Source organism: Dromaius novaehollandiae, chromosome 27 (genome assembly GCF_036370855.1).
Source record: "Dromaius novaehollandiae isolate bDroNov1 chromosome 27, bDroNov1.hap1, whole genome shotgun sequence".
Lineage (NCBI taxonomy): Eukaryota > Metazoa > Chordata > Aves > Casuariiformes > Dromaiidae > Dromaius > Dromaius novaehollandiae.
Window position 1 is genome coordinate 4,103,348 of NC_088124.1, and position 119,153 is coordinate 4,222,500.

At 61.8% G+C, this 119,153-nt stretch overlaps 2 protein-coding genes across 8 annotated transcripts; both read left to right on the plus strand.

Moving 5' to 3' along the window:
- The first annotated feature begins 22,441 nt into the window (after positions 1-22,441).
- FOXP4 (forkhead box P4) lies at positions 22,442-95,923 on the plus strand. Of its 7 annotated transcripts, none has more exons than XM_064498185.1 (17): positions 22,442-22,647; positions 56,696-56,903; positions 67,699-67,788; positions 74,254-74,376; positions 75,662-75,748; positions 80,700-80,847; positions 81,195-81,399; positions 81,563-81,667; positions 83,767-83,854; positions 85,691-85,786; positions 85,887-86,088; positions 86,217-86,293; positions 86,500-86,601; positions 90,498-90,619; positions 90,984-91,050; positions 91,148-91,314; positions 91,448-95,923. In XM_064498185.1, the coding sequence occupies exons 2-17, from the start codon at positions 56,712-56,714 to the stop codon at positions 91,590-91,592; spliced, it is 2,016 nt and encodes a 671-aa protein (XP_064354255.1). In that variant the 5' UTR covers positions 22,442-22,647; positions 56,696-56,711; the 3' UTR covers positions 91,593-95,923. The 7 variants fall into 7 exon arrangements, with proteins under 7 accessions (XP_064354255.1, XP_064354254.1, XP_064354256.1 ...); XM_064498184.1 differs by lacking the exon at positions 22,442-22,647 and adding an exon at positions 35,328-35,783; XM_064498186.1 differs by lacking the exon at positions 22,442-22,647 and adding an exon at positions 35,328-35,783 and having other exon boundaries at positions 85,691-85,774.
- Positions 95,924-101,398: 5,475 nt separating this feature from the next.
- MDFI (MyoD family inhibitor) lies at positions 101,399-118,107 on the plus strand. The gene is made up of 4 exons (XM_064497975.1): positions 101,399-101,590; positions 112,737-112,904; positions 115,476-115,739; positions 116,207-118,107. Exons 1-4 carry the CDS (start codon positions 101,521-101,523, stop codon positions 116,461-116,463), a joined length of 759 nt encoding a protein of 252 aa, XP_064354045.1. The 5' UTR covers positions 101,399-101,520; the 3' UTR covers positions 116,464-118,107.
- Positions 118,108-119,153: the final 1,046 nt, after the last annotated feature.

Genomic DNA, 119,153 nt, shown 5'->3' on the forward strand with positions numbered 1-119,153 from the left:
ATGCCCCTCAGCGCCCGGGATACTAGAAATCCCGATGCCGATTTTATAGTGGCAAATCTCTCTCTGCAGAAAAACAGGGCCCCGGGTCCCCAGGCTGTCGTTTTGCAGCATAAAGTTTGGGGAGGGCAGTGATTCCTGCCTCTGCCGCTGAGGCCCGCAGCCTGGGCAGCTGTGCACATCTGCACAGCTGATGCTGCTGTTATTCGGGCGAACGGTGCGCGGTTGGGATTACACCTGCCTTTGGTGCGCCCGGCTAGCGTTACCCAGCCACGGCAAAATTTATCCCAGCTCTTGACAGCAACTCAGCTGTTAATTTCCTGGGAAAAAAAACTCTGCAGCCTCAAATCTCTCTGGAGGGATTTTGCTTTTCCCCTCGATGGCTGTTGAAGGGTGGGAAAAGAAACAAACCTACAGCAGAGACCAGAAGGGCTTCGCTTTAACAGCCCTCGGAGCTGCCGCCGCATCCCTGGCCGGCCTCCCGCCTCCCGGCCCGGGAGCGATGGCCACCGCCAGCTGCAGGCTGCCCAGCCGCCCGCGATGCAGCCCCGGGGTGAAAAACCCTCTTTTCCCGTTTTTTGTATGAAGACGATAGTTATGTTCTGCAGCTGGGCTGAGCTTTAGCAGGTTGACGGCCCCACGTGCCGGTGTGCCCGTGCAGGGAGCCTGTGCGAAGGCTTTTATCCATCAGCTGTTTGTTTTGTGATGATAAAATAGTAGCTGGAAATTTATTATCTCTTATTATAATGTCTGATAGTTGCACAGAGATCATTTTTTTGGCCGTTGCTCTCTTAATAAGCGATTTAGTGGTATTCAAGGTGAAAAGGGCCCAGCAAGTGCGAATCTGCCCCGTCCGACTGATCTCGGCACGACTGGAGCCTTTACAACGGCTCGGGACGGTGCTTGTGCCCTTGCCACCCCCTCTTTGAACCCCCTCCTCAGCCCCAGGCTGTGCAAAGAGCCGGGCGAAGCCTCTGGGCTGAGAAATTCGGGTGCTTCTCTGGTTTCTCTGCAGTTGCATGTAGCCTTTTTGCAGGCCCGTTTCTGCAGTAATTCAGATACTTTTCTGCTTTCTCTGCAGTTGCACGTAGGCTTTTTGCAGGCCCGTTTCTGCAGAAAGGCTTCTCTGGCGGCGCAAACCGTTCGTGGGAGAGGTTCGAGCCCCGCAGGCGCTTGGCTTGGGTGATGCCTAAATCCAGGGGGAGCCTGGGGGGCGCGGAGGAGCTGCCAGGAGCACGCCGGAGGAGGCATCCCGGTCAGAGCAGGAGCGTCTCGTCCCTCCTCGGTGCTGCACCACTTCCACAAACATATTTACCCAGCGAGGTGACTACCATCTGTCTCCGCTTTATTAAAATACCGCAGGATTTTCCCCACGAGCCCGCGTCCTTGGGAATAGTGGGAAAGGATGTCAGTGAGCTGCGGGGAGGGCCGGGAAGTGGGTCATGCCCTCCAGGAGCGCCCGGCTCCCCAGTTGCTCCCCGGTTGCATCACCCCGCGCGGAAGGGAATTATTCGGGCCCACATTTCAGCCGAAAAATCCTGTAAATCAGCTAACCGCGTGCCTCTGCCGGGGAGCGAGGCCAGCCTGGGCCGGGCAAGGCGGCCGGGCTGAAATCAGACCCGCGCTCAGGCTTCGGTGATGAAGTCCCTGAAGCTGATTTTGCGGAGTTTAGGAAAACGCCCATTTCCGTTGCGGGGGGGAAAAAATGAATGGGTGCAAGGGTCTCATCCCGCTCCCCAGCCCTTTGCAGGGATCTCATCCCGCTCCCCAGCCCCTCCGTCCCCAAAGCGGAGCTTCGCTCCTTCGCCGCCTCGTCCGCCGGGGCTGGGGGAGGCGCGGAGGGGGAGAAGGGAGAAGCAGGGGAGGGGGACAAAGGGGGTTTAATAGGCTCCGGTGACAGCACAATGTCCACATTGGGAAAAGATTAATGACGAAAATTAATCGCATGACCTTTCTTTCGAGGAGCTGGAGGTGAGGCGAGCCATTAAAGCCTCTTATGTTGTAATTAACGTTTGAGGGGAGAAAAGACTGGCTTTAGAATGGATGTGATCATTTAATTAGGGTTATGCGTCAGTGCCACAACAGGTTCAGAGAAGTCATAATTTAACTATAGCTTTAAATTACACAGTCAGAAGGCGGATGGCAGGGTTTAATGGCAGGAAGGCGCTGCCACCGCCGAGGAGGGAAAACAATTAAATAAACACCTCGGACGGGAGCGGGAGAGGGGTGACGGCGGCGGCCGGGAGGGCATCCTCGCTGCCAGCTCGTTGCTTGGGCTCGTTGGCAAGGAAAGCTGTAAAACCCGAGCGGGACAGACCCTGGCGCGGGCACCGTCCCCAACCGTGTCCCCAGCGGGCTGAGCAGCTCCCGGCTCGGCGCCGGCGGGTGCCTGCGCTGGAGAGGAGGCGAAGGTGGATGCGTGGAGTCTTGGAAAATTATATGTGAGAAATGAGTGTCATGATCAAGTGCTGCATATTGGATGGATTATTAAGGTTCAAAATTAAAACATATACAATATTGCCGATGCCAAGAGCTCTCTAATCATAAATCAGTTCCCCTGACCCCTTCATAATCATGAGATTGCCCTAAAGAGCATGAGATTTTACATAATAATAAATGTGAAAGGGGTTTTTTTTAATTGGCCTTCTGTTTTTTTGAGCTTGCAAGCGGTCACATTTCCAAACTCTTCCTGGCAATCCCAAGGATGTTTTATTTGTTTTTCAGTGATGGGGGGGGGGGTCTGTAATGCCACGTCAAGCGCTGCCGATCCCGCCGGGCTCTGCTCGACTGGGGTGACCTGCCGACGGCTCTGCTGATCCACCGGGGTCTGCAGCAATCCGGGGTAAATAATTCCCCGGCTCTAACGCGTTGCTTAAAATTATCCCTATAAGCAGTATTAGCAGCGACACTTGCTGTAAGTGGAGAAATTTCCACGTTCGCCTCTGCTTTCATCAGCCACTTTGTTCTTTGTCTTGGTTTCCCTCAGTGAGGGACCGTTACTGCCGCGATGCAAGTTTTGCTCTGCTTTTTATGTGTTTTGCTCTCGGCGACGGCCCTCCTGCCTCCCCGCCGGCGTCGGGCTGCGCAGCGCTCTGGGACGCCCTTGCCCTGTGCGGGGACGAGCCCTGCAATTCTGGCAGCGCGTTAAAACTGCGGAGGAAACCCCCAAACGCTGCACGTTATTAACTGTAAGCTCTGCAAAAGCTTTTCTCTGCTGGCCCACGGGGGCTGGATGCCTCTCGCTGGAGCGGTGCTGCCCCAATTAACATGAGCCAGGTTGTGTTGCCACTGCCGCCGACAGCCTCTCCGTGCCTTTGGCAGGAGCAGGATCACGTCCTGGCATTTTAATCCCGGTGCTGTTTTTGTCTAGCATCAAAGTGGGCAAAAATGAAAGAGGAAGGAGGGTGCACATCATCCCCCCGCCCCGTATTTTTGCACTCAGCAGAGAGGATCCCAGGCTGCGCTGGGTGCAGTCGCTGCACCTTTTCTGTGCAAAAAGAGAAATGCCAAATTTTCCGCCCCATTCCTCACCCTCCCAGTCTGTGTGGGTCTGGATTTTTGCAAGGCCTGCCCCGGAGCGGGGAGCATTCGTTCCTGCCTCTCTGCCAAGCTGCATTTCTTTCTCCTCCGCTGCTCACGCGCCGCAGCACCCTGCGCACAGGACACGAGCCTGCCCTCAGCATCGGGCCGCTCCGTTTGCCCCGCGACTGCGGCAGATCCCGGGACTCCGACCCGGCAGAGCGTGCGGGCACCTGCTCCGCATGAAGCACTTAAACTGCTTTGCTAAATCCGAGCCAAACGCAATTGCAGGCTGCACAGAGGCATCCGCTCATCAGCGAGGCCAACGAAGTGCACGCTCGCGAGTGGCCTCCTGCACCAGGCCTCCGTCCTGCTCAGCTCTGCCCTTCCCCAGCAGCGAGAGGTTCACCCCAAAGAGCTCGCCAAAACACAGCCAGCAGCACCGACCCGGCCCTGTCCCACATCCTTAGAGCGCTTTGGATCTTGGGGGACTAACGCGCAAGTCACTTCGGGGCTGAGTTTTGCAAAGAGCAAGCGCTCACCAGCTCTGCCCATCTGCAGTTTTCACGTGTGCACTGAGCCTTCCCGAGCACCAGGTCGCTTTGGGCAGCCCGTGTAGGACTGTGCACGTGGCCGGGCTGTTTTTCCTGCTCTTGCATAGGGGCAGTACCAGAATATCCTGCAGGATAGAGGTGAAAACATCACTTTTCTGCCCATGCTACGAGAGCGGTACAGAATAAATAAAGAGCAGGTCTGGAGGCGAGGAGGCTCCGTTCCTCTGGTTGCTTTATGCTCAGCCGGGACGCCAAGCTCCAAAAACGCGTCGGGCGGCCCAAGCCCACGTTACAGCAAGCCCCATCCCTGGGCACCGGCGGGAGGAGCGTGGCCGGGACCCCATCACCGCTGCCCGGGGCCCGGGGCCGCGCGGAGGCTCGCCGCCGCCTGCCCCATAAACCCCAGCGCCCTCGAAAGGGAGAAGAAAAATGGAAATGACTTCTCTCCTTCATGGAGTCCTCGTGGCCTTAAAACTTAATAGTCTCTCAAATGCCGTAATGCAAGAGGGGACTTTTATGGACTCGGCGAGGGATAATATTATGAAGGTGTGTTATTATATTAATTCCAATATTTCACGAGATGGGGCAAGGGGGAGAGGGTGAGGAATAAAACCCTCCGTCGGGAAGCCCCAGGTTGTCTTTTCCCCTCTGGGGGCTGCGCAGAGGGCTCAGCACCACCGTCACCCCCAGCGCTGAGGGTTCTGCCCTGCGCGTCAGCCGTGGGATGGGTCGGAGGGGAAGGCGCCGTGGACCGAGGACCGACTAAAGCTTGTGCCACCGTCAGCGGGGAGCAGACGGAGAGGGTTGGAGCATCTTTCCAGCTGCACCGGGATGCGGGGATGTCCTGGGGAGGGAAAGAGGCTTGCGGCTGGTTTTCTGCTCGCTGCAGCGCTCTGCTCGCCCCTGGTTCAAGCTCTGCAAGCCGGGACATCAGCTCTGCACAGCTGCTGCCTTTGCTCATTCCACCTCTTTCTTCCTCTCGCTGTATTTGCCTCTTCCCCTTCTTTCGTTTCCCCCCTTTTTATTTCCCCAAGCCAAAGGGCCTGCTGGGGTTTTGGAGGCCAGCCACTGCCCGGCTTTCACCGTGTGTGGGCAACACCAAACAAACAGACTGTAAATAAAATACCCGCTCGCTCGCACACACGCATATTTTCTCCATTACCTCCGCTAATACTGTCTTTCTTCCCTCTTGAGTTCAATGTTGTTTTTTGTCCCTCTCCACCCCCCTCCTCCTCCTCCCCGCAATTTATTCCAGCTGTGCAAACCTCCCTGCCATCCCGCTGCCACACGGGCGGATAGGTGAGTGGCAGCGCGCGAAGCCCCTCGAAGCCGCTGCGGCTAATCGATCCCACATGTGCGAGCTGGCGGGCGTCCTGCCGCCGGACCGCGCGGCTCCCAACGAAACCCGCCCCGGCCCGGTGCTCCCCTCCCCGCGCCGGGCTCCCGGCTGCTGCCTCTGCTCCATCCGGGAGGATCTGCAGCAAAGGGGCCGCGGGAGACGCGGGGACGTGGCGAGGTGGGATGCGGGGAGCACGTGCCGGGCTCCGAGCCCTGCAAGGGGCTGCCGAGGGTCTCGACGCCCTTCGGGAGCAATTGCCGCTTCGCCCGCCGCGAGCGGCAGGGAGCCTGTTTGCATCCCGCTGCGGCTGGCGGGGTTGGATAAGAGGAGACTAAACCCCGCATTACCGCGGTCCCAGGGCGCTGCGTTAGTCAATACCGCGTCCTCCATCCTCAGCGCGGGCGTGCATAAGAGATCAGATCACCAAATCCTTCCTTTCTGTTTGTTTTTTTTTTTTAGTGCCTATCGAGGCTTTGGCAAAGTAGAAGCGAGACGCGTTTTTGGCGGCTGGCAGGACTCGGTGCGGGAGCCAAAGCACTGTCCCGCCTGCCCGTCCGTCCGTCCGTCCGTCCCGCGGCACCGCCAGCGAAGGCGGCAGCGGCAGCCCCCCGGGGAAGGCTGGCAGAGCAGCCCTGGAGACCGGGGGGGAGAGCCGTGCTAAACCTTTAAAGACCACTTTATTTAACAGGTAGCTTTAGTTAAGCGGTGGCTCCTGCTGGGCTGTTTTCCCACGTCCCTCTAGTCTCAATGCCGAGCAAACAGACGGGAATTGGCCGTCGCGGTGGGAGGAGAGGTGCGATGGGCCTTGGGCAGAAGCGGGACGTGCCCGTCGGCCCGGCTGCTCGCTGCAGCCGCCAGCGTGCATCCCGGCTACACGTGGGAACGGGGATGCCCTCGAGGGGCTGCGTCCTCGCGGGGACAGCGGCTCAGCCTGCAGATCTGGAGCACCTGGGAAAGCTGATCCGCAATAAAGCATCCACTGGATTTTCACTGCTCTTCCACCACTAGCCAAGACAGCCCCCACGAAATCCACGTCCGTGCACGTGCGTGCACCAACGCTGCAACCTGTACAGCACAAACACGCACCCTTGTCACCTTTGGATGACAAGTTATCCCTGATAACCCCAAAAGGAAGCAAGCCAGATCTGTCAGTCGGACTTTTCTGACGCACCTCTCACTCGCTACCAGAGCTGCGAGTGCAGCAGGAAACCGGTCTGCAGCGGAGGACTCACCAGTGCGTGAGCACCATTGCACGGCCGTGGGTATATTTTTAAATAAAGCTTTTTGGAAAGGTAGGAGAGGAACCCGTAAAACACACAAATAGGAGGCCGCCTTAGCGAATGCACAGTCCGGGGCAGAGCAGGGATTGCTGCGCAGAGAGGGAGCTGCGTTGCCAAAGTGACGTTCCCGCCAGGGCTGTGCATCGCTCAGAGCCACCGTCGGCCTCCCGACCTGTCCCGCTGTCCTTCCCCTCGGGCTCCATGCAAGCCGAGTGGGGAGCTCGGCACCCGCCTCCGTGCTGACCTCCCTGCGCATTTCCAAGAGCCAAAGCCTCCGAATCCCCATGGGAAGCCGGCGGCAAGCTGGGGATCCCAGTGCCTGGAGTCGCACATGGTTCGGGGAGCGGGGAGGGAGAGGAGCCGGGAGCCGGCGGGGCGGCACGGCCGTGGGGCGCGGGCAGGCAGAGCCGGGGCGCGGATGGAGCAGGGGAGCCAAGCGCCGGGGCCGCGTGCCGCCAGGGGTGAAGTGGGGAGAGGAAAGGCGAGCGCCGGCCCTGGGTTTCCCCAGATGTGCGGCGGGCCCGCGTGATTGATGGCCTCTGTCTTTTGCTTTATTAAACTTGTGCAGCCATGTTCAGCCGGGGATTTGCAAGCGGCTTAATGAGCATTAGGGAAGAATCTTCTGGCAGGACGGGGCGGTTGCAGGGGGCTGCCGAGCCCCTGGCAGGACGCGTCCTGCACACGGCGGTGCGGCCGGAGCCGCTGCTCGCCCGGGGATGCGGATGCGCGGGGCTGGGGCCGGGAAGGGAGCCGGCTCCGGGCACGGGGGGGCTCTCCGAACCACCACCGTTGTGCAGAAAGGGGAACCGGGCCGCTGGCAAGGCTCGATGATGCCGGCTTTGGCTCTCTTCCTCCATCCTGAATCCAAACTCGGAGCTCAGATAGGGGCAACCCAAGCCACGGCTCGTGGCCCTGCACAGGGATGAGCCGGTGGGAGAGTCCCGTCTCCGCAGGCTCCCCAGGCACCTGGACAGCTGAGCCGGGTGCGGGCCTGCCGGGCGGCCTCCTCCCGGCCTTTTCCCTGCTGATGGGGGATTTCAGATTGCCGGGAGTTCACGTCGCATGCCTGCTCTTCCCAGGTAGAGTAGATGTGCATGCACATGGTGCATGACAATATATATGTCTCTATAGATATATGTAGTATTTGTGTGTGTACCTATATGCAGGGGAGGAGGCTGACATAGACCTTCTCATTTGCAAACATTCGCTGATTAAAAATCTAATTAAATATAGAAGTTTCTCAGCTGGGGGAGAACACGGCGCCCTCCCTGTGCCCTGAGCCAGGAGATGCCTCCAGGATGCTTCTCAGTCGCTTCTCCGCTCACGTGAGTGCGTAAAACCCTCACCCGCACGGGTGATGCCCCTTCTCCCGGTTCCCGCGCTGTTTTCTGCATCACCCTGAAGCCTCGCAGACCCCCCCGGACGCGACCCCGGAGCATGGAGCCGTTCGCTTCTTCCTCTGCCGATCCCGCTCCTGCGATCCTCCACCCGCGTCGCTCCCGCCTGCGTCGCGCCCTCTCCGCCCGCACACGTCCCGCTCGAGCCTCCGCAGACGCCGGCCTCCGCCGCGCGCCGAGCGCCTCGAAATGGGAGCGGGCTGCTTCTGCTCCATCTGCTGCCCGAGTTTCAGTGTTTAGGGTTTTCTTTTAATTTAAACCTTCCATCTTGGCCACGGTAGCTTGACACTTCATCCTCCTTCTTAAATGAAAGCCGGGAGACTTGGGTATCGGTTCCATAGCGTTTAATTTTAAAGGGTTTTAACAGAACTTCTGAAAATGCACAGGATGGGGATCCAGGAGAAAGCCTGCGCGGCTCGACGGGACGGTCCCGTAGCAGGATCCGGCCAGGCCGGAGCCCGGCGTCCCGACAAGCAGCGGGATCCCCGCCGGTCCCCCCCCGTCCCCGCCTTCCCCTCCAGCTCGCTTGTTTTTCTTATTTTAATCTTTTCGCGGGGATTTTTTTTTTTCCTCCTCTCGGTGCCTCCCTTTGTCAGAATTAGTCAGGGCTGAGCCGCCTGCGCTCCCCGAGGAGACCCTATTTCACCCTGCCTAAAGTTCACCGCCTTGTCAAACCGAGCTAATCTCCTGCCGGGGAGGAAAAAGGCTCGTTTCAAACCGCTGCGCGCTCGGGGAGCGCGGGGGGAGGAGGAGGTCTTCCCGGCTCCCGCCTGAAAAGCCCCCGGACAATAATACCCCTTTTGTTCCCGGCGGTGGGAGGGGGCTCGGCGGGAGCACTGAAAGATGGGGGATATTAAAGGAGCAGGTGAAAGACATGCGTCTTCAGCGGCCGCAGATAAGAACCGACCCCCTTCTAATCTGACTGAAGCTTATTATCTTACTGCCACAGTCATTACTATTAATATTAAATGCGAGAAAAGAAAACTGCGTGAGACAACAACCCGAAAGAGGCTGCTCGGAAAGTGTCGGCAGCCGCCGGTGCCGGGCCGGACCCGCAGCCGGGGAAAGGAGGTTGGTCTCGGTTTGGTCCTCCGGCTGGAAGTTGTCCCGTTGGGCCAAAACGTTTGGCGCAATAAAACTATCGGGGCTGGAGATGCTCTTGTTGTTCTGCTGACGGCGGAGAGCGAAGCTGCCGTTTCCAGGCGTGCGCTGGGGTGTCGCGAGATAGCGGAGGAGCCTGATTTTTCCCCAGTGGCCCCTGCCCTCTCTGCCCCCCCGGGCATCTCCCTTTCCCCCTCGGCAAAGTTTCCTCGTCCCGGAGCAGCTCCGCGGGCGAGTCCAGGCGGAGCCGGAGGGGACGCAGCCCCCTCGCCCCCAGCCCAGCCCGGGGACTGGGTCCCGCTCCCCCGCAGGGACACCTTCACCCCCCGAGGCTCCCAACCAGCGCAGGACGCGAGAGGAATGGGGCCGAGCTCCCAGCACAGCCGTCTGGTCCCGTATAGGAAAGGGCCAACGAGGCCAGGCCTTCGTTAAGCACCATTAAGCGCCACGTGCATCTTCCCTTTCCTGCATCGACCACATCTCCCCTCCACAGCAGGTCACAAACCACCTTCCTACATGTCTAACACATTTGCTTCCACATCTGTATGTCTACCTCCACGTCTACATGCCTTCCTCCATGTCTGCATGCCTTCCTCCACATCCACACGCCTATCTCCACATCTGCACGCCTACCCGGGACGGGCGGCAGCCGGCACGTGGAGCCGCCGGGGCCGGGCATCTGCTCCCGCGCGCGGTGCCCAGTCCCGACGGAGGCAGGTTCGGCATTTGCAAGGAGAAGATAATGTGATTTATTTATTAACAGCACCTGGCTAAGACGTGGTGACCTGGCAATCGCCGCGCCAAGAGGCGTTAGCGAAGGTACACCAAAATGTAACTCATCCCCCAAATCGGCAGCTGCAGACTTGGGCCGGGGGCGTAAGGGAGCAGCTTTTGCACGGGCGAGATGGGGCTCCAGCGAGATCGATGCCTCCAAAAAGAAAAGACCTGACGATTATCGCTTACAATCTGCATTTCAAACAGCCAAACTCCTACAAGCAGGAAAAAGGCCTCGTCTTAGCGTCACGGGCGCCGCACTATTATCTGTTTCAGTATTAAATGTCCATGGACATTTCTTCTGCGTACGGCACATCTGACCCGCAAGGTCACGGCTGATCCTATGGTTCTTATTAAGTCATGTTGGAGCGATGACTTCTTGTTTAGTTTCAGGCCAATGCATGTTTTCATAAAATTAGTCCATTTAAGCAGAGGAGGAGGCCATAGCAGTATCATGCATGCCAGCAATTTTCCACTCCTGTTTTTCAAAGCTAGGTACATTTTTTTTGCTCTAGACAGCCTGAATGTGCTGTTCCTTATCTAATCTCGTACTGATGTGTCTGTTAGACAAGGTATGCGGCATGTGCCGCTTCTCCGTACCGGCGTTCAGGACCAGCACACCGCTCTGGAGAGGCTATTCATATTTTTGCATTTCGTACCGCGCAGGAGTTTCTATTTGCAGATCTTAAAGCACTTAGTTAGCTCGTTCATTATTCTTCCCGTTTATAGAGCAGTAATAAGTAGTGTCTATAGAGACAGGCCAGCCTTTGACACACGCACGGAACCACATCAAGTCGAGGGAAAAGACAGCAGCACCGTGCGTATAACAATAGCAGCGAACCAGACAGCCCCCAAAATAAACCTAATTCCCCGGGCTGCACCGAGCGCTGCCGGAGAGCGTGCGGCTCGTAACAGGCCGGACGCCCGGCACGCCGCGCGGCGCAGGCTGTTCCCATCTCGGCGAATATTAATTAAGCCTCTGAGGATGGATATTTGTTGTCTCTTTTGCTCTTGACACGATAAAAATAACTCGAGGAAATCGCAACAGCGTGTGCTGCAAAGTGCAAAGAGCCCGGCGCGGGAGCGGGGCAGCCCCGTGCGAGCCGGCACCTCCGGCGGGAGCCTCCGGCGCGGGGTTTTCCCGCAGCTCGGTGCCGGAGAGGGAACCTGCCAAAGCCCCGCGGGAACGCTGCTTTCGGTCCTCGCTTTTTATTGCACGTGCCGGGAGGGGAAGCCGAGGGCCTTCGAAACGTCTCCGGCTCGGGGGCCTGAATTTGGGCACCCGCATCTGCGTTTCAGCAGCCGGCTCGGCAACCTGGTTTTCGGAGGGACCAGATTTCCTAACTGATCCTAGGGGAAAAAGGAAAAAAAAAGAAAAAAGAAAAGCAGGAGGGGGGCAGGGAAGGTGGAATTAATAAAAAAGCGGTGTTAAAAAAAGACGGAGAAGAAAGTTTTCTGCAAAAAAAAAAAAAAAAGAGCAAAAGGAAAAGTAGCTTCACAAAGTGACACTTAATTCAGAGCTTTTACTTTGGCTTTTCCACCTCGGAAGCATGAAAGCAGCTAAATTAGCAAAACAGAAGTAAACTGTTGACTGCTTCATTGCAGGATTAAGTGTGATAAATGGAGGTTTTGTTCAGCCTCTGTCCAGATGTTGTGTCTACGCTGGGTGTTTTTTTTTCTTTTTTTTCCTCCTTCTTCTTCTCTCTCTCCTTTTTTTTTTTTTTTACATTCTTGGCCTAAGGCCCATATATATTTTGGATACTGCAGGGAGTATATAATATCATTGGAAAATGATGTGGTCTGGTAACCTTTTAAATAACATTTCCTCCCTCCTCTCTTTTCTAATAGTTTGTTTTTCTTTCCATGTTTTCCTTTTATTGGGGGGGGATTTTTTTTTTGAAATTAATGAGGGCAAAGTTTGAAAACAAACAAAACAAACAACTCCCCCCGCCCCGACAAGCCCAAGCAGAAAAACACACCGTTTCCCCCTCCGTTTAGGGGGGAAAAAGAGTTAAGGGACTTGTAAGGGCGCAGCCGAAGGATGTGTTTGGGACTTCTATTTTTTCTTTTTTTCCTGTCTAGAAAACCTTCCTGATTATTTTTTAACATTCCCAGTGCACTCGGCCAAGCCGGGCTCGGGACAGCAATTTCGGCTCCGCGCTCTGTTTGCGCTGTCAGAGCCTCCCACCCCGAAAAGCGCTTTTTTTTTTTGGACTGGCGCTGGGGCAGTCGGAAGTACCTGCCGCTGCCGGGAGCGCGGGACGGAGGAGGCCGCCGGCCCTTCCCGCACCGCCAGCATCCCGCGGGAACGGAGACCTCCGGAGTTTAAGCACCACCTGGGCGAGGGGAGCGGGGTCGGGCAGGCGGCGAGGAGCCCCGCTCCGAGCTGAGCATCCCGAAAAAGCAAAGCCGGGTTGGTGCGTCCCCACGGGCCGAGGACTGCGAAAATGGGCTGGTTTCGCCCGTTTGTGCCCGGCGGCCGGCGAGACGGGGCAGGGCAGGACTGGGGTGCCCGCAGCCCCGAGCCAGGGTTTTCCCGCGCGGAGCCGGCCCTGGACGTCAGCAAACACGTTATTTAGACCCGGATCCGGAGCAGCGTCAGCGGCCCTTATCGGTTCCCACTATCCCAGCGCCAGGCGGAGTGTGAGCCCACTGGCTCCCTCCCGTTTTGGGGTGGTTTCACCCCGTTTTGAGGCGTTTTTTGGGGGCAGTGCTGTGGTGGGCGCGGGAACGTCGCCAGCATCCCCGGCCCCGATTCCTGGCCGCTGCGGTGCCCTGGGGACGGCACGGGGACGCCGGGGCTCCCGCAGCCCTGCGCCTTGTGTTCCTCCAAAGCGACAACAAAAGAAAAGGTGAGAATTTCAGAAGATAAAAATGCAAAGCGGCAGCAGGCTGCAGCCGTAAACACCTTGGAAAGTCGCTCTCGATTTTTCCCTCCCCGCCACCGCCGCCACCTCCCTGCCGCCCCTCGGCCCCCCCCCAGCTCCCGCTTAAGGTAGCAGCGTGGGAGCTTTGCCAAAGCCTTGCGGTCCCGCGGGGAAGCTTTCCTCTCGCCGAAAGAGCCCGCGCGCCTGCCAGCCCAATTAAAACGAGGCGAAGGGAGAGCAGCATCTGGAATTGCGCTGCCTCTCACAGCCAAGTCACAATTGTTTAGTCTGAGAGGCGGCGCGGGCCGCGCGGGGCTGGCTGCCTGCACCGCGGCCCCCACATCTGGAGCTGCGGCGAGACGGCCGCGCTGGCTGCGGTCCTGCGTGCATGTGCAGTTTTAACTTCAGGATATGCTGACAAGTTAAGAAGTCAGAAAGTCAGGCGCAGCAGCGGCCTCCGCGGCCCCTTCCTCCCTCCGCCCCTTCCCGGCGCGCACACGCGGCTGACTAAAGACGATTTTCTGACATCCTTTCATCTGGAGAGGGTTTCTTCCCCTTCCCGGCTGCAGCTCGGCTCCCCGGCGGGTTGCGCGCGCCGAGCCAGCGCCGGCCGGCAGAAAGGCTGCTCTGTGCGCGGGGCCCGGCCGGCCGGGGGGTCCCGCTTTCGGAAGCGGCTACCGAGCGAGGCGGGGGTCGCGGGGCAGCGAGGGCGCAGCTCGGGACTGAGCAGCGCTTTGGGGTTGTTTTTTGCATTCAGCTTCGTTTTTCATCTCGAAAACGCCTACCCCGCCCCTCACCGTGGCGTCAGGCCACGCGGCTCGCTCCGTCGGCCTGTGCTGAACCGGCACCGGAACCGGGGCCCGGCGGGTTGCGCGGACGGGCCGAGGCAGCGGCCAGGAGCCCGGGGCTGGGTCGGCCGCTGCGGCTCTGCCGGGCGGCTCCGCTCCGGGCTCGCTCCCGCGTGCGTGCGTGCGTGCGGCCCTGCGTCGCTCCCAAACTGGTTTAGCAGCTCTGCCGGGTGAGTGAGGGTGTTTCGAAAGGCTCCCAAATACGTGTTGTTCGCAAAGCTCTCCTGTATAAATAAATACCAGCATTTCTCTCCTGACCTTTACTCTTTTGCCGGGTTTCTCCTAAGCGCGGAGCCTGTGAAATGGCCTCGAGCCGCAGAGGCGGCCGGATTGCCGCGGGAAAGCCAAACCCTCAGTGCAGGCGGTTGCAACAGCGTGCGAGGCCCCAGGATTAGATCAAGACAGGCTGCAAACCTCAGCTGCCACGGGCATCGCGGCTGGTACCGATGGACCCACTGGGGCTGCCTGCAGTCACGCTCTGTTTTCACGGTCCGCAGCTTTCCCAGTTTTAGCAGGAGCCTCGCTGCATCCCGCGTTCACTCTGAAACCTACTGCGTGGCTTTGTGCACGCCTGCTTGCTGAAATGCTGGGACACCTGGAGAGCTGCACGTGAGAAAAAAATACTCATTTAGCGGTAAAAGACTTCACATTGCTGGCACAGCCTGTGAGCTGCCGGTCCCCAGCGGCGCAGGACCCGACCTTGTCCGGGCTCGTGCAACCGGGGCTCCCAGGTGCCGGGTGACAGCGCTGCTCGTGCAGCCGCCCCGAGGTCGTTCCTGCTGTCGGAAAGCACTGCCGGCTATCAATGCCTCCCGGATTGATGGCTGGGTAAACTCGCCTTGTTTACCCGCGTGGGTGTCATCCTGACAACAAACAGGTCCCTGCCCGAGCGTGTCACGAGCCAGGGAGGACAGCAAACAAGGAGCGACACGTAGGGCTGCGAAGCCTGGATGAGCGGCTTCCTCCTCGTCGCGGCACGATGCAGCGTGCGCGGATCGAATGCTCGGTGTCTCCTTGGGAAGCTCGGGAGAAAGCACCGTGCGCTGCTTCGGGAAGAGGAGGCAGGGCAGAGCAGCAGGGAGGCTGTCGGGCTGCTCCGTGTCCCACTCCGCCGGGGGCGCGAGCGAGATGGGACACGGGACGCGGGTTGGGGATGCAGGACGGGACAGTGCTCTTCCGTGGTGCCCCACTTCCACTCTCCACCCTGCTCCTCCTGCCGTGAGCTGACCCTGCCGGGGCTCAGGAGCCCCCAGCTCCGCTCGTGGCAAAGCAGTTTAACAAACCCTGTGTCTGAACTTGTGTGAGAACCTCCGGATTTGGTTGAAACTTGGAGCAACCATTGCAGAGCAGAAGGCAGGGGTCCTCGAGAGGCACTCGCAGTCTGCCTCGTCCCGTTCGCCCCACGGACGCTGGGGTCCGAAGCAGCGGAGCAGCCTCGTGGGCAGCAGGGCTGCCTAGGCTTTAAGCTCAGGTCCCATTCCTGCCGTTTGCTTCCCAAGTGTCCCCAAGCACGGCCTCTCCCTCTGCCTCGGGTTCCCCACGTGTGAAACGGGGCTGAAAACACGCAGAGCAGGCGCAGAGCAGGCGCAGAGCAGGCGCAGAGCACCTCGGGCCGTGCCGATGCTCTCCCCGCCGCCCGGCAGGACCTCGGACCTCTCTCCTTTTTTGCCAGTGGTGGAAGGAAACCTGCTCTGGGCACCAAGCGTGCGCCGCGGCGGGGCCGGGCCGCCTGCCACAAGCTCTGCCGAGGGCTCCCGCAGACGCGTGCGCTCGGGGAGGCCCCCAGCCGCCTCCGAGATGCCGATTTTCTGGGAGCGACGTGCGGTGCGGGATGCCACGGGCACGCGGGGCGCAGGACCGGGATGGCACCTGGGACAGGCACAGGGACAAACCTCTCCACTGACTCCCACCTCGCTTGTCCCCCTGCACCCATGCCACACGCACACGCGCGCACACACAGAGTTTCTGGGTTTATTTTATATTTTCCCTTGTAAAGATTTGTGTCCGTGCTGCTCTCGTATCAAAGCCAGCAGTGGCCCCTAGGATAAACATGCGGTCAGAAGACAGAAAACTCCAGGCTAAAACACTATTCGTTTCACCCATAGCAGCATAAACTGAGAGGCTTTTAAGAAGGGCGAATGGTTTTCAGTAAATCTCTCATATCAGCAGAAACCTTTGAAAGAGTTTGTTTAAAGGCTGTGGAGATAAACAGCCCGGCCAAGTGTTTGTTTAAGATGTATGTACTCTGTGTCGACTGGTAGGCTGGTATTTATATCAAGGGGGGGAAAGGAGAGCTGGATCTTTTTGACCCTTTGCGAGCTATGACTGCGTGAACTTGGCGGTTGGAGGAGCGGGGGGGACACCAGCCCCGCGGCCCACCCGGCGCGGGCGTCCCGCAGCACCCGGGGACGCGGCCCGGGGAGAGGCCGGTGGCAGGAGCAGGACGCGCGGGAGGAGCGGGACGGGCTGCGTGCGAGCGTCGGCGTTTCCTTGCTGTACGGCGGCGCGCAGAGGTCCTGGCCGCGACCGCCGTGCTAGGCACCGCGTAGATAAATGTCTGCTGGGATTCCCTGCCTTGGACGGTTGCAGTCTCACCGAGTGCCGCGGAGGAGAGGGGAGAAGGGAGGTATGCACACCACCATCAAACAGACGGAGAACCCGAGCCCAGCAGCAGCCTGGGGCTGCCGAGGAGCTGGAGTCCGTCACCTGAGTCCCATTGCCAGGCTCCACCTGCAGCTGGGAACGGCCTTTCAGCCGCGAGAGAAGGCTGAATTGGATAAATGTGTGTTGCGGGTCAGGCAGCAATGGCTGCAGGGTGGCAGAGCTGGATGGGGTTGGCAGTGTGCTGGGGAGTCCTGGCTGTTGCTGGCCTGGAGATCAGGCTCTCCTGGGGGAACTGAGGTGCTTGGGAAGAAGAGGAGGAGGCTGGAGGGCTCTTGAACCACCTTGGAGGAGCAGCAATGCCAGGGTAGGCAAGTGCCTTCCTGATTTCTTGCTTTTTGGTTGTTGCTGGCCCAGTTTAGCTCTGGAGAGCCAGCTTTTCCTGCTGTCTCAGCCATGTATGTGCTCAGAGCATGGGAGCTTTGCACCTGCGGGTTCCCATGCCACTGGCCTCTCCTGCACCCCTGCAAGGGAGAGGTTTGGGGAGGTCAAAGTGCCCTCACTTGCCAGGCTTGCCCTTGTAAATCATCTGGGTGACTTTTCCCCCCTAAACTAAACAAAGTGTGGGTGCTTAGCAGCCTGTCTCTGGGAAGGAGGTGCCATCAGCAGGGACTTGCAGTAGATCTGCCCTTGTGTGAGCAGCAGCAGCGTTTGGCCTGTTTCCTGGGGCCGGAGGGCAGGCAGCGTCCCATGGGCTGTGCCAGGCACATTAATAAGCGTGGTAGCATCTTCCCTTGTCCTGAGAGATGCCAGCAGCACACGCAGACCTTCCCGATGCACTTGCTGCTGCTCTGTGCTCCCAGGGCAGATCCAGCTCGGCGCTTCCTGCCCGTCTGCTGGATGTGGGAAGTGAAGGGAATATGCAGCGAACAACTCACTCTATCAGGTAGAAAATCATACACTGAGGGTTAAGCCTTCACTTGTTTTAAAGCTTCTTAACACTGATACTAGTGGAGCAACACCAATTTACACCAGCAGATTTGGCCCGGAAAGTATATTGCAGGGCAGCACGATTAATGCTTACCATCCCTGCCATGGGCTATCCAGGGCCAGCTGGAGAAACAGGTCTTGGCCTTGATGTTGAGTTTCCTTGGAAAGACGGAGCCTTCCTCCCCTCCGGGGCAGTACGTCGGCACCGTGGTTCATAACTCCTCGTGTGATGGACGAGTTTTGTGTGTGCGTATCGCAACGTGATCCTGGGAGCGCTCGAGCTGCGAGGTGGAGCTTGATGTAGGTAGTGTGCGCCAGGAGCGGTAGACAGGGAAGAAAATCTGTGCGATAATTGTACCTGATGTTTTATAGCCAGAAAAGTCTACCAGATTGCCTCTGCTAATCTGCTGTATCTTGGGTCAGCGGCTGGGGCCCTGCTCTCCCAGGCATCCAGTAGGTTCCTAGGCAGTGCAAATCCCACAACTTCCAAAAAAGCTCCATGCTCAAATAGGATGGAAGCATCTTTTTCTTCTTTTTTTATTTCTTATTTAGCATGAAATGGAATTTAGAAGGAAGAAACAATTATCCCAGGCTGACTGGGGGTTTATTTACAAAAAGATCAGATGATTCGGTTCCAGTTTTGAGCTTTAAAAACAGTTGCTGTATTTCTAAATATTGGAGGCACTAAATGTTCTTCAAACAAATCCTTTCAAAACTGCCTCCTTCCCCCCACCCATTTCTGAAATGCAAAAACAGGACATTATCAGTCAGCTCCCATTTCCTTATTTCTACTGTAAGATGTCGCTAAAATTGACCTACTTTTGAAATGTTTAGATTTGGCCCAAACTAGCAATTTTTGATGTATTTACCCTCATTGCTCACTGAACTGCCTGTTCAAACCACGTGGCTGTCTAAGCACCTCAAAGTTCGTCGTGGAAATCCTCATTTAAGCCCTACTGCAGACTTTAACATTTAAAATGAGTTTGGGATGAGTGAAAGACGCAGCTTTGCCAGAGCCTGGAGCCTGCGTTTCTCACCGAGTCCCAGAAATACCGCCTGGGAGAGGATGCTGCGAGCGGGTCAGCCTCCCCCGGACCGAGGCCCTCGGGTCTCTCCCGCTGGCCATGTCCATCCATTTAACTGCGTCTTTTAAAACTTCTTATGAAAAAGATTGTGACCTCCCTCGGTAGCATATTGCAATGCTTTCATGCTAAGTTTTCCCTAATAACTAACCTAAAAATTCTCTGCTGCAAGTGAAGCTCACTCCTCCTCCTCTTCCTCTTTCCGTGAAGAGGAAGAACAATTGATCTCTGTCCTCTTCGTAGCGACCTCTTATATACGTAGGGCCGTTATCATCTGCCCTCCTTAGCCTTCTCGGGGCTAGACTAAACAAACGCCGCTCCTCCAATCTCCCCTCGCGGGTCATGTTTTCCAAACCTCTTATCGCTCCTTTTCTGCTCCTCTTTGAACTGCCTCCAGTTTGCCGGTACCCTGCCCCAACCCCGCAGCCCCGGGGGCCGCGCCGCCGGCCGCGGAGTGAAGCCCCCAGCCTCCCCCTCTCCTTGCACGAGCGACGCGTTGCGATAGCACCGATGTCACGATCTGGTACAAACCGCAGCTTGCTCTTCGTCGCGCCGCGGGCTTGCCGGCCGGCCGCTGGGTTGTAGTTCAGCCTTCTGCTTCTCGTTCCTGGAGTCGTGGTGGTGCCGTTGGGCTGCTGGTGTTTCGTTAGGTCATTCCTCTGCTTCCGGAGGTGGTTTTGAGTGTGAATCCTGTGCCCCTGCACGGCAGCACTCTTGCAGGCGTCGCACAGGCACTTTCTACCTATAACCCTGCTCGCTACCAAGAATATTGACCAGACGTGGGCCGAGGGCAATCCCTCCTCCCCCAGCCCTCAACAAGCTCTTTCGCTTTAGCGGCAAACTGTTGATAACACCTCGTGTGGTTTCCATCCCGCAGGATGATGATTTCATCTCAAGACCACGTTACCCCCATTTGCGTATGAGACCATCGGGGAGGCTGTGTCGCGTCTGCAGCGTTCCCGTTTGCCGCGGGGCAGCTGCCCTGTCAAAGGCAGAAATTGCCTTGACGCGGTATTCTAGACAAACCCATCCCTTTGTTATTATCTCGTAGTTCCTTACAAATTGATTGCTTAATAATCTATTTGTGTGTTTTTCTGAGTATCAATTTAGTCCGACTAATTCCCTCCCCCCTTTTTAATCATAGGTGTTATGATTGTCTCTTCCAGTCCTCCGGGAACTCGCCATCTGAGCTCCTGTAGACAAACCCATGGATCAGAGAGGGCTTTGGTTGGTGTTACGCACGAGAGGGAGCCGTGCGGGTGTCTCCCAGCCTGTCCTCCCTTGGACTTGCCCCACCTGGAGTGGTGGCAGGGTCCGATGGGGAGTTTGTGACCCATCAGCCTTGGGGGTCTGTGCTTAAATGGCCACCAGATTAGCTACCGCTAATGAGTGCTAATGGGTGATGGGAGCCTTGGGGGCACTCAGCTCAGCATGGCTTTGGTGGGATGGTGCTGCTGCAGTGGGAGAAGGATGGAGACCACCTCCAACCAGCCTCGCCTCCAGCCACCCTCTTCGCAAGGCCATCTCGCCTCGGCTCCTTGCCATGCCCGTTGCCTCGGTGTATATTAAGAAAGTGAATCCTGGGAAACCGCTTTCCCCATTCAGCAGGAGTTTGGACCTTCATGGGGGCTCTTGCAGCTCAAAATACACCCATTCCCCTCCCCTACTGGGTGCCCCTCCACCCCCTTCTGATTTCTGTGCAAAGGCAAACCCTGTGCAAGATACCGATTTAAAACCCAGAAGCCAACGCTTTTCTTTTCAAACCTTGGCATTTCATCCTTCCCCTAAGAAGGAAGGAAGGCCCTTTTGTTGAGTACACAGCCTGTAATTTCCCTGTCAGATCCTAGCAGCAGGTCAGTGTTGTGACTGACTGAGTGAGGATCGCTCCCTTAAGGGTAATTACACTAAATTTCCTTTTGAAGGACAGCTTTCGCTGGATATGATACAAGGAACACGCTTTTTTTCCATTCACTTAAATTCATGAATTCAGCGGCTGTCACTAAGCGCGTGGCGGCTGCAGCCTCGCGTCCCGTCCAGCTTCAAGGTGAGTCCGGAAGAGGTGGCAATGACAGAGCCGGGAGCGCGGGGCGAATCGCCCTCTCCGGGGCTGAGCATCTCCTGGGCACGGAGGGACCACGAGGAAAACGGGAGCTTGCTGCGGATCAGGGCTTTCCCTGGAGACCTCCAGGCCAAGCTGGAAACCGAGGAGGACAGGAGAGGGCTGCAGACCCGACCGCGGGCTCCTCTGCCCACGCGCACGCGCTCGCGCTGCTCTCCTCTCTACCTGGGTGGCATCGCAAGGCTTCATCCATTACTTCCTGGCATCTCGATCGCTCCTGCGGGCTCACCCACCATGTGTCCAGGAGTCACTCATCAACAACAAACAGTTAAAAGGAAGAAAATAGGCTGGAAATATCAATGCACTTTGGTAACAATAAACCCTGCTTTTAATTTATGCTAATATGTAGGGTTGTGGTGACAGTAAGAACAAAATTACAGAGTGGCTTTCTAGCTGGTAATTATCCCTCCATTTTCGTTGCTCGGGAAGATGGACACACAATTATGCTCTCTTGCTGTATATTAATACGGATTCTTGACATCTTCAGCAGACCTGGAGCTGTCATCGGGCTTTTTGTCTACTTTAATTGAAAATTAATGGTTACTGTGTTACCACGGAAACCGTGGCAATGGACGCCAATAGCGCTCACATATCAAACAGGCACTGGTGGCATTGTCTGTCCGTGTTGACCTTGAAAGTTAAAAGAAAAACTTAAATAAAAAAAAAAAAAGGAGAGAGGGGTAGGAAAGACGAAGAAAACCTTGCAAATGGAGGTTTGGATGCGGTGAATCAAAGAGGGGGAAGAAGGGGAAAAAGGCGGATCCAACGGAAGGAAAAACTTGGTGCCTTTTGTGTTTCGGAGGGGAGAAAGGGAGCCTCAAGCCGAGTGGCTGAGCGGGGCATTACGTCTGAGCGCAGGAGTGCCGCGGGCCACCGCGCACGGCTCCCGGCTGCATCCCGGCCACATCCCGCCGCTCCGCACCCTCGAGCAGCGCCGGGCGCGCAGGGACGGAACAAAAGAGCCGGGAGGAGGGGAGGGAAAGACTGGCGAGAAAGTTAATGGTTTGCATGGAGATAAGAGATTTAAGAGGGGGAAAAAAAAAGTGGGAGAGAGAGGAATAGGCTGGGGGGAAGAGAGTCCAGATTTGCTTTGACGGGAAATAGGGCCTGGACGGCGTGCGGCTGCAGAGCCCGCGGAGGCAGCCGGTGCTCTGGAGAGTGTTTGGGGCCTGCCACGGCCCCGGCGGTGGGACGCTCTGGACGGGATCCTGCAAATCCCCTTCCCTCCCGGCTAGATAAGAGCGGGGAGCGGCGTGCCGGGGCTCTGGCTTCACTCACGAGGATGGGGCAGCCGGGGGGCTGAGACCCTCAGCCACCTTCCTTTGAGGCAGGAGAGGGATGGGACTTCTCCTTCTAGGAAATCCCATTTTAGCTAGATTTGTCTCCCGCGGCGCCTGCCCTTCGCTGTCTTCCCAGCTCGCTGAGCCACAGCCGCGGGCTGTGCAATGCCGGGTTGGCCATTTTGCAGGTAGCTCTTCTCTTTTCCTCCCCTCCTGGCTCCCTGGGTTATGAGAAGAGGGGTAGGATTTGGGCTGGGAATTTCGGACTTCTGGGTCCCGTTCACACTTGCACTTACAAAGCTATATGCCTTGAACATTAATTCACCAGGTACTGGGCTTGAGAGAGCATCACCGGTAAAGCATGCAGCACGTGACACCACGGACGCATCACCCCAAAGATAGTGCATTGGGTGGTGTGTGCAGGCGGGAGCAAGTTCTCCCTCGGTACGTGGTGGGAAATGAGTCTGAACCCTTCTCCTTCCCTCCCAACCCAGCACAGGACCTGCTGCTCCTCCAGGCTGCATCTGCACACGCTATTCCCTGGTTTCTTGCTGCAACGTCCGCGGACCTTGCTGCAGCCTGGTGTCTGTCTGTCCGTCTGCTTGCAGCGGGTCCTGGCTTCCCACACCCAGGCGAGCTGTGTAACCGATACGGCTTTTCCTCCTGCTTTCCAGGTGTCTTGGAGGCTCCCGTGCTCCTGCTTTCCCTGCGCTCCAGCCCCTGCGAAGAGGCAGCTGCTCCTGTTTCCCGTGCACGGTAAAAGGCCACCTTGGAGCAAAGGTGACTGTGCTGGATTTGCAGCTGGGAAGACGGTTGTCACCACCCAGGTGCGTCCGTTGCACCGGCCTGGGAGGAAGGTGGGAGAGACCCGCCGACGACAAGCACGGCGGAGAACTCAGGTAGGAGCAGCGTTCGGTCAGCAACGGAGATAGAAATTTTGAGAAAACCCTGTGAAGAGAGTGGTCTCCAAGGGGAACCTGCTGCCTGTGTCCGGCCCGTGCCGCTTAGTGCGTCTGCACATGCGGGAAGCGGCAGGATGGCGCTCTGCATCCATGGCAGGGTCGTGGTTGCGCGGGATGCAGCACGGGGGGACAACCCGGGAAAGCAAAGCGTCAGCACTTCTGCCGCCATGGGTCTGCCCGCGACGCGTGTCCGGAGGCGGCAGCGGGCGTGCGGCACTGCCGGAGCGGTGGCTGCTGCAGGAAGGCGGTCGGGGGCCTTTTAAAGCTGGGTGCCCGGGGAGCACGTCCGCCTCGAGAACAAGCGAGAAGCCAAACCCGGCGGAGGCGCGCCTGGAAGCCGGCATCTTTTTTTCATTTTTCCCTGCATCCCTGATCCCAACCTTAATCCCCGCTCTGAATCCTGTCAGCCCGGCTGCTGGAGGACTGACATTGCTGCAGGCGTCTTCTCCGCTGGCTTCCCTCAGATCTGCCTCCTCCGGGGATGCCTAAAGAGGACTCCGAGATTTCTGCGTTGCCGGATGATTCGCTCGGTGCCCTCGAGCAAAGCGCCGGGGCTCCCGGGGGAGGACGGCGGAGGGAGGCGGGATTGCGGCGCCGGAGCAGGGCCGCGCGGGCGGAGGCTGCGGCGCGGGAGCCGGGCTCGGAGCGGGCACAGCGGCTGCGTGTGCCCACGATCCCCCGGGGCGGGTGGGAGATGAGGCCGGTGATCGATCGATCCGAGGCTGCAGGCGGTCAGTGATGGGTTAGCAACAGGCACCCTGTTCAGGCGGGTTTCCTCAGTAAAAACCAAGCCGGGCTGCAAACCCACCGGCAACCGCTCGCCTCGGCTTCAGAAGGGACGGCGGGATCTCGCGCCCGCCCTCAGGCTCCGGGGCCCCGTCCGCTCCACGTCGGCTCCCACCTGGGAGACCGGGGCGCCCGACCGAGACCCGCGGCGGCTGCCCTGGTGGTCCGCAGTCCGGCACCTCCAGAGGGTCCTGCCCGGGGATGCACGAGCCTCGGGCAGCCAAAGCCGCTCGCCCAGGGCCGGCGTCGCTCTGCCGCGGTCTGTCCGGCGGTGCAGGGAAAGGCTCCCCCGAACAGTCAGGCTCCTCTGGTGCACGGTGCTGCTCCAATTTCGGGACCGCCAAGGGCCTGCAACCGCGCTGGCTGCCACCGTCCCAGCCGCTGCGAACCCCGGGACGTGCCCAAGCTCAGCGGCACGGGGCACTTACTGCGTTTTACGGGGGTGCTTGGAGAACGGTCCGCGAGAGTCTTTTTTTATTCTGTATGTGGGGACTTTAACAGTACATTTTTGGATTTTATTAGCGTGCGTACATGGATTTTATGGCAGGAAAGGTGGGCATTTTAACGAACTGCTCAAGACACAGGAACGGAAAGACACTTTTCTACGGCCCTTTAATTAACAGCAAAGAACACAGCGATTTAAACGCTGCAAGCAACAAAATAGGTGTATATTATAGAACATGCATGGTCCCTGTGAGGTTAAAATAGGTTGTTAACCTAGAAGGTTAACTTTGCTTTTTGGGTCAGGGCAAATGATGGGGGCGGCTCGGAGGTCTGCCACGCGCGGGTGCTGGAGGGGTGCCCCGTGCCCCGGAGCGGTCCCGCGGAGCGGTGCATCTCACACCGCTTTGGAGCACCTCTGCGGCCAGAAAACCACTTCCTCGCCGGGAAAATGTACCTTGCTCTCGCCCTGCCGCTCCGGCCTCTCCTTCGCGTTGCTTTGCTCCGTCGCGGCTGCGGGAAGCGGTGCCAGGACGGATGCGTCGCTGAACAAGCCCCTCGCCGACCTCGAGCTCTGTCTCTCGGCGTGAGTTCGCCCCTCCTCTTCCTCGGCACCCGCGGGCCGGCGTGGAGCGGGCTGCGGCCTCGGCCGAATCCTGCGGCGATTCGACGCGGGGGCAGAGGGGGAGGGCCGAATTCCTGCAAGAGCCTGAAAATATCTTTCTTTTTTGAAATGTTTGTATAGCATGACTTGGCCGATTTACCTCATAATATCTCACGCTGGCCTAAAGCCGAGGGCATTAGTGAAACTGTGAGCCAGATAAATGATTCTAGCGCTTTTTTCTCCTCTGTATCTGCTGCTACAGTAAAAACGGGCCTTTTCCATCCGACTGCCTCCCCGTTAACCCCGGCGGTGCCGGGGGCCGAGCGGCGGGGCTGCGTGTTTGCACAGCCCCGAGTGGAAAAAGCGGCAGCGAGCATCCGTGCGTCCCGGCGCGGTGGCCCTCCGGGCACCCTGGCTTCCCGGTCCCGTGCAACTGCGCCGGGTGCAGCTCCCAGCCGCAGGGCAGCTTCTCCCGCCGGTGTCATCCAGGCGGCTTCCCAGGTGGCATCTGCCCTGGCTTTGAAACAGGGGGAAAAGGGGGATTTGGGGCTTGGGGCGGGGAAGCACCCGCGTCCCCTTCGCGAGCCCCTTCTGCACCGCGAAGGTGTCGCAGAGCGCGTTGAAGCCGCGGCTGCCGTGCGGCGAAGGCTTGGCTGGCAGAGGCAAAGGGGGCTTTGATGTGAAATAGCCCCAATTAACCTGCGACAGATTCCCAGCCCTTATTATTTGGTGCTTGGGGAGAGGAGCAGGACCTGGAGGCCGAGGAGTGGAGCTGGGCAGCTTGCAGAAGGCCATAAAAACGGATAGGGCAGGCGGGGGCTCAAGGAGCCCGTCTTTTCCCAACCTCCAGCTCAAATCCTTCGACTAGAGCTCTTGGTGGCCTGGGGAAAGAAGATGCTGGTCTTGCTCGGGTGAGCTGCTCTGAAGGAGGACAGCTCCGTCCATGCTCACAGTGCTCCGACACAGCGAGCGGTTCAGCCTCGGAGCTGGGGCGTTTTTGCTGAGGACATCGTGGCTTCAGCTGGGATGACGGCTCGCTTCTCGGCGCTTGGGCGTACAGGAGTTTGAGCCCATTTTTGACACCGCCACTTTCTCACGTCCTTCCTCCACGATGGGACCTCGCGTTGGAGACTTGGACGAGGCGGGTGCAGCTGGGGGACTCGGCTGGCGAATTGCTGCTCTCGTCCAGCCCTCGCGCCAATATTACAGGTGCCGCCTAAATCGCGTCTCTGATTTTCAGGAATTCGGGTTCTCTCGTGTTGCTGAAGGACTGCTCAAAGGCCTGAAGCCAACTTTAGCAGGGGCTAATAGATGAGGGCTCAAAACTTCAGTGATGGTCTACCTGGAACTGCAGAGAGTTGGATATAGGAGACGCGAGTCCAGGACGGAGGCACAGGGGAAGCAAAGTGCGGATAAACGCCCGCTTGAGCGTGTGCGTGGGGGGGTTATTAGGCAGAAAGACCTCCAGAGGAATGGTTTTCGTACGTTTTCAAAAAGCAATCAGCTGTACGAGGAGGTGCGTTTGCTAAATTTAATTGAGGCAATTCAAACAGAGCGGCGGCGGCTTTGGGATTCAGGCCGGACGGTGCATCGGGCACGGGTGTTCGCAGTCGGTGCCGTTTGGCTTCCTCCGCTCGTCCCATCGTTGCACCATCTGCATTCCTGGTGCCTGACGGCCTCTGGGAGCTGTGCGGGGATTAATTGCCCGTTTCCTCGGCAATGGGATCGGACTCCGGAGCGAGCCCAAACGCTGGGTCGGGATGAGCCAAGCTCCTCGGCACGCCCGTGGCCTTGCCTAGGTGCACACCTCCTCGGAGCGGGGGTGACCTCATGCCGTAGACATGGATGAGGTCACTCGGATAATTGCTTTCCCAAAGCTACATATCTTGCGGGAAGAGGGTGTTACGGAGCTGGAGGACTTGCTAAGGCAAAAAAATACATTGTGTGCCCCTGGCCGAGAGCGCTTCAGGGGGAAAATCAACACGAGAGCGAGCCAAGACCTCCGAAAAATAGGCTTTGGGTGGAGGGCATGGCAGGAGAAAAGACACCAGCCGCTGAGACGCGGCACCCAGGGCATCCAGAGGGATGATTGCACGAGGGAGGTGTGCGGCACCCCGCTCGTGGGAAGGGAGACGGGCCTTGCAGGGGCCTGCCCGCTCTGGGCCCGCGGCAGACGGAGCCATGCACATGGGGCCCTCAGCAGACGGGGCCCCGAGATGCTTTGCAAGCACTTTTCCTCGCCGGAATACCTGTGAGATCGGCTTTAGGCGTTGCGCTACTGCCATTCCCCTCTGCTCCTTCTCAGCCCTGCCGACGGCACCGTTTCCACCCATTCTGGAAAAATCAGCGCGGGGCGTTCCCGGTGCGCGGGGTGCTCGGGAGGCCGGATGCCTGGACGAGAGCCGGCAGCTTGCCCAGCTCCACCGGCGCGTTACGGGATGGAGCCGCTGGAGCACGCCGTGCCTCGGTTTCCCCACCTGCGAGACAGCAGGAAGGACCCTCTCCTGCCCTCGCACAGCACTTGGCCATCCTTGCTTGAAAAAGCATTGCAGGAGCTGCTGGCCCTCATCCCTGCTCCCTCCTGCCCCGCGGGAGGGGAAGCTCCGGTGTGTTTTACGCTCTGACAACGCCGCTGCAGCCCCGGCGCGAACAGGGCTCTGCCTCTCTCGCACACCTCGCGCCCGGTGTTGTTTTTCGACTGTTCAGTTTGCAGCTCGTTTTCTCCTCGCTGTAGCCACATGACAGGTATTTTAAAAGAGGCTGAGAAGACACCTATCAAATCTTTGCAGTTATTGAGACAAGTCAGGCTTTAAGGAGGCTGAGTGTGAGCGAGCTGCACAGGAAAACAAACAGAAATACTTTTGTCAGTGCACCAGAGGGGAAAAAAAAAAGCACAGAAGAAGAAGAAAAAAAAAATAGCCGCTCCATGGAAAAAATCAACTCTTTCCTGAATAAAGCTGAAAAAAATGCTGCCGTATTGAGCTGTGACATATGGTTACACAAATAGAAACCACAGAGGGGAAAATCATGTTTTCTCTTTCATTATTTATCACTCTCTAACTGTCTCCAGCTGGGTGAGTAAACAGCCTCATTGGGCTGTAATGAGAACAGCCTGCTGCCACTGTGCTCCGGGCTGCCGGAGCCGGCGGTGCGGGCGGGGGTGTGTGTGTGTGTGTGTGACCCCCCCCAGCCGCCCGGCGAGGCGCGCGGGGCGTGAAATTCCCGGGCTGCTCCCCGCCACGGCTCGGGGAGCGACATGCCCAATTTCCCCCGCGCTGCGGGTTGACTCCTCAGTGTCCCGTGAAATGGCTGCGTAATCCGCACGTGCGAGGAGCATCCCTGGGATGCTTCGCTTTGCCTTTTTCCCCTCTGCCTCGCTTGGTTTTTATCCAGTTCTGCCTCCTGCCCTCGGGCTCGCGCGGGGTTTTGGGGCAGGGTCTGTGGCTCCCCCTCTCTGGGTGCTTCCTCCCGCCTGTCCCATCTTCATCACCTCCAGAAAGTGAAGTTTCGCAGCTCTTGCCTTCCCGCTGCCCAAGGAAGACGCCATCCCCGGGAGGACCTGGGAAGGGAAGGGGTTTCTCTGCGTCGCAGGCAGGCTCGAGGTCACGGTCCCCTCCCAAACCCTCTGCACCCCCAAATCTCAGGGCTGCAACGTGCCCTCCTGATGGTTTCTTCCTCCGCGACCGCTGGGCTTCGCTCCGCTTCGGAAACCCGCTCTGCCGCCGGGAGCCCGGGGGAGCGGGGAGCCTCCGTGGCCCCGGCAGCTGGCTGGCGGCTCCGGCTCCCGCTGCGCTGCCCCGCACCTCGCTGCCGCGGGATCAGCCCCCGATTAGAGCAGGCTTTGGATTAGGCCCTGAATTAGGTCAGGGTATAGGATGCTTCATTCTCGCCGCTTCCTTGCTCCCCGCCTGGGTGTTTTCCCGCGGCGTGGTCGGCAGCGGCTGAGCCCGAGCCAAAACCCGGCGTGTGCACCCAAAATGAAAGGCGAGAGCTGCCTGCGCGCGACACGGGCCAAAAATCACCGCAGACGGGTCTGAACCCGCCTCCATCCCCCCGTCCCGGCACCCTGCTCCTGCCACCGGCTCAGGACATCCGGAGACGTGGAGCGATGTGCGAGCCGGGGCGCCCGGTGCTGCTGAGCCCCTCTGGGCAGGCAAAGCCATGCCGAGGGCCGGAAAGCCCTGGAGCCCCGGCAGGGATGGGAAGCGCTCGCCAGGGAAAAGGAACCTGTTTCTCCAGCCAAGAGCGTCGACCGGCCCCTCTGCAGCGAGCAGCGTTTTGAGTAGAAGTGAGTCCTTTCAGCAAACAAAACGCTATTAGTAAAAGTATTTTTAATGAGAACTGACCCAGTTTTGGCTGTGATTTCTCCTCCCGCCTGAGGAATCCTGTGTGCCACGTTTTGAGCGAAATTGGTCATTTTGAAGGTCGTTGTTGAAGAGGGTTGTGAAAGAACATGAAGGGCTTTATCTAAGCTTTTCAGCAGGAAACCCCAGTTTTTATGACTTTTCATGGAAATCGCCCCCAAAGTTACAGAGAGGCAACAAATTGCATGGAAAAAAGCATCCATGCGTTCACCCATGGCACCCAGTAGGATACAGCTAAAAAGTCCAAACTGAGCCAATTGCAGCGTTTACCACTTCTGAATGTCCTGCAGCCTTGCGGTGGCATTTTGGACGAAAAAAAGAAAAGAAAAGAACCTGGTGAGAATTGCTTTTAATTCTGCTCTTGCTTTTTTTCTGCTAATTCCTTGCTTCCCTCAAGCAGGGCCACGGGACAGGCAAGGGGTGCAGGCGGAGGGGCCCCACGCGCTCCCGGCCCGTCGGCTCAGTGCTCGAAGGCCGCTGCGCCGAATCGGGGCCGCTCACAGCAAACGCTCTCTTCGCCTTCGCAGTCGCCGGCTGGCGAGCTCAGCCCTGGGAAGCGACGGCATGGGCAGCGCTTTCTGCAGCTCCTCTCAGCGGAAAACCGGGGCAGGCGAGTGCCGGGTCTGGAGTCACCCAGGAAAATTTGCAAATAACTAAGGAAAAGGGAACGCAGAGAGGGACAAGGAGACCTGGGTGTGTGGCAGAGGAAGCTCCAAGCCACTATTTGGCTGCAAAGGTCATCCTAAAGCAACGCTCCTGCCAGCTTCCAAACCTCGGGGCTGGATCCCGGCCTCGGGAGCCCCCTGTGCCGCATGGTGCGGTGCCACCGAACCCCCCTGCGCATTTCGGCGCGCCGGATCCGAGCGGCACCGCCGCACCGGGGTGCTGAGCGTGCCGCGGGCCCGGCTCCCTCGCCCCCGCTCCCTGCCTCCCGCGCCGGTAGCATCCTCCCCCCACGCGAGTTTTAATGAATTGTCATCAGACAAAAGTAATCACCAATCAGCAAAACTTAATTCTGCAGCGAGACAAAAAGAGGCTGCGCTCTAATTGATGGAAAATTGTTCCATTCTTGTCAGGTTATTGTTCATTTCCCGGCCGCTAATGACTGTGCTCCCACCACGCGGGCCAGGCTGGGGGTCCCGCCACCCCCCTGCGCTCCTGCTGCCCTGGGCAGCCTGAAACGGAGCCGGTATGAAACTGGAGACGAAAGGGAATATTTCCCCTAATAAACTTTCAGAAAGCAATGCAACGGAAACATTGAGAAAAGAGCGAAAAAGTGACGATTTCCTCCCCTCACACCCGCAGCCCGACGCCGGGCCGCGCCGGCAGGGCTTGGGGAGCCGCGGGGGGACGGAGGGAGCAAGGGGAAGCGCTGAGCTGTTTTCCTCCCGGCACAAAAGCAAACAACCAAGGACAAGAGCCCGCTAAGTGCTGAGATTCCTTTCTGTTTCAATCACCCCAGCTGAGCGCCAGGTGAGAGAGCCCTGGTGCAAATCTGGGCCGGCCTTGCTGAACTCGTGCTGTCGTGCATCAGCGCTGGCTTTCGATGGTTTCAACCCAGACACTCTCCCTTTATCACGATGTTTTTGCAAGGGGAGGGGGGAAATGGTGCGTAATTTTCTTTTCCTGCAAATATTGGCAGCCCAAAGGAGAACAGACTCGCGTTGTCCCAACCACCCCTATTCATGGAGCTGGTTACAGTGGTGCCAGGGACCAGGTCTGGGCCCGGCTTGGTGGGGGTCCCCTAAGCCCACGCGTGCGGCGCGGGGTGCCCCATCGTTGGCACCCGCGGCGGCCCCCAGCCTCCCCACGATGCTGCACGTGCTTGGTCTACTCAGGCCATTACGGTAATTTGATAAGCCAGTTCTCCGTGATATGAATCTTTGCCTTCGTGAAAGCGAGGAAAAAAAAAAAAAAACCACCATTGCATTTTGATGGCTCACAGGGACAGTTCATTAAGCAATCAACTCTTCTAATGAAATATTTCTTTGTTAAAATATTCATTGATCTGCCGCAGTTTTGCATGGAGGAAGGAGAGGACCGTGTCCCACATGCTTTTCGGTGGAGTCTCCCCGAGCAGAGGCTCGTGCCCAGGCGTCACGAACACGGCGGTGCGCACACCAGGCCGCGCCGGGCAGCTTCGGGGAGCGCAGCCGAGACCCCGCGTGAAGACCCAGGGTCTCCCGTTTGCCTTTTTTAACTGCTTTTCTTTTCCCCTCCTTTATTGCACTATTATGCTTAACGATTGCTGAGGTTTTGCACCCCTGGTCCGCCTTGGAGCAAAGCAGCCGCCGGGGCCGGCAGAGCGGCGGGGAGCTGGGTTGGCCGTGTGGGCTCTGCTCCGAGGCCGGAGCCGTTCCCTGGAAGGGCTGGGAGAAAGCAGAGAGGGAGCGGAAAGGCGACGGGAGCGGGGACCTGGCTGGGTGCAGGAGGGTGGGGAGCCCTTTGCAGGCAGCAGTGCAAAGGCTTTTTGACACCCAGCGATTTGGCCAGCAGCTCTGGCCCCCGCGTAAGCGCGAGGAGGAGGAAGCCCAGAGGGCCGGGAAGAGCCAGCGTGGAGAGGGTTGGCAGAGGAAGAAAGGAGGGAAGGGAATGATATCAAAGAGTGAGAAATGAACAACTGCAGAAAAAGGGCCAAATCTGCCCTTAGAAAACCTCGCGTGGTGAGTAATCCCCGGCGCTCGGCACCGGGACAGCTCAGCCGAGGAGTCACCGCGTGCGGCGAGCATCTCCCCAAGGAAACAATGCAGACAAACATCACGAGCGGCGAGCGCAGACGTCCCGCTCCGGATGAGTAACGTTAGTTGCAGAGCAGATAAATGCAAACTGGGGAGGTGCAGAGGTCTGAGCCTCCCTGCTGCTTCCCGTTAGCTGCAGCTCACTAACGCCCAGCTGCCCCCGAGCCCCACGGCCTCTCGCCGCACAAGTAGGGGAAACTGAGGCACGGCACAGCCACGAGCCGGCGGGGCCGCGACGCTCGGTCCTGGGCAGTGCTGGGGATGTGGCAGCCCCAGCGTTGCGCTCCAGGTGCCCCCTCTCCAAACGCAGCTCCGGGGTGGATAGGCCAGTTTTGGGGTCTCCCCACCGCGGGGGCCGCTCGCCCGGGATGCTGCCGCTGGGTTTGGCGGCTCGGCGGTGCCGCTGGAGCCCGGCCGGGGCAGGGCGAGCGGTGCCGCGGCCCCGCGCGAACGGCAGCCTGTCGCTTTAAAAGGGAGCCAGGAGCCTCTCATCACTTACAGTAACTCGGTGCATCATTTCTTCGCCTTACGCAAGCGGCGCGCGGGGTCCAAGAGCGCAGCGCAGCGCGGCCGCCGGCCCGCCGGCACGTCCGGGCAGAGCCGGCTTCCTCCGGGTGCAAACGCTGCCGATATCACCCCGGGCTGGTTTCGCTGCCGGGGGCGGCGGGCCGAGCGGGTCTGCGGCTTGCTCCGAGGAAAAGCCCCTTCTCTGCCCGTCTGTGGGAATTTCCCCCGGCAGGGTGGGAAGCGGGGGCTCCCGGCGCGAGTGCGCGGCCCCCTCCCCGGGCACCGGGCTGCGAGGACAGCAGCGATGCTCTGCCCTGACTCCCCCTGCTTTCCCTCTCCCAATTTTCTACTTTCTCCTTTTTTTGTTCATTTTTTTGCTTCGAAACAAGAACGAAGGAGGGAGAGAATCAGAGACAGGCAGGAAGTGGAAAAGTTCAGGGGAGTTGTTCATGCCGTCAAATACTCCCAGGTTTTCTCATGGGCTTTAAGAAAGTCAGGTTTTCTGTTAGTAAAGTAACTTTTCCCATAGGGAAAAAAGCCACAAAGCACAAACCGGCTTTCGCTCCTGTGCTCGCCGCCGTGCCGTTGCCAGAAACGGCCCATCCGTAGCCGGTGGCGAGGGGGCGGCGGGTGGGGCTGGGCGAGGATCCCCTGGGAGGACGGAGCTGCTGTCGGCTCTACCTGGAGCGGGATTTAGAACAAAACCAAACCCACTTTTTCTTGGAAAACTGGAGCTTTCCATCAACCTCACTGCAAGTGGAAACCATTCCCATTCTGGACGCCCCCAGGAACAAAAACCACTGCTGAAAAATTTTCACTTTTCAGAAATTTCCGATAATCTGGTTAGAAAAGCAGACACTTTCTAGAGGAAAAATAAATAAATATATTGCCAGGAAAAACACGGATAAGAGTTTGGGCATTGTCTGCAGAGGCATGAGAAAGTAAAGATGAGTATCATGCTCAAAAGAGCTGGAACGTGTAATTTTTCTGGAGGTGAAGAAGGGCAGCTACGCTCGGGACCCCGTCACGTAACCGATACCAACTCTTTGCTCCCCGGCCACGTGTCCCACTGCTTTCTAACCATACATTAAGCTAAATGTTTAATCTGATAGCTGTAAATGCCAGTACTTCTGCTACACCTTTGGTCCTGCCTTTGGAGATGACACATGCCAAAATCTTTGCCCATGCAAAGAGTTTTTTGCAGCATAAATTACATTTTTTCCTTCCTCCCTTTCTCCCACTCTCTTTCGGGAGTTGAGCACAGGAGTGTGCACGTGTCTGTGGTCTCTCTTGCTCTCGCGCTGCTGGAAATGTCCCTGCCTTCACTTGGATCAGTCTCAACGTCCCCACGGCGATGGGTTTTCCGGCTTTCCCGAGAGCGGAGCGGGGTCCGTGGAGCTGCCGGGGGGACGAGCCCTGCTGTGCCCGGCGCCGTACGAAACACCCGGCCGAGCACGGTCTCTGCCCAAAAGAGCATCCGCTGAGACCACGCGCTGCTCGCCCAGATTCCTGCGCTCCGGGGTTTTACTCCTGGCTGGCGGGGACGAGCAGAGCGGGGTCTCTGGGCCGTGCTCCGTGCACAAGCTCGCTTTGGGGGAAGGCTGCCCGATTCTTCCCGCGCGGATCCTTCCCGCTCGGATGCTGTTTGGTGTCTTCGAAGGGACTGTTCTGGTGCAGGGAAGAGAGGGCGAGCACATGTTTGACGAGGCTCTTTGCTCAAAGCAGAGCTGCTTTTCACTCGGAAAGAGGGCTGGTTTAGGATTAGGAAAAAACCTGGTGTTTTTCATAGGCCGATATTTGGGTGCGTAACTCAGAAGTCAGAGCCCTGGGTCCATATGAGGCCACGCGGTTGAGGAGGTGAGTGGGAGTAGTTTTTGTGCATCAGGAAGAGAAGTAAGACTCCCCAAACCCAATTTTTTAAGGCAAAAATGCCTTAAAAGGATCCTGTATTGGCCAAGCTCAGGGCAGGCAGCAATGCGTGGTGCCTCTGTCCCATGAAAAAAAAAATAGATTGCCAGATAAAGGGGGAGATCCTTCCCCGGGGGTGTCCTTGGGGCCGCAGAAGGCTCCGTCCATGCGACCGGAGCTCGAGCAGAGCCCTGCGGGAAACCCCGGCCCCAGAGGTGCTGGGCCGAGGGCTGGGCTGAAACCGGTTCCCGGCGTTGCCCCCAGCCAAGGTGGCCCCCGCGGCCGGTGGGACCCAGTGCCGATGGCTTTGCTGGCACCTTGGCTGGGGCCAGCAGATCTCGCACCTGGTGGGAACCGGCTTCTCCGTCACGTAGAAACTCCCTGATGCAGGAGAACTTTTCATTCAGGAATAGATTTTTTTAACAGTTTTCCTGTAAAGTTCAATTTTCCCCCCAAAAATCCAGGTGGATTGAAACACTTTTCACTCCAATTTTCACCTTTTAAAACTAAACATAGACATTTCTAAAAAGCTGCTTCTAAAATTAAAACGTATACAGTCGTTGCACTTCACTTACGCTGACAAAACGAGCGGACTTTGAAATCTAGCAAAACCCTTTATTTCTATCCTTGCAAGCGAGCGCGGCAGCGCTCATCCCCGAGCTGCCAGCTGCGGGGCGGCCTCGGGGCTGCCCTTCCCTGCCCTGCCCGGAGGACGGACCCGGCACCCGGATGGTGGTGGGGGTCCGGCACCCGGATGGTGGTGGGGGTCCTGTCTCCAGGCGGTGGTTCGGGCGCAGCGTTCAGACGACGGCTCCGCTGCGCCGCGGGGTTTTGGGCGCCCGCTGCCTGCCCCGAGGAACGAGGCGCTGGGGCGATGCTGGGACGGGCTGCTGGGGCCACCAGCTCGGTGCCTCGCTTCTCCCGTCTGTAAAATGGGGCTGGCGCTTCTCCGCCCCAGCGTCCCTCTCCATGCGCGTTGGCAGCGGAGCCTTTCTGCCCCGAGGGCCCCGGGGGCGTCGCACGGCCCCAGCACCCCGCTGTGCCTCAGTTTCCCCTCCGAGCAGCAGCGACAAGGCCGCGTGGGCAACGCTCTGCCTCGGGGATCGAACCGCAGAAACCAATTAGCGACGGCGTTAATGAGCGAAAACGAAGCGGGATGGAGCGGGGCAGGCTGCACGGGGGGAGGGGGGGCAGAGCACTCCGCTCCCCACCCACAAAAGCAGCGGCAGGGGGCCGCGCTTCCTTCCTCGCCCCGCGAGCCTTCCTCCTCCTCTTCCTCCCCGGCCTGCGGGGGGCGGGCGGCGGGGAAAGCGGCTGCACCTGCTTTAGAGGAACTATGGTAGGGCGGCCGGCGCCCGCCCCGCGCCGCCGCCGCGCCCGCGCCGCCGCCGCCGCCGCCGCCGCCGCCGCGAGCCGGACCTGAGCGCGGCGCGCACGGCCGCGGCCCGGGCTGCCCGCGGCCCCGCTCGGTGCGGAGCGGCGCGGAGCGGAGCGGTGCGGAGCGGCCCGCCCAGCCCCGCGGGGAGCCCCCCCGCCGCCGCGCCATGCCGCGCCGCCTCTAGCCGCGGCCGCCCCGTCGAAGTTTTTTTTTTTTTTCTTCTTTTTTTTTAATATTATTATTATTATTTTTGGTTTCTCGGCGGGGCCGGGGAAGGCGGCGCGGCCGCGTGCCCGCCGCGCCGCCCGGAGCCGCGCCGCGCTGCCGCCGGCCCTGGGGGCGACCAGGTGGGTGCCGCGTCCCGTCCCCCCCCCCCCCCTGCGCCCCGCCGGGGATGCGCTGCCGCAGCTGCTGCCGGCTGGGTATTTCGGGAGCACCGCGGGGGTCGGGGGGGGTTGGGGAAGGGTCCCCCCCCCTCCCGCGGCAGGTGTGGGGCGGGCGGGGGGCTCCGGCTGCCGCCGCGGGAGCTCGGGGCTCGTTTCCCCCCCCCGCCCCGGGGTGGCGGCGCGCTGGGAAGTTTGTTGCTGCGGCCGGACAAAGGGAGCGCGGGGGGGAGGGGGGGCTCCGGGGCTTGGTGCCCCCCCCGGGGGGGGGTGCGGTGCGCCCCGGGGCTGGGCGGCGGGCGCCGGCCGTGGCGCCCCCGGGGATCCCCGCGGGGGCGGGCGGAGGCGGCCGCGGGGGTCGCCGCCGCCCCCCTCCCCGAGGCGGTGCCCGGCCCCGGGGGGCGGCCCCGCGGCGGGGGGGGGGGGGGGAGCGGGGGGGCGGCCGGGCACCGGGGAGCCGCGGAGCCGCCGGGAGAGCCGCGGAGCCGCCGCTGCCCGCGGAGCCGCCGCTGGCGCTGGGGGCTGGAGCCCTTCGAGCCGGGGGGGCGCGGGAGCCCCGCCATGACCAGCCGCCTCCGGGCTCTCTTTGTTGGTACTTCTCGCTTTCCTCCCGTCTCTCTCTCCTCGCTGGCAGTTTTGCTTTAATGCTAGCTGCTCTTTGGGGTGGTGTTTTTTCCCGTTTGTTTTTTTGTTCCCCCCCCCCCCCCCCCCCCCCGCCTTCCTCCGCTGTTCGATCGCCCCCAGCCCCGCCCGGTGCCCGGAGCGGCCCGGCGGGCGCGGTGCCTCCGCCGAGAGCCCTCCGCAAGCGAGCGGAGCAGCCCTAAGTTTTGAAATTGCGCGAAGAAGCAGCCGCAGCCGTCAACCTGCAGCGAGAGCGGCCGTCGCTAGAGCGCCCTGGTAAATCCTCCGCCGGCCGCGGTATCGCCAAAAAACATTTATATATATATATAGCCTAAAAGGTGAGGGAGAGGAGGAGAAGCGTGCAGCGGGGTGCGCGGCCGCGGAGCTCCCGCGGGTCGGGCCGGGTCGGGGCTCTGCCCGCAGCCAGCCGCGCGGCCGAGCCCGGCCTCGTGCTTTGCCTGCGCCTCACCCGCCTGCAAAGTTGGAGTCTTTGGCATGTCTTTGTTCGCGAGCGTAGCGAGGCTTTTTGTTTTTTTTTTTTTCTTTTTTTTCCTCCCCCCAAGGGGCTGGAAGGGCCTTTACCGCGGGTCTGGTGCCCGCTGCCTGCGGGAGGGCTCGGCTGGCCGCCCGGCTGGGACCCCGCGGGCAGCGGCTCGTCGTAATAGCAAGAATAATGCAGTTGGAAAGCGCTTTTATTATTAAGCCTCCTTCTTCTGGGAGTTCAGAAATTCCCGGGCAAAAGGAGGGGGAAAAAAAGCCTTTGCGGAGCCGGCGGCGGGTGGTCGGGAGCCCCGCGGCCGGCGCTGCTCGGCCTCTCCCGGCCGGCGCCGGGCGTCGTTTCGCGATGCTCCGCCGGCCGCGGCCAAGTGGAGAAATTTCTATTCTTCGCCCGCTCCGGCTTCCTCGTCCGGCGCGAACAAACGCGGCTCTGTGCCCCCGCTCCCGCGGAAGAGAGGCGCTGCGGGACGTGCTGCGCTAGCAGCGGGTCGCCCTCGATATTTCTTTCGGTGGTAGGAAATCTGTTTCGAGTTGGCAGCCGCGTTTCGGAGGTGTGTAGAGAACAAGTGGAGTGTAATTGGTTTCTCTTTTTCCATTTGGGAATGATTTCTTCCCCCCCTTTCCCCTTTAAAAAAAATAGATAAATGAAGAGCTGTCTGTGTCTTTCCCCCCGCTCCCCCCATGTGCTTTTTAATTCAAATAAAAGTGTACGGAGGGGGAAGCGGCAGTAATTCACAGGCTTCTGAAAACTAAACTTTGCTCGGAGTAGCGTTCGCGAAGTGCACGGCTTGAAAACTTGGATTTCCCTAGTCTTAGTGCAGATCCGAAGGCATTTCTGCCCGATCCCTCCCCGGGATCTCTCGTCGGCTTTAGGCAATTATTCCCTCCGCGTCGTTTCTGCTGGGAGGCTGCGATATCCAGAGATTGTTTTTTACCGCAGTCGAAACCAACTTAGCATCAGATTAAGACCTCACTTTTCCGCGAGCGCTGTAAAGCTGTGGGGCATACAATAAAAATGTTATTAGTTTCTGTATTAAAAGGTTGGTTTGTTTTTAACCCAAACCAGAAGTAGGATTTACTTTTACAAATTTCTTCTTGTGTGTTAAAAATTTACGCGAGGAACGTGTTACGCGGGCGAGCAGGCATTTGATGTTAAATCAAGACAACATGTGGCTCGGCCGGGCGGCGGCGGGGACCTGTCCCCCTTCGAGCCCTGCCGGGTTGTCAGCTAAACCCGGCGCAGTCGCAGGCTCTCATGGAGGCGAACTCTTAATTTCATTTTTAATCCCCCCCCCATAAAGTCGGTCCAAAAGCCGAGGAGCCCCCAGGGTGAGTGAACACTGAAATAATCAGATTTGTAAAATTTACCCCCCCTTTTTTTTCCTCCCCCCCCGCCTAGTTTCTCAGCGCGGCCCCGGGGGGGGGGGGGAGCCGCGTCGGGGGGCTTTTGTGAGCCCTGCGCGGCGGTGGGATGGCTCCAATTCCTGCCTTTCTTCTCCGGCTTTGTGGCGGCCGGGCTGGGGGAGGCGGGGGGAGGCTCCCCGAGCCCTTCTCCTCCCCGTGCTCCGCAACGGCGGTCGGCATCTGGCGCTTTGCGACGCTACCTGTTCGGGTTTATCATCATCATTATTTTAATTTATTAGCTGAGGGGATTGTTGTCGGTGTTGCCCCCCCTCCGCCGTTGCGCGGGCCGTGGGGAGCCCGAAGCGGGCAGCTCCCCTCCCGCCCCGACGGGGGCAATTGCCGCCCGATTGAGCCGCCGCGGGGGGGTTAAAAGCAGAGCGGTGCTGCCCGACGGGGCCCGCGCCCGGGTCGCCCCGTCCCGCTGGGGACAGACGTGGGCAGCGATGGGACATTCCCCCCCTGCCCCAGCGGTGCGGGGAGCGCTGCGGGTTTGCGTTTCGGGGGCAAGCGTACCTGGGGGCAGCGCGCTGGGGCAGTGCATATAAACGGAGCGGATTAACGCTGCTTGGGGGAGGAGGGGAGGGGGTTAATCCCCAGACCCTTTAAGGGGGAAAAAAAAATCCCTAAATGCAGCGACCAGCACCGATCACCTCCCTGTGCTCGGGGAAATACGGGTGCCTGTACGTTCACGTCCCTTTGGAAAGGGAAGAGCAGAGCTGATTTAAAAAGGAAAAAAAAAAATCTAGTGTGCAAAACGTAGTGTGCAAACTGAAGTGCCGGGAGGGTCTGCGGTGGGCCCGGGCCCCTCTCCCCGCCGCGGCGGCGATGCGAGTGCGCTCGCTCGGGAAGTTGCTGCCCGGCGAGGCGCCGAGCGCGGAGCTTTGCTTTGCGGCTGCCGGCGAGGGGCTGCGTTGAGCCTGGCCGCGCTCGTGGCCCGCCATGGGGGTGGCGAGGCCCGGGCTGGCGGTGTTGGTCCCCCCCCCCCCCCTTTTCGTTGTTTTTCCCGCGGGGAGGGTGGGCACGGGGCTCCTCCTCCCCCCCCCGAGGAAGGTGGGATAATGCAGTGGCGCCCACTTTCCCGTTGCCCCCCACTTTCCCGTTGCCCCCCAAAATGATGCTCCTCCATCCGGCTCCCCCCGCTGAGGGATGCGGGGCCTGGTTCGGGGCGTTTGGGGAGACCCCCTCATTTGCGGGAGGGACAAGGGGGGGCCGCCTTCGCCCTGCTCTCCCCTCGCTCCGGGTTTTCCCGGAGGGGAGCGGGGAGCCGGGCTGCGGCCGGCAGGTGCCCGGGGCGGGGGCTCGGGGCGATGCTGCCGGCGTTGGGCACCCGCGCCTCTCCCCCGTGCTCTGCGCCCGCTCGCCCGACACCGCGCCAGCGCCGCGTCCTCGTCACCTGCTGCTTCTGCAAGTGGAAACTCGAAATCCCCCGTCCCGGCCCCTCGGGTCTGCGTCTCTTCCGGCGCCGCGGTAGCCGGGTGCCACCCGGGCTGCGCCGGGGGACGTTTTGCAGAGGCCAAGCGCCCGCCTGGGGGGCTGCGGGCATCTCCCCCCCCACCCCCAAAGGGATGAGTCCTGGGTCACCAGGAGAGGGAGGGAAGGGGGGGGAAGGAAATGCATTCAGAGCTTGGAAATCCATGCATGTGCATGAGAAGATTTAAAAAATTATATATATATATATATAATATATATATATATGAGGTGCGTGACTTCGGGAGACCCCGCTGCACCTGAGACGCTGCTCGCGGGCCGAGTCCGTTCGGATGAAAGTAGCCGCTGCGACATCAGTCGCGCAGCATCGGCTGCCGCTCGGTAGCTCAGCACCGGCCGGCTCCGCTCCGCACCGCGCTGCTCGGGCACCCGGCTGCTCCGCGCCGGCGAGGGGGTCGGCCGGGACCCGGCGGGGAGCCCTGCGTGCGGGAAAGGGCTCGGAGGATGAGAAAACCTCCCTCCCTCCCTCCCCGTCGCGCTTCGTAAGCTGGATATAACGTGCGGGTCAGGCTGGGGCGAGGCAGAGCTCTTGGAAAAACTTCCTAATTTTTTTTTTTAAACTGCCTGCGATCAGCGATTGTATAAAACGCAGTGAAGTCGCCGTCGGAGGTTTTTAGGGGTGGTTTTTTAAACCGTTTTCCTTCTCTGATTTAAACCACTTTTGGGAATAAACTAGACAAGCTGATATGATAAAACATCTCGCTAGTAATCCGATTGCCCGTGAAAAGCGGTTTTAGTGAGTAAAACTGCATCGGGGAAGGAGAGAATGAGGAGGCAAAGGCGGTGGAGGAGGAGAGAGGATTGCTTCGCGCGTCTGGAGTGATGCTGAGGAAAACCTAACCCGCCCGTCCGCCAGGTTTTATTTCTTATTTTAATTTTTATTTCAGAGCTCCTCTCGCCGGGTCGAGGGGGGATGCGACGTAGGGCGGGAGGGAAGCCGGCAGCGGGTTGCGGCGTGTCGGGAGCGCGGACGTGGGTGTCGGACGCCCGTACCGGTACCCGGCGCCGGGAACGAATGAGCCGGCGCGCGAAGCGCTTGGCACGGGCAGCCCCGCTCCTCTTTCTTTATTTTTCCTTTTCAAAGGAGGAGGGGAAAAAAAATACAGCCTGCGTTTAAGACCTGCCTTGCTGAGCTGTTAGCGCGGTTTCCTGGTAGAAGCGGAGCGGCGGCAGCGCTCGCCCTCCGGCCAGCCCCGGGCACCGCTCGCCGCGCGGCTTTCGTGCCCTGGCAAGTTGGCAAAAGCGTCTTTTGCTCCGGCGGAAATCCTGCCCGTGTGCTGCAGTCGTTGGATCCAGATTAGCAGCAAAAACATGCTTTTTTTTTTCTTTCTTTTTTTTTTTTTTTTTTTTTTCTTTTGCAAAACAGGGAGTGGAGGGTGGCTGCTGAGTGGAAGGAAATTTCTCCCGGTCCCGGTGGCGCTGGGAGCTCTGGCTGCGCTGTGCTGATCCTGGGGGTATTGATCAGGGAGGAAAGGTGCAATAATAAAACTTTTTTTCTTTTTTTTTTGGAGGACTACTTTTTTAAAAAAAAATAGGCAGCTGTGAAAACATGTGCAAAAAAATTCTTTTTCAGGTACCAGAGTGGGGAGGGGGAAAAATATGCTGTCGGGGGCCCTGTTTTTGCAGGGCCCGGGAAGCTGCGTGTCCTGCCTCGCGCAGGGCTCTTGCATGTGAGCCCCGGTGGGTCCGGGGGGCCGACGGGAGCGGGGCGCTCGCCCCCGGCAGCAGGTTTTGGGCGCAGGCGGCCCGGGGGAAGCGCTCCGGGTTCGCGGTGGCGTAGGCTGGGAGAGGAGCTAATCCGGGCTGCGTGCGCTGGATAACGGCCCGTTGGGCACCCGCGGGGCGACGTGGGGAGAGATTTGCCTGCGGGGCGGCCAGAGGCTCCCAATGCACCAGCGTGTTTTTGCTCGGGCACCAATGCTCTTATTTCATGGAGGGAGCCGCGATGGACCGTGCGCTTGGTGCAGGCAGTGTCAAAACACCTCATTTTGATGCATCTTTCTGGAGTTGCTCGCAAGATTGTTTATCAAATGGGACGTAACTGCACTGGGGCGAATAAATGCATGAAAACCTGACTGCACACATCAAATCCAGCATCCGGGGCAGCGTGGCTTTCGTGGGACCCCGGCTCCTTCCTGCGTGCCGGGACTTTGCGCCACAGAGCTGTGTCGGACGGTTCTCCTCTCTTCATCCCCCTGAGTCTCGGTTCGTTCTGCAAACTATAGATTTTAGGCTAGGGGATTTTTGTTGTTGTTGTTTTGCCTGCTTATTGTGAACCTGCAAGTCAAGACTGTCTTGACTTGTTGGTGTGTAGCGAGATCTGGACAGGGACCACCTAGGAGAAGCTGTCACGGGCTTAATGAAAGATGATGTCTTCAGCTCTTAGAAGAGAGCTGCAGTCAGGCAGAGTGAAGGATGGCTCGAGCTGGGTTGCTTTACCAAAAATTATAGGCCAGGACTTGTGCTCGTGATGTGTTCAGACCCTGCCCACCTGGGAGCATGTCCTCTTCGTGGTGGTTTTCCACCTGCCCCTTGTCTACGGCCACCCGTCAGTCACGGCCCGTTTGCCTGGTGACTTCGCGCCAGCAGCTCTTGGCCCCGGGCTCCTTGGCTCGCGTCTCGGCGCTGGGCTGGGTCCGTGCGTCACGTGTGGGATGGCTGCGCTTCGGTTGGGTCGGCTGCCCGGGGCACGGGGGTTCGCTCCCCCCGCCACGACCCCGCCGTCGGCTTTGGCCGCGCGGCCTCGGGCTCTGCTGGGGTCCCTCGTAGGAGGGGGGCTCGCGCCCGCAGAGCGGCCTGGCCCCAAGCCCAGCCGCGGGACGGGGCTTCGGGGACGCCTCGGCTCCCGCCTTGCTGGGTGGCATCGCCGTTCTTCAGACCTTCTGGCCCCGGGGGGAAGATCCATCCCGTGCAGCCAGAGCTGCCTGTGCAGGCGTCTTCCCAGCATCCCGCCTTCCTCAGCGCCGGGGAGGGGGGGAAATGCACGGCTGGGATGGGGCGAGTATCTCGCGTCCTTCCCCTCTGGCCCTGCAGAGCTGCCGCCGGGCCGGGGGAGCTGCCCTGCTCCTACCGCGGGCCGAGGCCCTGGCAGCTCCGGGCTCGGCGCGGTTGCTCACGTGTGTGCAAAGCCTGGGGCACTGCGAGCGTTAACGCGGGCATGGGGGGACACGGAACCCCCCCGGCAGGTGGGACAACTTTGGGCGAGAAATGCCAGGCGGGGTGGTTTCTCATGGAGCATCAGGGGGGTCTTCGCCACCCCCAGACCCGCGTTGGGGCAGGGGACACGTGTTGCATTGAGGGGAGAAGAGCCCTGTCCCCGGGGTCCCCCGCTCCCACCGGGAGGAGGCAGGAGGTCCGAGGAGGCAGCGGGAGATGCCGTGTGCCGCCGGGGGGTTCCCGGTGGGCAGCTGGGTTTCTTCTCCAGAGTCCAAAGTCCCCTGGCCGATCCCTTTTGGACGTGGCCAGAAGTGATGGTGGGAAGGAAACTCCCCGGAGCGAGGGCTAGTCTTCATCTGGAATATGGATACAGTAACGTTGGGCCTATTAAAAAATGGAAAAGCGAGAGAAAATAAAGGGGGGGGGGGGGGGACTGTCCCGTAGCTCTTGTGGCAGGAAGCGTGGAGTTCGGAAACGTGCTGCGCCAAGCGGAGCTGCAGAAAAGGGCTCGTTTTGCCAAGCTGGATTTGGGTCGGGGGGAAGCCACAGCCCTTTAAAATGCCGCCTCCGGCTTTGCCTCCCTGCCGCGGGCTTTCCGGAGCGGTTGCGCTTCCTCCCTCTGCTCCCCACCCTGCTGCCCCCGAAACCCCGCGGCAAAAAGGGCCTTTCTGCACCCGAGCAGCGAAGCTTCTTACTCTGCGCTTCCGATCTCGGTGAGACGCTTTATTTTACGGGCGAAGGAGGGTCTCCTCCTCCTCCTCTTCCTCCTCCTCCTCCTCCTCCTCCTCCCCCCTTCGCTCGCGCCCGGGATGCCCGGCTGTGCCCGGCTCGCTGTAGCGAGGTTTGGCGAGTTCGGCGGGGCGCCTGCCACCGTGGCTGGCACAGATGTTCGCCGTTAATAAATTAAAACCTCAAAATCGCCCCGGCTTCTCATCTGGGAAGCAAAAGGGGCGGTCGCATCCCGCCAGGCCGGTGAGTCCGGGGCCGAGGGCTGCACGGGGAGGGGGGGAGGGCGGCCGCTGCTTTCGGGGGCTCCCGCGCGCCCCGGCCTCCCGCTTCGTTTCGGTGCTGGCAGCTCGGAGCCTGGGCTGCTCTTCCCTGGCAGCATCTCCGTCCCGCCGGGATGCCGGCGTTTGAGGAGGGTCTGGGTTTGGCCACGGGAGGAATCGAGCCAGGTTGGTCCGCGGCACGTGTGGGGCTGATGGGCGCTGTGCGGAAATGGGAGGAGAAGGAAGAGAAACGGGTGATGGAGACCAAACGGGTGGTTTTTGATACTGCGGGCCGGATCCTGCCCTGGTGCAAGCTGGTGCTGTCTGGGAGATGCTGGCAGAGCTGCCGCGGTTTCGGCTGCAGGCCGTGTTGGAAAGGCCTGGAACGGTTGCTGTGTTAAGTGCCACTGGGGCCGGCTCCATCCTCCGGAGCCCCCGGAGCCGGGAGGGCGCTGGCGCTTCGCGGGAGGCTCGGGGATTTCTTCCCGCTGCGCTGTGTTCGGTCGGCGGCTGGGGAAGGGTCGAGATAAAGCGCTCGCTTTTCAGGTGCCTGGAAAACTCAGCAGATCCCGTGCAACATCGACACGGGGTTTTGGGCTGCGTTTTTGCATATTGGACCTGTGCGATGAAGCCTGCGGGTGCTGCAAGGTTGCCCGGGAGGGCTTAGGGTGTGCGGGGAAGAGGAGAGGTCTCCAGCCTGCACCTGCACCACGGGAACTTGGATGGGCTCTGAGAGTCGGATCCTGCCCGGCAGCGATGGGGTGAGGGAGTCAGGAGCAGGAATTTCGGCTGGGATGCGGAGCCCCTCAGAGGGCCCTCCCCAGGCACGTGTGTCTGCATGGCGTGCGTGTGTGTCCGTCTGTGCATGCGTGTCCAGGCGTGCACGTGTCTCTGCATGGCGTGCGTGCGTGTCCAGGTGTGCATGCAGCTGTGCATGGCGTGCGTGCATGTCCGTGTGTCTGTGCCCTTCTCGCCCTGCACAGCAGCAGTAAAGATCTCTCTCTCCTACCCGTCGAGGGGGAGGCTGGCCAGGGAATGGCCCGGTCGATGCCCTCCTAAGGGAAACGAAAAACATCCTGAACCCTGCTCCCCTCCCGGTGAGATGCGGGTGCCCGAGGGCGCAGAGCAGCATGGAGAAGCCCCCGATGAAGGCTTTCTGGCCGAGCTCTGGTTTGGGGAGTGCCGCGAGGTTTATTTGGCTCCCGCCTTTGCGGGGGCTGCAGGCTCGTGCTTTAACGCTGCAGAAATTTAGGTCTGCGTTTCGCCATGTCCGTCTGATCCCCTCAGCAGACAGCGACTTGCAGTGCCACAGGGACCAGCCTGTCTCGTTTTAAGGGGGTTGATGCCCAGTGCTGGTTCCTGCCTGCCCCGGAGGATGTTCCGGGACCTTTGCGTGCCCGGCCCCGGCGTCGCGGGCAGGAGCGGACCTTCCCTGCTCGGCACGGCTCCCGTCAGCCGCTTTGCTCTTCCTCTTTGAAATGGGTTTTTTATTTATACTTAACGTGGCCGATTCCGCTTTTAGGGGCTGCTTCAGAGCCGTTTGAAGCCTTTCCCTTGATGCCGGCGGGCTCCGGCCCTGAACAAACGCCCGCTCTGCGGCACGCGGCGCCGTGGCTCGGAATCTGGGTCAGGCTTTGGGGCCGCCGGAGCAGCCCCGGCTGCGGACCGAGCGCCGCGGCATCGTTCCCGGCCCCCGGCTTGGGGAGCCGGCGGCTTTGGAAGCCTCTCCGATGAAAAGGCCGGTGGGTCTGGAAATACGAAGCGAGGAAGTTAGTGGGCTTTGGGGAGGTGGGTGGAGGTGACTTTGGGGAGGTGGCTGCAGCGCCCGCGCGGTACCCTGCTGCTGGCGGGGGGAGATTTTGGCTGGTGGCAGAGGAGAGGGGTGGGTGGGTGGGCATCCCCTGGGGATGCCCCTGCCCGGGGTGGCGGGGACGGACCGCGGTGCTCGGCAGCGCTTGGAGCTCTTCCAGCTTCCCAGCGATCCCCGAATAGCGGCGTCGGGGCCCCGTTCGGCAGAGCCCCAGCTGGGGCAGTCGGTCGCGGGGCTTTGGGGTGAAACGCGGTGGTTTGCAGCGGGGTGAGAGGAGTCGCCGGGGCCGGCTCCTCCCGCTGTGTCCTACCGCCCATTTCCGCGCAGCTCCGTCCCCGCACGCGGCGGTCGTCTGTACTCCCTGTCTCGGCAGGAGATGCAGAAAAATGATTTGACCTGATTGCGGAGGAAGGGCCCCGGCTGGGGGACGCGGTGCCGCGGGGAGCTTGTGCTGCAGGCTCCTTGTGCGCGGTGCTGCCCCTGGGATTTTCCCTGCTTTCCGTGCATGCACGTGCGCCCGGCCGGAGCTGGGCACCTTGGGTCGTCCCAAGCTGACGTCCTGCCGTGCTCTCACCCCGGTGTGGCACAGAGAGCGACTCGTTTTGAGTCCTAGCAGACGGGGATGAGTCCCCCCCGGGGTGGTGCAGGGATGCGGCTGGGTGCAAGGAGCTGGCCACACGTTCGAGACCTCGCGCCCCGTCTGCCCCAGCGCCTCGCGCGCTCACCGGGCCGTCAGGGCTTGGCAGCCGAGCGCAACGGGCCCAGGCGAAATGCAGGTTGTTGCGGCTTGCAAGCTGTGAATCATGAATTAATATTTTAAAGAATGAGAATTTTTTTCCCTTCCACCCCTCCTTTAAAAAAAAAAAAAAAGGTTTTCCAGGTGCGTATTGCGGCGAGGTTGCATCTGTAACTCCATGCCGCAGCAGCTCCGTCGGGGATGGTTATATTTCCCTGGGTTTGTACGGTGCTGTCCCTCCCCAGCCACCGAGAAGGACCAGTTGCCTCCTTGTCCACTGGAATGACATCCAGGTGCTTCTGTCCTGGCGCACGAGCAGTGACCGGAGCTAGTTGCCTCCGTGCTGCTGAGCATCGCTGGCGCGGGGCACTCGGGAGGCGGTGCGGGGTGCTGGCTGCAACGCAGTGGGATGCTGGCAGCGTGCGTCCCCGCTGCCCTGCGCCCCCTCGGCCTGCGCTTAATCTTTCCGTACGTCTGTCCCGGGCTGTACAGCGGGGCAGCCCTGCCCGGGAAGGGGACGCGCTCGCGGGCCCCGATGGCTCCGCGTGGTCCGGTGGCGGCGGGCTGACGCGGCGGTACCCGGTGCGGGACCAGCTCCTGGCGTTGGCCCATCCCTGGTGGGGATGCCGAAACCGCGGCGGTGGGATGCCGTCCTGCCGGGAAGAGAAGAAGCCAGAGTCGGGCACGCTGGGTTATGCATCGCCCTTGCTGGTGCGTGCCGGGCGTGCTCGGCTCCCCGGATCCGGGCTGTGCCTGCTCGGCTCCCGGTCGAGGACCGGAGAGGATGCGGAGGCCGAGGGTGGTTCATCCCAGTCACCCAGACAAGGATCTGTCTGGCAGCTCCTGCCCCGTCCCATCCCACCTGGGGCTGCTCCGGGTGCAGAGCCGCTTCCCGGCAGCCGAGGGAGGGATGTGCAGCTCGGCCGAGCCCTCTCCCTCCTCCCGAGCTCGCAGAAGCCTGCAGGCGCCTTTCCTCCCCCGTGCCGCTTCCTTCCCGGGCCTCGCCGGGGAACAGACTCTGCGTGAGCGCCGGGTGGGCGGCTCGGCGGATTTTCTCCTCCGCGTGAAGTTTTTTCTGCGGCTTCCCGGAGACGTCACGGGGAAACGGCTCCTGCGGCTTCCGCGGTGCGGGCGGCAGCGCGGGGGCCTGCGTCTGCCCCGGGTCCGTCTCCGTGTCCTCGCGGCCGCCTGTCGCCTTTTCGTGCTGCAAAGCCCCGGGACGGCGCGGCCGCCTCCACGAAACATGCCGAGGCAGCGCCGGCGCGCGCTGAGACTTGTTTGCAAGGCGGGGAACCGGCCTCGGGTCGCGCTTTTCTGATTGGGATGCAAAAAAATGGACTTCAGAGGGAGAGTGTGAAAATGCCCAAGGATGGCTCTTCTCCCCCCTTTCTTTTCCTCCTCCTCTGTCATGAGCAGCGTAATTTCTGGATGGAAACCTGAATAGAAATGGGATTTGCAGTAGGAAGCATCACTGTGTAGCGGGGAGGGTGTTAAATATAGCGTTCTCGGGATGAATTTTGCACAAACATGACTGAGCCTGGGAAAACTTGCATCATTTGAGCTCTTCCCTCATATTTAATAGGCACAGAGACCCCCCCCTTCTCACCCCCCCCAGATTTTTTAAAGTCCAGAAGAAATCAGCCAGCTCGGCTGGCTGCAAAGCGGCGTCGCGGGGGCCGCGTCCCGGCTGCCTCGTGCTGCCGCCGCGCCGCCCGCTCGCCTCCTTCCCGGCTGCCTCGCTGGCACCTCCTCTGGCACTCGGCGCTTTTCCAGCGCCTTCGGCGCTCCCGCGGCCCCAGCTGCTGCCTTGTGATGCGAAAGCTTGTTTTTTTCCAAAAAACTGTGCTTTAGCATAGTCCCAAATTCTGGCTTTCTGCAGCTCTTTCTCACCCTTGGCCCCTTCGTCTCGCTTTTCCATGATCTTGTTCATTGCTCACCTCCTTCCTCCCTTCCTCTTCTTCCTCCCTGGTCTGTCCTCTCCCTCTGCAGCCTCCCACGGAGGGAGCGGGCCGGGGCGGAGGGGGCTCCCCGGCTCGTTTTTTAGGATCTTCACCCCTGCAGCGCGCCCTTGCCGGGAGCCTGGGAGCCTTCCTCCACCCCGGTGCGGCGTTTCCAGGCCCGCGGCATGCTCGGTGCCGCTGCCCGGCCCTGGCGGGACCCGCTCCCATGCCGTGGGGCAGCCTGCAACCGGGCACCCTCCTCTTCCTCGGCTCAGTGCTGGGAGGAGGAGGAGGAGGACGGCGTGGGAAGCAGCACCCTTGGCTGCCATATGGCAGGGGGAGGCAGGAGCCCTCCTCTTCCTCGGCACCCCCGGGGCGTCCCGTGGGGCGTGGGCTCTCCGCTCCGCTTTGGCTGCAGACGCTTCCCGTGAAACGCCGGCGATGGGAGGTGCTTTCTAATGATTATAGCTTTTTTTTTTTGGGGGGGGGGGGGCCGTGTTGGTGCTGAAAATCCCCTTCACTTAGCACTGTCTTCCCGCGTGGAAGCGCGGAGCAGATCTTGACAGCGGCTCGTGTGTGGTGGGAAACGATACGTTTTTTTCCACCTTTTTTTTTGTAGGAGTTTGGATTATTCTTTTGCTCCCTATGAATTTTTCCCCACCCTATTCATTATCATTTTTGTTAATTAGATTGTGATGGGAAATGGTCTCTATTCAAAAGGAAAACCTCTGAGATGCGTTTTTACAAGTGTGTGCATTTGGGGAGGGGGGAGCAAAGATGCTTGAAAGAAATCATTTTAAAAATAATTTCTTCATAAAGCTGTTTAAAAGAAAAACCCGGTTACCCTTCCCCCAGCGTGGCCACCTCCCCCCGGCCCCCCCTAATTAAACGATTTGAATTTTCACGTTAACCGCTTGGTGCTTCCTCGGCGCCTCAGATGATTAGAAAGGGATATTCATTTATGCCTTTTAAACGCCGCCCCGATTAAAATCAGAGAGATTTTTTCCTTCATCAAAATCTAACATCCTTGAAAAATTAATTTGATGCCTCTTGTTATCAATTAATTGAATCTCGTTGGGAGAGAGGCTCGTATGGCGGGTGGCTCGAGCCGGCCCTTCTGTTCTTAGTTGCTTTCCCCCCTTCGCTTTTCCCTTCTGCTGCTGCTTCCAAACACTGTGACATTATAAAACTCTCTTTTCTTATTATTTTACTCGTCTCATAAAATAAAATAAATGAATAAAACTTGGTCTCTCTTCCCACCCTCCTCCCCCATTCCCTTGAGTTCCCCTTCTATGAAAGACCCTTTTTTTCCCCTTTTCTTTCTGTCATCCCTCTTTCCTATAACTTAAGAGGCAGTGGGAGAGAAAGAAAAGTTAGTGCTTTAGCAATTTCTCGGCATAGCAAGGCGGCCAGGGTCCGTCTTTCTTCCTTTCTTTAACTGAGGATATTGGATATTTCATTTGAATCTCCCTCTTTTCAATTAAAAGTGCACAGCTCCTTCTCTTAAACTCGCCCTATTCTCCTCTTCTGTCTCTGCAGCCGGAGAAGCGATTTCCCTTTCTTTAATATTTCAACTCTTCCCACGAGATGGGCTGCCTGCATTTTTTTTAATAGACTTTTTCTCCCTCTATTAAACTTTTCCAATCTCTGTCCCTTTCCTCTTTTTTTTTTTCTTGTTTAAAGAGGTGGGAAGAAAAAAAAAGTTATAAAATGTAAAGAACTGGGTCATTGATGAGTTACTGAAATAATTTGTAAAAAAAAATTAGGCGCTTGCTTCATTTCGGCTCTCCTTGAAATGAATCTACCTGGTTTCTGTCTGCTCCGCACCCGTCCCTGGTGCCCCCGGGTTTCTGCGTTGCTCCTGGATTTGGGGCTGGAGGTGGGGTCCCTCGGGGGGGTGCCCGGCCTCCCCTCCCCGCCGCGAGCCCCTTTTGGGGGGGTTCGGGGCTGGCTCGAGTGGGTGCTGGGGGCAGCCCTGGTTTCGGGTGTGAGGGGGTGCGGATGCGGTTTTGCTTTCCCCACGGAATAAATCCGTGCGCCGCGCTCGGCCGCGGGCCGGGGAGGTGTTGGGAGAGCCGGGCGGGACCCGCCTGCCCTGCGGTGTGCTTGTTGAAGGCTTTCTGTGCCGCGTTTCCGCTGGGGGTCCTGCAGGCCAGGGAGGCTGTTGCTGCTCTCCAGCTCTGCTGGCTCCGGCTTCCCGCGGGGTTGCTGGGGGTTTGGGGTCGCAGGGAGCTGGGGCAGGCGGGTGCCGACCGGCCCCACCAGCCCCATGGGGCAGCAGGGCCCCGTCCCGCCGCTCGGTGGAGTTGGTCGTTTGAACCCCTGGGTTTTTTTTGCAACGTCTTGGGCGGAAAGGAGGCAAGTGGCTATTTTGGAGGATGAAAATCGGGGCCTGCCGAGGACCAGCGCAGGATGCTCGCGCAGGGACGGTGGGGCGGCCCCGGGGCGGCTTGGCTTGCCCCAGCATTGCCCATCTTGGGGCTTCTCCATCCTTCCCTTGCTCCGGATCCGCAGGCGAGGGAGGAGAGTGGATGCGGGACCCACCGCGGGCCTGCGGTGATGCTCGTCCCGTCCCCGTCCCCCGCGCCCCGCCGAGGGCTCCCGACCAGCGAGGCGGGTGCCCCCGTGCCCCACGTCACTGTTTAATTAGACGTCCCTGATTAACCAAACTTGGCGTTCGGCTTCCTCCTGCCCTCATCTTTCCTGGCTCCGAATCAATGGCTTTGATATGCTAATTAGGAAGTAATTTAATTTCAAAAGGCCGCAATTAACAAGGGTGTTGTGGACATGCTGTAGTTAAGCGGCGTAATCTAATTTGCATTAGTAACAAGCAGGGACTAATTAGAAGCTTAATTAGACACTTAGACGGCTCTTGTGTTTACTTTCTTAATGAGATGGAGTGGGGCTCTTTTTTTAATCTTTTTGAGAGCGCGGTGGCGGAGGGAAGCGGAGGATGGAGGCACCATCCCAGCGCCCGGCACTCGCCCGCTGCCGCTCCGGGCATCCCGCCGCTCCGGGCATCCCGCCGCCGGGGCCTGCTTTTTTTTCCCTTGGAGTTGAGCAGGGAATAGGCAAATATTTAGCAGCTGTTTTTTCCAAGGGCACCGGAGGCTTGTGGAGGGCGCGGGCTCCAGGAGGAGAGCCAGCCGTGGGGTTTCCCACGGTCGGAGCATCCTCGCCGCGGCTTCGGAGCGGCCGCTGGAAGCGGAGCCTCACCGGCACGTTTCGGAGGCGGGCAGGGCCTGGCCAGCGTCGTCCGGGACCCGAGCGCGAGAACCGGCCCTTCCCGGGGGACGTGGTGCCACTCGTGTCTCCAGCTGTGCTCCTGGCTTTGCCAAGATGGGATGGCCCAGGTTTTCCGGGGAAACCACTCCGGCGTTACTGCCGCGAGGGCTCGCCGAGCTCGTCCCGAGACGTTGTTCCAGGCCAGCGCTAACGGTGCGGCGGGAGGCTGCCGCCGGCAGGGAGGAGGAGGAGGAGGAGGAGGAGGAGGGTGCAGAGGTTGCCCTCTTCCCAAAGAAGTTGCTGGGAGCAAGATGAAAGTGGGAGATGAAAGTGCCTGGAGGTGTGATCCCATTAAAGTGGTGCCCGGACTTAGCCGATCCTTGGTTCCTTAAATCTCTTCTAATTTACTGTAATGCTTTAAATTCGTTTTAGCTCCCCCAGACTTTTATTTTAATCCCCTTTCCACATTTCCATGTGTTTGTGTGTTAATTAAAGGGTAAAAAGCCACTTCGAGCAATCCCAGCTGCAGCTTCTCCTCTCCGAAGCCTTTTAAGATTAGTGAGCCGCTTCCTAAGGACTTTGCCGTGCCGGAGCCAGGTGGGCAGGTTGCTCCACTTTCCGCGGCTCGGAGCGGATCCGGTGCCGGCGGTTGAGCTTCCCCAAACCCCGTGCGCGCGCAGGACTCCTTACGGCCCCGTTTCCCTGCTCGTTCCGCTGGATTTCTGGCAGTCGGCACCTCTCCCAGCCGTCGCGGCGTGCGCTCGGGTAGGTCGCTGCACGCGTGCGGTGTCCTGCCTGCTGCTGGTTTTTTGTGCTGTTTGTCCTTGTCCCTTCTGGGTCGTGTTTTACGGGTGCTTTCGATTGCACCGGGGGAAACTGAGGCAAAGGGGCCGCCGGTTGCCCGCCCGCGGCGGGACGCGGGGATGGCGAGCGCAGCACCTCGGCCTGGCTAATCTCCGCGTCGGAGCCTCCGGAGGCAACTGGTTTCGGCTCCCCGCCGCTGTTCCCGGGCTCGTGCGTGTCCCACGCTTTTCCGTGCCGCTTGCATGGTGTTGAGCCGCCAAAAATATGCGACTTCCCCACACCTGCGTAAATAATACCTCGCCTCCTTACGCCGGGGCTCGTCGGTGGGGAGCTGAATCGGGCCGAGGAGAAGGGGCATCGCCTGGGGGCTCTTTGGAGGGTCTGAGCACCCCGAAATCCATCAGAGGGTGGGGGAGAAACCGCACTGTCCATGCCCTATTCCCTAATTTTTTGCCCCAAAAGAGCCATGGGGAGCGCGGATGCACCGCGGGACGCCCGTCCGTCCGTGCAGCGCGACCGGCGGAGCCGCGCGCTCTCCCGGCAAAGCTCTGCGCATCCATCAGTCTGTTAATTGCGCTAATTAGAGAGCGTGGAGGTGTTAATTGGAAAGCGCCGGTATCGTGCCTGCTCGCGGGGTGGGGGGGAGGAAAACGTCAATGGAAATGAATGGATGACTTGGCGTGGCGTGTGCGCTCCGCAGGTTAGCGGCGACTCGGAGGCTGTCGAGGAGACGTTACTGCTCAGATTAAGCAATTGTTAATTAAAAGGCAACGGTAATTAATACACTCTCGTTGCCATATGGCACTGCTGAAGGCAGGGGGATTCTCTTTACGCCGCTCGTAACTCTGCGTTTCTGTTTCTCTGTCCTGCGAAAGGTGCGCGTTTAGGCAAAAGAGAAAAATGAAAGAGTGCTTATTCGGTGAAAATGGTTTTGATTCTGGCCTCAGAGAGACGGTGATGAGCCATCCCTTCGCACAGCCTCAGCCGCGGGTTGCCATCAGCGGCCCCCCTCCCCTTTTGAGCAAAACCATGGCTTTGCACTTTTTCCGGGCGTTGCGTGTCCTGTGCTGCCTCTCCGGGCAGGCTCTGCGCCCTGGGGAGGGTCCGATCCCTCCGGATGCCAGCGTACGGCGAATCCCCGAAATCCCGGGTGTGTTTGAAGTGAAATAGCTGCAAAGCTGGCGCTCTGGTCCCGCGCAGCCCTGCTGCCTGCGCGCGAAGGTGCACGTGGGCTTGAGCGCCCGCGGAGCCGGGACGCGCTCGTGCAGCTCGCCGCAGCCCTCCCTACAGGTGCTCGTTCCCAATTCAAGTCGACGCTGTAACGTTTCAGACACTGGCTTCAATTCTTTCTTTCTTTTTTTTTTCTTTAAGGTTTTGTAAAACTTTTATGTGCATGGAAATATTTCCATTATTATTATTACATTCTTTTATTACTTCCCTCGCAGTGTCGGGAACCGAAACGCGCCAGCATCCCGGTCGGGTTTGAGGACGGGAAGTCAAATTTACTAGAGCTGGAGAGGGAGCCGAGCTGGCCGCTGTGGCGGCTGGAGGATTTACCCAGCCGGAGCCGCGCGCTGGGTCCGCTGCTCCCGCGTCCTGTCTCCGGTCGGGGCCGGGTGCTTCGGGGGGACGGTAGAGAGAGCCCACGGTTACAGTTCATCTACGAGAAGAGATTTCCTCCTAATTCCCCATAGTTAGGCTTCAGTTTGTGCCCCGAAGCCAGGAAAGTTTATATCCTTTCCAAAACTTTTTTTTTTTTGGCTTTTTTCAATACTTCCTGTTGTAATTCTGGATATTCTTGTTCTCCGTAGAGAAGTCAAATCCCTTTTTGCGTCCCGCTGGGTTTTTGGCCACGGTGATACCTTGTGACTCCTGGACGCAGACGGAGCCCGCGGGGCCGATGCTCGGGGCCGCCTGCGGAGTTTTCCAAAGGAAAATGAGAAAAGTAACAAAAAACTCTCAATTTTTCTAAAAGCCTCTTGTTTGGCGCGGCAGAGAAGGAGCAAATCCTATTTTCGAGGGCAGAAGGTGTTTTCCTGACCGATGCCGCTTTCAGGGGGCCGCAAGCCAAGCGGGGAAGAAGATTTGGGGCAGCAGGGGAGGTTTTGCCTGGCACAGAGGTGCTATCAGGGCCGGTCGGCATGCAGCTCCGCGCTGAATCAGGGCCACCTGCCTCCCGTTTCTCTCTTTCTTTCAGCTTTTTTTGGTTGTTTCTGATGCGGCATCTGTAGGCAAACACGCACTTCCCTTTCTGGTACCTCCGATCCCTGCTCGGAAAGCTGCTCCGCTGCTCGCGCCGGTCTCGCCGCGCTGCCCCAGCATCCCCGCTCGCGACTTCTGCATTTCACGTAAAAACAAAACGCAGTAATCCCTTTCCCCTCGGATCCTCGGCGGCCGCCGGCGCATCGCTGTGCGTGCGCGTGCGTGCTTGCGCCCGGGCGCGTTTCGATAGTGCGAGGGCTGCAGGAGGGAGCCAGCGGCTCCACATGGGAATTAATGTCAGTCATATACCCTGCGGAAATGACTTTTGAAATGCATATAATCTCAAACATGCAAATGAGAAGCTTGCTTCACCCTGTTTAATATGAATGATCAGCTTCTGAATAGCTATTATTACACGCCACATTTCAGCAATTATGTTGTTCGCGGTTTGTCTTTCTATCTTTTGGGGGGGAGGAAGGGGAGAAAAGAAGAGAAGAAAGGGGAAGAAACAGTATTTCTTCCCACCGTCCCCCTGTCTTTCTTCCTCCCTGGTTTCGAGCTCGCGGACCAGCGCTGTGATCCGCGGGGGCGAATGCCCTTCCCGCCTCAGCGCCTTCCCTGCTCCCTCTGCATCCGGGTGCTCCCGTAGGTAAAAGCGCGGTGCTTCTCGTCCCAAAATCCTGCAGGGTCTCGGCCCTCGGGGAGGGCGGTCCGGAGGAGGAAGGGCTTTGCCTCGAGTCTCCCAGAGGAAATTAAGTCCGACGTAAGCTCTGTCCCCGGTTATCCCTCTGGCCGGGAGCGCGCGGGGATGCCCAACGCACTGCGCTGTGACGTGCACCGGGAGCGGGATCACCGGGAGCGGGATCACGGGGAGCAGGATCGCTGCATGGGGGCACGCGTGGCCGCTCGACGGGCCGGCACCGCACGGGCGCCCCGCTTGCACGTCCCGCCATTGCAGACGGGCACCCTCGGTTTTGCAGCTAACGAGTTGCCCACTGACGAAACCCAACTGGTGGTGAAGGGTTCTCCATCTCACCGCTTGGAAACCAGTCCCTCCCACTCTTCACAGTCCCTCCCCGATCTGTGTTAAGTTAAAAGGCATCTAAAAATGCGTGGGTGATGGAGGCTAGTGGTTGGGGCCCTTCGTGCGCTGCCTTTGCTCCGTGGCACCGGGGGCTGCGTTTGCCAGATCCGTCTCTGGCTGGCGAAGTCCCGACGCGCTCGGCCCTCCCCACGGCCGTGCGATGCTCCCGGGCTGCTCTCTCCAGGGCGGGCGGCCGTCCGAGCGGGACGGGGAGGCGTCTGGGAAGAGGGCAGCGTTTTCCGACTGGTGTTTTCTAAAGCGCTGCCGTGCTCGGGTGTCCTTAGCTCTGCTCTCCAAGCCGGGGGCTGGTGCTCGTCCGCCGCGTCGCATCCCGGCTGCGCGGTACCATCCTGCTTCTTGGGAGCGGCAGTGGACTTCCAGGCAGGGCGTCTTTTCCTGCTGGAAAAGGCTGATTTGCCAGGAGTTGAAACGCTTCGTGGAAGCGCGTCAGCTTTGAAACTCTGCAGGTGAGATGCGTAGCGCGGGCTGCACGTGGCTCGCTCTCCGTCGTCCAAAAACTCCTCCGCTTTGCGCGCTCGAGCTGCTCAAAGGGCAGGAGTCTGGAATTTCTAGTTCTGTGCAAAAATCCACCGTTTCTGGGGTTTTCCTCTCTTTCATCAGTCCGGGAGAGAGCTGAAAAACACAGCGATTTCCCGTGTTCGCTTTGCCCCGGCGCTGCTGTTTGCTGCAGGCTGCGGGAGCACACGGGGTGCTGGCTGCAGCGCGTGATTCGGGGAGCAGGTTGGACGCAGCTAAAACCGGCTGCTTTGGAAGCAGAAGTGGCCTCGTGCAGCGGGAGGGTTGAGGTCCCATCCCGGCGTCTCCCCTGCCGGGATCGCCCCGGGGACGCGGGCAGGGCGAGCGGGGGGGGCTGCCGCGCTCTTCTCAGCCTCGGCTCTCCTTCCCCTCGCTCCCGCAGGTCCCGCTAGCGAGTCATGATGGTTGAATCCGCCTCGGAGACGATACGGTCCACTCCCTCCAGCCAAAACGGGGTCAGCAGCCTCGCGAACCAGCCCGACGGCGGCGGGGGCGGCGGCGGAGGGGGCGGCGGCCGAGAAGGAGCGGCGAGCGGGGAGCCCAACGGCGAGCTGAGCCCCGTGGAGCTCCTGCACTTCCAGCAGCAGCAGGTAGGAGAGGCGCCCGCTTCCCCGGTCTCCCTCCTTCCCCCACTCAGCCTGCTGCTTCCCAAAAATCTGCACGATTTTGCAAGTGCAAAATCCTGCACGAGGCAGCTAGGGATCGGGTCCTCCGAGCGTTCGGGTTCGCGGCCGAAAGGACTCGAAAGACCTGTTGACTGTGAAATAAGGAGCAGGTCCTTCTGCTAAATCAGCATTCGGCCCTGGGGACGGGTAAATGGAGTCGGACCGCCTTGCGCGGGGGCTCGTAGCGTCTCAATGCAAGGGAGCGACCTCACGCGCGTGGCCTGCAACGCGTGCGACGGAGACCCTCCGTGCGTGCACCCCCGGGGCTCCGCGTGCGGGTGCCGGGCCCCGCGTGCCCACGGCGCTGGTGCCCCCCCGGGGCCCCGGCCGCGCTCGTGTGCGGCTGCGCGCGCCTGCCTGCAGGTTACCTTTCAAAGCAAACTTTGGAGAAAACATAAATTTTCCTCCTCAGATACTAAATAAGGCAATGATCCCTGCCTCGTACGGAGATCGCCTCCCCGAGCCATAAATTCCAGCGTGAAAGCTGTAAAAAATTGCTGTGTCTGATACTTTAGTAGTGAGTGCTGTAAATCCATTACCTGAATAACAGCCGTTTCTCACGCAGTTAAGCCCCCGTTCCCCTGATCTGGAGGGTAATCATGCGTGTAATGCTCCTGCAAGTCACCCCTGCCGAAGGAGCCGGCGCTCGCGAGGAGGTGGAGAGCAGGGACGCGGCTCCGCCGGGATGCCCCGGCACGTGCTGCTGGAGGCCGGCTGTTGGCGTTGGCATCGCCGCTGCCGGTGCCCGTTCACCATCCCCGGGGCGCTGGGCTTGGGTCTTTACCGCCCTTGCGCGGTCCTGGGTGCCAGCCCCGGAGGTGCCCCCCCAAAAATGAGGTTGCCACAGCGGGGAGCCCCGTTGCCCGAGGCCTTGGGGCAGGTCGGTGGCTCCCTTTCGCGCCCCGGTGTCACCCAGTCTCTTGCTGCGGTTGAGAGGTGGGACCCAGGAGTCCTGGCTTCCCGGCCAGAGCTGGGAGCTCGTGGTCCTCCCAGCCCGAAGCCGCTCTGCGAGGTGCTGCGGAGCTGGCGCTTTGCACCGCCGAGACGGTTGCGAGCGTTCCTGCGGCTCCAGATGGAGCAGGGAGCAGCTCAGCCGACCGGGGATCTCCGCTCGGAGACTCCCTCCGCGGCTGGACGGGGCTCCGCGGTGCAGCTCTCCCCGGCCCCGCGGGCCGGCCGTCTGCCCGGGTTGTCCGTGGGGAGCCGCCTCCCCGGGAGCTGCGCCAGGAGCCGGCCCAGAGCCCTCCCGCGCCTCCGGCCTCCCTGGGGCCAGGGCAAGAGGAGCCCGGTAGGGCAGGGCCGGTCTCCTCCTCCTCCCCGGGCGCAGGAACGGGGTTTAATTCCACCCTTTCGTATTTCTTCTTTTCGATTCCCGGTGTAATTACCCTGGGAAACTCGCTGGCACACGGAATTATTAAGGCAGAGGGTTTGGTAAACTTCCAAAAGCAAATGACATCTGCAATGACAGTACCTTGGGGAGAAGAGGAGAGGAAAAAAAAGGCATCTCAAGGACTATCAATCTTCATGCTTCAGGGAACAGGCTGAGCACCAGCTGGGGTCAAAAATAAATGTCCCCATACAGAGAGTTTTGCGCAATTAGGTGCTTTATGAAGGCTTTACACCATCCTGAGCAGCATCCAGCCTTCGCCCCTTGTCGAAGGCAGGTTCCTGCACCACCGGGCTGTTCCCGTCTGACGGTTCCCCTGTCCCGACTCTCGCTGCAGCTCCCGAGACGTCGGCTCTTGCTGCCTTTATTTCTATTTCACTGCATGAAATCCCAAGGAAAGTCAGGAGGTCCAGGGATATAAACCCACCACTTGATCTCCCCAGCTTGAAGAGCCACCAGTGGCTTCCAGGGGCAAGTTTGACCTTTAGTGGCCAAGGTCTGTAGGCACCTGCGTCCAGCGGGCGTTGGCGGGAGCTAGAAATCTGGATTCCCTGGGTGGGCTGGGACCGACCCCCCTCAGAAAGCTTCCTTTGGCTCCTGCCGCGGGGCAGGTTCCCACCTCCGGGGTGGGAGGCAGGTCCTGGGAAGGCCTCGCGTGATGAGGCCGGGTACGAGAGTTGGGTTTGCGCCGGCGCTGCCGCGGGGCTGAGCTGGTGCCGGTCTCCCGCGCGCTGGGTAAAGACGTCCTGGGAACGTGAGCTGGGCAGGAGTGATGAGGTGGTGGAGGGAGCGCGAGGGAAACGCGGGGAGGCAGAAGTTGAGCATCGGACGGGAGTTGAGGCTGAAGCGAGCAGTGCGGTGGAGCTGGTGCATGGAGCCGTGGTCCATGCTGGGGCACCTCGGAGAGCCTCCGGCCACCCGGAGGGCTTCCTTAATCCTTTGGGAGCGTGGCTGCATCCCTAGTCCTGCTTGGCACCTGGCTAGGAGGAGGTCGCTGCCGGTGGGCTCGGAGGGTGAGCTGGGCTGGCCCCACGGGCTTGTTCGGGCTGTGCGGACTTCTCAGGTGAAAATGCATCTCCAAGGACGTGGAGAGCTTGGTCGTGAGAAAGGGAGCCTTGCTAGCAGCCCTACCTGGCTGTGAACTTCCAGGCTACACATTCAAGGAGGGGATCTGTGTATCCTCACGTGTTTGAGGACCTGGCGTGGTCCCTCCTGGCTTGCTGGGAGTCCCTGGAGCAAGAGGGCACGCGGGTGCCCGTGCTCGCGGCGGCTCCTCTCCCATACGCGCGTTCTCTCGTGGTCCTCAAGCCGGTCCTTCCCTCCGAGCCGCCTGTTGCGTTTCCGGAGCTCCCGGTGGCCGGGAGAGCCTGGAAGGGGGGCAGCGGAGAAGTCACCTTCTCTCCCGGGTTTCTCATCCCTCCCCTGTGAACGCGGGTAGATATTAGCCAGCCTTTAGGTGAGATGAACCTGGCAGAGCCCCGTGGCCGGGTGGCTCGTTCCCCGCGGGATGGGGGCTCCCGGGCACGGCGCATCCCCAGCGAGCGGCGGGAGGGAAGGAAGAGGAGCGCCGCCCCCCCCTTCCCGGGGTTAAATCCCTGGATTTCAATGGTGGGGCCCGGCTGAAAAGCGTCGCCGGGCTTGAATAGCGTGCGCCGGGCATTGTGGCGGGGTTGCGGGAGGGGAGAGGTCAGCCGGGGGCATGGGAGGGTTGCCTAGCTGCCGGGATCTCCCACCGCCGTCGCCGTGGGAACGCCGGGAGACCTCCGGCGCGCTGACATCCTGCGCGGGGGCTCCAAAGGGCCCCCCGCCTCCGCGCCCCCCCGGGCTTTCAGCGCGGCGGCCGGGACCCCGCGTGCCGGGGGAGCGTCGCCCGGGCGCCCCGAGCCTCCCGCCGTGCCCGGGTGCCCCGTTCCCGCTGCGCCGGGTCGCTCCGGGCTGCTTTTCCACCAGCCCCGCGTTGCTCCCCAAATCCAAAGTCTACCCCAGAGCCGGGCTTTTAAATCCCCCCACCCCAAAATCCGAGCCCATCCGGTGGGACCCCCTGCCAGCAGCGCTTGGAGCGCCACCGGAGGCCCGGGAATCCCCAATTCCCGGGGAAATTGCCCCAAATCGGCCGCCTCGCCGGGGCTCCCGTGGCGTGCCTGCCTTTTCCGCGCCCCCGGGCGCCCGGCGCTGCTTGGCGCCCCCGGCCCTGCCTTCCCCCCGCTCCCAGCCTGGAGGCTCCTACGGTAGCTCCTTCCAAATTGCAATCCAATGGAAAAGGAGCCATCTGGAAAAGCCAGCCAGCCGCTCCAACGCTGCTCCGTGTTTTTTTTATTATCCAAAAAAACCCCTTGCAATTTATTGCAGACATATGTAAAATAAATGTTAAGTTATTAAACAAAAATAAGGCTTTTAAGAAAGGAGCAAATGGGGCTTTTTCTCTGTTTGAAGAAGGGTGTGGATGGGGGAGGAAGGCACTTCTCCGTGGTAGGAGAGATACTATTCCATAAAACATGTGATCACATTTCAACTATATTGTGTAATACGCTATTATTAGGGTATTTAAGATAAAAAAGAGACCAGAGCACTTAAGCGAAACTCATCTCTCTATTAGGTTCCTTGATTTATATTTCGTATTTTACTGAGCGTGAATGCAGGAGGGTTTTTTTTTTTCCTTTTTCCTTTTTTCCCGGGGAGGAGGGAGGCTGGGATCGTCGGGAGCTTGTTCCTTGTGTTCTTCATTAGTGGAAATGGGTTTAACCCCTCGCCCGTGAGGACTGAGGAGTCAAGAGCGGAGGAATAAAGTCCAGAAGCGTTCAAGTGTGCGCAGCGAGAGGCAGCCCGCCTGGGGCCGGGCGGGAAAGGGGCACCGAGGCGGTTGTGAAAGGACTTTTTTTTTTTCTTTTTTTCTTCCTGTGAAGAATTGTGTCATTTTGTTAATTTTGATCTCGAAGAGCCATTTGGTTCTGGTTAAGCGGGGCTGGGGCTGGGCTGGGTGGAAGTGCTTTTCAATATGGCATCATTTACGGTTAATATCCATCTAAAAATATCTGCGAGCGTGTGTTGTTTTAATAGCTCTAATTCTGGAATGTGACGATGTCATTTTTATGAGGTTAGTGTAAAAAACTTTTTCTTTTGGTTAACTTTTTCTCCCTTCCCAACCCCACCACCAGAAACTGCTTTTTTGGGCAAAAGGAGTGGAGGGAAAGCAGGAGATAGAGACTCTCCTTACAGAGCCGCTTTCTGCCTCCTTCCCTACAAAATTCTTGGTTTCACATAATTTTATAATGCTTTTTTTGTTTTGTTTTAACTCATTGGAGGCCAAAACCCCGCTCAAAGCTTTGATCCCATCCAGGTGGAAATTCCCTCGGCTATTTTTGGGCGGTGGTTCCCGGCCAGGGCTGCCCGGGAAGCCGCTCTCGCTGGCACGGCGCGGAGCAGCCGGGATGCTTTTGGCTTCTGCTGCTGGAGCGGCCGGGCATCGCTGGTAATAATTACAAAGTGCGCCGTTTTAAAAATAACATACCTTGTAGAAGAAGGTACTTTAAAAATACCCTGGCCACGTTTTTCCGTTGTGTTGCTTGATTTTCTGGGAGGCTCGCGACACTTTTAGAAAGACCCGTGGATGTGTTTGCCCTCGCCCAGTAACTTTTGAACCTTTTGACCTATTTCTTCTGAATTTGACCAGGTAATTTGAGGCCTTGGAGAGGTTCAGTTCTGGCAAGTTTTAGGGGAGGAAAAAAAAAGTGGCCAAGCAAAGGTGAGAGATTAACTTAGGGGCTGAAGCGCAAGTTGGTCTCTGTCTCCGTCGCTGTTGTATGTGGTGCGTGAGCTGCCGTCTCCTTTGCCCGGGCTCCTCCGTCACCTGGGGCTGATGTGCCCCGTTTCTCCCCCCGGGAGAAAACGGATTTTGTGATATTTGCCGGGGCAGGCAGCCAAAAGCTGCTAACCCGCCGTTTGGGGAGTCTCCGTCTCTGCAGAACGAGCGCCGTCCCGGCACGCGTCCCCTCCTCTCCACGCGCCGAAGCATCTCAGCTGCGTGCGGAGAGGCATCGTCCCCGGGGGCACGAGGAGAGGGGTCTTCTCGGCACGCTCCTTCGCCCGGGGGGGGGCAAGGAGATCGCCCCGGCCGAGCTGCCGGGAGCCAGCGCTGAGGTGCACCAAATTCATCGCATCCAAGAGGAAGCGTCGCTGCCAGGTTAACGCGGTCCTTGGCTCGCCTGCTTGGCTCTGCCGCAGGACGTGGAATCCAGCCTGGAAGAGCGCGAGAGCCTTTTGGGGCAGAGCTAATGAATTAATCTCCAGCTATGCTGGGTGGAAACTGGGATAATGGGCTATTTCCCCTCTGGAGTCCACACGCCCTGGCTGGAGGATGAGCCGCTTTCTTCGGAAAGGAGGGCGAGGATCCGCCCGCTCGGTTGATTCAGCGAGCGCAAAGGGCTCGGCGGGTTCAGCGTCGCCCCAACGCCCGGGAGCTCCTCCGGCTTCCCGGGAGCTGCTCCCGGCACGGCGTTCCTGCTGTCTGGACGTTGCGTTCGGCCGCACCTGGGATTAATCCGAGGCACGTTTTATTTGCTGCCCCCACGCGCGCTTTTTAGCATTTCTTGGTGCTCTGGTGTTTTTGCAGCCTAGCTGGAAAGAAAACTTGCAAAAGTCCAGCGAGGAGCATGTGTAGCGGGTGCAGGTGAGGCAGCATGAGGTGGGAACGCCGGAATTAGGAGAGCCTTTTCCTCCAGCGTGCTAAGGGCTTGTCTAGGCGCTTTTAAATTTTTTGGTTGCCTTTAGAAATACTCGCTTAGAAGTCAGTATAGGTATAGAGTATGTTCTACCTCTACCACAGACCCTATATCATAGTATAGCAGTGTGAGTCGCACCAGGACGCTGGCTATATTTTGGCTGTATTTTTCTGCTTTAGTTCTGGTGGTTTTAAAAAAATGGGTGGGAGAAAAAAAGCCAAGTTAATTAAATGAGCGTAATCCTGCTGTGAAGACCAGGTTAAAATCCTCCTACTCCAGACATGGATTTAGCAGGATGGGGGGCTCTGGGCTGGTGACCCGGACTGGTAGCGTGTGTGCTCGTACGGAGCCTGGGGCGGTTGTGGGCCACCCCAGCAAAATAAGGATTGCCATCCTCTTCCGAAGCCCTGCAACATGTCGCTGCTGCCCTTTTGGAGGACAAAGCCAAATAGCATCAGCCCTTGACGTAAGCGTCTGAGACATTACAAACTTTTTTATGGGATAATTTGCTGATCAAAGGGAGCCATCCGGGGGCATGATGAATTTGACACAAGCCATTCGTTCCTAATTACGGGGAACGTGCTAATGACTCTTGAATAACACCATGCGGCAGGATGCAAGCTTAAAAAAATCATCCCGCTCCAGTCCGTAGACTCGGGAGGTGAAAACGCAGCCGGTTTTAAGAGGGATACGTTCTTCCTCCTGCTGTCAGGTGGCTTCAGAAGTAAGGCGAGATGACGGGCGATGCCCTGCGTGCTTGTCCCTACGGAAAGGCTTCGTCCCACCAACTAGAGCTGCTCAAGGTCTCCAGCCCTTTGGAGTGAGGTTAAGAAATGTGTCTTTCCCTTCAGCTCCTGCCCAGCAGGTTTTGCCCCTCCGCTTCCATCCGCAATAGAAAGCGGCGGGCGCCCCGCTGCCCGGCAGGACCCGCGGCGAGGGAGGGGGCCGCTCCGGGGTGCCCGGGGGGAGGTCCCCGCCTGCAATTGTAAGGCCATGTCATTTTTTCCTGTAAATCTTGTAATTTCGTGCTTCAGAGCACAACAAAGTGAGAGAGTCAGCAGGGAGTGAATTAAATCCCCCCCCCCCCCCCCCGAGAGGCGGTGCGGGGCGGGCGGGCGCCCACGCTGCAGCCCAGCCGCCGGCCCCCCTCGCTCCCGCGGCCCGTTCCCGGGTGCCGGGGACCCGGCCCGGTCCCCAGCCTGCCCCGCCGCCCTTCGGGGTCCGAGTCCAGCGCTGGCACGAGCCACGCTCGTCTCGTTTCAGCAATTTGCCAGCTTAATGAACTCATGCAGATTTTACAGGGATCCCAAAGCCTCGTAAAAGCCGGGGGCTGTGCCCGCATCTCCCTGCGGACAACGCTGCCGTTGTGCAGCTGGGGCAGTTGGAGCTGGGTCTCCCGGGACCTCGCTGCCCGGAGGGGCAGCGCTGCCTTGGCAGGCGGGAGGGCGGCTCTCGCCCCGGGCTCTCCCGCGGTTCACATCCAGCGAGCGGCCGGGCTCGCAAGGGAGCTCCCGGGAGCATCCTGCCGCGCGCCTTGCCTCTGGAGCGAGGCTGTCCTCTTTTTTTCCTCTCCTCCTGCTTTATTTTCTCCGTCTGCTGTCCTGGTTTTGCTCAGGCTGGGGAGAGACCTGCGCGGGTCACCTCATCCCGCTGGTGTGCAGGATTTGGCCTCGGTGGCATCGGAGCCCTTGACTCGCCCCGGGGAGCAGCCCTGCCCTTGCACCAATGAAACCGGTGGCAGCAAGAGGACCGTGATGGGAGCGTTTCCACTGCATCCCAGGATGCCCAGGCGTGCTCGGGAATCGCTCCCGGAGGTGGCTCCGAGCGCCGGCTCCTCCGACGGCAGAGCCGAAACCTCGTCGCGGGAGCAAAGCAAGGGGAAACTGCATCCTCAGGCTTTGAGGCCACCCTGGGCCGGTCGTCGGCGTGTTTTCAGTTGTATTTTGCCCGTTTCTTGCACAGAAGCTCATTGGGTTGCCGTGTGTGAGCCCTGCGGACGCCGGATAGCACGGGCAGACGGTGGTCTGACACCCATCCCCGGCGGGCACCTGCGAGAAGCGACGCCGCGGTGGCACGGCACAGCCTCAGGTTGTCTTCGGCCACGCTCGGCTTCTTGCTGCAATTACTGTTTTCATTTTTGAGCAGTAATTAAAACATCAGCGCTGCAGCTGTCAGAGCTGTCGCGTGGCTCCGTGTTGGCGTTGCCGATGCGCATCTCCTCCTGCTGCCGTTGGGGAAATAACGCGTCCGTGGAGAAACGGGGCTCGCGGCATCCCTGGGCTCAGCGCTTCCCGGCGGCAGTGCCCGGTTGGTGCTCGAGGACCGCGTTGCGATGAGGCGGCGCAGCGTGGGAGCAGCCTGGGATGCCCGGGCCGTAGGGACTTTTCCTGGCGATCACGTTCAAACCTCGCGGCGCGGGCTGGGGAGCGCCTGGGGGCTGCGCGTCCAGCAGGCCTGGTCCATTTATCTTCGACGTGTCGCTTTAGGATCCCATATGTTTGGAAATTCCTGGCCTTTTGGCTTTCGCAGGGCTGTTTGATGGCTCCCAAATGCAGTTGGGAACACAGTTTGCTCCCTGCCTCCTCTCCAGGGCTGCTGCGCGCTCTCTGCTGTGTTTGCGGCACAGCTGTTGGGTTTGGGTCGGGTCCCTTGATGCAAAATTATTTTTTTTACTAAAACAGGCAGGGCCGTGTCCGCCGTGCGATGGACACGCTGTACGCTTGCGTTTGCAGCAGGACTGCAGCCAGATCCTGCCCTCGCTAGAACCGGTGCTCACAGCTGCTGGCTTCAGTGGCAGCTTTAAAGTTACCTTTCATCTCACAAGTGCATTTCTAATCCCTCGTCCACCTGCAAGAAGGGGATCGGAGAGCTTTTATCCGGACAGAACGGAGTCGCAGCACAACTCGGAAATGCTTTGCTCCAAATTTGCCGCATAGGCTGTTACCGAGCAGCTCCCCCATGGAGATGATGCTAAATTGGACCTTCTGATTAAACGGCAGGTAACGAGTCGTCCCGGATGCTCCGCTGAGTTTGAGGGGGACGGGGCGCTCCTCGAGGAGCGGAGGTTCAATAAATAGCTGAGCGTGGCGGCGTGTTGATGCGCGGTAAGGTGTAGCCCGCGCGGGCGGCACCGCGTCCACCTGCAAGCGCCGGCAGCGGGTTTGCACCGACGGGTCGATGCGGCGTGCACGGCGCGGGGGGCTCCAGCCGCCCCTCCGGGCCGGGAGCACGCGGATGCAGAGCAACCGCACGCTGCAAAGGTGGAAAATTCCCGCGCAGCGCTTCCGCGGGGCCGGGCCGCACCCCGGGAGCGCCTGGAAGCCGGCGCGGTGATTTACGGCCGGGGTGTTGACAGCTCGGGGAACCCACATGCTGTTTGCAGCACTGCCAAGCTGGGCTCTGACCCGCCGACCTCCCCCCCGCCGCTCCCCCCGCCTGTCTCCGCGCGGTAATAAAAACCTGTCTTGCAGGCAGGACTACAATGACTTTGTTGTTCAGAAATGTACCAAAAAAAAAAAAAAAAAAAAAAGCACAGAGAGAGAATTTCTTTAAAAGCAAAAATAAGGAACGTATGAGGAAGCGGGCCTGGGAGCAGCCGCCGGGTACCGCAGGGTTGTTTTTGTTAGAGCTTATTCCCTCGGCCCGCTCGCGGCTCCTGAATGAGACCTCTCTCTTTCTCGGGCTTGCACGCGGGCTGCCGTCCCCCGCGAGCGTGCGCAGCGCTCGCTGCCGGCCTGCTCGCACTTGTTGCTCTCTGCTTGGCGTCTCTTTGCAGGATTTTCTCTGATTTCCCGTGTTTACTGGTTGCTGCTGCTCTGTGTGCTTGGTACGTGGATGCTTGTGCTTACGTGCGTTTCCAAAAGCATTCTTTTAACCATTTACGTTGTTTTTTACCTCTTGTGCAAACAAATTGCGTGACTTCTACCTCCTTTAGGCAAGACTTAGCAAACTAGTGCGTGTTAAGGAAACTAATAACCCTTTCTAGGAAAACACTCGTAAAAAGCAGCAGGTTCCATCTTGGGTCACTTGCAAGCGTTGCAAAACCCGTGCGTCGCGGTGAACTCTGCCGACCGCACGGACCCCTTGGCAGATCATTAATTTGGGGTGGAAACCGCGCGCCGCACGGCCAAATCCCGGCCGGCGGTTGTGCCTTTTGGTGCTACAACGTGACAATCAGCTGTATAATTAAATGCACACTGTATCTTCAGACATGTGGGTTGTCAGCTTCAGGAAAAGCCCTGAGCGCTGTGCTGCGGCGGCTCCGCGGGCGCATGGGAGATTCCCGGTGTCTCCTGGCGGTCGCTGCCCTTTGGCTTTGCCCGGGCTGCGCGTTGCCGGAGCATGCATGTGCTAGGAGCAGTGCTTGCAAAGGGGTTGCCCAAGACAGAGGTGATACGGGTGGAAAAAGCGCCAAATGCGTGAAAAATCGGGCCCCGAGCGATTTGTGGGAGATTGTGGGATTGCAGCGCCGGCCGGCCGGTCCTCGCCTGGCGCTCGGTTAATCCAAGGGGCTTCGGCGGGCTGCTCCCGGGGGCGGGCGGGCAGGTGACGCGGTGGGACGGGGACGGGGACGGCTGCTCTGCCCGCTGCCCACCCCGCTGTGTCTCTCTTGCAGGCTCTCCAGGTGGCACGCCAGTTCCTGCTGCAGCAGGCCACGGGGCTCAGCTCGCCCGGCGGCAATGACAGCAAGCAGCCGGCGGTGCAGGTGAGGCCGGGACGCTCGCCCGCCCGGGCAGCCCCCGGCTGCAAGGCGACGCCGTCGCGAGGGGCCCCGCGCGCCCGGGCCCACGCACAGACCCCGCTTTGGGACGGCCCGGGGACCCCAGCGAGTGAAACTCCCCTGCAAACCTCCAGAAGCTGGTTTTTAGCCCCCAGCTAAATTCGCATCCCTTCCCTGTAGCTTTCCCCCAGCAGGCTGCAAGGGGAGAGGCCGTTGGGGCGATAATTTGGCCGAGGGGTCCCCGCTGCCCCTTGCGGCACCCTCCTCGGCTGGGCGCGGGGTCACGGGGGTCGGCGGTGCCGGGGGTCTGTCCCACCACCCCGGGGCCCGCTTTGGCCACGAGGGAAGGGGGAGAGGGGCTGGGAGAGGGGCCGACGAGGGGCCTGAACCCGGCGAGCACGGGGGAGAGGAGGGGAGGGGGAAGAAGCAAAGCCCAAGTGAATGGGAAGTGACAATTTAAATAGCCGTGCGGAGGGGCTCTCCCTTCAGGCTAATTAAATTTATCGGAGAACAGCAGGTTACCTTATTAGAGCCACGTGGGCTTAATTAACAAAGGAAAGTAATTAGCACAAGCTCTCTCTGAGCTGGAGGTCCTGCCTGTGCCGGGCGGCAGTGGAGCCCGGCCCCGGCCCCCGTGAGCCCTTCTCCTCGCCCGCTCACTGCGACGGGGCCGGGGGCTTGGACCGTCTCCGCCAACGGCTTTGCATTTATTTCTCCCCGTGTTCCCCCCTTCTCCGCCATTCAGTTCTGAGCTGCAGGATTGCATCCCCGTTGCAAGCGAAACCCCTTTTTCTCCTCCGTCAGGTCTGTTTTTCCCCTCTTGCGGCTTTATGTTTCATGCCGGGGGGTTGCGGAGCGTAAGGTGCCCCTGCACCCGCTCGCTCCCGAGTCCTCGCGCCGCCGGGAGCCAAGCCACGGCCTTCCCCGCCTCTCGGCTTCGGAGCGAGGCCGTTTCGCCGGCTGCATGGCCCGTTGCGAGCCGGAACGCTCCTCCGGCGCTCGGGGATGCTTCCCGGGCAGCTCTCGCCGCGCGGCGCGGTGAAGGCACCCGGGCAGAGCTGGGCTGCAGCACCGAGCGCCCGGCACGCGCAGCCGGCCCCGCGCAGCTCCCGGCTCGCACCACCTGCGCGGGCGGCTCGGCTCGGCAACCGGCCGGGGCTGCCGCGGCGCAAACAGGCAGTTTTTTTCCGATCGCGCTTGCAGGAAGGAAATGCAGTCACTGCATGGAAAATCTCTCGGAAGAACAAAGGCAGAAAAAGAGTGAAGTCAGATTCCGGTAAAGGGCGTCCCGCTCCCCTCCGGCGCCGCTCTGCCTTCGCCTCCCCTTCGCGCCCGTTTCGGCTCCCGTCGCCCTGCCCGGCTGCGCCAGGCTCCCTCCGCGCCAGCTCCCTCCCCTCTCGTCCTCTCCCCGTCCATCCGACCGGCTTTTCCAGAGTTAACTCAATCTGCCTTTCTCCCCCCCCTCCTCCTCCTCCCTTTTGTGTTGCAGAGGAACTTGTGAAAGTGGTAGACGTGAGTCAGAAATAGCTCATAACTCAGCTGCCTCCCCCCGGCCGCCTGCCCCTGCCGGCAGCTGGAGCGGGATCCCGCCGCGGGGAGAGCGGGATTAAGCAGGCTCCTTTGAAAGGAAGTTTATCTAACGGCGGAGTGGTGTGGATGAGACTGGCCAGGACGGCTGCTCCGCCGCGGGGGGAGGAGGAGGAGGAGGAGGAGGAAGGCTGCGTCCCCAGGCGGCGGCTCCTGAAAGCGGATCCCGGACGGGGAGGGGGAGTGCGGTGCGGGGAACGCAGCATTCCCAAAAGCCGGCAAACGGGGCCCGCGGGGCCGGCCGGGCCCCAGCAGCCGTAGCCCCCGCAGGCTCGGCCTGCAGAGATGCAGGTGCACGGCAGCCCGGCCGGGTCCGGGTCCAGCAGCGGCGGCTTTGGGTGCCTGGAAAGGCAAAATTGGGGGATTTTTGTAGGAGCGGGAGGTTGCCGACTGTGGAAAGCTGGTGGCCAAAGTGTGCACCCGTTTTCTCCTCCTCCTCGAGTCCCAGCCTGCTCCTGCCTCCCGACCCAGGTGGGGTCTGCAGGAGGGTCGGGGTCCCGGCGTGTTCAGGGCAACCAGATGTCCCCCGTCAAAACCCAGGAGCGCCGCAAAGCCCCGCTGTTTCGGAGGCCGTCGGCTCGCTGCGTCGCGAGCAGCGCCCTGCTGCCTCGCCGGCGGGGACGGGACGTTTCTGGGGCACCGCGCCAGCGGGAATATTAACGACGGCCGGCACCGGCGTGCTCTTAAAAACAAACAGGGAGCTGCTGCGCTCGATAGCGATCTCGGTTCTGAGTATGACCCCTCTCTCCCCCCAGATGCCTAGAGGTGTAGTTGCATGTGGATAGTCTCACAGCTGACACTGGAGTTACAGCTGCATTAAAAGGAAAAAGCAAAAAAAAAGAAAAAAGCCTGAAACGTTTTAAAACGGTTTTGTTTCTTTGCAACTTTAAAGCAATTAGAAACTTGGCAGAGACGGACAAAACGTTGCATCGGCTGCAGATGGTTTGCGCAGCGCTGCTCTGCCCCGATGAGCCCGGCGCAGTCAGGAAGGGTCGGTCCGACCCCAGCCCGTGTTTTCGGAGCCGTTTTCGTGCCGCTTTGCGGCTGCGGGACCCCGCCGGATTGCATCGCCGGGTGGTCGGGTGTTTTGCGGCCTCTCCGGGGTCCCGCGGTGCGGCGGGAGCGGGGGGTCTCCGCGCTGCCGGGTGACTCGCTGCAGTTCAGGAGCCCCTGTGATGGGAGGAGGGATGAAGGGCTCCGCGGGAAGGGGAGAGGAGTTGGGAGCAAACTGCGGGAAATTGCTTTTCTTTTGTCTGCTGCGGCGGGGAGGGCGCTGGAGTGGAAAAGTGTATTTTGTTGATTTGAAACTTGAATGAAATGGGTAATGAAGGCGGATCAATACCGGCCCTCCTGCCTTCCCTCTCCGGGAGAAAACGGAGCAGCCCGTCCGTCTCGGCTCGCGCGCTGCCACGTTTCCCACGTGCGCCCGACTTGCGGCAAAGCTCCCTCCTCCGCCTCGTCCCAGCGTGGTGAAAGCCGCGGGATGGGCGAGCGGATCGGGGGAGCCCGGCGCCGTGGGTGGCCCGTCCTCCGCCCCGCTCCGGGTTTTGCCCGCGGGTCCGAGCCCCCTCCCTCGGCTTGGGGCCAGTCCCGGGCTCGCAGCGGTGCTGGCGCTGCCTGCCCCGGCCCGTTTAAGGCTCTTGCGGGTGGCCGGAGCCAGCTAAGTGGGGCGGGGGGGGGGGGGGATTTGCACTCGTTTTTGTGGGTCTCGAAGGGGGATGCTCGCTCTGCTCCACCTGGAGCCCCGGCGGGAGGGAGCGTGGTCCTGGCACGTGGATGGATGGAGCCGGGCTGCCGCCTGCCCTGGCGCGGGAGTCGGGAGTGTGGTTTTAGGTGTGGACCTGGAAACGCCGCAGGAGGAGCCGTTCTTCCCCGTAAGCGCTCCGGCGCGCTGCCCCGGCCTCCCCCGGGACTGCGGCCGGCTCCTCTGGAAGTCACTGCGAGTGAGTAACGGTGCGTGTTCGAGCTGCAGGTCAGTGCAGGGATGCTTCGGTGCTGAGCGAGCCACAGGCTTTCTCACGTGCCGCAGGGGAGCACCCGGTCTGGCCGAGCGCGTGGAGCCCGGCAGTGGCGTCCCGCATTGCTTCCCGAGGGCAGGATGCCCCGGAGGCAGAGCAGGCAGCTCCGCGGGTCTCCTCGGTCGGTCGGCAAGTTTGGGAATCCCGTCTCCTCCCTGGAGCGGCCCGACGTCATATTCTCCCAGGCAGAGGGGACGGCGCGTTCCCCAAAACCTGGTTCCCGTTAGGAAAAGAAAAAAAGAAAAAAACCCAGCATCGCTCCGCAGCCCTGCTGTGTTACGCCCGGCCAAATCCTGTTTCGCTCAGCCGGCTTTGGCAGAGCTGCTCCGCGCTTACACCGAGCGCCGAGTTTCCCCTTTAATACCCGCTCGTTTCCCCCCGCCGCCTGCTCCTCCACCCCCTCCCGCCACTCCGTTCTCGGGCGCGGAGGGATTACAACCAAGACAGCCTGGAAAATCACCCCCTCGAGATTCGGTTCGCAAATCAGAGATAGAGCGTCAAGGCTTTTTGTTCGACAGCCAAAGCTGTTAGTAAGCAGTTTTGCGGGGTGGCAGGAGGCCAAGGAGTGAGTCAAGCCCCGCTCCGGCTCGCTCTCCGGCAGATGCCAGCTCATGACACGCGGCGCGGGCCGTGCTCGGAGAGGAGCAGCCCGCGGTCCCGGCCGCCGGCGACAGACCTAGGTCGTGGCCAGGGAGGATGCTGGAGAGCTAATTTGCAGAGCGGGGAGGAAAAGAATAATTTAGGAAGTCCCAGGCCTCGTGGAAGCAGCGGGGCTGGGGCATCCCGAGCAGCTGCCGGTGCAGCGTGAGCTGTGCAAGTCTCCGAGGGCTCCGTAGGGCCCCTCGTGCATTGGGACAGGGCTTTTTTTTTTGCATTTTTGGGTCCGGTGCCGGGTGCCGTACAAAGCGCCAGCGTGCAAGAAAACCCTCCAGCTGTTTTGCAGACACGACGGCACGGTGCGTGCTGAGGCCGGGTTGCGGCGAGCGCGTCGGGGCGGCTCGTGCAGAGGCCCCGGGGGCCGGTTCGCCCCCTCTCCCCCGCAGCAGACCGGCTGTCGCCAGGTGCCCGCGGGCCGGGACGTTTCCGCGGGGATCCTTTTTTGCAGGCGAGCAGCTGTCGTGGCCGCCACGGCCCAGCAGAGGCAGCTGGACCCGTAACCGGAGCCGGGCTGGGAAAGGGCCGCGCCGCGCCGGGTGCAAACGTGCCGGCCGGGGCAGCGGCAGCGGTGCAGCCCGGCATCGTGCTCGGCATCGCACTCGGCACCGCACTCGGCACCGGCACCTCCGCCGCCCCCCGAGGAGCCGCCACCATTTCCCCGTGTCAGCTCGGCGTCGTAGCGCGCGCGCGGGAGAAAGCCATTTAATGCAGACAAAGGTTGTATGAAAATATAATTCTGCTTTTGTTAGCAGCCATCAAACTCTAAAAAGCGTCGCTTTTGTTTTCTTGTAACGTTGTGAAAACCTCGTGTCGGATCGAGAGCTGGGGCCCTCTCAACTAATCGCCTCTCCTTTGTGTTTTTAGATTATAGGGGCAATTAGTGTTGTCAAAACCTCTGGCAATTCTCTTTGCTCTTGACAGGGTGTCAGTCCGCTGGGCGAGAAATGGAAGGTGTTATAACTCTCCGGTAATTAGAGTGCCTCCGATTTGAAAATGCCAGCGAACGCGTATGGGCGGCCGTGCGTGGGGGCGGGGAGGCGCCCGGGCTGCGGGGATGCAGATGAGCAATTAATTAGGGGCTCTCATTCCCCGCACGTCGCCGGCTGAGGAATCGGCAAAGGGGAATGAGCGGGATGCTCGGCGCCCGGGCACGGACCCGCTCGCACCCTCATGAGCCGTCCCAGATGTTGCCCGCGCGCCCGGCACAGCTGGGCTCTTTGCAGCTTCGTGCCCTGCAAACGGCAGCGTCCTCGCGGACCCGCCGCTGCGGCCGGCAGACCTGTCGGAGTCAGAGGCGCCCCAGAGCGAGCCTCGGGTGCGAAGGCGCCGCAATTAATAAATAACTCTGACGAGGAGGTAGCTGGGGGGGATCGCCGGCGACAAACGAGACTCGGCCCGCTTGCGACACCTCCCTCCAGCAAAATGCCTGAGCAAACAGATAAGCCTCTGCAGCCGCCCTTGAAGGTCAGGGCCCCGCGGCGCGCTCGGGCAGCCGCGATGGTCGGTGGCGGCCGCGCGGGAATCCTCTCCCTTCTCCTCCTGGGGGGCCCTCGGGATGGAGGCAGCCGCGGAGGTCGGCAGGTCCAAATGGAGAATTTGGGCGTGGCCTGGGCGTCGCGGGGTAGGAGGGGGTCTGGTACCCGGGCTCCTGTTCGGGCTCAGCTGGATGAGGATGAGCCGGTTGCTTCATTGCTCCGAGGTCCCGAGACCCTTGCGTGAAGCCGTGCACTTTGCATCCGCACTGATGCACGGGGCAGCACGTTGGCGATGCCGGCGAGGCTTGACGAGCGGGTGACGGGCTGGCTGCGGCACCTTCCTCGAGCCGGGGCGGTTGGCGGAGCTGCGGCTCGCTCGGCCCCTGCCTTTGCGGCCAGGGAGGGAGCAGGCTGCAACGACCCTGGGCTCCTGCTCCGGGCCGGCTGAAGCCACCTGCTTCCCACGGGAAAGGGAGCATCCAGGGAGGGGCCGGGGGAGCCTTGGAAAGAGCCGGGCTGCTGCTCCGGCCTCCAAGCAGGGCCGCGGAGGAGGGTGACGAGGGAGCTCGTGGAGCCGGGGGTCAGCGAGGCGTCTGCCTCCCTCGCCCCACCTGCAAAGACCTTGGCGGTGCCGCCAGCTCTCCCCCCGGGCCGGTGGCGGGTGCGGGACCGCGGCCCGCGGCACCCGCGTGACGTGTCGCTGCTCCCCGCAGGTGCCCGTCTCCGTGGCCATGATGTCCCCGCAGATGATCACGCCGCAGCAGATGCAGCAGATCCTCTCTCCGCCGCAGCTCCAGGCCCTCCTGCAGCAGCAGCAGGCCATCATGCTGCAGCAGGTAAAGCCGCCGCCGCCCCGGCCGTCTCCGCGTGCGGGTGCGCATCCCGGCCCGGGCGCCCGGCTTCGCTTCTCGCGGCTCAGCTCCGCTTTCCAGAAGGCTCCGTCGGGAGGAAAAGGAGCGGGGAGGGAGCAAAAAGGGAGGAGAGGGAAAAGAACAAACCCCAAACTCCGAAACAAAACAGGCCTGCTTGGGTAAACACCTCCCGCGGCGGGAGCGAGGGAAGGAGAAGTCCCGCGAGCATCCTCCCCACCCTTCCTGCTGCCTCCAGTACCTGTTTACTCCAAACACCGATAAGGAGTCAAGGTTGGCCCCGGGGAGAGAACAAAGGGTAAACACTGCCCTGGGTGGGTCCTGCCGAGCCTCTCCGGAGCCGGATAGAGAAACACGTTTGACTGCAAATTAAACAACGCAGGCCGGAATAGCTCGCATTCTCCACCGGGAGAAAACCAAACATCACACCTCTCACCCCTGACCCAATGTTCCCGCGGCCGCGCTCCGCCGCGGCGCAGGGACCCAGCTCTGAGTGGCTTTCGGGTAAACACCGAGGCTTTCCAAACCTGTCCGCCGGCAGAAACAGCAAAGTTGCTGCTGTCAGCGCTGTCAGCCCGAGCTGATAAAGGCTTCCCGGCATCCACAGGGGCAATCCGGCGGGGCCGGCGTCTCCGGAGGCGGCGGGAGGCCGGGGGCCCCGCTGGCCGCCCCCCGCCCCCAGCCCCCTCCCGCGCGGCACATCCATCACCGACAGTTTACTTAGCGGCCGGGGCCGGGCGAGGGCTGGCGTCGCCCCGGCAGGTCCCGGCGCTGCCTCCGGTGGCCTGGGACCGTCCTTGGGGGAGCTCGGAGCCGAGCCACCCGCGGGGCTGGGGCTGCTACCGTCCGCTTTGCCGCAAAGTGGGATCAAGGTCCCCGTGCCCCCCGGGGCTCCCCAGCCCTGCAGCTGGCCCCTGACGCGAGGTCCGGGGAGCCGGTGATCATTAAAAACGAGCAGCAGGTTCGGGGCTGTTTTGTTCTGCAATTCCCTTTTTAATGTACTGCGGGGATCCGGAGCCCTTAGGCACCTCTAGGAGCACGTTCCCAGGTTTTGCTCCGCAACCGTAAAGGCTTCGGGGAGATGCTTTTCCTCTCGACTCGAAGCCAAGGGTCTCCCGGGATCCCGGGCTCCCGGAGCTGGCGCGGCTCCTAGCACGAGGCTGCGGCAAAGCCGGGACCCGGGGTGACGCTCGGCAGCGAGAGCCGAGCCGGGCGCTTCTGCTGCTGACCTGGCCTGCTTCCTCCTTCCCAGCTGCAGGAATATTACAAGAAGCAACAGGAGCAGCTTCACCTGCAGCTGTTGACACAGCAGCAAGCCGGAAAGCAGCAGCCCAAAGAGGTGAGCTCACCCCGGCGCTCCGGGGCGGCCGCGGCCGCGAGCGGATCTGGCTCCCCATGAAAGGGGGCCGGGGCTGAACAAGCGCGTGGGAGTCCCGGCACCCCGGGAGCGGGCCGGCAGCCAGCGGGGGGGTTTGGGGGGCAGGAGGATAGGGGCGTGCTGGGGGGGGCTCCCACCGTCGCCCTGGCAGGGGATCTGGCACATGTGCTGAGCTGCAGAGTTCCCAGCGCCGCATCCGGAAACCACGCGCGGCGGGTGGGAAGCGGTGAAGTCAGGTGTGAGATGGTTGGGATCGGTGCGAGTGCCGGCAGGGTCAGGCCTCCGCAGTGGTTCAGGAAGATGGAAAAAACCCTTTGCCCTCACTGCAAACGGGCCGTCCTTAAGGAAAGGCCCTTTGGGGCAGAGCGGGGGATTCCCAGAGCTGCCGGGCACAGCGTCCTGCTCTGGCTCACGCAGCAGCGCCCCGGACAGCCCCAAATGAGGCTTTTTGCACCCGGAAAAGCGGTTCCAACAGGACCGAAGCACTGTGCAAAATCCCACCGGGTCCAGGAAAAGGTGTTTCCAGGGGGAGATGCTCGGGCAGGGGCTGGCGTCAGCCCGCCGCGGGGAGGCTGGTGGTGGTTTCCCAGGACAGACCCTTTGCTGGGGAGGTAATTACGTGAGTACAGAAGCATTAACACTGGTGCGATTACATCAATCTCATATAACCGCATTTACACAACAGATTTTACTGTCGTTCCTCGTAGTGACAGACTCCTAGGTGTCGCGGCTGTCTCGGCAAACGCTTCCCCGTGGCCCAGTGTCCACGGCGGCTTGGGTCAGCCCGGGCTCACAGCAGGGAAGGGGCAGCAGCCAGGCATCACCCTTCACTCCCTTTATTTTTTTATATATATATAAAAAAGCCGGCACCCTCTCGAGCCTTCAGTAGACTTTGCCCCAGGCTTTCGTTGCGGGACGTCGCCGTGTTTACCCAGAGCGCGGGGTCAGGCGTTATCGGGGCCATCTCCGGGAGCCGGAGTAGCTGCGTGCGCTCGAGGCGCTGGGGAGGCATAAATCTGAGCTTCCTCGAGGACTTCCCCCTTGGCCGCGGATATGTTGTATTGCAGCGCCCGGCTCTGATATCATTAAGCTCTAACAAAGGGCTTTCTTAGCGTGCTCCCGGTTTAAAAAGTGCATATTAACTTTTAATGAAATGCTACGGAGGAAACGAGAAAGTGATCCCGAAGGAGGCCTTTGCCGCTCGGCGGGGGCGGAAGGGAGGTCGGCGCTGAACGCGGGTGCGTGTCCGGCGCCGGCGTTGCTGCAGCCCGGCCCGGAAACCCGCTCACTCGCGGGGCGTTGCACGGGAGGCTTTGCGCTTGCCAGCGCGGCGCTTCCCGAAGAGCGGCTCCCGTGGCGTTTCCCCTCGTGTGCACGGCTCCGGGTCGCCCGGAAGCGAACCGCAGGAGCCCCGTCGGAGGGTCGGCACTGGTGGGCTGCAAATGCATGGCCAGCGCGGGCTGCGTCCGCCTGCTCCGGCCGGCCCAATGAGGTGGCCTCTGCCGGCCAGCGATACGTGTCTGCCGGGACCGGTGATGCCATCATCTCCCCCAGCGGAGCCGGGAATAGCTGGAGCGTCTCGGATGCTGCCGCGGAGCCGTTCCCGGCCGGCGGCGGCTCCTTCGCGGAAATCCACGGCAGCGTTTGCAAACGGTTCGGAGGAGGCGCGTCGGAGCGGCGGCGAGCGGGCGCCGAGGGGGACGGGCAGGTGGGCAGCGCCGCGGGGTGCAGCGCCGGGGCGGGCGCCGCTCGGCCCCCCGGAGACCCCCCGAGGGGAAGGGCAGGAAAAGCGGGAGCAAGGAGGATGGAAGCGCGTCGGAAGCCCGTGCTGGAGCGCGTCCTGTCCAAGAGGATGCAGGGACGGGCTTTGTATACATCCCGGCGAGGAGCCGCGCGCCCGCAGGAGGGGGTGGCCGGCTGCCACCCGGCAGCGATGCCGTGCAGCCCTGCCTAGAGGCTTTTGCTTTATTTTGCAAGGGTGAAACGCTGGCAAAGCAAAGCCTGGCCGGTCCCGTGTGCCGGCAAAGGAGGGAACTCGGTTGCCGACGGGCTCGCTCGGACGCTATGGCCTGCCCTCACCCTCGCGGTGAGCTGCTCCCGGCTGCTCGTCCTTCTCCAGGCCGGCTGCCGGGAGCGGCGCCGGGACGGGACGGTGCTGCTGCGCGTGGGCTCCCTTTGTGCTTGCAATTCCTCCTCCTCCTCCTCCTCCTCCTCCTCCTCCTCCTCCTCCTCCTCCCCCCCCCGGCGGCCGTGGCCCCGCGTCCGGCGGGGCCGGGGAGGGGGGCAGCGCGCGGGGCCCTGCCTGGCGAGCAACCTCGGCGTCAGCTTAATGAACTGCTCCTGTCAGTCCGGAGTGTCACGCCGAAACTCCTCTTGATGTGCTCATAAATCAAAGTGACGGCGCCTCTTACCCCGGTAGCTGCACCCAGTCATCTGCGGCTAATGTAAACAGAGCGCAGACAAAATGCGTTAAGGGACCGACCCCCCCTCGCCGGGGAAGGGGCCCGTGGGGGGGCGCGGGGGCCGAATGTGGGATCCGACCCCAACGAGCAGCGCTCCCCCCGTGGGAGAGGATCGGTAATGACTTTCTTTGTGTTTTAAGATTTGTGTCTGCGCGCAGATAAGCTCCATGCTTGGTCGGCTCTGCCCGCGCGCCGAGGTGTCCGGAGGAGCCCGGGCTGGGAGCTGCGGGAAGCTCCGTCCCGGTGCCTCTGCTCCCCTCCCGCGGGTGCCGGAGGGAGGAGCGGGGTGCAATGGGGACCGTGGCTGGCAGCATCGGGCCCCGTGCACATGCGTCTGCCAATGCATCTCGTGGCTAAAGAGCGAGGAAGAGCGCAGGGCTTTCTTCTTCTCCGCACAGAAATAGCTTTGACTCCTGCCTTTATCCTCAAGCGTCCGAGGTCCAAGGCTTGGGAGAGGGCAGGGAGGATCCGGCCCTGGAGGTGGCTCTCCCGGGGCAGTGCTGCGGTGGCTGCGAGGCGGATAAGGTGGGCAGGGGCCAGTGCATCCCTCTGAGGCTGAGAAACTGGATTTAAATGCTCTCTGTGCCCTAGAGAGGACCCAAATCGTGCCTTATGCTGCAGAGCGCAGCGACTTTGCCGGGCAGCGCCTGGAGTCTGTTCTCATCCTCCAGTCCACAAACTGGGGCTGAGGGAGGAAGGAGGGAGCGAGAGCATCGATGGCATCTGCGGAAGATACCCCTGTCCCCCGCTGACCGTGTGCTCGCCGAGCGCTGGGTCACGCTGCTTTGGGTTGTGAGTCCGTGTGCAAATCCCAAAATAAGCTGGGTTTATCAGGGAGAGTCTTGTGTTCCTTGTGGAGCGGAGTCAGAACTAGGCCTGGAGACGCCCGGTGCGAGCGGGCCAGCGTGCCGGGAGCTGGGATCCCCACAGCCCCGTGCACCAGACTGGCACCTCGGAGCCTGAATCCCCTCCATGCTCCCACCAAACCAGGAGAAAGAAGGACATTCCCCTCTGCAGAGCTTTTGCACTCGGATTCAGAATGCAAACTTGGAAAATACTTCTCCTGGGGCCGAGCGATGGGACTGCAAAGTCCCTGTCCCTGGGAGAGGCTTGCGTGCAGCGGGGGCTTGCTGTAAGGGCGAGACGTGTTAGCGTGAACTTGCCTGATCCGCTCAGCAAAGGCGAAGCCTGAGGGGAGGCTTCGCTTCTCCGGAGAAGGGCCCTGCCTTGTTTCTCCCTCACGTTAACGAGAAACTGAAATTGGAGAAAATAGCCGCTGCTGGGGAAGGTGGGAGCGCAGCTTCGCCCGCTCCCACCGCCCGCCCGGCTCCTCGCGCCCTGCAAACCGCGTCTGAGCAAACACGGGGGTTCAAGGGGTTACGGAGGCGGCTGCCCCGCTAATGAGAGCGGGCAGCCCCGGGGCAGCTCCCCTCGCGCGGCCCGCTCGGATTAGCAGCTGCCTTTCCCCATCCCTAATTGAATTCTCTCCCCTTCAGTTAATTCTCATGGATTTCTCGGGGCCTCCCCAGAGATCGGTCCTGCCTAACGAGTTTAGGGCCGGTTATGCCGGTCGCGGCGCAGCCGGCTCCGGGGAAGGCTGGCAGAGCATCCTACCCGGGCGCGGGCTCGCGGGGCGACGCCGGTCCCAGGGGGGTGGGTGGGCGCTGCCGAGCGCGCGGGGGGACCGGGGTGCTCGCGTGGGGCGGCGATCGGGGAGAAATGCAGAGGCAGCCGGTGGGAGTTGCGGCCCAGGATGCCACGGGGACGCATGTGCGGGGGGCAATGGGATCCCCCCATCCGAGGGAACCGGCTGTCCTTAGGCCGGGGGCATCCCAGGGCGTGATTTCCATGAGATGTCCCCGTAGTGCCAGGGACCGTCTGCAGACAAGGTCCCGGTTGCTCCAGGCTGCAGAAGCTGCCCATAACCGCGGATGGTTGTTTTCTGCCCTCCTCACCCGAGAAGGGGCTCGCGGGAGTCATTTTGGGCCATTAAGGGCTGTTTCTCAGCTGGTGCAAGGCTGTTGCACATGCAGACGGCGAAAAGAGCTCCGCTGGGCGCGGGAGCCCCCTTTGCATTCAGGGTGGTGGGCGCTGTGCCGCGCTCCGGGATGCTCCATGTGCCTCGGAGCCTCCCGGCGCCGGAGCCCGCGGGAGTCGCGGTCTCGCGGCTGGAGCTCGAGCTCTGCGCTCTGAGCCAGCACCCGGCTCCGCTCGCGCCTTCTCTTCCCTTTTCTTTTTTTTTTCCTCTTTTCCTCCCTTGCTTCCCCTCCTCTTCCGATAGATCAAAGCCTGTGTCTGGCGCGGCCACGAGCCGAGCAGGCACCGAGGCCTGGCGTGGAGGCGTGCGGCTGCCGCGCGCGACGCCGGGCCCCTGCCTTCCCCGCGCGGCTCCTGCCGCCACGTCGCGAATAACAACGGTGTCTTGATTTCTCCCCTCCGTCTCGCGGCAGCCGCTGGGGAACAAGCAGCTGGCCTTCCAGCAGCAGCTCCTGCAGATGCAGCAGCTCCAGCAGCAGCACCTGCTCAACCTGCAGCGGCAGGGGCTGGTGAGCCTGCAGCCGGGCCAGGGCACCGTGCCGCTGCCGAGCCTCCCGCAAGGTAAGGCAGGGGGTTGGCGGCTGCAGCCGCTCTCCGGAGCAGTCGCTGCCGCCAGGGGCTCCTAAAATAGCAAGGCTGGTAATTCCTCCTAGGAACAGCCTGGCTGCGTTTTTAAGGCGCGCTGCTAAAGTTTGGGGCCCGCGGTGCTGCTGCCCGCGGCTCCCGGGCGGGTGGGAAGGATGCGGGGACGGCGGGGCGAGGGTCTCCTCTCCAAGGGGAGGGAGAGGCGGGTGCCAGCGGGATGCTCCGCTCCGGGGAGCCGGAGGCGGCTGCGGGCTGCGGCGGGTGGTCCGTGCCGGCCGCCCCGGGCTGCGCTCCCCGCTCACCGCTCGCCCCCCTCGCCGCAGCCGTGTGCCCCTCGGACCTGCAGCAGCTCTGGAAGGAGGTCACGGCCACGCAGCCCGTCGAGGACGGCATCAAGCAAGAGGGCCTCGACCTCACCACCAACACCTCCAACTCTACCTCGTTCTCGGCCGCCAAGGTCTCGCCTCCCATCTCCCATCACTCCCTGCCCAACGGGCAGAGCGCCATGCACACGCCGCGGAGGGACAGGTAGAGCCGCGCCGGGCCCCGGCGCTTTCGTTTTCCCCCCTGCAGAGGAAGGGCCGTCTCGGATGCGCGCTCGCGGGCTGGCAGCGGGCTGCGGCGGGAGCCGGAGGGTGCAGGCGCGGAAAACCTCGCCGCGCCGCTGACCGTCCCGTCCGCTCCCTCGCAGCTCTTCCCACGAAGACGCCCCCGGCTCCCACCCGCTCTACGGCCACGGGGAGTGCAAGTGGCCCGGCTGCGAAACCCTCTGCGAGGACCTGGGGCAGTTCGTCAAGTAAGTGCCCGCCCGGAGCCGGACGGGGCTGCGGGGAAGCGGGGCAATGGCGAGGAGGAGGAGGAGGAGGAGGAGGAGGAAGAGGCGGCGGGCGCGCGGGGGAGCGAGCGCGGGGAGAGGAGGAGACAGATGGCAGCGCGGCAGCCCGCTGACACCGCTCGTGGGCTCTGGCGCTGACTGATTAACTCCGCTGTCTGCGAGCCCTCCGCTAGCGTCAGGGTCAAACAAATTGTTTTCACGCTTCGTCAGAGGTTTACTTAATTAGTTCATTTGCAATTAGATCTCTTTGTAGCTGGGATTTTTAGCAAAGACATCAGAAGGAACTGACGGGCTTTCTTTTCTTTCCCGGTTTTCCCCCCGCCTCGCTTTCCGCGCGGCTGCTGGGGAAGTCGGGGCTGAGACGCGCCGGGTGCCACGCACTCGGGTCTGCCACCGGCAGCCTTCATCCTCGGCAGCCTTCATCCTCCGCAGCGGCGAAGGGCAGAGCCGGCAGTCGCGGGTGCAGGACAGGCTGGGGCTGTAGGAGCGGGTTTATCCCGCAGGAAAAGCCGGGCTGGGAGAGCCAGGCGTTGCTGGCGCTGCTGCAGCAGGCCCGGCTGGGGAGGAGGAGGAGGAGGAGGTACCGAAGGGAGGGTTGCGAGGCCGGGGGAGCGTTGCCTAGTGGCTATCAAACGCACTAATGAGTCAGGCTCCTGCATCTCCTTTCTCTGCCTCTGACTCACGGGGTGAACCCAGATAAGGCATCTCCTCCGGGCTCCCCGGGCACGTTTGCATGGCACGGGGCGGACGAGCAAGCTGGGATTTGGAAACCGGAGCTGGGTCGTGGTGCCAACAGAGCGCTGCTGTGCCGGTCCCGGCTTGAGGGTCTCGACGCCCGCGTGCAGACCTCGGTCCTGCTCCCCCCTTAAAATCCCCTGGTGCATCCCCGACACGCGGCTCTGGGCGCCAGGAGAGCGTAAAACAAACTTTCCCACTCCCACCCTCGCCTGGGAGCGCTTGTGAGATGTTTCTGCCCCCTCTGCGAGCGCGGTGCCTGTCTGGGTGTGGGAGGGGTGGCCAGGAGCTTGCGGCTCCGAAACGCCGTGCCCGGCTGCGGCGGGGACCTCGGTGCCCGGCTGCGGCGGGGGCCTCGCTTTGCGTGCCAGCGGCAGCAGCTGCGAGCGGGCTGCGGGGCCCTGCAGCAGGTTGGAAACCTCGGAGGAGGAGGAAGCCGTCTGAGCACTGATTTATAAAAGCCTGCGAGGGTCCACGCGAGGCGTCTCTTTTCCCGCAGCATCGCATCTCTCAGTAGTGTTTTTTCTCGGAGGAAGGGCCGTGCCTTCGCTCCTGCCGGCAGCCGCCGGGCGGCTCGCGCAGAGGCAGGCTTGGCAGCTCCTCCCGGTTACCTAACTTGTTTTTGCAAGTCGGGGCTGGAAGTTTCCCACAAACAGGCTGGCTGGGGAGCCTCCCGGTGTCTTCCGCACCCGGAGCCAGGGTGGATGTTCTTTGGACAACTCCTGGGATGTCTCTGCAAAAGCATCTCGGTCCTGGTCCTGCTGGGGAGCGGAGAGCATCCGGAGGCGCCCAGGCGGCTGCCGTTCCCACCCCGCTCCCGTGCTGGGTTTCCCTGCCGGGCGGAGGCGTTGCCTTTGCCCTCAAGGAATCCAGCTTCATCAGGTGCCAGGCTGAGAACTTGCAAACAACATGCACGTGTGGTTTGGTGCCGGTGACTCCCCCGGGCACGCTTGCACAGTGTGCTGGCGGGGCCGTATGCTGCCCTGCTGCCTTTCCAGGATCCCCCTTTCCACCCCCGGCTCCGGCAGCTGACCGCAACGCAGGCCAGGGCAGCGCCCGCTGGCCCGACGGCGCTTTGCATCCGGCCCCGTGCTCGGATTAGGAGCTGGGAGATGGTCAGGACGTGGCCGCCGGCGTCGCGGGCCGTTCAGCTCGCCTCCGCGGGGCAGCGGGTGGTTGAGCGCGGGGGAGGTTGAGCGCGTGCCTCAGTTTCCCGGGGTCGGAGCGCTTGGGGCAGCGGGAGGGCGGCTGCGGCGTCGCTGCGAGTCGGGCTGGTGCCAGGCTTCTGGCGCGTCCCGGCGTGAAACCCGCTCTCTCCTCCGCAGACACCTCAACACGGAGCACGCGCTCGATGACCGGAGCACGGCCCAGTGTCGAGTCCAGATGCAGGTGGTTCAGCAGCTGGAAATACAGGTAGGTGCAACCGGAGCCTCGAAGGACGCGGGGTTAGGAAGCAGCATCCTCTCCGACCCCGCGCGCCGTCGGCTTTGCCTTGGCTGCCCTCCGCGAGAGGGGCGTCGCGAGGACGGGGAGCGCTAGCAGGACAGACGGACAGGCGGTGGTCCCATGTGGATAAGGCTCGTTTTAGGCATCCTGCTCAAATGGTGGCACCGCCAACTCCGCAGGGATCAAGGATTTAGGGACCCGCAGGACCCTCAAAGTGCTTCTCCCCCCGACACCGGCATCCCAGCAGAGTCACGGCCAGGTTGCAGGAGGGGTCGAGCAGTTGCTCCTGCCTGGAGCATCCCAAACGCTGCCTGCGGGCCTGGAGATGGCTTGGAGATGGCCTGGAGATGGCCCAGCCCCGTGACCCGCGCAGTCCACGCGTGTGCTGTGCCCGAGCGTGGCGGCACGCTGCAGGACGCGCGCCTTGTGCCCCCGCTCCGATGCGAAGCCCCCCTTGGGCTGCAGCGGGGGGAGAGCCGCCGACCGCCAGCTCTTTGGAAATGAGGCCACTTATTTAGGTGACTAAGTACAGCCTTTGGAGTCTGACTTTGAGTTCCTATTTTTGGAAATCTCGTTCTTTAAATAGTGCCTTTCCCACCGTCTCCATAGCATAATGTGGTTAATCGAGAAGGGAGGAGGAGAAACCGGGATGAAACAGAGGTTTTCGCTTGGGCTTTGGAAGCCGTCGGAGACCGAGGGGGTGACGATGGGCGCCGCGGGGGGAGAGGGTCTCGGCGGGACGGTCAGGGGCTGCGAGCGCTGAGCCCTGTCCGGGGTCTCCAGGCGAGGGTGCTCGGTGGATCAGGGGTATTTTTATTTTTGGCTCCCCTCCTGGATGTCTCTGCCTGCCCTTCCCAGGCAGAGCGAGAGGCGTCCGTGCCCGCGCGGATCATCGCGGGGCAGCCGGGCTGCGGGCAGCGCCTGGCCATGATACGGCACTGGCAGCTGCCGGCGGGAGTTAAAATCCCGGGATAAAGCCCGAGGGGGTGCGCGGGAAGCCACCAGCCCCCCCATCCCTCCCTCCCCGCGCCGGGAGATTGTAAAGCCGCCTGAGTCAAACCGTGTGATTGCAGCCCGTTCCCGAGCAGTTGCTAAAGCGAAAGGTTGAAAGCAATTACTGGGGCTTAAAGAGGGAGGGAGGGGAAGGGGAAAAGAAAAAAAAACCTGAAGGGCCGGCAGAAAGCGCGCGCGCGGCGAGGAGAACCTGCCACCAGCGCTGCCAATTATAAAGTTTTCAGCGCGGAGCTCCCGCTGCGCCGGCGGAGAGCGTCGGCATCACGAGGGGAGACCTGTCAGCTCTAATGAGCGCCGCGGCGGCGCGAAAGCATCGCGGCGGCTCTAAACTCGCAGCAAACTCGGTGCCGGCTCCTGCCGTTAACCCCTTCGTCGCCGTGCCGGGGCGCGGGGCGGTGTGCCGGGGGGCGGCGTGCCGGGGGGCGGGTGCCCCCGCGCTTGAGGGGCCGCGGCGGCAAGGGAAGGTGACGGGAGGAGAGCTGGTGTCAGCTCCCATCGCCCGCGCCGGGCTCAACGTCTCCCCTGGTGCCACAGTGGATATTTCACCCTTCTGCGCACTCGGGGGGATAAACGCGCCGGGTGGGGACGCAATTAAAGCGATGTCGTGCGTCCCGGTGGATGGATGGATGGACGGATGGACGGACAGATGGATGGATGGACGGATGGATGGATGCATGGATGCATGGACGGACAGATGGACGCATGCATGGACCAACCACCCCGGTTGGTCTCTGCGGGTGCCTCCTGGCAGCACCTAACCGCCCCTCTTCTGCTTCCCCCCTCCCGCAGCTGGCAAAAGAAAGCGAGCGTCTCCAAGCCATGATGGCCCACCTTCACATGCGCCCGTCCGAGCCGAAGCCGTTCAGCCAGCCTGTAAGCGCTCATGTGCGTTCGCCTCCCCCTCCTCGCGCGGCTCCTCCGCTCCTCCCCTTTGGGCACCTGCCCCCGGTGCCGGGTCCCAGCCGCCCTCCGCTTCTCCCTGCAGCTGAACCTGGTCTCCAGTGCCACCCTCTCCAAGAGCACTTCCGACACCTTCCCCGACGGCTTACCTCATCCCCCCACCTCCGCCACCGCCCCCATCACCCCCCTGCGGCAGGGCCCCTCCGTCATCAGCTCTTCCACTTTACACAACGTGGGGCCCATCCGCAGGAGAAACTCGGAGAAGTTCTGCACCCCGATATCTTCAGGTGAGCCCGTCCTCCTCCTCCTCCTCCTCCTCCTCCTCCTCCTCCTCCTCCTCCTCCTCCTCCTCCTCCTGCGTTGCCGGGTCCTGGAGCGCTCGCCTCCATCTCCCACCCCTCCTCTCCCCCCGCAGAACTTGCACAGAATCACGAGTTTTACAAAAACGCGGACGTGCGGCCGCCCTTCACGTACGCCTCGCTCATCCGGCAGGTGAGTCGTCCCCCCGGCGCGGGGTCGAGTCCTCGCCCGGCCGCGGGGGCCACGGGCAGAGCTGCCCCCTCCCCGCTGCCCACGTGGCAGGAGGCAGGAGCAGCCCCGGGGCCGGCTGAGCCCGAGCTGCTGCAGCTCCCGCGGCTCCGGCCGACAAGCCTGGGCTTCCCACGCAACCCTCCCTCTTCCCCGCTCCGATTTCCCAGGCCATCCTCGAGACCCCGGACAGGCAGCTAACGTTGAACGAGATCTACAACTGGTTCACGCGGATGTTCGCCTACTTCAGGAGGAACACAGCCACCTGGAAGGTAACGCCCGCCCCGCGCGGGGCTGCGGCGAGCAGCCGTGCCCAGGGACCGGCCCGCTGCCTGCCCGGGCTGGCCGTCCCGGGAAACACTCCCGTGTCCGGAGTGACCCCGTGCTCGGGGCAGTCTTGGTTCAGATGTTTCACCTTCCCCTTAGGAGACTTCCCGTCTCCTGGGGTTGGTTCCTCCAGCTGGTGCCACCTGGCTTTGCTTTCCCAGCCCTGTCCTGAGCAGAGCTCCGGCGGGCGCAGGAGGTGGTTTTGCAGATAAATCCAAACGTTTTGCTCCCAACGTGCGTCTCCGGCTTCCAGGGAGGTTCGGTCTCGTGCGGGGCCGCTGGGGCTGGTCTGGGCAGTGGGATGCAGCCCGGCCCACAAAGGCTGTGCCGTAAAAACCAGCACCTTCCTGCAGTCCGGAGCTGGGGTGGGAGCAGAGCCTGCGCGGCTCAGCTCCAGGAGAAGGGTAAAGGGAAAAGTGAGACGCTCAGAATAGAAAATAAGGTTAATGATAACCTGGGGGCTGGTGTCTCTGCACAGCAAGTTGCAGCTACCTCCGCCGAGCCGTGAAGCGCTGGGGCTGGGCTGGGGAGCTGCGCGGCTCGGGCTTCTCCTGCACCGTGTCGCACAGCAACAGGGACGCGTTCGTACCGCGGGGGACCGGGGAGGTCGGGGGCCCCTCTTGGCTTTCCAGGTCCTTTTTGCCGTTCTTTGGAGACCTGGCGGGGTGATGGAGAGTGAAAGCTGCTGTTCAGCACCTCCTGCCTTAGCGCAGGGTGTTGGGGATGTGTCTGTTGCTGAGGACCCGCTCTGGACACGTTGTCCAGCTTTCTAGGGACAGCGTGTGCAGGAGACGTTTCTGTTCTCATTTATTTAGAAATTACCAAATCTGAGAGAAGTGAAAAAACACCCCACCTCTCAGATGAAAGGGATAGCTGTGAAAGGAGGAGTTATTGCCCCGACCGGGAAGGGTTTATTTATTGTTTCCTGCTGCATGTGTTTGCTAAGATGCAGCTTCCTTCAGCTCGGGATAGCGTGAGGCCAGGTGAAGAAGGAGAAAGTGCAAGTTTAGAGCTTAGAAGCAAAAAAAGAAAGAAAAAAACACCTAGAATAAGCAAGATGCAAGAGGGACTGGTGTGTTTTGGAGGGGTTAGGAGGGAACTGATTATGCCGGAGCCCAGCATTGCTCCTAAAGCCTGGAGCTGATCCAAGCAGGAGTTTGGCTCTCTCCAGCAAACTGGGGGTGTTTCGGATGCCGGGTGCCATGGGCCCCGGCGTCCCCGCTGCCACGAGTCCCCTTGCTCCATCCCGGCATCTCCCCGGCGGTCCCGCGCGGCGTGCCGGGGATGGCGCGAGCGGGAAGGAGGCTGCGGCATCGGCGCGGGCGGTTTTGGGGCCTCGGCGCGGCCCTGCGTCGGTCTGGAGTCCCCCTCACGGCGCGCGGGCAGTATTGCAAGCGGCGGCACGCCGGGAGCGTCGCCCGTCCCGGGGCTCCCGGCCACCTTCTCGGAGCAGGACGGGAGCAGGGAGCCCTGCCCCGCTCCGTGCCTCAGTTTCCCCGTCTGCAGAATGGAGTAACCACTGGTGAAAATGCTTTTTTCCTTTCCTTTTTATTAGCCAAAAGGAATAAATATTTTGGGGTTTTTTTCTTCTTTGTGGCTAAGCCACATCCCCGACCGCTGAGATTGCACGTGCCGCCGCTGCATCAGAGCGGGGCTTCCCCCGGCCCTTTAATCTCCCTTTTTGCCACTTTTTGTTTTTTCCTGTTCAGAAGCACCGCGAGGAGGTTGAAAGCAGTGGGTGGGGGTGATTCCCCTTCAACTTTCTGTGGTCAAGGCCAGGCTTTTTTAGAAGGTGAGGGGGGATATGTAGGAAAAACCAGTGTGTTTCTGCTCTGGCTTCTCTGCCCCCCCCGTAGCTCAGCAGCCCCGCGGCGTGGGCCGGGCCGCAGCGACCCCCGGCACGGCGGGGCCGGGGGCAGCAAGCAAACATCATTAGAGAAGACAAAGATGAGAAGCAAACAGAGCCGCCGCGTCGGGCGCTGAACAAATACTCTCTCGAAATATAAAAGCCGCCTGGAAAGGAGGCAGGAGGCCGCCCCGAGCCGGGCGGCAGGGCTCCCGGGCTGGGCTATCTCGCCCCACGGCTCCTCCGCGGGCCGGCACGTCTCGGTGCCGGTACGAGCCACGGTGCCCAGGCCTTTCCCTCCTTCCTCGCACGCTTGGCAGCGGGGAGACGCTGCGGGAGGCAGCAGCGGCTGATGTGGCCCGGTAAAAGCCCAGCAGCGAGAGAGGGACCCCGGGCACGCGGTGGTGCATCGAGGGCATCACCCGGGTCGGCTCCTGGCCCGCGCGGTCCCCGTGCAACCCGCCGGCATTCGTGGCTCCCCGTGTACCCCGTGCGACCAAAAATCAGCTTAAACAGCCCCGATTTTGCCTGAACCTCTTTGCACAGAGAAGGGCAAAGTCACGGGAGCCTTTTGCAGAGTTTCCCGCGGTCGGGCCCGGCGCTCGCCCAGCACGCAGCACAACCCGGCAGGCGCAGGGGCACGGCCGTGCCAGGGGACGGACGGGGAACTGGGGAAAGAGCCGAGCGTTGTTTGTTTTTACCCCTAAATTAAAAAAAGGGACGGGGGGGCAGTCCAATTTGATGAGTTTCCGGGAACTCTAGCGCTTTCCAGCACGGGGGTTCAGTCCTTGTGTCTCCTTTCGCCTTGTTGTGCTGTCCGGGTCCTTTGTTTATACAGCCCCCGTTCGACCTTTTAAATTGCTGTTAATGTTTTAGCGTAACGAATTAGTCTCTCATCACGAATCAGGACTCGAAATAAAAAAAAAAAGCTGAAAAAACCCCCCCTCCGAGGCCAACTTCCTGAAATTGGGGTCATTCTCATTTGCAAGGCAGAGAATCTGAGAACCTTAATGCAAGGAAATTTATTCAAAGGCAGAGCCCCGGCGTGATTAGGCCCTTTGTAATTATAGCTCGGAGAGATTCCACTCCAGCCTCCTGCCTCCCTCATGGATTAGCAAGTGAGTCGGAAAAATACACAGGATTTAATTAGAGGCAAATTAAAATTGGTAATGAAATAGGGGCAGTAGCAAATGGCAGGGAGTTGGAAGGGGAAAAGGGAGCCGGTATCTCTCGGGGCTGCGCTGTCTGCCTACGTGTGCGTCTCTTTATTTTACATTTAGAAATGTAAAGATGGTCGACGTAAAGAAGAAAGGGAGGGAATGGACCAAAAAGGGAGGGGGGAAGGAAGAAAGAAGGGAAGAAACAGTTAGCTGGCTTTACCAGCGTCTCCAAGCGAGCCGCGGCGGGGACGGCGCCTCTGCTCCCGGCTCTTTCCCGACACGGCTTGTCCCTGCTCCCGCTCGGTCCCCGTCTCCTGCTGCTGCGCCCGAGCTCTGACCGGGTGCTCGGTTTGCAGCTTGCCATCGTGGCGGGGGGATGGCTGCTGGGCTCGTCCCTGGCTCCCTTGCTGTGCAAACCCTGCCGCGCCGTGCAAACCCTGCTGTGCCGTGCAAACCCTGCCGCGCAGACCCGCTCCCTTGGCCGTGGGCAGACGCCTTGGCCATCGGGGACCTGCCATCGGCCACGGCTTGTGGAAGTGGGCAACTGGCTGCCGGGCTCCGTGCTGGTCCCAAGCTGCTCTGCATTGCCCCGTGCAGCAGCGTGTCTTGGAGCCCCGCAGCCCCCGGGGACGGTCTGCATTGGGGGCGATGCACGGGCTGGGCTGGGCTTGGTGGTTGCCACCTCGGTGACCATCAGGTCCCGACAACCCACTGGAAATGGCAGCCGCGAGTGCCCTGCGGGGCTGCAGCGCCGGTCCCCGTCCCTGCCGCTTCGCCGATGGGACGGCGGCGCCGGGGCCGCGCCGCTGCAGCTGGCCGCCCGCTCTGCCCGCAGAACGCCGTGCGCCACAACCTGAGCCTGCACAAGTGCTTCGTGCGCGTGGAGAACGTCAAGGGCGCCGTCTGGACCGTCGACGAGCACGAGTACCAAAAGCGAAGGCCACCAAAGATGACCGGGTAGGTCCTCCGCTCCCGCTGGGGCAAAGCCGTGGTCGTGTCCATGCAGCCGGCCTGGCCCTCCGGCTGCTGCCGGGAGCCCACCTGGATCCAAGTGTGACCACCAGCAGCCCCCTTCTTCCATGCCCGTGGCCCAGGCACCTGCAGTCCCCCCGGTGCTCCTCCATCCTCAAATTTCCCTGGTGCTCCCCGCTCCTCATGTGCCTTTTCCCCCTCCCGTGCACCGCGGCGGGGCAGAGCCCGGGCCAGGGAAGGGCGATGGGGAAGCAGCCAGGTGGCTGCATCCCGTGCTCCGTCTGCTGCTTCCCAGCCCGGGGACCTCAGGCGCCCAGGTGCACGCCTCTCTGCTCCCTCTCTCCCGCAGGAGTCCGACTTTGGTCAAAAACATGATCTCGGGACTCGGTTACGGAGCACTTAACGCCAGTTACCAGGTAAGGATGCCGCGCGGCACTCGCCTGTGTCATCCCCGCGGTGCGGCTCCGGCCGTCCCCGGGCCACCCCGCGAGCCGTGACCCGTCCCCGCCGCAGGCCGCCCTGGCGGAGAGCAGCTTCCCGCTGCTGAACAGCCCCACCATGATCAACCCGAGCTCGGCCGGCGGCGTGCTGCACGTGGGCCACGACGACGTGAGCAGCACCGTGGAGCAGGTGAACAGCAACGGCAGCAGCAGCCCGCGGCTCTCCCCGCAGCAGTACAGGTGAGCCGGGGCGCGTTTGCGGGGTTGGGGCCGCCCGCACCAGCTCGCCGAGGCCGAAGGCTTTCCGTTGCACGCGGTGCCTTGGCGGAGCATCTCCCGGGGCTCTGAAGCCCGGCTCCCTTCCCTCCCGCAGCCATCCCGTGCACGTGAAGGAGGAGCCGGCCGAGGCCGAAGACGACAGCAGGCCCGTCTCCCTCATGGCCACCACCAACCAGAATGTGACGATTGCCGACGACAGGGACCTGGAGGAGGAGCTGCCGGTGGAAGACTTGTCCTAAGGACGCCTTCCTCCTCCCCGAGGGGCAAGCGCTTCCCCCCCGCTGGGGACGGAGCCGCGGCTCCCGCCTCCTCAAGGTGACCTTCGGCGTTAACCTCTTCTTAAAGGCACTTCCACAAAGCAGAAGGGTTTCCTTGGCACAACCTGTTGCGGACGGCACGTCCCTGCTCCCTCCCGCTGCCCCGTGCCGCGTCCCCGTCCCGGCGACTGACAGATTCCCGCAACGGGGGACGCGCAGAGATGCAAAAGCCCCAGAGCTGAACTCTTTCTCCCCCTGCTCCCTCGGGTAGTAACTGGTGAACGAGGATGGTAGGTCGTTTCTGTCTGAAGTTGTCCCTCCTTCCTTCCCGGTGTCCCCGGCTCCGGCACGCGAGGAAGGCGCCTGCGGCCCGGCTCGGCCGGCAGCACCGCGGTGGGTCTCGGGCCCCGGGCCGGGCACTGCTCTGCTCGGGAAGATGCAGCTCCAGGATCCCCCGCGCCGCCCGGATGCCCCTGGGGGAAGGTGGTGCAGGAGCCCCCCGGCACGTCTCCTTCCCGAGGGGGTTTTGCACTAGGAGGAACCTCCAACCCTTCCCGCGCGCCGCCTCCCACCCGCTGGACGGCAGCTTTGGGGAAAAAACAGCAGAAACGGGGCGAGAGCTCGGCCGGGCTCCTCCGCCATGCAGCCGGGCGGCGGGAGCATCCGCGGGAGCATCCGTGGGAGCCCACACTGCCGCCTCTCCCGCCGCGTCGCCGGACCGCTTGGAGACCAGAAGAGCCAACCCGTGTTTGCCATCGTCCCTGGGGCCCCCGGCGGCATCGAGGCGGTGACGGCTGGACGCCAGCAGCGCGGGCACGAGCCCTGCTGTGTCCTCGCCATCGGAAGCGGAGGGGGCGACGGCTTTGCCGCCCCGTCCCATACTGTGAAGCGCCGGGAGGGCGGCGCGGGGCAGCGGAGGGCGGTGCGGCGGCCCGAGGGTTCGGGGAAAGGCTCCGGCGCCCGGTTCCTCCGCTGCCATTTCCGAAGCCGTGGAAAGATCTCGGGGGCGAGTGCCGCGCGCGGTGGGCACGTCCCCTGAGCCGTCCCCACGCGGTCCCCGAGCGCCGCTTCGGCGTTGCAGCGATGCCGTTGGCGGGGGCCCGCGCTGCCCCGTCGCTCCCCAAGCAATACGTGCGTGTTGCGGCCGCCGTGGTCCGAGCTCTCCGTTCCCTCTGTTTTATTTCCCTTTTTTGTGTGCGTGCGTCCGGGTGGGAAGATACCAAAAGATGTCTAGAGACAGACGGTCCGTAGTTCGGGTGAACCGGTGGTATTAATGCCAAAAAGAAACGTTAATAATAACGAGAACGGCACAACCAAACACCCCTCTTCTCCCTGCTCTTCTCTTGCCTCCCTGGCGGTTTTCACGGGCCGTTTCCAACCCCAAAAAGCCGTCGGAGCCCCGAAACCGCCCGGCAAACGGCGCGAACCCGCCGGGCTGCGGCAGCTCCCGCGGCCGCCGGCGCAGCCCTCGCTAGGTGTCTCCACCGGGCCCCGTTGCTCCCCGGCCGGCGCCTGCGCATCCCGCGCGCGCCGCGGCAGGGAGGGCTGCCTTGCTGGCCGGCCCCCCCTCCGCTTTTTGGGGCCGTTTCCAGCGCTTCCCTGCCCTTTCCCGTGCCGGGGGTGGGGGGGGAGCAAGCGCCACCCTGCTGCCGCCACCCACAGCCTGCCCCAAAATCGGCTTTCCCGGTACCAAAGACCCTTCTTAGGCCAGAGGCGTAAACCAAATCCGTTTAGACCCACGTGTGTGCGATGCTTTATTTTGTGCAGCCCCCCGACCCCCCCGGTCGCCACCAGCCAAAGAGCGAGCGAGGCAGGAGGCTGCGGGTTTTTCCCCCCTCGCTTTGTTTCCTTTTATTTTTCTTTCCAGCGTCTTGATTTTTTTTTAAGTTATTGTTTGAAACAAGTTTACAGCTGCCGTTTGTACGCGTTGGCGGAGGCGGGCGCTGCCGCTCGCTGCCCTACGTGGCCGAAGGGGCGTGGGGCGGAGGGGGGCCGGGGGCTGGGGTTGCCGGCGCTGCGTGTTTCGGGGGGACACGGTGCACCCCGGGGCGTTGCAAGCGGGGCAGGACCAGCATCGCTGCCGGGGGTGCTGGGACGGGCCCTGCACCCCTGCTGCTCCCCGGGGGCCCTTGGGCGGCAAAGAAAGGCGAAACCCAGCCCGCGCACATCCCGTCCCGTCCCGACCCTGCGCCGGGGCTCTGCCGGCTCCGCCAGCAGCTGCCTGCGATTCCCCAGCACTTCATCAAGGAGGGAGGAGAAGTCATCTGTTAGCGGCCGGGCAGCCAGGCGTCAGCCTTCTGCTACCGAGTTGTTCAAAACCTCAGATGAATTGTGCGCCTCCGCCTCGCGCATCCCTCCGGTGCCTCGCGCATCCCTCCGGTGCCTCGCGCATCCCTCCGGTGCGGGCGTGCGGGGCGGGCAGGCTCCCAGCCGCCGAGTTTTCCCCCTCCGCAGCCATCTCCCAGCACCAGCTTCCCTTTATTTGGGTGCATTTGCTGTGGTTTGCGGGGACCGCGTCTCCCCGAAGGGTGCCAAGCGCATCTCTCCCGGCAGCAGCCCGGAGAGGGGCTGGCTCGGGCCGTTACTGGTGTCGCCAGCTTTTCCCCTGTGCAGCCAGACATGCACCAGCAAGGCCGGTGTCACGGGGACGCTGGTGGCATTGCACGGGCCCGGGGGGCCCCCGCAGCACCGCAGAGCCCTTGCTGCTCCCTGCCTCCGTCTGCAGCCGAAAGCGGCTCGCTGACGCCCAGCGCCACGGGAATTTCCCCGGTGCCCCTTCCCCGCGCTCGCCGGGCTGTGAGCCCCAAAAAAGCAGCCCCTCCGAGCCCCTTGCCTTGCCTCCCCCGCGCTCCCCGAGCTTGTGTTCAGCAGCGGTACGGCCCCCCCATTGCATCGCATCAGGTTGGGCAAAGCCAGCGGGGCCGGGACGCGGCTCCCCCCCCCTCCCCGGGGTTATTTTTCGGGCTTTTGCAGAGGTACGGAGACCCCCCAACCCCCCTGCTCTCCGGGGCGGTGCTGAGCCCCGTCCCGCAGCCCCGTGCTCCCACGCCTCGCTAGCCGCCATCCTGGCTCAGAAGAGCACCCTATATATATATTATATATATAAAATAAATATATAAATATAAAGGAGGGTTTTTTGTTCTTTTTTAACACGTGGGCAGTCACGGCTCCGAGCTGTCCCCTCGCCCCCCTTCCCCGGCCGCTCCCCGGTGCGATACTCAGGGGTAAACCCGCTTCAGCCTCTCCCCCTCCGGCCCGGGCCGCGGTCGCGGGGCTGCGTCGGCGCCGGGTCCAGCGCCCGGGGGGGTCTTTGCTGCCGGTTTTGCATCGGGGGCAATCCTGCGTCCGTTACCTCAAACGCGCCCGGCGAGGGGGCGAGGGCCAGGGGGAAGGACCAAACACAGCGTGCGGCAGAATTGTACGTCTGTATATATGGAGATATATATATACTGGTTTCAAACCCCCCAACGCGAGTTGTTCTTCTGGGAGCCTTTCGGCCTCGCTCCCTGTTGCTTTTCCCCCTCGCGGCATCGCTGCGAGCGGGGTCCCGGGAAGCGCAGGGCACCTCTGTGAGTGCAGGCGTTTTTCTGGTATCTCTCATGGATGTCCTGAAGGAATCGCTCAGTTTTCCGCATTGTCCTGTTTTTTGTTTTTCCCCCCTTTTCGATGACGAGGAGGAGGTTCTTGCAAAAGAGCTGGTATCGGCAGAGCCGGGGCCGGGCAGCGGTGCCGGGCGGGAGCGGGGTCCCGGGCAGAGCTGCCGGGGGGAGCAGCAGCCGGAAAGGAATTGAATTAAACCAAAGGGTTTCTTTGCTTTGTTTACACGACCGTCCAGTGTCGCCGGTTACGAGAAAGTTCCTATATCTAGGTTTTTGTCCTGGAAGTTAGAGACGGGCCAGGCTTGGGGGGGGTCACGTCCCGGCCCCGGCACGAGGGCAGCACGAGCCGCCGAAAGCCGCGCGCTGCCCCGGATCGCCGGCGGGTCCCTTCCCGGGGGAGCGGGGGCAGGAGCTGGCCGCCACTTTTTATTTTCCCCCCTTTCTTTTTCCCCCTCTCGTTTTATTCCCCCCTCGGTGGCGGCCGGGGCGCGAGGAGGCTGGAGGCTGGTGCGGGCGGCGAGGCCGACGTGCCCCGGCTCTGCCACCGCCGCGGCCCGCGCGCCGTGTAAAGGAGATAGCGTTGCTGTGTATTTGTACTCTGACCTTCCGTGTGTCTGCTTTGGCAGACGGTAAACCCTTGTACAGTAGGTCTAGCTGCATGTAATCTGTATGGACAATGGCATTATAAAATGCAATAAAATAAATTACCTATCACGCTGCTGTGCTGGCTGTTCTTACGGTTGAGAAATCCTGTATTTTCAGTCCTCCCAGGCTCCGCAGCCCCGAGGGAGCCGTGTTCCCTGGTCGTCCAGGGGAGGAGAAGCGGCTTGCTCTGGTCGCTCAGCGTCGGGGCGGCTTTAGGGTTATGCTGCACCTTGTAATTGAGGTCCCTTCCTGGGCCGGAAAGCTGGTTCCTCCCAGCACCGCCAGACGCGCCTGGGAGAGCAGCTAAAGTACCTGCGTGCGGCTGGGAAGCGCCGGGCTGGCCGGTCTCGCGGCGTCGCTCGGCACCCGGTGGGTTTGCTGGTGCTGCTGGCGGCATCGCCCCTGCACGCCGCGGCCCCGGGGACAAGGAGCTGCACGGCCCTGGGTGCAAGGAGCTGCATGGCCCTGGGTGCAAGGAGCTGCACGGCCCTGGGTGCAAGGAGCTGCATGGCCCCGGGTGCAAGGAGCTGCACGGCCCTGGGTGCAGGGAGCTGCACGGCCCTGGGTGCAAGGAGCTGGCCTGTTCAGGGCCACGCAGGTGGTCGGGGACGAGGTGGGAACAAGGCCCAGGCGCTCGGGGTCCGTCTCCGGCGCTGTGTTTCCCCGCAGTGACGTCCCCTTTGCCGCCAGCCGCTCCCCAGCCAGGCTGCGCCTATTCAATGCTGGGGACGTCCTCAGGGCCGGCATCCCTCCCTCATCTCCGAAACCTGGGAGCGCCCGGCTCGGGGTGCTCGTACGGACACAGGTGGGATGCGGGAGCGTGCCAGCAGGGGCGGGGAGCCTGCCTGGGCACCCGGGCAGCCGCGGCTGAGAAGCCATCGCTGCCCTCCCCAGGAGGCCCTCAGAATACGCTTGAAAAGCAAGACTGCAAAACAAATCCCTTCTGGAGATATGACTACAAAAATATCTTATTAGATCTCCAGTTTGGTGTCCGTGATGGATGTGCTGGTTCCCGGGCAGAGCCGTGCCAGCATCCCGCGGGAGCCCCAGCCTGTGCTGCGGGTGCCGGCAGCCTGCCCGGGAGGGGACAGGATGGGATGGGATAGGACGGGATGGGACGGGACAGGATGGGATGGGATGGGTGGGAAAAAGCCCCTGGAAAGCTGCAGTAGCGGCTCAGGCAGGAGCATCCCTCCTCCTCCTCCTCCTCTTCCTCCCCCCACACCGAATAGCCCCTGCTCATCCTGCTGATATGGAGAAGGGTTTTTCCAGGCTCCAAAGGTGAGTTGCTGGATGTTTATCGGAAGTACCTTGCTGTAGATCTGCCTGTTTAAAAAGTGATGATAATAAATTAGTAAGTAAGTAGGATGGCTTTTGCCACTGCCCTTGGGGAATTTTTCTCCTATCCCAGTTATCTTTTTTTTTTCTTCTTCCTAAGACTAGTTCTGCAGCGAAGCATCTTCATCGACATGGGAGCGTGTTTAATACAGGAATGTGCTTGTTCTGAGGCCTCCTAATTCAGCAGTGACAGCGGAGGCCCCTCGCCAGCTGCCCCGGCTGCAGCTGCCCGGAACAGACCCGGCGGAGGAACCGGCCTCGCCACCGGCACAGTTTGCCCGAAGACCCGCTGCGTCCTCTCGGCTGCGTCTCCCAGCTCCGCGTCCCAGCCGGGAGAAGGCCGGGGGGGCCGGGACCAGGGAGGGGGCTCGGCCGCCCTTGCAGCCCCCTTGCAGCCCCACGGAGCGGCTCGCTCCCATCTGCGCGCAGCCCCTGCCAACAGCAATAGACTGTTATATCCCCTTCCCTCCGCCGCTCCGTCCCGGCCAAACCGCCTTAATCTTTTTTCCAGTGGCCCTTTTCCAGGGCTCGCGGAGCCGCAGCCAGCTCACCGGTGTCCTCCCGGGGCGCGCCGAGCCCGCCTCGGCCAGGACCCCCCCCCTGCCGCCCCCCTGGGAGCTGCCGTCCCCGAGCAGCACCCGGGATGCCAGGGCCCCGCTCGGGCTCTGCCGGCTCCCGCGGCCGAGGGCGGGTGCAGGGCTCTGCTGTGCGGCGCAGCGGGTAGGGGAACATGCGGCCGTGATGGATTTAACACTTGGAGAAAGAGCTTTTAACTGTTAAACCATGAACTTTTTTCCTTTCTCCCCCAACCCCCTTTTTTTCTTTTGCCGTGGACATGAAAGCTTTCTTGGTTTGATTGCTAAACCAGTGCGGAGCTGAGCAAAGAGACTGGGCCCCCCCCGGCCAGCTCCGTCCCTCCACTCTGATCCTGCCGGGGTCTGGAGTGACTCCGGGCACTAACGAAATGGTGGTGGGAGACACCGAGCCCTCTCCTTCCTGCCTGGGGGCTCCTCGTCCCCCCTGGACACTCACGAGGCCGCGTCCCGGAGGATGCTGCATCCCGGCGGACACCGGGCTCCCCTCCTGCCGGGGTGACACTTCGCACCGAATCCGCAGGCTGCCTGGTGCGGGGTGGGGGGGTCACTGCCGGTGCGGCTGCCTCCGGGAGGCTCGTTTCCCGGGAGCACCATCGCTCCCCACGAGTTCACATCCAGGCGCAGGGTGGTTCCTCGCGGATGGCTGCTGAGCATGGCAGGACGCTCGGCCTCCGCTTGCCTCGGCGCTTGCAGACGGCGCAGAAGAAATGCGTCCATGCAGACGGGCGCTTGCACCGCTGCGGGAGGCCCTGGTCGGTGAGCGGGCACGCGGCGTGCGGGCTGCAGGCTGAGGCTTCACACGGTTAAAAAGCACAGGGAAAGCAGGGAGCGTTGGGGGTTATTGAGCATTCAGGAATTGCAAACACCGCGGTGAGGACGGGATGTGGCCAAAGGATTGCAGCACTGTTTCGCTTTCCTCCCCGCGCTGCCGGTGCCTTGGGGGGCCACTGGTTTATTTTGCCGCCCGCCCTGAGGAGCAGCTCCGCCACGGCCGTGCTCCTGCCTTGCTCCGTGCTGGGGTCGGCATCGGCTCGCGTGCTCCTGGGGAAGCCGAGGGCTGCCGCCTCCGGCGAGCGGCACGTGCCCGTCCGGAGCTTGCAGTCGCCGCTGATGGATACGATAGAGGGGATTTGCTATAAGCACAGACCGAGGATACACCTTGAGTGCACGGCACTGATTTTTTTTCCTCCCTGCCGCTCGGCAGCAGCGCAGTCCCTGCGCGGGGGGAGCGGGGCCAATTCAGCGCCGCGGCACGTCGGGGCCGCTTCGCCGGGGGGGCGGCAGGGGCTGGGCTGGGCTGCTCGGCTGAGAACCGCGGGAAGGGCAGTTGTGGCTTCAGCAGCCGGGAAGAGGCCGCGCCGCGGTAGGCGTAGCGTGAGACGGCGGGACGCAACGCCTCCGCGCACCACCCCACCCTCCCCGGCAGCCGCAGCGCTTGCAGCTCTGCACAGAAACCCAGGAACCGGCGCGGGGGGGACAAGGCCGGTTTGTCAGGGTTTTTGAGTGGCCCTGGAGGAGCCTCGGAGCCGGCTCTTCCCGAGGCAGCCCTTGCCCCCAGCGGGAGCCGGGCATCCGAACCCGCTGTCCGAGACCCCCAGCGACGGGCGCCAGCGCAGACGTGGCCGGGGAAGCGCTGCCGGCCCCAGGCGCCCCGCGGGAGCAGGACCACCAAACAGACGGGCATCTTTGTGCCTCAGTTTCCCCATATCCCCCCTTGCAGAGCCCACCGGCTCCACACAGCGCCGCTGCCCCCCCCCCCCGGGTACCGCGACACCACGGCGAGTCCCCGGGGAGGGAGGGGGGAAGCCTTTAATTTTTCCATCTTCAAAGGATGAATGTTCATGGGGCCCTGTTTTTTTTTCAAATGTCCATTTCCTTTTTTTTTATTATTATTATTTACAGAAATAGCTCGTGACTCATCAGAATCTTTCAGCAGAAAATACGAAACAGTGGGGTCATTCAGCAAGAACCCGGCGAGCGAGCTCCTGCCCCCCCCCCCCCCCCCCAGCAGACAGGGCCAAGCTGCTTATTTTGTTTAGCGATTTTTCGTGTGCGCCCGGCAGCGGGCGACGATGCTCGGCGCATCGGGGGTTATGGCTCGGGCCCTAAGCAAACACGGTGCCGTCTGCACGGCCCAGCGCCGCGCCGAGACACGGCCCAAGCGCGCGGCCCCATTCGGGGCAGGTTAACCGCGCCAGGCGGCCGGGGGGGGGGGGGGCGGGGTGTTGTTTTCGGATTGCATGCATTTGCTCCTTATTTAGTTGTTTTTTTCTTTCGAAACGGCACAGAGTTCGCCCCGGGAGAGAGGCCGGGAAAGTTGCAAAACCCCGCTTGGAGCTGCAAAGTCACGGGTCAGCGCCAAGGTCCTCGCCGCGGTCGGGGGGGGGGGGGATTTCCACCCCAGAGCCCGCAGGAAAAGGGTCAGTGGAAGTTTTAGGGGGGCGATGGTAAAAAGTAGCGCGGAGGCACAAATCCTGCCAAGGCCCAGGGCCACGACGGCTTGAAGAAATGCGGCCGGTCGCATGGTCACGCGGCCCCGCTGCGCCCCCGGCCACGGCTCCGACGGGCCCTTGCGGAGAGCCGGGGAGGCCGGTGTGGGTCAGCCCCGGGGACGGAGGGGGTCGGGTACCGCCGGGCGCGGCGGCATGGCGACGGGATGCCGGACTCGCCCAGGGCCTTGCGGCGGGCTCAGCACAGCCCCGGGACCCTGCTGCAGCTCCCGGTCACCCGGAGCTCTCGTCATGTCCTCGCGGCAGCGTCCCGGGGGACTTCCCACCCCGCCAGCCCCGCGCGCTGCCGAGGGCGGCCGTGACCGCCGGTTTAGATCCCGACCGAGCCTCGTGTAACCCGCAGCGGACGCAGCCCCCTTTCGCCAACTTTGCAACAATGGATGATCAGAAAGCAGCAAAACGCAGCGGCGTTAAAAACCAGCCTTCAAGACATGCCCCCGCGGCCTGCGCACGAGGACGGGGCCCCGAGGGGTCCCGTGGGGATGCAGGGCTGGGAGCGACCGCGGCGAGTCCCAGCTTGGCCCGTGCACGGTGCTGGTACCGCGCTGAAGAAGAGGCGCTGCGAACCTCCCGGCACCGCCCGCCCGCGCCCCCCGAGCGCTGCCCCGAGGAGTCCCACCTCCGACTACATGTACCAATAAAGGGAAACTGAGGCACGGAACGGGACCCCCAGCGATGACAACCCGCGGAGCGGCTCCCCCCGAGCCCCCGGCCCGCTTGGCCGCCGGGCGAAGGCAGCTGCCCGGCCCAGCGCCCCCGGCCGCCCCCCGGCCCCGCTCCCTCCCCCGGCGGAGGCTTTCCGCCCCCCCGCCGCGCTCCCGCCCTCCCTCCCTCCCTCCCCCGAGCGGCTCCGCGCGGCTTTTGCTGGTTGTTTGTTTGTTCTCGCAGCTTTGCTTTTTTTTCCCTTTTTCCTTTTTTTTTTTTTAAAGGCGGGGGGGGGGAGCCCCCGCGCCCGCCCGGCTCGTTATAGGTCGCGGGAGCGGCGAGCGTCTCGGCGCGGAGGGAGCGCGGCGGCGGCGGCGGCGGCGGGTGCCTCGGGCGGGGGCCCGGGCGGCCGCGGCGGGGGCGGGGGCGGCGGGCGATGCGCGGGGGGCGGCGCACGGCGGGGGCGGCGCCGCGGCCCCGCGGAGCCCAGGTGCGCGGGGCCGGGGCGGCGGGGCCGGGCCGCGCCGGGCCGCGCTGAGCCCGCTCTCGCCGCCGCCGCCGCCGCCGCCCCTCTCCGATGTCCCAGGCCAGCAGCCACCGGCCGAGCCGCCCGGAGCCCCGCCGCGCCGAGCCGCCCCCGCCGCCAGGTACGCGGGGAGGGAGCGGGGGTGCGTGTGTGTGCGCACGTCGGGGGAAGGGGGTGCGCGGCTGGGGCACGGCCGGGGACTGTGTGTGTGCGGCGCCGTGTGTGCGCGCCCGCACGTCTAGGGGCACGGGGGTGCGTGGCTGGGGGGGTTGTACGTGGCTGCGGTTGTGTTTGGGGGTATGGCTGGGGGGGGGGGGTGTGGTGGGGGGGTGAGTGTGCCTGGCTGTGTGTAAGTGTGCCTGGCTCTGTGTGCGTGTGCACGGCTGGCTGGGTGTGCGCGCACAGCTGGGGGTGTGCGCGTGTGACTGTGTGCACAGCTGGGTGTGCGTGTGCACAGCTGGGGGTGTGCGCGTGTGACTGTGTGCGTGCACAGCTGGGTGTGTGCGTGTGACTGTGTGCACAGCTGGGGGTGTGCGCGTGTGACTGTGTGCACAGCTGGGGGTGTGCGCGTGTGACTGTGTGCGTGCACAGCTGGGTGTGTGCGTGTGACTGTGTGCACAGCTGGGGGTGTGCGCGTGTGACTGTGTGTGTGCACAGCTGGGTGTGCGCGTGCACAGCTGGGTGTGCGTGCATGGCTGTGTGTGTGTGCGCGTGCACAGCTGGGCGTGTGTGCATGGCTGGGTGTGCGTGCACGGCGGGGGTGTGCCTGTGCGTGTGTGCGGGAGCGCTCGACGTGTGCGTGCATGCGTGGCCGTGCGTGTCGCGCGTGCCCGGCCCTGGGGGCGCGCGGGGGGCTCCGCGTGCGCGCGGCTGACACAGCCCGGCCGGGGGGAGTTGGCGGCACAAACTTTGCAGCAGTTTCTGTAACTTTGCCAAACACGCAGGACGGTCGGGGCCGCAGCAGCCGCGCTCGCATGGGCCGGATAAAACCGAGCCGGGGGGGCCCAGAGCACTGCGAGGGGGCTGGGGACTGGTGTGGGGTGCCGGACCCCCCGAGGGGCCGGGGCGGTGGGGCTCAGCAGCTCCCTTGGGGGAGCACAGAGAAGTGAACGGAAAAGTTTTTGGGGCCCTCAGTTGCTTCTCCCCGCTCCGGGGCAAAGCTGAGCGCCGTGGCAGCCTGCGAGCCCTCCCGAGGGCGGCGGGGGTGCGTGTGTGTGTGCACACACGTGTGTGTGTGTGTGTGTGTACGCGTGTGCACGGCTTGCGGTGAGCCGCAGGAGCTCGCCAGCCCGCTGAGCGGGGACTCTCCGCCGCCGGGTCTGCAGCGTGGGGGATTTCGCCGTTGTCTCGTGGCAGCGATTCCCATCAGGGTTCCCACGCAGGGGTGACGTTAAAGCCCGATGGTGGGAGAAAAACGCCCGGGCGGGAAGCTGAGGGCGGGAGGCAAAGCCCCTTGCCGCGCCGGCTGCCAGAGCGGACCCAAAAGGGGCCGGATTCACCCCGGAACCGGCTCCGGCCGATCCAGCCCGCTTTGCGAGAGGTCCCTTGTGGCGGGCCGAGCCGGCAGCAGCGGTGCCGCGACCGCCGGGTGTCCGAGCGCGGGGAAGGAGCGCGGCGCGGCTGGAGCGCTCCGCTGTTGGCTTTGGCCCGGAGCGTGGCTGGGCCCGGGTTTTGGAGAATACATCCTCTTGTTCTCTTCCCCCTGCTTTTCCAGCTGGACGCGGCAGGCTCCGCTTCCCGGGCCGAGCTCTTCCGCCGCGAGCGTGGCTGCCGGAGCCGCCGGAGGAGCCATGCGCTGCTCCCTCTCCCTGGGGTTCCCGCGGTTCCCTTTCCTCCCCCTCCGGGTGGAAAACAGCGAGCTGTTAATACAGGGACCTGGTGCAGAAAGTTTTTTGCATGGGAAACTTGTGCTCTAGCTAGTGTGTTTTATTGTAAAAAGCAATTTAGGAATGTATTAAGCAGGGAGGAGAAGCGGCCTCGTGACTTTTGCACGTTCCTGGCCGCCCGAGGAGGTGCGTGGATGAAGCGCCCCGAGCGCGCCGAGGCCCTGAGCGGGGCTCCTGGCTGCTCCGGCCGCGGGGCTGCTGCCTTCCCGCCGGCTCCCGCGCGGCGGCGGGAGCAACGCGCCCTGAAATTAAAAGCACATGGGAATCGGAGGCCCGTTTGGAAAGCGAGCAGGGCAGCAGGCCTGCGGCTCCCGGGGGCGGTTTTGCTCGCGCCGAAGCTCGCTCCGCTTTCGCTGCTGCGGGAAACGTGTGCCGGGACCCTCGGGGCCGCGGTTGCAGCGGGGAGAGGCTGAGCTGGGGGGTCCCGCGACACCCTCGCTTCCTACCCCGCCTCCGAGCTCCGGGGGCCGCGTTTTCGCACGGAGGGGAAATCCCTGCCCCGTCTCGTCCAACAAAAGGGCTCCCGAGAGCAGCTCTCAGCCTGCGTGTCCTGAGCTTTTCATCCATACTCGCGTTGCTTTTTTTCTTTTTTTTCCCCTCGCCGAGCGATGAATGGACACGGTCCGTGTGCTATTCCATGCTTGTTTGGCCTCGTGACATTTCCATGCAAAAGCATTATCTCTTGGGCAATTTCCAGGGACTCTGTCATGCAGAGCTCAGCCTGGGAATTTTTCCTTGAATCCCTTTCAGACGCCGCTGTGAATTAGGCCGGATAATTTGGTAACGCTGAGCCGGTAAAGAGGCAAACTGAGGCGTTTGGCAAGAGCGCTTTGGCCAAAGTCAGTGCGGGACGGCTGGGCGCATTGCAAACCGAAGCCTCGAACAGCCGCAGGTAGCTCCTAGCAGGGCCTCGGAGAAAAGAGGCAGTTGTTTGCCTACGTGTCGTGTTTGGGCTGTAGTTATCTGCTGGAGAAATCAAAAGAAAATGGGAGAAAAAACAGAAAACCCTTTGGTTTGTGGGATTCTTTATTAATATTATATATTTACTTCGCAAGGAGGAAGAGGAGGGGTAGTGGAGCTAGCGCGAGAGGGGTTTTCATTGCGGGGAGCAAACTGTCGTAAAGGCGTTGGGGGCAGATACCCCCCGGGAGCAGAGGTTTTCCGTCGAGTTTTGCTCGCCTCGTTCCCGCCCGTCCTGCCGAGCATCGCCGGGTGTGCGCCGTGCTCGGCCGCGTTGCGGACGCCGGCCCGGAGCGGCCGGGGGGCTTTGCTCCCCCCTTTCCTAGGGGAGGCCCTGGAGCCGCACCGATGCCGTGCGGGAGCTCGGGTTGGCCAAGGATGCTGGGCCGGAGCCGGCTCTTGTCGCGGGACGCCAGGGCCGCGTTTCCCTGCAAGAGGCAAAGGCAGCCGCCTCCGCGCACACGTGCAACCGTTACCTGCGCTTGGCCGGCGTGACTCGAGCATGAGTCTGCGCCCTGCCCTGCCCTGCCCTGGAAAGTGAAAGAAATAAGGTCAGCCCTCCCTAAAATCAAAATAAAAGCATCTTCGCATGGGTTTAAATGAGCCCGGTTGCAGGTCTGTGTGCAGACAGCCCAGAAGTGCAAAGGAAATGCAAAAAAAGCCCCAAAAGAAACAGTCTTTTAACTTTTTTACTCCAGATTAACAGGAAAACTTTCACCACCGAAAGATTCATTTCCGTTCTTTTTTCTTCCTCAGTGTCTCAGCTGCTTGTGGAAATGCTGCATTTGTTTTTGTATTTTTTTCCTACTTTTTCCTTTAAACAAAGAAAAACCTAACGAAAAAAGAGGCAGATTTCTGGCTTTTTTCAAATGTTTCAGCTTTTGAGCAAAACAAAACAGGCCCTTCGGGGCTCCGCTTTTCGGCACCCGAGCGTCCCGTTCCCGCCCCAGCTTCTAATTGAATTTCCTTGGAAAGCGCCTGCCTGGAGTCTATTAGTTGCAGAAACCCCAACTGTCCTCTTGGCATTTTCTGTAGTTTCTCTGATTTTTCCCAGAACCGCGCCGTGCTCGGAGCGCGGCCCCTTCCTCTGGGTGAACCCATGAAACCGTGCTGCCCCGGGGCTCCTGGGCTCGGCTCGCCAGCGGAGCGGCTCCGGGTTAAGCCCCATGGGTGTCTGGCTTTGCACCGGCCGTTTGCAACCGCTCCGCTACCCGCGGGTGGGCAGGGGTGGAAACGGGCTGGTGGACCCGCTCCGTGCTGTGGCCACCTCTGCCGGCTCCAGGTAGACAACCTGGCTGGAGAGGGACCTTCTCCCTCCTCTCCTCCTGGCTCGGAGCAGGGGTAGATCCGGTGCCGCTGCCATCCCCAGGCGCGCGGGTGGCTCCGAGCTGCTGATCCGGCTGGTTTCCCGGCAGGGCAGGCTGTGCCGCCCGGGGCGGGAAGGTGTTCACCCAGTTTGGCCGCTTTCGGCTCCCCGGGCTGGGCTCCTGATGCAAGGCGGCAGCAGATTTGCATCGAAAGGAAGCGGGTCGGCTGGCTGACTCGGTGAGCAATTACTCACTCCACCCTCATGGCTTCATCCTTGGACGGCCTCGCAGTCGTTAGTTCATGGAGCAGGCATGCTGCTGCCCGGCGAGCGTGCCCTGACCTCCTCAGAAGAGCTCGTTTTCACGTCACCCCAACCCAGTTTAGGAGGACCTGCACTATGGGCCCAAACTCCGGGTATCTGTGCTAAGAGCAAATCCCGAGCCTGCAAGTAGCCTTCCTCAGCTGGAAGGGTTGAGCACCAGGACTGCAAAGTTTTGGGCTCCATCGCCTTGGACAGATCCCCTTTACGTGTCTCAACTTCCCTGCTAGGATGAGCGGCGAGAAGGCTCTGCTTCGCGGTGGCTTAGAGCTGTGGTTGTGCTAATGTAAAATATATCAAGGCCAGGTAACGTGTGATGGGCACTGGCTTAAAACTGTAAGCTGGCTAGATCTCAGGATGAAAGGTGCCCTATAAGTGCAAATTATTGGTCTTGTTAATAATGATGTCCACCAGCTCACATTTATCTACTCCTCAATTAACTTTTTTTAAGGACTCTTAGCAGGTTAGAGAGACACAAATTTTCCCTGGCAGAACCTGTGCTGGTTTGACCCTGTAAGGTTAGGCAATTACTGTACTGGCATGGTCCTTAATTAGACTCTCCATAATTTTCTCCAGCAGGGCGGTGTGGCTCATTGCTCTGTAATTCCCAGAATCTCCTTGGATCTGATAGGCATCACAGCAGCAGCTTTCCAAGCTTCAAGGATAATTGCGTGTCCTTAAGGATGCTTTGCACGTTGCAGGACAGCCTCCCATCGCCTTCCTCCACGGCAGTCTCCTCCCGGTATGAGGGTTTTATGTCTCTGTGGCCTGCAAGGTGCATTAGGCTGCTCCAGAGAGGCTCCGAGCCTGGGTGGTGGTCCTTGGAGTCAATGAAAGTTGACTCAACCACGGATGGGCTCTTTGGGCCTTTGTTCTTATCCAGCGTGCCGATCACCGCGTGACTCCGCAGTGTGTTTGGGACGCTATACGTTGCTCCGTAATCATCTCTAGGCAGTCACCAGGGCTGACTCCCAGAGGTGGGTTGCCCTAGCAGCTAGGGCACAGGAAACTAGGTCTTACTGGTTCTGCTACATCTATTTTGTGTCCTGGGGCAAGTCGCATTGTCCTGTGTCGTATAGTTTAGGCTGAGTGCTTTTTGCCATAGAGCTTGCTTCTTCCCTCGCGTCTGTAGCACATGAGAAACCTGAATGTCACCTTAGTGCACATACGTTAACTGTGTTCTTGCTGCATAAAAAAGTTCCCCGTCATTGCCTGCAAGGACGGAGGTGCATGCTTCTCTCGTCCTCTTAGATGCTACAAAACCTCATGGCTCCATGAGGAGCCGGCAGCTTTACGGGTGCAAGGGAGAGCAGGGCCTTTCTGCTCTTTCCAGCAGGCTCGAGGCTCCTGCCGTGGGGTTTGGCTTCACCGCCGAGACCTGTCGGTGGGTTCGTGGCACCACCGCGTCGACCGTGGGGCTCGCTAGGACTTGCGCAGCAATCAGCACCGACCCGATGCAGGAGTCTGTGCTTGGACTTTGCCTCCGGGGAGCTATTTTAGCCTAAAGCAAACGGCTGCTTCTTTGTAGTGAAGGTTCATCCACGTAGACCACGGTGAGATCACGCTGCCGTGCTGAAGCTGGGGATAGGGCCGGTGTCGTCTGGGCAGTGATTTTTCTTATCTTCCTGCAGTCCCTTCTCAGGGGTTATCCAAGCAGGCCGATGGCTGAGCCCTCGCATGGCCTCGTGCCTGGCTCAGCAGCCGTGATTTGACGGTTTTCCTCTCTTTTGGAGGTGGCAGGTTATTCCTCACCACCCTGGCGTCCTCACCGGGAGCTGTTGGGTAGGAGCAGCTCTTCCACGAGGGTTTTGGGGATGGCTTCACCTCCTTCATGGGGGCCGTGGGGGTTGGCGAGGCTCCTCCAGGGCATCGGCGTCGCAGCGATGGGGTCTGCAGCGAGGTCCAGGCATGGTCTGTGCCCAAACCTTCCTTGGGGTCAGGATTTTGTCGCGGGAAGAGGTGTTCGTCCCGGCTCCAGTGCACTTTCCACCAGGGTCAAACGTCGCTGGCTCCGTCGCCATCCTGACCGTAAGCGAAAGGGCAGAAATAGCGCGGTGGATGGGATGTGCTATTCCTCCCTGCAGCCGGGGAGCCGCAGCCGAGAAGTCATTACGTTTGTCCATGCCTGGGGTTTTTGTGCCTCCTCCTGCACCAGGTGCTGTGAACCTCCCTTGGACCCCGGAGAACGGGCTGGATAGACGCTGGTCCTGTCTGGCCGGCCCTAAATTCCTCTCCGCCTACCCACCCAATCGCTATAAATAACAAATAATAACAACTCCGAAGCTGGCGAGCTATTTGGGGTTTTGTGGGGTTTTTTTTGCTTTGTTTTGCTTTTTGCGTTTAGGAAGTCACTTTTCATAGAAACCAATGTTTTTGACCAGATTCCTCATTGTCCCAGAACTGGAATGTTTCACAAAGCCTGGCCCAGGTGAGCGGGGAGACGCTGGGGTAAGCGCTTTCTGCGGGATGGCGGAGGGGCCGAGCCTGGGAAGCAAAGCTGTTTGACGCGTCCAGGACTTGCTCGGGAGCTCTGCGACTTCTGGGTATTGCTCTTCCTTCCCCTCCCTCCCGCCTTCCTTCCTTTCTCTGAATACTGCTGAATCCAAAATGCTTTGGTGCATTAATTTCAGACTGAATGTAAATAAGCCGGTTGGATTTCTCCCAGTTGAGCAAACTTTCAACCCAGAATTTTGCTCTTCTCTCCTCCAGTCTGGCTCATGGGATTGGAAGCATTTGCTTCAGCACCGTCTCTTCGGCACTTGAAACCACTTAATCAAGCTCTAAAATATCCCTCGAATAGGTTGGGCAACCACCTGGCTGGGCCAGGCCGTGTATGTGGGGAAACGGAGAGAGATTACACGCTCGTTTTATCTGCATAAAAGAGATTAGAAAGCTCCCAAACTAAATATTGCTGCAAGGTGGCGTGTTGTTAATGGCAAACGCCTCGCTAGACTGTCTGTGTTTGTGTCTCCATCCGACATTATCTCTTCCCTGCCCAGCCATTCCGGAGGGATTAAAGGGAGAGAAGGAGGGAGGCGAGGGGCTCCCTGAGCTCTGGCAGGTCGGCAGGAGACGCAGCCCGCAGGGTGAGGTTGGGGTGCTCGTCGGCTCCAGGAGAACTCAGATGCGGATCCAGATGTGCCGAGACCCTTCTCCCTCCCCACTGGACCGGGTTGGCCATGACCTAGTCCGAAGCAGCCTGGCACAGAGATGGGATTTGCTTCAGAGCTCGGTAGCCCAAACGTGTCTTAGCTCGGGCACGTTCCTCTCTGGTGCGGTCATCAGTACACGCGCCGCGTCCATGCGGTGTCTGTCCATCGCCTGGTGCGAGATTTCCTGCTTTTTCCTCTGTAGCCGAAGGTACTGCGGGGCCAGAGGAGGCCCTGACTGATCAGAGGTCCAAACCTGGAAGGGTTTGACCCATCCGTGTGGCTTCGGTTTTGCAGCTTTCCGGACCCTCAGCTGGGGGAAGGTGCCCGTGGCCACCCGGGCTCGCGCCGGGGCCGGGCGCCTGGTTAGCTGAGCTCATGCCGACTGCGGTCTATGCCCTGTTTACACTTGCTGTGAAACTCTGCCCGGCCCGGCTCGGCCCGGCTGCTTGCTGGCCACGGGCTGCTGACGCGGTGCAATTCCCTTCTGTTTGCCCAGCGCCGGGGAGATGGGTCAGCTCGATCCTGCAAGCTAGCCATGAGTCAAGCGCGCCTCCCACCCGCCCACCGCACGCAGGCTCTTATCCTGCTCCGCACAAAGTTTGCTCGCTGCTCCGGTGCACTTTTTGTCTTTGTAATTGGGCAGAATAGTCAGAAAACATGACTTGTGTGCAGCTCCCGGGCTTGGCAACCCGGAGACGAAAGGCAGGAGCTCCGCGTCTATTGGCTTCCCTTATCTCTGGTACCTTAAGGCAGTGCCGTGATGTACCCAGGCCTAACATACTATTTTTAAGTACTTCACTATCTCTGTCCTCATAAACAAAACAGCCGTGTCAACGTCCCTGTGCAGCATCACCGGCCATTTCTCCCCGTGCTTTGCGAAAGCTCGTGCAGGCGCCGGGGCGGGCTGCTGCTGGGCATCCTCGTGCCCCCCGGGGAGGACGGGACGGGGGGGGTTCTGCCGGGGAGCAGCAGCGTAGGAAACAACCTGCCTGGACTCTCCTCCCGGAGAGGAGGGGAGGAGGGTCCCCCGCTGCACGGGGACCGGCAGCGTTTGACGCAGTCCTGGCCATGAGGCCCTTAGGTAAGGAATGGGGAGGGGAGATGGCGTTTCAGTGAATAATGCTGCTGAAAGGGCTTTCTGGCTGGGAAATGGGGAGCAGAGACCCGACTCCCTTCCAGGCTGAGTTGTCTCGGTGCCACGGTGCTGGCTGCGTTTCAGGGGCCGGGACCCAGAGGGATGAGGCCACGGACACCGCGAAGGACCAGCTTGCCCGAATTTCTCCCCCGTCTATTTTTGCCCCTGTGCTGGCTGGCTCGTTGCCGTGGGAGTTGGTTTAATTGCAGCTTCCTCCCCGCGTCGCTGCGGTCGCGTGCGAGACCTCTTGCTGCGCGGCGTAATTGCACGGCTGAAGCGGACGTGGCAGCCGCGGAGCTTGTCGCAGCCGCGGAGCTTGTCGCAGCCGCGTCCGGGCGCCCGATCTGCAGCGACGCTGCCTGCCGCGCGCTGGCACCCGCCGCCTCGGGTCCGAACGCCGCTTCTGCCTCCCAGGGCTCCGTGTCCAAACAGACCGTCTTTGTCCCCAATCTGCCAGGACCTGGGCACAGGGACGGCGAGGGACACGGCCGAGGCTGTGCGGGGCCAAGGCTCAGCTCTTGCCCTCCCGAGGGCCACGAGAGGTGTCCAGCGACCCGTGGGACAGCCAGGCTGCTCGGGGCAAGCCCTGAGTCCTTGCTGTTGGTGTTCCCTCTTGCTTTTTAATCATTTTGGGGGTTTTTTTTTGCATCCGTTGCAGCAGGAGCTCTGGGGATGCCAATGCACGGCAGCGTGGTCCTGTTCCCACCCGGCGGCTCAGGAATGCGCCCTCCGCTCGGTCCACGCCGGTCCCGACTTGGGACCGTGTCCAAAGCTACCAACCCGTCAGGTTTTCGTGTCTGGCTTTAACAGGCTTTCGAGCAGGCACTGGCTGAGCTCCGCGGCTCTGACGCAGGCCGGTCCAGGTTGGGGCATGACTGAGCCCTGGGAGAAGGCTGGGATTTGGCCGCGTGCGGTTATTATTCACCTATATACCACACCTATGTGCAAGTGCCTATAGGTAGGGCACAGGCTGCTCTTCTCCTCTCTGGTTTGCTCTAGGCGTTCAGAGGAGCACGGCGAGGAGCACGGCGAGGAGGTTTCTGCCCTCCTTCCCGGGGTTCGCGTGCTCCCCCTCCGCTCAGGTCTGGAGCCAGCAGCTCTGTGCGAAATTCAGCCGGAGCTGCTGAGTTTCCGTCGGTTTGGCCGCAGCATCGCCACGCCTGCGGGACGTCCCGCGGGGAGCAGGCTGCCGCGAGCGCGGCTCCGCTCTGCACCGTTTCCCAGGAAAGGGCGGCCGCCTTGTCCTGGGCCGGGTGACTTTTGCACCGGCGAGGAACCGTGCGTTCGCTCTGCAAAGGAGCTTTAAAAACAAACCAAAGCCAGAGGGCGATTATTTCTTTCCTACCGAGCTGCATCGCTCGCTTCCATAAGGGGTATTTTGTCTTAGCGTGGAAACCGTAAACCAGGCCAAGTTTTCTGGGACTCGGAGAAGCGAGCAGACTGCTAACCCCTTCGCAGCCGCCGGGGCGGGTTTTCCTCCCTCGTGCGCCCTGCGCAGAGCCGGAGCCGGGGCCGGGATGGGGGCGGCACCGTGGGGAAACTGAGGCAGAGGGGGGCACCTTGCCCGGCAGCTCCCGGCCTCGCTTTGCCCCCCGGGGCGGCCCGCAGCCCCCGTTGCAGCCACCATAATTGCACGCGGAGGGCCGTCCGCCTCCTGCCCCAAGGAGCTCTCGTTAGCCCGAGCGTAACGAAGCGCCGGGGCCACTCGCTGCCCCCCCACTGCCCTTGCCTGCCTCCGTGTAGGACCTCTTGTTATAGCCGGGGAAATTATGGGTGGTTGGCCTCCCGGCCGGCTCCCAAGGTATAATTTAGTTTATATAAAGTGCGGTCCAGCCCCTGTTTGCAAACCGACGCTATTCTGGGAGCGGCGGGAGGGCGGGGAGGGGGCTCGCGGCCCCGGTGCGGCAGCACTGCCCTCTCCTCCCTGCCCGGGTTTCGCTAGGGGATGTGCAAAATTGGAGTTTTTCCCCCCAAGCCGTGGCGGGGAGCAGAGGGCTCCTTGTCCCGGCCCCCGCAGGCTCTGCTTCGCCCGGCCGAGGCTGCTGGACGGTCTCGCGGGCACCGCTTCTCCGCAGGAAAGGAGGCAGCAGCCGGCTCTCCGCTGGGAAAAGTGTCCCTTTCGTGAGAAACGGGGGAAAAATCCCACTTGAGAGGCCGAGTGCAGCCAGGTCCCCGCTGCATTTGGGAGGAGGAAGGTGGGAGCCCAGGGAGGGCTTTGGGGAGGGGTCCTGCAGCCCGCCGGTGCCACAGTGGCACTGAGGACACAGCCGTCGCATCCATCCTGGGGGCCCCAGATCCCAGCGGTGGTCCCGCTGTAGGAGGACCCGGCTCGGGTTTGGGAAGCGAGCCCCAGAGCCGCCGCCGGTGCCCGGGGTGCGATTGCATGCGGCGGGTTTGCACCCGCCGAGGGTCCGGCGCTGGGTTTCTGTGGTTTTTGGGGAGTATCAGGCTGCGCGTCGATGCCCGGGGGTCCGCGGCACCGCGCTCAAACCCTGCTTCTCTTGCAGAGGAGGATGAGCCCCCGCGGCAGCCCCCGGCGGCAGCGCCGGCCGAGCAGCGGCCCCCGGCCCGCCCCGCTCCCGGCCCCGCGGCAGCCAAGAAGGAGAAGCTCCCGGAAGACGACGAGTCCCAAAAACTGCTGACGAACGGAGCGGGCGCTGCCGAAGCTGTGACGTGTGAGTCCCGCTGCGCCGCACCGTGGGTCCCGGCTGATGCGTGCGGTTCTGGCACCACGATGCTGGAGGCTGCCGCTGAGCGGGGGTCCCCCCGGGGCTGGGGGGGGCGAAGGGCAGCACGGAGCAGCGCATCATCGCCTCCTCCCCACCCCATCCCTGGGCCCATCTGGGGCGGTCCGTGGGGATGGAGAGGGTTTTCGGTGGCGCCGGGGTCTCGCGCGGCGGGAAGAGGGGAAGGAGCCTGGGGAAGGAGCCGGCTGCGGCCGGGCGGTGCAATCCCAAGCGGCATCTGTCCCGCTTGCCCCGGAGGCAAGGGATGGGAAGGGTGGGAAGGGAGGAAGGGATGAAGCTTGTGCAGAGCTGTCGCACCTCTGCCCACGGTGAGCAATGCCCGGGCGGGTCGACGGCAGAGGCGGGGGTCCGCGGGGCGCCCTGGCCGCCTTTCCCGGGAGAGTGGAGCTGGCGGATGCGGCGGGGAGCCCGGCCCGCTCCAGAGTCAGGGTGCTGAGGCCGGAGCAAGCTGGCTCTGCTAAACCAGCTGGGTTTGGGACTCGTCGGATGTTGGGCATCGCTTGTGTGCGCCCGTCCTGGCCCGGCTGCCGGGGAGCACCGCGCTCCGTGCCCGGGGTCTCCCCTCTGGAAAGACTTCGAGGTCTTTGAGTCGGAGACTGAGAAATGGAAGCAGTTTTTCCCCTCCTGGAAGGGGGGAGTTGCTGGCCGGCTCCCGCTGCTGCTCGGCGCTCGCTGGAGTCGGAGCGTGATTTTGATTTACAAACAGTTTAATCTGAGGAATGCAAAGAAAGGGAGAAAGCCAAAGCGAGCGCGCTACACGCTTCTGTAAACCCTGCTGCTCCGGGAAGGGGAGCCAGCAGGCGAAACGGCAGAATATTTGGAAGGAGAGCCAGAGGGCCAACGTCTGAAATTTCCTGGCCCGGGCTGCCGGGCTCGTCCCCGCGGGCTCGTCGCCCTCCCCTCCGCGGCCCCGCGCAGCCCTCCGCTCGCCTCCGCGCCGCTCAGCAATGCTTTCGCCAGATCCGCGCCGCGAGTTTCCCAGTCCCAGGGGCTGGGCTGGAGTTTGCAGAGGTCGCCGCTGCTTTTTGCCTGCCCCCCCGCCCCGGCCCCAGGTGGCTCCCGCAGAGCCGCTCCGTGCCGCTGAGTCCCGTCGGACCTCGGTGCACGTGCTCAGCGGCGCGGGGATGTAGAGGTCCCTCTCCAGGGAAGGGATCCTCCTTGGCAGGCTCGTTCCCACCCTTCCGTGCATGCGGGAGCAGCCCCCCCCGCTCCCAGCCGTGCTTCCCTCTCCCCCCGAGCAGGATCGGGCCCCTCGGCTGCCCCGGGAAGAGCCGCCGGCGGCTCGCGGTGCGGAGCGGCAGCTGAGCACACGCATTTCCCGTGCGGCCTGGCAAGGACAGGCCGTGCCGAGGTTTCGGGCGCTTCTGCTCCCGTTTGGAAGCCGCAGGCCCCCAAGGACCTCTGGACGTTTTGGGGAGGGACGGCGGATTTCATCCAAGAGCTTTTTTTTTCCCGTTTCTCCCGCTCGCTTTCTGCCCCTCTCCCAGCCCTCCCGTTTGCAGCCACTCTCCCGCCACAGCTCTGGTTATCCAAGTCCCTTTCCAGCCCGCTCCCCAGCACCGCTCCAGGAGGGAGCTTTCCCCCTGGACCCCCGCGGCCGGCCTGCAGCCAGGCGGCTTTGGGAAGCGGCCGGGGCTGGGCCGTGCCGGCGGGGCGCCGAGCGCCGCCTCCCCCCGCCGCCAGCAAAACCCAGGCGGGAAGGAAGCACCGAGGCGCCTTCTTCTCCCTTCCCTCCGCCCGCCCCAGCCCGCGTTCCCGCAGATCCCCCCGCCGGGCGAAGCCTCCCTGCTCCCCCAAGCCGCCCGGTGCTTGTGCACAGGGTTTTTAAATGAATTTATTTTTTTTAAGTGTTTTCTTTCAGCCCGCGGGAGGCGGGAGCGGCTTGCGCGCGTGGAGGGCCACTGCTCCCGCGGGTCAGCGCCGGCCCCGCTGCCGCCCCGAGCAGAAAGCAGCTACTGTTCCCTGCCTGGCCGGAGGTGCCTTTGCCCTCAAGCCTTTCGCCTGAATCATCGCTTGTTTACTGGCGTGCGAGAGAAAAATCAAAGCTTGGCACGGGCGCTCGGGCGGGATTTTATGTAGTTGTTGCATTGCTGCTGGGGCGGGGGGCGATGAACCCCCCTCCCCGCGCTGGGTCCTCGCTGCGGCCGCTCGGTGCACGGAGCGCGCCGTGCACGGGGGACGCGTTCCCGGGGTGGGAGCCGAGCCGTACCGACGGCTCCGGGCGGGAGGGTCCGGCGGGATGCAGGGCCGCCGGGCTGGAGGGAGGCGCAGACGAAGCCGAGGTTCGTTTTCCTCCTGCTGCGGCGAAGTTCAGCCAGAGGCTCTAATTAAAAGGCCGCTTGGCTCCGCGCTGGGGCGATGCGCGGCCCGGCTCCGCTGCGGTGCCGCGTCTTCTCCGGCTCCCGGCTCGGGGAGGCAGAGAGGCTGGAGGCCAGGGTCTGCAGCCCGGCGCGGGGGGAGGCGGCGGCACGCTGACACCCACCTCCCTCTCCGAAACAGGCCAGCCCCAGGGGCGAGCGGCCCCGCAGGGCCCCCAGCCGCCCGGCCCCTCTGGCCGCCTGCTGCAGAACGGCGCCGGGCGAGGGCCGGACGCCGGCGGCACCCACGGGGACCCGGGCAACGGCCTCTTCCGCCCCCTCCCCAGCTCGCAGAAGGCCCCCCGCAAGCTGCAGTCCCACCACTCCATCAACAGCCAGGGCAGCAAGAAGAGCAAGGGCAGCTCCAAGTCGGCCTCGTCCCACATCCCTATTGAGGCTCAGGAAGGTACTGGCTTCCCCGGGGGGTCCTTTTCCCCAAGGTGGTCCCTTTCCCCAGGGGGGTCCCTTTCCCCAAGGTGGTCCCTTTCCCGAGGGTGGTCCTTCCCAGCTGATCCCCTGCATCCCTCAGCATCCCTTGCATCATCCTTCGGTGTGGCGGTGCCCCAGTGCCGGCAGTGCTGGGTTTGGCATCCGCCCGGCTCCTGCTCTGCGTTTCCTACCCCATGTCGCTCGCTCAGCACGGCCCAGGGCCGTTTCGTGTCCTGCAGAGGCTGGACACGTCCCAGGCACTGGTCCCTGGGCCTTGAGTGAAGGCCTTGGAGTGGCGGCTTGGCTCCCAGCCCCTCTTCCCATCCCTTCCCTTAACTCCCAGGGAATTAAGGCCTGAGGCTCCGTTGCTGGGCTGTGCCTCGGCCAGCCCTGCCCGCGCCTCCCAGCACCCCTCCCCGCGGTCTCTCTCCCTGCTGCTCGCAGACTGCTGCGTCCACTGCATCCTCTCCTGCCTCTTCTGCGAGTTCCTGACGCTCTGCAACATCGTGCTGGACTGCGCCACGTGCGGCTCCTGCACCTCCGAGGACTCCTGCATCTGCTGCTGCTGCTGCAACTCGGGCGAGTGCGCGGACTGCGACCTGCCCTGCGACATGGACTGCGGCATCATCGACGCCTGCTGCGAGTCGGCCGACTGCCTGGAGATCTGCATGGAGTGCTGCGGCCTCTGCTTCTCCTCCTGAGCGGCCGGGGGCTGCGCCGGCTCGGCGGGGGGCCGGCAGCCCCTTCCCCTGTCCCGTCCCGCCGAGGACCCTGCGGTGAAACGCCGGAAGGAGGAGCAGAGCGGAGGAGCTCGGTCCCCCCTCGCCGGGGGAGGGCAGCCCTGGGGCCACGGGCGCCCGGGACGGACGCACGGACGCTCACGCTCTACCTCTTCCCCTCGTGCCGGGAACCGCGGGAGCCTCCTGCCACCTGAGCCGCGAGCAGGAGCCGGCCGGGACGTCCCCGTGCCCGGGGAGGCCGGACCCGCTGCCCACCGGGGCGGTGAGGGGGTCCGGGGTGCCCGGTTACGGCTCCCTCCCCATCCTCCGCTGTCGGACGCAGCTTCTCCTCCCGGCCCCGTCTCGGTGCTGAGATTAGCAGCCAAGTGCAATAAACAGCCCGCTCCCCCCGCCCCCCCGGCCGGGAAGAGGCTTCTCCTTCTCCGGGCACCCGGAGCCGAGGACGGGGCTGGTGCCTGGGCAAGGGTGGGAAAAAAAAATCTGTCTTTCTGAGGGGCTGGGTGGAAGGGGAGGGAGAATAAGTGTCATGGGGGTGGGTTTTTGTCCCTTTTGTTACTGTAAATAAAGGTCTTTCTTCATTTCTGGCCGGCGGCTGCGGCGTCGCATGTGCCGCGGGGTGTTTTCGGGGCTCCGACCTGCCTTCCGCGACCGGGGGAGCCGAGCCGCTTTCCTGCCGCGTGGAGCCGCTTCCTCCAGGGAAAAGCAACCCGGGGGCTGCCGCATCCCGGCTGCTGGGGGGGCCGAGCCGGGGCGATGCCAGCGGCTGCCCGGCCGGTCCTGCCCCCGCGGCCGTGCCGGGCTGCGATGCAGCGGGGAGGGAAAAACGCTTAAAACCGCAGCCAAATGGGTCAGTTGGTCGGAGCGCCGCGGGCCGGTGTGGGAGCCGGGCTGCCTGCCCTCCGGGGCCGCGGCTCAGCCCTGAAAACCTATTTTTAGCCGTGAGCTAAAGGCAGCCGGAGGCCGGCTCGCTGCCGCGCACGGCGGGAAGAGGAGGGCGCGGGCAGCCTTCCTCCCGCCTCCCTCGCGGCGCCGAGCAGCGGGTGCCGCTGGATGCGTGCGGTGCTCCTGCCTACGGACATGCCGCGGTGACGGCTGCGTGCAGAAATGCAAATAGAGCGGGGGCGCAAAGAGTTAACCCTGCTGCCTGGGAATTAATTAACAACAGATGTGCTCAGCTTTTAACTAATTAATCTCCTGCGGACACTCGGTTTTTACCGCTCCCTGGGCAGCGTCTCGGAGCCGGGCAGCACGGGCACCCGGTGCTGCTGCCCGCCCACCTTTGCAGCCCGGCTGCTGCCGCTGCAGGGCTTTGGGATGCACATGGTCGTTTATTGAAGCAGTCCAACGAAACGGGCACAAATTCATTAAATGGTCGGGTCGCCCACGAGGGCGTTGCTCGGCGGGCGTCTGCAAGGAGGGCTGGCGATGAGGGTCGCCGCGGGAGGAGGAAGGCCCTGCACGGGATGCTGGCTCTGGTCCCGTGCGGGATGAGCCCGTGTCCCAGCGCCTTGGACGCACCTCTGCTCTCCGTGGTGATTGCTTTCAACAGCCTGAGCTATTTCTGTCTGCAACCATGATCAATAAAGTGAGGGTTTTTTTTTTTAATCATTATTATTATTTTCCACTCCAAATACTTTCTCCATCCTGTTTCCTCCCTGCTCACACAGCAGCCGGGAGGCCCCCGCAGCCGCCTCCGCGCTTCCCCGCAGCCCCCGTGGGCGCCCGGCCCCTTCACCGCCCGCCGAGCGAGGGGGCAGCTCGGCTGGGCGGCGCGCGAAGGAAATGCATTGCACATGTGCGCACACACACGCACGTGCACACGCGCACACATGCAAGAAAACATTTTTAAAGCCAAAGGAAAGGAAAAAAAAAAGAAAGGTCTTTGGAAGCCGGAGCGGCTCATGTAATCCCGGGTTCGGCTGGGCGCCTCCGCGCAGCGCGGCGATGGGGGACGGGCCGAGGGGAGCTGACTGCAGTCTATTAAACTTCCTTTGAGAACCTGCCAGGCTGACAACAGCTGGAAGGAATTAACGTTTCAGGCCCACCGGCTCCTCTCCTCACTCCCCCCTTCCCCAAAAACCGGCCGGAGGCCACGGGCCTGGCAGCATCACTTTTTCCCACTCTCCGAGACCCCTGGCAGCGACGGCGGCCGGGCTGAGCCGTGCTCCTCCGTGATGCCGGACCTGCGAGGCGCGTGAGCAGCTGAGGGCAGTCCAGAAACCCCGAAACAACAAAAAAACCTGGCCTTAAGCAGAGCATTGGGAGCAACGGAGGAGCCGCACGCGCCTACGTGGCCGCGGCAGGGCCGACTGCTCCGGCACAGGCGGCCGCTGCGGGTCCCTCTCGCCCCAGAGGAGCGGTACCCGGGGGGGGGCTCGTGCTGCGGGGCGGCTCCGAGCGGGCCAGTGCCCCCAGTCCGAGTGGGAGGGCTGCCGGGAGGCCAAAAACGGGGCTGCGAGCGCTCCCGGCCGTGGAGGCACCCGTGTGCGGCCGTGGGGCAGCTCTGGTGCAGGGCCGTCGTCCCGCCCCGCCGGCTGCACCAGGCGCTGGCACTTCTCAGCATCCCGAGGCTGGGACCCGAGCGGAGCCCGGGGTGCTGCCCCGCGCCCCGGCTGGAGATGGCAAATGCACAACTGCTGGGGGTGCCCCCC

Coding starts and splice junctions, on each gene's coding strand:
- MDFI (XM_064497975.1), top strand. CDS start 101,521: ATGTCCCAGGCCAGCAGCCACCGGCCGAGCCGCCCGGAGCCCCGCCGC. Junction 112,905..115,475: donor CGCTGCCGAAGCTGTGACGT/GTGAGTCCCGCT, acceptor TCTCCGAAACAG/GCCAGCCCCAGGGGCGAGCG. Junction 115,740..116,206: donor CCCTATTGAGGCTCAGGAAG/GTACTGGCTTCC, acceptor TGCTGCTCGCAG/ACTGCTGCGTCCACTGCATC.
- FOXP4 (XM_064498185.1), top strand. CDS start 56,712: ATGATGGTTGAATCCGCCTCGGAGACGATACGGTCCACTCCCTCCAGC. Junction 75,749..80,699: donor GAAAGCAGCAGCCCAAAGAG/GTGAGCTCACCC, acceptor GTCTCGCGGCAG/CCGCTGGGGAACAAGCAGCT. Junction 91,051..91,147: donor CACTTAACGCCAGTTACCAG/GTAAGGATGCCG, acceptor TCCCCGCCGCAG/GCCGCCCTGGCGGAGAGCAG.